General features: G+C 41.1%; 1 protein-coding gene and 2 pseudogenes across 1 annotated transcript; 2 read left to right on the top strand and 1 right to left on the bottom strand.

Annotated features, from left to right (window-relative positions):
* The first annotated feature begins 2,205 nt into the window (after nt 1-2,205).
* On the top strand, nt 2,206-69,125 carry AP1S3 (adaptor related protein complex 1 subunit sigma 3). Its single transcript, XM_070773094.1, has 5 exons — nt 2,206-2,388; nt 50,296-50,474; nt 52,242-52,350; nt 61,087-61,224; nt 67,208-69,125. Exons 1-5 carry the CDS (start codon nt 2,278-2,280, stop codon nt 67,241-67,243), a joined length of 573 nt encoding a protein of 190 aa, XP_070629195.1. The 5' UTR covers nt 2,206-2,277; the 3' UTR covers nt 67,244-69,125.
* Nucleotides 69,126-72,883: 3,758 nt separating this feature from the next.
* LOC109571302 (succinate dehydrogenase cytochrome b560 subunit, mitochondrial pseudogene) lies at nt 72,884-74,165 on the bottom strand (annotated as a pseudogene).
* A 35,920-nt stretch (nt 74,166-110,085) lies between these two features.
* Nucleotides 110,086-110,749, top strand: LOC139185731 (proteasome subunit alpha type-2 pseudogene; annotated as a pseudogene).
* Nucleotides 110,750-121,896: the final 11,147 nt, after the last annotated feature.

The raw sequence follows: 121,896 nt of genomic DNA, 5'->3' as shown, positions 1-121,896 counted from the left end.
TTCACTTTCATGAATTGGAGAAGGAAATGGCAACCCACTCCAGTGTTCTTGCCTGGAAAATCCCAGGGACGGGAGAACCTGGTGGGCTACTGTCTATGGGGTCACACAGAGTCGAACACGACTGAAGCGACTTAGCAGCAGAGTACTCTGGGCAGATGCCACCACACCAGGGGTGGAAGCCATCAGGACAAGGAGGCAGTGAGCTTGTTGAGAATTTCCAGGTTTGAAACTGTAATCTTGGGGGTTTTAGTAAATGAGTTGCCTTAAGGTAGGAAAGACCCATTGCCTCTTGCCCACCTTTTGACCTTCTCTCACTTAACTCCAGCCACAGAGGTTTTCTTTGAGATCTTTGAGAAGGACAATCCTTTTTTTTCCCCCTTCTTTTCTTCAGTGCACTGACATCTCACCTCCACATCTCATGTCACCTCCCTGGGGGAAGCCTTCCCAGGTGCCCCAGCTAAATAACTGTAGCTTCCCCTGTTCCTGTCCAGCAACCTGTACTCATCTTCTTGGTAATGTTCTCACCTACTTAGTATTCATTACTTTGTAATGATTTATTTACTTGTTTATTATTTGTTGAGCCAAAAGAGATTATAAGCTTCCGAAGAAAGTATCTTGCTGGTTCCCAGCTGGATCCCCTAGTCTCCTTGTGTAGGGCTCTGATTAATGTGGCTTCAACAATGCATGGACGTGGCTTGCTGTTTTTCAGTTGCTAAGCCACGTCTGACTCTTTGCAAACCCATGAACTGAAGCACACCCAGCTTTCCTGTCCTTCACTACCTCCTGGAGTTTGCTCAAACTCATATCCACTAAGACAGTGATGCCATCCAACCATCTCATCCTCTGTTGCCCCTTCTCTTCCTGCCCCGAATCTTTCCCAGCATCAGAGTCTTTTCCAATGACTTGGCTCTTCACACCAGATAGCTAAAGCATTGGAGCTTCAGCATGAGTTCTTCATGAATATACAGAGTTGATTTCCTTTAGGGTAAACTGTTTGATCTCCTTGCTGTCCAAGAGATTCCCAAGAGTCTTCTCCAGCACCACAGTTTGAAAGCATCAATTCTTTAGTGCTCAGCCTTCTTTAAGGTCCAACTCTCATATCCCTATATGGCTGCTGGAAAAATCATAGGTTTGACTGTGGGACCTTTGTTGGCAAAGCAATGTCTCTGCTTTTTAATACGATGTCAAGGTTTGTCATAGCTTTTCTTCCAAGGAGCAAGCGCATGAGGGATATGGAGCTTATATCTCCAGGTCACCTGGGCTGGATCACACCGTACAAGGCAGATCTGAGGATTTTTACCAGTTTTGATTTCCAGAAACCACTCAGGCAAAGGTTCTTAACCTTTTCAGGGTCACAGATCTCTTTAGGTATTTGGTAAAACCAACCGACTCAACCAAAAGAACATAAAAATGCACTCAAAAACACGACGTACAACTTAGGGTTTGGAGACTTCTAACGCCCCAGGTGGCAACTCCAGGCTTAAGAAAAACCAAGGGGAGAAGAAGAAAGATTAGGAAGTCCACGCCGGAGTCTTAGGAGAAAGTTCTTAAAATCGGGTCTGCTTAAAATGACCTATGTTCTTGGATTGTACACACACATACACACACATACGAAGAAAAAAAACAACTCGGTGGCAAGAGATCGCTTCTGGTTCCGGTCTACCAAATGCTTCCTCCCTTACGTGGTTCAGGAGAAGACAACCAGTGACACTTCCCGCCGCAAGTGTCTGGGGAAATCTCTTAGCCAGGTCTGATCAACGTTTGCGGAATGAATGAAATCACATTCACGGCGCGGGTGAATCAGAAGAGTAGTTTCTTCGCGCTCCCCGCGCAGGGCTCCTCAGTGCGGAACCTGCAGAGCCCTTGGTGCTCCGCGCACCGCAGGTCGGGCCGGATGCCGAGGTCTGCGCGCAGGTGTATTCGCACCTAGGGCCGCCCGCGCGGCGCGGAGCGGGGCGGAGCCAGCTGAGGCGGGGCGGGGCCATCGGAGGCGGGGCGGGGCCATCGGAGGCGAGGTGGGGCGGGAGGAGAGAGGAGAAAGAAGGGAGTCGGGAAACTGGGAGGAGAGGGGAGGAGAAAGGAGGGTGAGAAGTGATGAGGAAAGGGGAAGAGCAGGAGGAGGGAGAGGACGAGGGGAAGGAGGGAGGTGCGGCGGGTTGGGGGAGGAAGTGCGGTAGGGAGGGAGCAGGAGGAGCGGGAGGGGAGGGAGAGCTGCGGCGGGGGGCGGAGTCTGCAAACTTTCGCTTCGAGGGCATTGTGGGAAGCAGCCATGGTCTGATGTGGGCGCCTCACCTGTCAGCCGCGCCGGCTCCAGCGCTCGCGTCTCGCCCTCGCGTCCCCCGCGCTCGTCCCTCGCCGGCCGGGGACGGCGGCGGCCCGGCCACCATGGTGAGTGCGGGAGAGCTGGGCGGCGGCGCGGACCCCAGCGGGTGTGTGCGGGCGCCCTCCCCAAGCACCTGCCGCGCCGGGCCGGGCTAAGGGAGCAGCCCGGTCGCGCCGCGCGGTCCCCCACCCCGCCATCCCGACCCCGGCCCGGGACACCAGGGACTCCAGCTCGGGTCCCTCGCGGCCACGGGGCGCCGCTGCTTCATTCATTCGACCGTTTTTGCTGAGCGCTTAGTCTGTGCCAGGCGCGGTGCCAGGCGGCGGAGACGTCGTGGGGACCCGGTGGAGCCCTGGCTGTTGGCGGCTTATCTTCTAGGAGGAGGATGTGGAAGGAGGGAGATGAGTAATAGACCAGTAAAATCGAGATAACTTCCGAGAGTAAGTGCTGTGAAGTCTCAAGTACAACCGGATGCAGGGATGGAGAGGCAGCTATAAAAGAGGGGCAGGAAGCGAAGGCCTCCTTGAGGAGGTGACATCTGAGCTGTTGGAAGTCCTAGGGGGGCATTGCAGGTAGTGGGAGCAGAGAGAGCAAAGGCCAGAGAGGAGGAACCCTTGCTTCTAGTGGGACAGGTAGTCAGGTACCAGATAAGACATCCTCATAAGCCCAGTTAAAGAGTTTGGATTTTATTCCAACCGAGTGGAAGGGGACCAGTGATCCAGGTGAGAGACCTGGTTGCAGTTGATGGAAGCAATAGCTTCAAGCACCTCTCGATCTTGCCTTCTGTCAGGGTAGGTTTTTTTTTTTTTTTTTTGAGTATGCAGTGGCCTGAACAGCACTGAGTTCCACTTCCCCAGGTGAGCTCACTTCCCAAATCAAAGGAGGAACAAAAGTGATCACACTCTGCACTTGAGTACCCGCTGCAGGCGGAGCAGGAAGGCCCCGAGGGTTACAAAAGTTGATGGACAAGGAGGGCAGCGGAGTGCTGAGCTCCTGGTCCAGAAGATCACAGATGGTGGTTCCTAGGTTTGGCTGCATAGACTGGAGGTGCTATTGTTGTTTGTTGAGGGTTCCTTGTAAATACAGCATGGTGCAAAAAGGAACCTGTAAATAATGGAGCAACTCTCCTGGCTTGCTCAGGTTTCCCAAGGAACACAGTGACGTATGTGCAGCACACTGCATCGTTTGCCTCATGAAGAATGGAATGAGGCCCTGGAGTTTGTGATCTGCAAAAATCTTCCATCCAGAAAGCTGGTACAAGTTCTGGACAACACTTGCAGTGGAGTTTTATTTTTTCTTGCTGGTGTCAATGATGAGTTGATCAAAAATGTGCAGTTTCCCTAGTTTTTCATCAGACCTTGCCCAATGGGAGATATTGATGTTTTTGAGTGCTTGTGATAACCAACTCTACCTTCTACCTTCGTGATCTCAGTTAGTTCTTGCAACAAGCAACCAAATGAAAGTATTATGCTCTTTGCATTTTACCTGCTCTGGCCTGTCCCAGCAACATGGCCTTGGATCATGCCTTGACCTCTCTATGCCAGTTTGCTCATTTATAAAGTAGAGATAATAACTGATCCTAACTCATAAGGCAGTGGTTCTCAAAGTTTGGTCTGGGTACACTTAGGAGTCCCCAAGGTTTTTTAGAGTCCAGAAGGCCAAAACTCTTTTCATAATAACACAAAGGTATTATTTACCTTTTACACATTCATTCCTACATGAGTATACATGATGTTTTCTCAAGGTTAATCTGACCTGGGAGAGTGCAGCAGAGTGAATGCAAAAGCAGTAGGCCAGTCCAGCTGTCTTCTGTTGAGCCAGACTTTAAGGAAATTTGCCAAAATGTAAAACAATGCCAATCTCCCCCTTTTTTTTCCTTTGGAAAATATTGTTACTGTTCATATAAGAGTTTCTGTTAATGTGTAACAGGTTGATTATAGTTTTTAAGTGAATTAATAAGTATCTAAATTTTTTCTGTGCTTAAATTCACAATACAGTAAACATCAATACAACTTAAACAAAAAGTCTTTGGGGCTGAATTTTAAAAAATATATATGCATGTTTTGCTTTGTTGTTTCATTTAATTAATACCTTATTTTTATTATTTGGGGCTGAGTTTTTAAGAGTGAAAAGAGTCCCAGGCAGGTTCTGTGCGTGAATGCAAGTGAAAGCTGGTAGACCAGCTTTGCCCATTGTAAGTGCTCAGTGACTGTCACTTCTATCTTTTATTACTGTCATGTGGCAGAGAAGCATAAGTGGCCCTCCCCTTTGCCCAGCATCTCTAGGCTTTTTAGTGAGGATCGCTTTGTTTTTCTTCTGCTTCGTTCCTGACTCTTGCTGCTAGGAAACTGGAAGATGCCCACATCATCCCACTGGTACCTACACACAGAAAATGGTCCTTGGTTCCACTGGGCCAGTGATCTAGATTTCAAGGGCAGAAGTTTCGCACACTTTGCATCTAGGGGCAGTGCTTATAGGTGGGTAGTTCTGTTTGCATCAGCTTTGTACTTCTGCACCCTACCTTTGTTTTAGAAATCTCTATCTTGGGAAATAAAGCTAGGGTTATTGTGTTTTCAGAGATCCCCACTGGCTGTGAGCCCAGTGCACTTAAACACTTAACTGGGGAGAATTTACTATTGCATGGCTGCCAGTGTTGATGGAAGAAGGAGGATTTTAAAACTTTGCTGCTTTATGTATTTGTTTTCCCTTGGACAGAGGAGCCTGATGGGCTATCGTCCATGGGGTCACAAAGAGTTGGACATGACTTAGACCACCACCATCACCAAGCAGATATCAGTGAGGATTTACAGGGTGAAGTTTGAAAGGCTTTGGGAACACCCTTAATAAAAATGCATGTGGACTTTGTTTTATGTAGTCATCATGCTTCTGAAAAGTTGAGGTGACTTTTAACATCACATTGTGAACAAAATTGGGAAATTACCCATTGAAAGAATCTCGTGGTGACCCTTTCTGAAACATCAGTAAGCACCTTCTTGTGTTGCAGTTCCAATTCTCATAATATATGTTATTATCTAAAGTAAAATAGACTTATGTTAAAAAAAAAGTCAAGGATTTTTTTATGTGATTTTGTTCTTGACTTGAGAGAGAGACCTTCCCAAACTGAACTGTAAAGTTATTCCTTTATCAGAATTCATGTTTGAATCAGCATAAGTCCTTCCTTTTCCTAAATAGGGTAATTCCAAGCTTCCATGTGCATCATAATCTCGTTGTATTACAGAGAAATGGGAACAGTGAAAAGGAGTTGCCAAGAGTAAGGGTGGAGATATCTAACTCTGAACCTGGAGACCCTGCTGTGAGTCCCCCTCCCTACCCGATGTATCATTTTTATTGTCTCAGGTTTAAATAAATTGTAACTAGCATGTATTGTTGTTTTGGTTGGTGGTACATATCTACAATGGAATATTTCTCAGCCACTAAAAGGAATGAAATTACATCATTTCATTCCTTTGGCATGGACCAAAGGCATATACATTCCATGGAATTCTCCAGGCCAGAATACTGGAGTGGGTAGCCTTTCCCTTCTCCAGGAGATCTTCCCAACCCAGGGATTGAACCCAGGTCTCCTGCATTGCAGGCAGATTCTTTAACAGCTGAGCCACAAGGGAAGCCCAAGAATACTGGAGTGGGTAGCCTGTCCCTTCTCCAGGGGATCTTCCCAACCCAGGAATTGAACTGAGGTCTCCTGCATTGCAGGCGGATTCTTTACCAACTGACCGATGACGGAAGCCATAGCTTTACAACACTGTAAAGCAACTATCAGTTTAGTTCAGTTGCTCAGTCGTATCCTACTCTTTGTGACCTTGTAGACTGCAGCATGCCAGGCTTCCCTGTCCATCACCAACTCCCAGAGCTTGCTCAAACTCATGTCTATCGAGTTGGCGATGCCATCCAACCATCTCATCCTCTGTCATCTCCTTCTCCTCCTGCCTTCAGTCTTTCCCAGCATCAGGGTCTTTTCCAAGGAGTCAGGTCTTTGCATCAGGTGGCCAAAGTATTGGAGTTTCAGCTTCAGCATCAGTCCTTCCAGTGAATATTCAGGACTGATTTCCTTTAGGATTGACTGGTTGGATCTCCTTGCAGTCCAAGGGACTCTCAAGAGTCTTCTCCAACACCACAGTTCAAAAGCATTCTTCAGTGCTCAGCTTTCTTTATAGTCCAACTCTCACATCCATACATGACTACTGGAAAAACCATAGCTTTGACTAGACGGACCTTTGTCAGCAAAGTAATGTCTCTGCATTTTAATATACTCGCTAGGTTTGTCATACCTTTTCTTCCAAGGAGCAAGCACCTTCTAATTTCATGGCTGCAGTCACCATCTGCAGTGATTTTGGAGCCCAAGAAAATAAAGTCTCTCACTGTTTCCATTGTTTCCCCATCTGTTTGCCCTGAAGTGATGGGACCAGATGCCATGATCTTTGTTTTTTGAATGTTGAGTTATAAACCAACTTTTTCACTTTCCTCTTTCACTTGCATCAAGAGGCTCTTTAGTTTTTCTTCACTTTCTGCCATAAGAATGGTGTTATCTGCGTATCTGAGGTTATTGATATTTCTCCCAGCAATCTTGATTCTAGCCTGTGCTTCCTCCAGCCTGGCATTTCTCAAGATGTACTCTGAATATAAGTTAAATAAACAGGGTGACAATATACAGCCTTGATGTACTCCTTTCCTGATTTGGAACCACTCTATTGTTCCATGTCAGGTTCTAACTGTTGCTTCTTGACCTGCATACAGATTTCTCAGGAGGCAGGTCAGGTGGTCTCGTATTCCCATCTCTTGAAGAATTTTCCACAGTTTGTTGTGATCCACACAGTCAAAGGTTTTGGCGTAGTCAATAAAGCAGAGGTAGATGTTTTTCTGATATTCTCTTGCTTTTTCTATGATCCAGCAGATGTTGGCAATTTGATCTCTGGTTCCGCTGCCTTTTCTAAATCCAGCTTGAATATCTGGAAGTTCAGGGTTCATATACTTTTGAAGCCTGGCTTGGAGAATTTTGAGCATTACTTTGCCAGCATGTGAGATGAGTGCAATTGTGCGGTAGCTTGAGCATTCTTTGGCGTTGCCTTTCTTTGGGATTGGAGTGAAAATTGACCTTTTCCAGTCCTGTGGCCACTGCTGAGTTTTCCAAATTTGCTGGCATATTGAATGCAGCACTTTCACAGCATCATCTTTTAGGATTTGTAATAGCTTAACTGGAATTCCATCACCTCCAGTAGCTTTGTTTGTAGTGATGCTTCCTAAGGCCCACTTGACTTCACATTCTAGAATGTCTGGCTCTAGGTGAGTGATCACACCATTGTGGTTATCTGGGTATGAAGATCTTTTTTGTGTAGTTCTTCTGTGGATTCTTGCCACCTTTTCTTAATATCTTCTGCTTCTGCTAGGTCCATACAAAAAAAAAAGCAAAAAGCAAAAAAAAAAAAAAAGCTTTTTACATCTAAAGAAAATTCCAATTTGAGGGTGAGGAAGCCTCTTAACAGTAATGACCACACTCCTCTGAGTGTGATCTGACTGCTGGCTAGTACCTACTGTGGGTAGAGGGCTTGGGAATAGACACTCTGTGATGTTCTGTTCTCCCAAGAGGGTTCATCTACAATAGGCCCTTCTCATGTGTCTCCCAGCAACACCAATGAGACTTGTATTTACCCCTCACTGGGATCGTTACTTCTGAATTCCCATGACTGGTTTTGTGACAAATACTGTCAACAGCTTACAATTTTTGTGTGGTATTTTATTAAAAACAGAGGGAAGGAAATGGTCAGCTGATTGTGTATTTGCCGCAAATACACAGCTGCTTTTAACATCTGTCCTTTCAGGTTCCATGAATTATTTTATTACAGATTAAGACATAAGGATAAAATAACCCCTAACACAAGTAAAGAAACCTCCTGTGGAAACTTCCCTGGCGGTCCAGTGGTTATAACCCTGTGCTCCCTGTGCTGGGGAAATAGGTTCAATATCTGGTTGGGTAACTAAGATCCTACATGGAAATAAAAAAAAAAAAAGAATCCTCCTGAGTCCTCAAAGATTAGCATTCCTTGACATCTCTATAAATCGTTCCTTCAATTTTATTTTCTTGTTACTACGCAGAGATTCTCCCAGTGAGCTGAGGCTTCCCTGAGGTTCCTTCTTTCCTGGAGTCTATCTTTGCGTCTCTGACAGTCTCCCTTTCTGGTGTATCTAGTTTTACTCTGATGAAATTCTTTCCCCAGGAGAAATTCCCTTTCCACGGTGTGAAGCCCCCAAATCCTGTGATGTTAAAGAATGCACACAGAGATCAGAGGCAGACGCCCCTAAAATCCTCTCTGAAGTGTACTGAGCTGTCTTGCCAGCATTCTGAGTAGCTAGAGAAAATGAACTTCTTGCTAACATGGAATAACTTAAGAATTTTAACAGTGGAAAGGGGGTACTGAAAATTGTTTCGATTAGAAATGAAATGCGGCTGACCATTATGAGGAAGCTGGCCTTCAAAAAATCTCCCACAAAGTCCAAAGTCTGAAAACTTCCCAACAGGAAGAACTGGGTTCTAGCTCTCTCTAAATGGTTTTTGAAAACTGCCTGGGGAAAAAGAATATGACCACTCATGAGTCCCTCAGTGTGATAGAGTATAGACCTATATTATATTCAGTCGAGAACACAGGCGTGTGGGATTCTGTGTTTTATGTCCTTGTATCTTCTCTAGCAGGGCTTCTGGGCTGGTAAGAATGGTGGGTGTGTGGCAAGTTTCAGTGGCCAGTGAGATGCTCCAGGAGTCTTCCTTCCATGCTGGGCCTATTGAGGAGGAACTAAAGTCACATGTGGTCTGCAAACTGTGGTGCGTCTGCCCTTTGTATAACCACCCTTGTCAAGGGGGGGACTTCTAGAGATAAAAACAATCCATCCAGCTCATTGTAGATTAAAAGTTTTTTTTTTTGCATTAAAACATCAATGTATTTGGGTCCAAGATACAAAATTCACATAAACTTTAAAAATAAAACCCTAAGAGATAGCTTGTTTCTGACTAGTTTGTTGTTGTTCAGTCACTAAGTCATGTCTGACTCCTTACAACCTCATGAACTGCAGCTTGCTAGGCTACCCTGTCGTTCACTATCTCCTGGAGTTTGCTCAAACTCATGTCTGCTGAGTTGATGGTGTTATCTAAGGATTTCATTCTCTGCTTCCCCCTTCTCCTCCTCTCCTTAGTCTTTCCCAGAATCAGGATCTTTTCCAATGATGAGTCAGCTCTTTGCATCAGGTGGCCAGAGTATTGAAGCTTCAGTTGCTTAAGGCTAACCCTCCAGGTATCACACACCTACCTGCCTTTTCTGCTATTACAGTTATTTGGGAAGAGAAATTTGAGACAGTGTTCTAAGGCAGATGTCTGAAACATCTTTTCTGTAAAGGGCCAGACTGTAAGTATTTCAGGCTTTCTGGGCCCTATATAGTCTCTGTCCCTATTACCCAGCCCTTCTGTTGCAGAGTGAAAGCAGCCATGGACAAGAGGCAAATGGCTTTGATTGTGTTTTAATAAAGCTTTATTTACCAAAGCAGGTGGGAGAGCCAGAATTGGCCTGGAGGCTGTGGTTTGATCTGTAGACTCATGTCCTACCTCAGGTTCCATTAATTCACTCATGTGTGTAGTTTCCCTTTGTGGGACTGCACTGCAAGACGTGCAGAACTTCCCCAACCAGGGATTGAACTCGTGTACTCTGCCTTGGAAGCACAGAGTCTTAATTACTGGACCACCAAGAAAGTTCATTCATGTGTATATTTGACAAATATATTGAACACCTGCCCTACGACAAGCAATGTTTCAGGCAGGACTAGCTATGTAATTTTTGGTGTGTGTGTGCGTGCCAATTCACTCATTCTTGTCTGACTCTTTGTGGCCCTTTGGTCTGTAGCCCACCAGATTCCTCTGTCCTTGGGGATTCTCCATGCCAGAATACTGGAGTGGGTTGCCATGCTCTCCGCCAAGGGATCTTCCTGACCCAGGGATCGAACCTGCATCTCATGTCTCCTGCTTTGGCAGGCAGGTTCTTTACTACTGGCGCCACTTGGGAAGCCCATAATTTGTGGCACTCAGTGAAAAATGAAAATGTGGGAGCCCTTGTTCAGAATTTATTGGAAATTTCAAGATGATGTCTACAGAGCATTAAATCAAGGATGGTGCCTTTGTGAACCTATGGCCCCAGTGTCCACAGAAACCAGCCCTGGATCTGGGCCACAGAAGTTCTATTGAATAACCCGGAAACTCTCCTGGAGGCCACTTTCTGGGTAGGGTGGTGGGTGAGGGGAGTTCTGTAAGCTTTTTTAATATGTATTTTATATCAAGCACACAGAAGAGAGTTATACTCCCAAAGCATTTGTTCGTCATCATCTCATTTTTACTTCGTGAAAGTTGTAGGTGTTTCCCAGGCAGGTGGCGCAGGGACCCTAGCAGTGTTGGTTTTGGTGGCTCCGTCACATCCTGCCACCCTGTCCCTTCTTGTCCTGAGGTGGTGGGGCCGTTCGTCCAGCTGCCTCACACTGCGCTTGGTCACTTCCTGTACACGTTCCGGCTGGATGGAGAGTTCAGGGCCGTATCTGTGCCCCCGCATCTGCTGTAGATTAAATCCTCAGGTTAGTGCTTCTGCTACTGATGTCACGTTTGCATGCCCGTGGAGCCCTGGGCGCAGGATGCCATGTCTTCTCTAGCCCCTCCCAGTTCTGCCTGATTGTTAGGTATAGTGTCACTTGTCAGCTTAGATCCTGTACATTATTTCCCCATTTGTGTGAAATCAGGACACACATATGCCTACATACAAATAGCAAACTTCCAGAAGAGTATGCTAGAGACACTGATTGTTTTGGGGAAGAACTTTTAGCATCTGGTGTTGAAAAAGATTCCCTTTTTATTGTGTTCTGTTAGATCCTTTAGTTTTTTTATATTTGAATGTAATACCTTTTAAATTATATGAAATGTGACTTCAAAGATATTTCCATTTATATTACTTCTTCAGCAAAACTCTATTTTTCCCCGTGTTTTATAACTTCTTAAGCTTGGGTGTGTCTGGAATTGGGAATAAAGCAGAATAAGTTTCCTTAAAATACACACACATGGACACAGATGCATATACACACACATACATGTACACACACATGCGTGCACACACCCAGACACTTTGTTCTTTTCTCTTTAAGTTGGGCTCTTGGCCAGGCTTCCAGGACCCCTCTTTTTACCTTGCATTTGAAGGAGAATTGAGAATAGCTGAGGGGAAAAAAAGTGATCCAGCTTTCTCACTGAAATGACTCTGAAAGCTTCTGGTAATAAGATAAAATATTTCCAGTCACTTCAGCAGACGGAAGCATTAAAGCACAGATATGTTTGTCTGATGGTCTCGGGTTGGCCTTGGTGGAACGTTCTAGCAAGATTGAGAAGTCTTGTCTCTGAAAGAGTCAGGAAGGATTAGTCAAGGCTGGAACCAGATTCAGATGATCAGGGGATAGTTCAGCCCCCAGTTTTAGTGTCTGCTGCCCATTCACAGCTTCCCTTGGCTTCCTTAAATATCAGGGCAGCAACTTTTCCTTATGCAGGTGAAGCTGCTTTAGGCCTGAAATAGATAAACGTTCAAGTGTCAGAACTTCCTTGGGCTTATATACATGTTGAGCTACACGTTCCTGTGGGGGTGACATGCATACAGCGTTTCAGGAAGGCTGTCTGCATTCAGTTCTGAAGGCAGGTATGGGACATGGGTGTGATGCGATTGGAGGAGAATGTGCTGAGGCACCCAGCCTTGGGCCCGTGTGTGCAGGCTTCGTAATCTGGGTTGCTGTGCTCTTTGCTGTTGTAACTGGGCCCACTTCCTAAATTTCCCTGAAGATTGAGTGAGCCAGTCCAATCCTGGCACACATTCCATCAGTGGTAACCAGGATATTTTTAAAAGAAATAGGAAAAAGCTAAGGAAACACTTAAAAATAGATTGCAGAGACTGGGGAGGTGGGAGAAGGTAAGGGCTGTGCGTGTGCGCGTGCTCAGTCGCTTCAGTCATGTCCAACTCTTTGCGCCCCTGTGGACAGTAGCCTGCCCAGGCCCTCTGTCTGTGGGATTCTCCAGGCAAGACTACTGGCTACTGGAGTGGGTTGCCATACCCTTCTCCAGGGGATCTTCCTGATCCAGGGATTGGACTTGCGTCTGTTATGTCTCCTGCATTGGCAGGCAGGTTCTTTACCACTAGCGCCATCTGGGAACCCTTGAAGGTAAGAGTCACTGTACAATGATATCATATTAAAAATGTGGTTCTAAACTCAGTGTAGGACTTCCCTGGTGGTCCAGTGGTTAAGACTCTGCCTTTCAATGCAAGGGACGAAGGTTCGATTCCTGGTCAGGGAACTAAGCCTGCATGCCACAGCTACTGAGATGGCACTCCACAACCAGAGAGAAGCCCATGTACCACAACTAAGACTCGACACCACCAAAAATAAGTAAATAAAAAACAAACAAACAAAAACTCAGTGTATGTGTCTGAAATAAGTACTTGCCCTCAGTTTCTTTGTAAGAAGACAAGTTCTCGATTCTAAGTGCCCTGAGTATGAGTCCTACCTTTATAAGTGTGTTTGGCCTCAAGGTTTGGATACCTTAAGAATTCAGAAAATCTAGCCTGTGTTGACAATCTTTGCCAAAACTAAAGGGAAAGAGGGAGGCTTGACTGTATAACAAAGCAGGTCTGTCTCTCAGATTGAACCCAAACTTTCAAAAAATATGATGGTTGTACCATCTCTTAAATTTTGTTCACAACTGTCCACATGATTGTCAAGGTAGAAAGGCCCTGGGGACAGACTTTTAATGAGTGCTGAGTAGGCTGCAGCAGGAAGAAAAAAGATGGTCCTTAATAAACGTTTAAGTGGTCATTACCATGCAGGGCGCTGAGTTTAGCATAATGATAGCCTTCTGAACAAAGTTGTTCCTGACCACAAAAAAATTCACATTAAGCAAGATCAAATAAGCATCACTGTGAAATATGAATAGGGTCCCAAGTTGTTAATGTTTCATTCAACTTCAAAGTCATATTGAAAATTGCTTGGACGTTCTCCTCCCTGTTCCTAGGATCTTTTTTCTCCTTGAATGATTTGAAACAGAACCAAAGGCCTGTTTGCCTATCCGAGAGACTTCAGGAGAGAATCTAATTAGGAACATATTGACTGTAAGACAAAATTTAACTACTGATAGGTATTGTTGATAGACGCTAAGTTGATTACTCTGTCAAGAGGAAATGATAAATGAGAAAAGAATACATGAATCACTTTTCAGAGTTTTTTTTTTTTTTTTTCTTCTTTGTCTGTTAATCCTTGTGTTCTTAACTGGGGAGGTTATTAGAAAAGAAAACCCCGCCAGTATCTGTTTCTTGATTCCAAGAAACTTGTGGTGTTGGGAAGAAATTTCTTGCGTGCATAGCAAACCTAGATGAGTATGCTGCTGCTGCTGCTGCTGCTGCTAAGTCGATTCAGTCATGTCTGACTCTGTGCGACCCCAGAGACGGCAGCCCACCAGGCTCCCCTGTCCCTGGGATTCTCCAGGCAAGAACACTGGAGTGGGTTGCCATGTCCTTCTCCGATCCATGAAAGTGAAAAGTGAAAGTGAAGTCACTCAGCCGTGTCCGACTCCCAGTGACCCCATGGACTGCAGCCTACCAGGCCCCTCTGTCCATGGGATTTTCCAGGCAAAAGTACTGGAGTGGGTTGCCATTGCCTTCTCCGAAATGAGTATGGGAATATATAATTAAGCTCTAAAGTATGTCATTCAGATTACATAATTGCTGCAGGAATTCTGTGGAGGAGGACAGGGGAGGGGCTCATGGGAGAGACAGGTGTGGGGCTGAGGCTGGAAAAGCAGGTGACCCTGCCATTAGCTTTTCAGGAAGACTGCATATCTGGTATATATGTGAGTGGGAAAGGGTTAATAAGGAGACAACACAGAAAGGTAGTATTAGGAAATTGAAGTCCTGGAGGAGGGCTTGCTGAAGGTCTGCCACAACAAACTGGTTTCTTATTGATTGTCCCATCTCTAACTCTGCCCTCTAGTCACCCCCGCTAAGAAATTCTTTATCCAGTATTATCAGAATGTATCCAGTATTATCAGAATGACGTTTCTCATGTAGGGACTTTCCAGAAAACGAAAATGGATGAACTTTTTATTTTAGAGTTAAAAAAAATATCTTCCTTAGGTGTTTAAGGAAATGGGTCAAAAGTAGCTTGAGGCTTGTCCAGAGTCAGGAGGAACCTCACTTCACTTAACTGCATGGTTTTGGAGGTGACTTGCCTTCTTAGCAGACAAGAAACAATGTTACTGAAGTTGCAAGTGTGTTGCAAGGGATGTGTGTGTATGTATTAATATTGTGTCTCTGAATAGGCTAGTGTCCTTGTGTATCTCTAAGAAACCATCTGCTGTTACCTTTCTTCATTACTTTAATGAATGTTTTGAAAATGAAAGCTTATTTTCTTTAACTTTTTATTTTGTATTGGAGTATAGCCTATGAACAATGTTGTGATAGTTTCAGATGAACAGAGAAGGGACTCAGCCATACATATACATGTATCCACTCTCCCCCAAACTTCCCTTCCATCCAAGCTGCTGCATAACTTTGATTAGAGTTCCATGTACTATACAGTAGGTCCTTGTTAGTTATTCATTTTAAATATAGCAGCATAAATTTGTCAATCAGCAATATGTGAACCATGAACTTCCTGATGTTCAAGCTGGTTTTAGAAAAGGCAGAGGAACCAGAGATCAAATTGCCAACATCCACTGGATTGTAGAAAAAGCAAGAGAGTTCCAGAAAAACATCTATTTCTGCTTTATTGACTATGCCAAAGCCTTTGACTGTGTGGATCACAATAAACTGTGGAAAATTCTGGAAGAGATGGGAATACCAGACCACCCTACCTGCCTCCTGAGAAATTTGTATGCAGGTCAGGAAGCAACAGTTAGAACTGGATGTGGAACAATAGACTGGTTCCAAATAGGAAAAGGAGTACGTCAAGGCTGTATATTGTCACCCTGCTTATTTAACTTATATGCAGAGTACATCATGAGAAATGCTGGACTGGAAGAAACACAAGCTGGAATCAAGATTGCCGGGAGAAATATCAATAACCTCAGATGTGCAGATGACACCACCATTATGGCAGAAAGTGAAGAGGAACTCAAAAGCCTCTTGATGAAAGTGAAAGTGGAGAGTGAAAAAGTTGGCTTAAAACTCAACATTCAGAAAATGAAGATCATGGCATCTGGTCCCCCCACTTCATGGGAAATAGATGGGGAAACAGTGGAAACAGTGTCAGACTTTATTTTTTTTTGGCTCCAAAATCACTGCAGATGGTGACTGCAGCCATGAAATTAAAAGACGCTTACTCCTTGGAAGGAAAGTTATGAACAACCTAGATAGCATATTCAAAAGCAGAGACATTACTTTGCCAACAAAGGTCTGTCTAATCAAGGCTATGGTTTTTCCAGTGGTCATGTATGGATGTGAGAGTTGGACTGTGAAGAAGGCTGAGCGCTGAAGAATTGATGCTTTTGAACTGTGGTGTTGGAGAAGACTCTTGAGAGTCCCTTGGACTGCAAGGAGATCCAACCAGTCCATTCTAAAGGAGATCAGCCCTGGGATTTCTTTGGAAGGAATGATGCTAAAGCTGAAACTCCAGTACTTTGGCCACCTGATGCGAAGAGTTGACTCATTGGAAAAGACTCTGATACTGGGAGGGATTGGGGGCGAGGAGAGGGGACGACAGAGGATGAGATGGCTGGATGGCATCACTGACTTGATGGACGTGAGTCTGAGTGAACTCCGGGAGTTGGTGATGGACAGGGAGGCCTGGTGTGCTGAGATTCATGGGGTCGCAAAGAGTCGGACACGACTGAGCAACTGATCTGATCTGATCTGAAACTCCCTAACTATCCCTCCCCCCTTCACCCACAACCATAAGTTAGTTCTCTAAGTCTGTGAGTCTCTTTCTGTTTTGTAAGTTCATTTGTATCATTTATTGTTAGATTCCACATATAAGGGATATCATACAATATTTCTCCTTCTCTGACTTAACTTCACTCAGTATGGCAATCTCTAGGGCCATCCATGTTGCTGCAAATGGTATTATTTCATGCTTTTTAATGGCTGAGTAATATTCCATTGTATATACGTACCACATCTTTTTTTCATAGAAGCATTAGGCAAACATCACTAGAAAGACAGAAGAGCGTGGTGCTTCGAAGGACTGTTGGGACTGGAAGATAAGAGACTTTGGTTCCTGTACCCAGCCTTGCGAATAACCATGACCTTTATTTACCAGATTACCTAACTCTTTGGAGACAGTTCTCAGCTGTTACATGAGGTGAGCATGGGCCTGAGAAAGAATCTTAAAAATCCTTTCTGGCTCTCACAGTTTGTATCGAGCTACAAGATAATTGTTTGTCTCCCCAAACCCAGTATACATTATTTTCTGCATGTGTCAGATTCAGAAGCAAGGCTGGCCTTATTCTAAATCGTTGATCCATATGTTCTTATGTTGCTGATGATCAGGATCTGGGCTTGTCTTAAGTGCAGCCCGCAGGTGGGGTTGTCATGTACCATGAAGGTGCAGCAGCTGTACCAACAGAGTTCATGTCACTGTATATGGAGTCATTGCACTGCTGGCCCATCAGTTTATGTGTGTGTTTTAGGAACAGGAGTAAGTGCAGTTTGGGCTTCAATCAAGTCAAGTGTGAAAGAAACACAGCATTATTATTTTGCTATAGGTACATATTTACTGAATACCAACTGTGTCCTATACTTGGAATTGGAGATGATTAAGAGAGAAGAGACAGAAATGATTATGCATCTGATTCCACAGGGAGGGAAAATGTATAAATAAAGCAAGTTGCATGCTACCCTGAAGTATGGATTTCTTTTAAGAATGTTGAAAATAGAGATGTAGTCGGGAAAGGACAAAGTACATGGGGAAGTGTAAATTTTATTGGTGATTCTGAAAAGGTGTTATAGGCTTGGTTTGGTGAAGAGTGTATTTCAGGCATTGGGAAAGAAGGAGGAGCTGGGGTGTGAGAAGGATCCTAATAAGATGTGTTTCAGTTCCTGAAAGCAGATTGGTGTGGCTGCCTGTGGGATTGGGTGTGGGGCACACACACGCACACATACTGAAATCTCCTAGAAACCTACTCCCTTAGAAAAAGTGGACGCATTTGGTGGAGGATGTTGAATGACAGAGAAGATTTGCTTCCTGTCATTTGTCAGGAGGACAATCCAGAAAGGTCTGGCTTTGTTGTTGTTGTTGTTGTTCAGAAAGATTTTAAAGTGAAATATAAAGTTTTATGTTCATTTTCTTTCATATGAGGTAAATTGAACACCGACGCCCATATCTCAGAAAAACTTGAATCTATCTTTTGTAATTTTTTTCACTTCCTCTGTATTGAGATGAACCTCCTGATCATGAGCTTCGTTGTTGGAACAATGTCAAATTGCTGTAATTTTTTTTTTTGAAATATAACTGACATATAATAATATATTAGTTTTAAGTCTATAGCATAATGATTCAGTATATGTATAAACTGTGAAATGATCACTGCAATAAGTCTAGTTAACATCCGTGGTCATTTTTTAAGGAAAAACTATAATAATCATTATATTTTTAGCAAATATTTATAGCATGAATGCTTCCATAATATACTTCCAACTTAGAATTATATTCTGTGCTAGAGTCTTGTGTATGGAAGCTAAAAATTGGGCCTTGAAAGAGTGACCAAAAAAAAAAAAGACACAAATTCTTATGGGGTCACACAGAGTCGGACACGACTGAAGCGACTTAGCAGCAGCAGTAGCAAGATAAGAAAATGGAAATGGAAAAGAACTTTTCTTTACAAAGCATCTTTTTTCTTTCTAATTTTTTTGAGGTATAATAGACCAAAGCACCTTGGGGTGGTATTTTTTTTGTAACATGCTTGAAAGATCTATAATTAAACATCAATTTTATCACCAACTACCATATTTATTTATGGGTGCCAGAGATTTTATAGTTTATTTTGTAGTGATACATTGCTAAAATTAGGTTAGATTTCTGAATTTGAAGTAACTACTTAAAATGTTGGGCAAGGGAAAGAAATGAGAAAATAGAGTGTGCTTTTCTTTCATTGCCTATTTCTCTACCAGGTGATGTAAAGAATGGTTATTTCTTGCAAAAGTGACCCCCAAATATCTTTTGCATCCTCCCCTAAAAAAATTTCATGCTGTTTGGTAGATCTAATGAAAAAAGAAACAAGTGTTCAAAATTGAAGATGTTAAGTCCATCTTCAGCCCTCTCTGCACATGACTAATTGCCATGACCCTAAGATGGGCCAGGCCAGCCCTGGGTGTGGTGTGGTGTTCCCTGAGCTGTGTAGGGAGCTGGAAACCACCAGGTAAAGAACAGGTGTACTCTAGCAATGCATATTTATTTATTAATACTGCCTACCCTTACTCACATCACATTATAAGAATAGAAAAAGGCCCTAAATATAATGAGATTTGAGCAGAAGGCTAGATTCACTATCATTGTAATTAGCCCTGAAATTACTCTGTTGGCAATTAAAATAGATGTAAACTATTTCCCTGTGACTGAATCTGTGACCATTAAATAATGTCTTCAAAGCAGCTGATGGTTTTTAGAGTTTTCTGGGATAAGAATCCTTTCAAAAATCTGCTAAAATTTCTGGACTTTTTCCTTAGAGTGATGCTCATAAATCCAAAATATATTTTTAGGAAGTCTATCAGTACCCCTTTCTCTTCCAGATTATCCCTAGACGTCGGGCATTTCTTGTCAAGCTATAGAGTTCTATGTGAATTCAATACCTAGCTCTGCCATCTATAGCTTGATCACTCCAGGAAAGTCTTCTAAGTGTCAGCAATGTAATTTATTATTATGATTATTATTATTGTCTTCAATGTTGGTACATCACCTTGGTATGTGAATTAATGCATATAAACGTGCCCAGCATTTTGCCTGCCATGCAGTGGGCCATTTTTACCAATAAATAAAATTGTCATGTAGAATACTGCACTCATATTAGTTGGTCAGCAGGTTCGCGTCTCCTTGGAGGAAAGACTCCCAGGTAAGTTAGAAGATGATCAGAAGATTTTGTGGGGATCTTAGGCCTGGAGTAGCAAGAGCTGGAGCACCAGTGCCAGTGTCTCCAGTGTCATCTGACTCATAGCTCTTGCATCTGTCTCCCCTTGAGGTAAAGAAGTCAGCAGCAGACACTCAAAGAGGCCAGATGAGACACCTTTGCTCCTGGAGATGTGTTCACAAATTCTTCCAAGTTGTCTTCTTTTTTTGAGGCCTGTAAACAGGCGCTGCTGTGAAGAGAGCCTTCTTTAGGCAGGCTACTGTAGAGAAGATCCTGGAGCCACGTTCTAGTTGTCATTCCAACCATGTCGTCCTCTGACCATACCACAGTTATGTTGACTGGAACGTGTCTTCTGCAGAGGAGTAATCACGCTGCCTATGGGCTATTTTAATTGCCAAGTTGGGGGATTGCATGTAGTCATTTGTGAGCAGTCTGCAGTACTGTGGATTCTAGTGTCATGCATCTATTTAACAGAGACTCCAAAGACTTGTGCAATGTAACAGCAGTCCTGTCTCCACTGTACATATATGTAGATTGCCTTCAATTGTGTGGATGATGGGAAGACCTTAGGCTCTACAGTCAGGTCTGGGTTGGAATCCCTGTTGTTTACTATCCTTAGCGCTCAGTCGTTAACGTAGGTATTATGGCACGTCTATCCATGGCCTTAGATGAACTCTCACTGTCTGTTCACTGCTGGTGATTATCTCAATGGTGATGGCTTGTGGCTGCTCACATTTCCTGCTTCTCTTAGCAACGCTGCATGTTCATGCCTGGCGTTGCCCAAAAAAGGGCCATTGGATCTGTTGATTTGCTTCTGACAAATGACCAGCGGAAGTAGTTTTTTCAAATGTGTGAGAATGGAAAAAAAATCATCCACTCTCTGTCATGGAGATTTATCATAGAATATATTACTTACAGGGCTTCCCAGGTAGCACTAGTGTTAAAGAACTGCCTGCCAATGCAGGGACACAAAAGACGCAGGTTTGATCCCTGGGTTGGGAAGATCCCCTGGAGGAGGGCACAGCAACCCTCTCCGGTATTCTCACCTGCAGAATCCCGTGGACAGAGGAGTCTGGCGAGCTGCAGTCCATAGGGTCACAAAGAGTCTGACACTACTGAAGCCACTTAGAATGCATGTACACATATTACTTACATCCTAATTTAAGCGATTAACCTAGCTCTTGACAAAGTTCATTGTGGTGATATTATGTTCTATGGAATGTGGAGTAATGTATAGATAAAAATGGTTTATGTACTTGGGTTATTTGCTGTGGAATTTTGAGCATTTTAGATTTTAGTTGACAAGGACCCATTGCCTTAGTTTTTCTTACAAGGTTCAAATGCTAGGTTGGTTTTACAATATATGCAACATTCATCTTAGGTTCATTTCTACCTCAGTCCTTAGGAATTTGAAGTTAGTTCATAAACTAGGAGGGAAAGTGATTATCTGTGAGTCAGACCCTAAAGAATCATTACTTGAATCTGTCTAAAATTTAACCCAGTCTCTTTGTTTCCTTTTGGATTATACCCAAAATCAACCTGGGATGGTTTCTCCAAGAATTAGTTCCTTCAGACTCTTCCTGTCAAAAACAATGTGTCCTATCCTGGAGGCCATGGCTGGAATTTACCAACCAAGGAGAACCAATGACTGTTACAGTGCAAAAGAGTCTCATAAGTTTTGCAGAACTCATGGTTCTAGAAAACCATAGGTTCTGGTTTATAGAACATTGATACTGACTTTCAGAATCAATGGTATTGTTCTAACTCTGTCTATCCTATTGGTAGAATGAATTAAAAGTACAAAACTCTGAGTCAAAAGCCAAATCTCATTCTTTTAAAATAAAGATCAGGTCTGTTATTATTGTCAGCCTGGTATCTCCTCTACAGCCTTAGGACCCTTATAATTTTTTCGTTTAGTGTATGAGCCTCATTTTGATTGAAGTATAACTACATTTGAAACATGAAACTATATATTTTGCAAATGGTGGTTGTTTCCATGATCAGTGAGAATTTTGTTTGTAATATTTGGTAGGGTCATTGGAAAACCAGAGGGTTGCCATGCATGCCCTCCTCCAGGGGATTTCCCTGACCCAGGGACTGAACCTACATCTCCTGCATTGCAAGTGGATTCTTTACCACTAAGCCACCTGGGCTTCCCCCAGTATTTCGTAGTGTCATTGGAAAATCAGCCCTGGCCACATGCCCCTGATTATTGTGGCTAGAGAGAGGCCAGGGATGGTTTAAATGTTACCTTACAAATAGATTCAGTTTCAGAATTAGGTGATGTCTGAGAAGCAGAAAGCCCAGCCTTTTGTTATTTTTGCCTCTTTGTTAGCAAACTCCGTTCTGATGGGTGTGGTCTCTGCTCCTAGGCTGTGGACTAAACAGTGCAGAACAGAAAACGAGTCACAGGGAGCAGCGGCTTCCCATTGTTAATGGACGAAAGAAGGAACAGAGTGTGAGACACTGAGTGATGCCAACCATGTACACCGTGGTCTTGTCTCTGATTTTTCTTTGACTTGCTCAGCACAGTCTTGCTCACAATGAGAGTCACAAAGGGTCAGAGCCTGGGGGACGGAGAGGGCATGAAGCCCAGGCCACTTCCATATTCTAAAGCCACTGGCATGTGACAAAATGAAAGTGTCCAAACAAGGCTATAAATATTGTGGCACTCTTTCAAGCCTTATGCTTAACAAGATAATACATGCAGTGTTCATAAAATGTTGTGCACTTTCACTGTGCCATTTGCAAAGTATTTTAAGAATTTGTAAAAATGTATTGATTCACTGTGTGTGCCAGGATCTTAAACTGGTCGTGGGACACAGGCTTATAGCCATACAAAGAATGTCTCTATCTTTCAGCCTCACTGGGGTTTTTCTGTGGCAGCCTGAGTGATGCGTGATTCTAAACCTGAGATGCTTTGTGGTGTGAGGCCCGCCCCTTCCTTCTCACCCTTTCATCAGTGGAGCTTCCTCTGAGTCTGAGGTTGATGTGTCTATCTTTGCATCCAACACATCGGCACGCGAAGTATCCATATTTTGGAAAATGGCTTGTAGGAATGATGCAGGGACTGTGTCAGAGTGGGCTTAGCCAGGCTATGTACTCCAAACAAGGCTATAGAAGGTAAAAATATTCAGAGTCAGGGATTTGCTGCCAGTCTGCTGGCTTCCAAGCCCAATATCACCTGTAGCTGTGTGACCTTAGACAAGTTTCTTAACCTCTCTTGTCTCTCAGTTACCCCAACTTAGGAAGTAGAAAATACCTTTCTCTGTGTTCATTGTAGAAATTAAATGATGTAAAATACTTAGCACAGGCGTGACCGGCAGAAATGATATTCCAAATTATGCAAAATGGTAATAAATTCCTATTTGTTATATTACCCATTTTTCTTCCCAAGACTTTAGTTTATTTGTTCTCTTGCTCTTGGGCTCAGGCAGGTGATGAAGGCCTGTGAATATACCATGTAGAGATGCTGTGCTCCATCTCTAGGCATCAGTTTAAAAAAACAGGCTTTGGAAGTCATAGAAAAGTCACTCAAGTAAAGCTTCATGGAGTTCTCTGAAGCCTCCAGACTCTCTTTAACCAGAGTTGTTCAGATTTTGCTTTTTACTCTGTAATTAACTTTTATTTAGATTCAAGTTTTCCATGTTTAAGAAAAATCTCTCAGGGCAAGGGAACCAAAATTTACTACACCTCCCTCACAGCAGATAAACAATGGCTAACACATCGACATGCATAAATGGGGAGGACTTTGACCAATGAATGTGGTATCTGTGTTACTCTAATATTTGGTTTCTGAGAAATATGTAAAAAATGCTTTATGACTGCTGATTTGAGAATCATCCTCTGTATCCCATTATTTTAAAGAATGTGTGGTTATCTTTGTCTTGTGTGATAAATGGCTAGTGTCAGATGTTTAGAGGTGAAAAATACCTTAGAAGTTATTGCAGGTCCAATACCCCAGAGATGCTGGCCAACTTGCCAGTCATATAGAACTGGTTTTTGGAGAAAATCTGGACTCAAAACCACATGGTAGGCCACAACACCATATTGCTTTTCCTAAGGTTGTTATTTTACTGCTGCTGCTGCTGCTAACTTGCTTATTTTACTGGGTCAGTAGTAAATAGAGAATATAAACAGTGTGAGACTTTATTTTTTTGGGCTCCAAAATCACTGCACATGGTGACTGCAGCCATGAAATTAAAAGACGCTTACTCCTTGGAAGAAAAGTTATGAACAACCTAGATAGCATATTGAAAAGCAGAGACATTACTTTGCCAACAAAGGTCCGTCTAGTCAAGGCTATGGTTTTTCCAGGGGTCATGTATGGATGTGAGAGTTGGACTGTGAAGAAAGCTGAGTGCTGAAGAATTGATGCTTTTGAACTGTGGTGTTGGAGAAGACTCTTGAGAGTCCCTTGGACTGCAAGGAGATCCAACCAGTCCATTCTGAAGGAGATCAACCCTGGGATTTCTTTGGAGGGGATGATGCTGAAGCTGAAACTCCAGTACTTTGGCCACCTCATGTGAAGAGTTGACTCATTGGAAAAGACTCTGATGCTAGGAGGGATTGGGGGCAGGAGGAGAGGGGACGACAGAGGATGAGATGGCTGGATGGCATCACTGACTCGATGGACGTGAGTCTGAGTGAACTCCGGGAGTTGGTGATGGACAGGGAGGCCTGGCGTGCTGCAATTCATGGGGTCACAAAGAGTCGGACATGACTGAGCGACTGAATTGACTGACTGAACTGAAGCTACTTATACACAGGAGACATGGGTTTGATGCCTGGGTTGGGAAGATCTCTTGGAGGAGAAAATGGCAACCCACTCTAGTAGTCTTGTCTGAAAAATTCCATGGACAGAGGAGCCTGGTGGGCTACAGTTCATGGGGTGCTAAGAGTTGGACATGATTTAGTGACTGAGCACACACATATACAGCTTTATGACACCTGAAAACTACTAGATCATATATTCTTAATTTCTACAGCTTATATTCAAGGGACCCTAAGACATAAACATGATTCTCACATTCCAAATAATCACTAAACTGAAAAGCCCCAGCATTTACAATTGTATATAGATGGAAGTGTTTTTGGATGAGGCCAAAAACAGCTCTAGAGGAAGGTGGACAAAGAGCTTGAATAGACATTTCTCCAAAGAAGATATCCAAATGACCAATAAGCACACTATCACAGTGCTCACAATCACAGTTCATTCAGTTCAGTTCAGTCGCTCAGTCGTGTCCGACTCTTTGCGACCCCATGAATCGCAGCACACCAGGCCTCCCTGTCCATCACCAACTCCGAGAATTCACCTAAACTCATGTCCATTGAGTCAGTGATGCCATCCAGCCATCTTATTCTCTGTCGTCCCCTTCTCCTCCTGCCCCCAATCCCTCCCAGCATCAGAGTCTTTCCCAATGAGTCAACTCTTCGCATGAGATGGCCAAAGTATTGGAGTTTCAGCTTTAGCATCAGTCCTTCCAAAGAACACCCAGGACTGATCTCCTTTAGAATGGACTGGTTGGATCTCCTTGCAGTCCAAGGGACTCTCAAGAGTCTTCTCCAACACCACAGTTCAAAAGCATCAATTCTTCAGCGCTCAGCCTTCTTCACAGTCCAACTTTCACATCCATACATGACCACTGGAAAAACCATAGCCTTGACTAGACGGACCTTTGTTGGCAAAGTAATGTCTCTGCTTTTCAATATGCTATCTAGGTTGGTCATAACTTTCCTTCCAAGGTGTAAGCGTCTTTTAATATTATGGCTGCAATCACCATCTTCAGTGATTTTGGGACCCCAAAAAATAAAGTCTGACACTGTTTCCTCTGTTTCCCCATCTATTTCCCATGAAGTGATGGGACCAGATGCCATGGTCTTCAGTTCAGTTGCTCAGTCGTGTCCGACTCTTTGTGACCCCATGAATCGCAGCACGCCAGGCCTCCCTGTCCATCACCATCTCTCGGAGTTCACTCAAACTCACGTCCATGGAGTCGGTGATGCCATCCAGCCATCTCATCCTCTGTTGTCCCCTTTTCCTCCTGCCCCCAATCCCTCCCAGCATCAGAGTCTTTTCCAATGAGTCAACTCTTCACATGAGGTGGCCAAAGTACTGGAGTTTCAGCTTTAGCATCAGCCATGATCTTAGTTTTATGCAAATCCAAAGCACAATGAGATAGTATTCAATACCCATTAGAATGGCTATTTTTGTTTAATCCAATTACAGATTTTTTTTTTAAGTAGAATCAATGAACAAGTGAAATTGTGTACAATGTAATCCCCAAGGATTTACCCATCAGGAGGCTACAAGAGAGATTCATCCACATCAGATGGGCAATGAAAATTTCTGAACTTGCTGCCCTGTTTTAAAGGGAATTCAAAGGCCAACAAGACTACACAGAAGTTTCTAAAGCTTGCTGAAGGGAGAGTTAGCAGAAGAGGTGGAGTCCCGAAAAGGATAAAAGTTAGAATGACTACTATTTTTTTTTACAATCAGAAAATAAGTATTGGTGAAGATGTGGATAAATTGGAACTCTTGTGTACTGCTTAGAGGAATGTAAAATGATGTGGCTGCTATGAAAATAGTATGATGGTTCCTCAAAATATTAAACATAGAATTACCATATTATTAACCAATTCTGTTTCTGAGTGTGTACCCCAAAGAATTGAAAGCAGAGACTTGAAGAGATATTTGTATACTGTCTTCATAACAACATTATTCACAAATGGCCTAAAGGGGAAAGCAACCCAGGTGTCCATCCGTGGATGAATGGATAAGATGGACTATTTATATGTAGTGGAATGTTATTCAGACTTAAAAAGGAAGGAAATTCTGACATGTTTCAACATGGGTGAACCTTGAAGACATTATGTGAAGTAAAAGAAGCCAGTCACAAAAATTATAGTACTGTGTAATTTCATTTTTAAGAAATACCTAGAGTGGTCAAATCCATAGAGACATAAAGTAGAATGGTGTTTGCTAGGGGTTAGGGAAAGAAAGAGTGAGGAGGTATTGTTTAATGAGTGCAGAATTTCCTTTGCGGAAGATGAAAAAAGTTCTAGAGCTGGATGGTGGTGATGGTTCCACAACATTATGGGTGCCTTTAATAATACTGAACTGTTCACTGAAAAATGGTTACAATGACAATTTTCCATGTGGTTTTTTTACATAAAAGTTTAAAAAAACCTTAACAATGGAGCCAAAATTTAAACCACAGTAAAAAGATAATGTACTTCTGGAAAGAATATTGCAGTCCATGGGTCTGTAAGGGAGGGATCTTAAAGGGTTTTAGGATTTAATTATCACGAGTTTGTACCCATCACTAAGGATTTGTTGAATGTTTCTGTAAAGTATATATATATATATTTTTAATTCAGGACCACATCTTTGCATTTAGGCAAGTAGGCATTACATTACATGATGTGCTGTTTCAAGAAAGGAAAAAAATACTGCTTCTTTGGGTCAGGTGCAAACTTAAGAGTAGTGCATGGGATTGGGGTGGGGTCAGGTATCATTTATTTTTCCCTCTGTCATAAATTAAGCTATTTAACCTAAATATTCACTGCCCCAGCTGCATTTTGCTTTGGTCAAAAGACAACTGTGTTTGTCAACAGCTTAACAGCTTTGTGACTTTGGGCTGAGGCATTTTCTATAAAACTGACTACCTATTAGATTCTGTCCAAAATTTTATCCTGTTTTAGCCTTTTGTGAACTCTCCTGTCTATTACTTTGGGATTTTAAATAAATACACAGATTTTAAAAATATTGCTCTCTGCTCATGATCCATATAGATCTTTTCTAATTTACATAAAAAAAATTCCTCCAAGTTTCATTTTGAATGAACTATAGGAAACCCTGTGGACTCAGTTATTAGCCCTGACTTGAGAAAGGCCATGGTTGAAGATGTAAAGGTCTCCTGATTTTAGAAGGTGTTCTGTTACATCATTCTCAGTATTACTGATAGAAGCATTATTGGGAAAGCTGTTATGCAGCCCTTGATGCTAGAGCTGATGAAGTCAGTTATTCACTCATTCTGCACCTAGTGGACATGGCTGCTGTTCTGTGACTTGAAGGAAACATGGGAAAAATTCTAAGGAGAACAGAAAGGGACGGATGATGACAAAGGCTTGGATCCTCATACTGAATTTAGTGGCTTGTAAATTAAAACTTAAGTTCTTCCAGGAAAACAAAAAAGTAAGATGGCTACCTCTAGTAATGGCTTTAAGAAAACCCTTAAATTTCATCCTCACCTACAGCTTCAAGGGTCCTTAGGTAGAGGCTTGTTTTCTGCTTTTGTACCTTGGTAATTCTTACAATCTTAAGTGCTCAGCCCAGTCTACTTTTGTGTTGTCAAGACATTTCTTTTGGCCATTATTTTGTTTTCTGATTGTTTATTATCTCTGCCTTATTTTCTGGGAGGAGGGTAATGTTGAATATTTTGGAAGAACAGATATTAGGTAGCCAGTCAGAAAGTTAAATGTTCATTTCTTTATTTGAAATTCAACTAAATGTTAAGTCCCCATGGCAGTTACTTTATGACTGTTAGCCTTACCAATAAATGGGCCAAGGGAGATTTTTTTTTTGACTTTGCTGTGATGGATCATTACATCTTTTTTTTCTTTTTATAATTACATTTACAGGAAGGAAAATTCATAGTGTTTTCATGTTGCTTTTAGTGTATTGTCCTAGAATTATCTATCATAGATTGACACCAAATGTACTTGTATGCTTTATTTCCAGAAAAAGTTAATCCCACAGGCAAAATCTGCTATTAAATGTGACACAGAGATGGATTTAGACATAGTTCAAAACCCATCAGTATTCTAAATGTTAATCTTCTAAATTCTTACAGTTTCATTGTAAGTTAATTAGGTAATTACATTTTACGTGTTATGTTTTCTTTTTTGGTGTTATGGAACTACTATTAAGTAAATCTGTGCTTTGGCTTCACACAAGAATTGATTTGCCAAGGAACTTCATCCATTCATTCAGATGGTATTTCTTGAGGACCTCAGTTCAGTTCAGTCACTCAGTCATGTCCAATTCTTTGCCACCCCATGGACTGCAGCATGTCAGGCTTCCCTGTCCATCACCAACTCCCGGAGTTTACTCAGACTCATGTCCATTGAGTTGGTGATGCCATCCAACCATCATATCCTCTGTCATCCCCTTCTCCTCCTGCCTTCAATCTTTCCCAGCATCAGGGTCTTTTCCAATGAGTCAGTTTTTCCCATCAGGTGGGCAGAGTATTGGAGTTTCAGCTGTAGCATAAGTCCTTCCAATGAATATTCAGGACTGATCTCCTTTAGGATGGACTGGTTGGATCTCCTTGCAGTCCAAGGGACTCTCATGAGTCTTCTCCAGCACCACAGTTCAAAAGCATCAGTTCTTTGGAGCTCAGCTTCCTTTATAGCCCAACTCTCACATACATACATGGCTACTGGAAAAACCATAGCCTTGACTAGATGGACCTTTGTTAGCAAAGTAATATCTCTGCTTTTTAATATGATGTCTAGGTTGGTCATAGTTTTTCTTCCAAGGAGCAAGTGTCTTCTAATTTCATGACTGCAGTCACCATCTGCAGTGATTTTGGAGCCCAAGAAAATGAAGTCTCTCACTGTTTCCATTGTTTCCCCATCTATTTGCCATGAAGTGATGGGACCAGATGCCGTGATCTCATCGTTTTCTGAATGTTGAGTTTTAAGGCAGCTTTTTCACTCTCCTATTTTACTTTCATCAGGAGGCTCTTTAGTTGTTCTTCACTTTCTGCCATAAGGGTGGTGTGGCATATCTCAGATATCTGCATATCTGAAGTTATTGATATTTCTCCCAGCAATCTTGAGGACCTACTGTGTGCTATTCCAGAACCTACTATGTACTATTCCAGAACCTTCTGGTGTTGAGAGAGCTACTATATTCTATATTTTCCTAGGAATAACTTAAATTTTAAAAAATTTTGACTAATACATAATTATTATAGAAAAATTGGGAAAAAATGTAGAAACGTAAAGAAGAAAATAAAGACTACCTGAAATGATGCCTTTGGAAAATCGTTGCAATGTTGTTTATGCTATTACTTTTTTCTTCAAATATTATAAAAAGTAAACGTGAGCAATATTTCAGCATATATATATAAATATTTGCATTTATTTTGAGTACTGAAAGTATAAAGTTAACTTTCAAAAGTAAGAAAAGTAAAAGGGAGAATCTAAATGATATAAAATGATATGCAGTAAAATGATATAAAAACAGCTGAGTGATATAAATGGTATAAGCATACTCAGTTAAATAATATGAAAATAAACATATGGAAAAAGAATTCTTCATTTATGTGAAAAACTGAAATATGACTATGAATTTCACAAGCTATGCATTTTGCCTTTACTGGTGTGGTTACCAGGGGATTATCTGGGTTATTTGGGTTTGGCACTGTCAGCAGTGAAAGCATTCGCTCAGTTGGAACCTGTCTGGTTTCTTTTTAACTTGGCAGGCATACCTGCTAGAGAGCTGTGCAGTTTTTCTAGTGTTTATACTCAAGTCTGTCTTTATTTTTATTTCTTTAGAACTTAAAAGTTTGACATTCTTTCTCTGTCTCTCATTTGGTAAAATCTCTACTTAGTACAGAACCAACTCGCCTGGAACCTGAATTCTATACTCGATCAGTCAGTGTTAGGAATGGAGATTTCTGGTCTACTCGAAGTAGTGAAGGCACAGAAGGTATTCAAATTTAATCTCAGATTCATCATCACTTGTAAAAGTCTGGAAAAAAATAATAAATTGTTGTGTGTACTACTTGGGGAAAATAAAGCAAAAGACACAAAAATTCTCTAAGGTGTCGAAACTAAATAGGTTGAGGTATAGCCTGTGAGAAACCAAAATACATTTTCTTAGAAATATAAGTGGTCAGATGTGGTTCTGAATGACAATGAGGTATTAGCCTATACTTGTTAAAGTAATTTGGAATGGTATTGGATACACATCTAAAAGTATCTAGTGAATCACTTACCAAGCAGAATGAATTCTGAGACTAATTTTGTCTTGACACCAGAAATCTAGCACTGGATATTGTAAATATAAAGGTACAATATTCAGAATTGTTTTGGAAGACTGTCCATCAACATAATGGTAAAACTGTAATGGTAACTGCTTCCTACTTTCTATGCCCCACTGATGGGTTTAAAGGCTTCTGTTCAACATTGGCCTTTTCTTTGCTGGCCATCAGAGGTCTTTCTGTACTTGTTTCTCCAGGAATGTTTTCTCACAGGTTTGTTTTCCTTGGCTTATTGTTGTACATGTATGAGCTTAAATCCTGAATAATTTCAGCTGTTAGTTTAAGGTGGTTTTCAACTAACTAGAAATGGAGTGTTCATTCTCTACAGCACTGCTGCAAAATTAAGTCTTCTCCTTATTCAGTATTCAAGATGGACATACAAGCACAATTTTCAGATTTTACCATTAATATCCTTCCTTTCGAAACTCACCTTCTTTTCATTTCCTTCAGAAGATTCTAGTCTTTTCCAGCTTCTCCTAGTTTGGAATTAGTGACCTGGAAAACTGGAGGAAAAGGGATTATGGTACTGGCAAGCAGGCATGCTCACTTGAAAGTGCATTGTGGAGATAATTAGTGGTTCCATCTCTGTGTTGACAGCAGAGATCTGCAGCCGCTAATTTGGATGTGTGCACCCACTAATTTGGATTTGGGATGTGTGCCTAGCCACTGGCTACTCTGTCATGCCAGAGTCATGGGTGGAACCTAAATTAGGAGCATGAATCTAGGCATCAATTGGGAGATTCTCTGTGTCTAGCTTTACCTGGCTTGTGTCACACATTGTTTTTTTGATAAAGGGCCATTATCCAGCCTATGGAAAAGGGAAGATGCAGGGTGGGTTGGGAAAAAAATTCAACATTCTACTTGAGTTTGAATAGATATCCTTACACTACACATTTGTGCAGTCCATTCCACCTTTCAAAAGTCAGGAAAATTTTGCTCATTCTAAAGTATTTTTTGGATACTTAATTTTCACACCAAAGATAATCAGTGACCTGCCATCCTGGGACTTTTAAGAACAATTTTCCTTGAGTCTATTCTATTACCTTTACCCTCATGCTTAGGTGCCATGCTTTTAGGATAGAACTCATTAATTATTGTATGAAGTAAAAACATTTACATATGGAATTCTGTGCAGTAACATTTAGTGACACTATAAACTTGCACCACAGTCTGTAATTTTTGCCTCCTCTTGATCTTCTTGGATGTAAATTAAAAAGCATAACTGGTTGCATTTAGCTTTGAATAAAGGTTTAACTTTCTGAAAGAGGAAGACTGATGAATGAATTTATGACCTGTTCAAAGATAGAAGATCTTGGAGTTTGGTTGGATTGTCTTCACTGAGAACTAGTGGTTTACAAAGAGAAAAACCTTGACTGCTGATAGATGTGTTTGTTTGCATTTGACAGTATCATTGCAGTTTAAAGTTACTCTAAATGGGGTTCAAGCAGTCATAGAAAATGGTTTGTCTGAACTATCAACTGATATAGAAATTTTAACTGATGGAAATGTTTAGACTTTAACAAAATTTAAGTAGATTGCAGTAATTGGAAAACTATCTTACTTTGATTCCATCTTATACTGGTTTATATAGCCAAGGATGTAGATGCTTATTTATTGCAGTTTCATCTATAAAAATGCTTAGTTGTTCAAATATATTTCTGGATTATGTAGTGTGCAGAAAGATTTTTTGTTTTGTTGTTTTTTAGAACTGTGATGGCGGAGAGGACTCAAAACTTCAGAAAAAATGCTTCTTACCTAAACTAGTGATGGTACTCAACAGTTTACCTGACACTGAGTTTCAAAGAATAAAATAGTTTGCCTTTGTTGCATTTGAGATTAGTGTGGTTTGGGGCTAAAATTGTGTAAGTGGTACTGTTTTTTAACTAGTTTGCATATTGCCTAAGAATGTAATTTGTAATTTTAGAAATTGCTTTTAAAAAATAGGATTCATTAATGGGAATCAGAAAGGGAAAATTATCATTAGTAATTTTTACATTGTGTTTTATGAGAAAATACTTTTATTTGTTTATGTTAAAAACTTTGAAATGGTTAAAACAATCTAGAAAATAAATCACTATTTTTTTTTTTTACATGTTAATGTTAATTAGGTTACAAATGGGAGGGGAGAGTGGAAATGTGTATATATGGCTGAGTCCCTTCACTATTCACCTGAAATTATCACAGCATTCTTAATCAGCTATACCCAATACAAAATAAAAATTTCAAAAAAAATAATATTAATTGGGACCATCTGTATAAACATCTGGGCTTCCCTGACAGCTCAGTTGGTAAAGAATCCTCTTGCAGTGAAGGAGACCCCAGTTCGATTCCTGGGTCAGGAAGATCCTCTGGAGAGGGATAGGCTACCCACTCCAGTAATCTTGGGCTTCCCTTGTGACTTAGCTGGTAAAGAATCTGCCTGCAATGTGGGAGACCTGGGTTTGATCCCTGGGCTGAGAAGATCCCCTGGAGAAGGGAAAGGCCAGTATTCTGGCCTGGGGAATTCCATGGACTATACAGTCCATGGGGTCACAAAGAGTCAGACACAACTGAGTGACTTTCACCCACTCACATATAAGCATCACAGATTACATGGTTTATTATTGGGATGTGGTTCATTATTGTAAAATTCTGAGATACTCCCAGTCGACGTAGTGTTATTATTTTTTTTCCTGAGTTATTTTGAAATGCTCTTCTAACGTGAATCCAGAATTTTAAAAGAAATAGATACACAGCACAAGGGCTGTAACTAACGCTATCTTGCTGTCCAACTCGGACAGCATACTAGGCCTCCCTGCCCTTCACCTACTCCTGGAGTTTCCTCAACTCATGCCCACTGAGTTGTTGATGCCATCCAACCATTTCATTCTCTGTCACCCTTTTATCCTCCTGCCCTGAATCTTTCCCAGCCTCAGGGTCTTTTCCAATGAGTCTGCTCTTCACATCAGGTGGCCAAAAGTATTGGAGCTTTAGCTTCAGCATCAGTCCTTCCAGTGAATATTCAGGGTTGATTTCCTTTACGATTGACTGGTTTGATCTCCTCATAGTCCAGGGGGCTCTCAAGAGTCTTCTCCAACATCACTGTTGAAAAGCATCAGTTCTTTAGTGCTCAGCCTTTATGCTCCAGTTCTCACTACTGGAAAAACCATGGCTTTGACTATACAGACCTTTGTCGTCAAAATGATGTCTCTGCTTTTTAATATGCTGTCTAGGTTTGTCACAGCTTTTCTAGATATTCAGGAAATACTTGCTGAATTAATACATGAAAAAAGGAGAGAAAGGAAGAAAGGTAAAATTCTATGCATTTTCAGTAAGAAATCAAGCCCAGCAGGCACAGCTGTACCTTCTTTCTCTCCTTTCTTGACATTCTTCTCTCTACCTCTAGAAACAGGGACTTCCTTGCCAATACAGGCACTGTTTTAGTTATCACCTCAAAAGAAATAACGGCCTTTTCTCTCAGTAATGTTGTAGACCCTTGACAGAGCTCTAAGGGAGTTTTTTCCAAGTTCAAGGTCCTCACTGCTCCCCATTTATATGAGAAGCGATAAGGGCCCATGTTTGATCTAACTTAACTGCATAGATAGGTTCAGATGATCTTTTTCTGCTAGCGAGAAGCTTCCAGTATAATAAACTTCTCTTAATACTTTCTTCACTTACTTTGATGTCACTGCTGTGATATGTTTAGTAGTAGAGTGACTCAGAGTGATTCAGTGGTAAAGGCATTATTATCTTCAGTTGAATGTTTATTTCTCTTATTTTAATTTCTATAAGCACAGGCCTTTTGACCTTACCTGCTCATTTTAAAAGTTGTTCCAGAAAAAAAAGTAGCTTCCCAGGTGGCTCTAGTGGTAAAGAATTTACCTGCCAGTGCAAGAGATGAAAGAGGCAGGAGATCAATCCCTGGGTTGGGAAGATCCCCTGGAGTAGGAAGTACAGCCACTCCAGTATTCTTGCCAGGAAAATTCCACAGACAGAGGAGCCTGGTGAGCTGCAGTCCATAGGACTGCAGAGAGTCAGACAGGACTAAGCACAAACACAGAGACACAAAGAAAAAAATTTGTTACAAAAGCGTTGGTATCAGATAGGGCAGGGAGAGCTTCAGGGTCTACCTTCTGGTCACAAAGATGGTCGATACCATATTGACTTCAAAAGCGGGCAGATCCAGCCTCACTGGTGCCAGTGTCTGTATCTTTGCTGTCTTCTCACGGGGTGATGTTGCAGAGCAATTTAAAAAGTGGGTATCAAAGATATATATCTCCACATAATATAGGCAAAGATGAATACAGAGAGATAGAATCAGGAAAGGAATATGTCTATATTATATAGATACTGTCTTAAAAAATAATAAAACTACTGTAAAAATCTTTATACCAATACATTTTTTTACTTAAAAAAAAAAGTGGGCTCTAGAATGAAAACCCAACTTTGGAACCTTCTTGCTGCTTAACCCAAAGCAAGGTACATGACTCTGTTGGACCTCGGTTTCCTTATCAATCAAGTGAGGGTAATAATAGTATCTACATCTTACAGTTTTAATGAAGGGTAAATGAGGTGATGTGATGTGCTTAGTGTGGTGTTGGCACATTTTTCAACATGTTAGTCATTATAAGTGGGTCTCTGGCATTAGTATAAGATTTGACTGTCATTATTTACATAAGTGAAAAAAAAAAAAGTAGTGGTTTTAGCTTTGCTGGATAAAAGTGGTTTTAAGGTGCCAAGTGCAAAGAGCCTTGGGCTGAGGAGGTGGTTTTTAACACTGCTTCTTCTTAACTATGCGACTGAGGGTCCAGTCACTGGCAATCTGTGTTAAAATGAGATTTGTACCAAATCACCTCTGTTGTCCTTCCTAATGTTACTACATTACTTCCTGATGTCATTTTGTGAGTCTAGGAATGAGTGGTGGTTTCATTTTAAATACCTCACTGGGATAGACACTGAATAAATATTTGCTAAGCTGATTGGAATCTGCTGACTTTATCTCTGGAATATAGACAATTTGGTTTTATGATTTTGAATTGTAACTGACATGGAAAACAATGGTGGTGATTTGAGGGTTTTTTTTTTTTTTTTTTTAAGACATAAAATTAAAAGCCAGAGACAAGTTTTGTACTAGGGCTATTGGTAGAAAGTATCACACACTGAGTGGCTTAAATGATAGAAATGGATAGTTTCAGTTTTGGAGGCTGAAAGTACAAAATCAAGGTTTCAATAGGGCTGGTTGCTCCTGGGGATTCTGAGACATTGGGGCTTCTCTCGCAGCTCCTGGCACTTTGCTGCCAAGCTTCTGTGTTCCTTGGCCTCTGCTGCATCGCCTCACTCTCTGCCTTTATCTTCACACAGTGTTCTTTCCATATGTATATCTTGTCCAAATTTCCCTTTTTTATTATTTTTTGGCCATGTGATGTGGCATGTGGGATCTTGGCTTCCTGACCAGGGATCGAACCCATGCCCATTGCAGTGGAAGCGCAGAGCCTTAACCACTTTACTGTCATGGAAATCTCCAAATTTCCCTTTTTTTGTAATGAAACCTGTCATATTGATAGGTTAGGGGCCCACCCTGCTCTCGTATGATCTTAACTTACTATTACGTCTTCAGTGACCAAGGTCCCATTCTGGGGTACTGGAGTTAGGACTTTAGCATATGAATCTTAGGGTGAGGCAAATCCAGCCCCTCACAGGCTGCTTGTCCTGTCCTTTTCATATAACTAACCATCTCTCCATCCTCCTTTCCTCATAAACTGTATTGTGAGATGCAGGTGGATGGATAACAATTTTATTTATTTATTTCTAACACCAAAACCATTTCGTTTTGGGGTGTAGCCGATTAACAATGTTGTGGTAGTTTCAGGTGAACAGCAAAGGGACTCAGCCACACGTATACATGTATCTATTCTCCCCCAAACTCCTCTCCCATCCAGGCTGGCACATAACATTGAGCAGAGGTCCATGTACTATACAATAGGTCCTTGTTGGTTATCTATTTTAAATATAGCAGTGTGTACATGACCTTCCCACAGTCCTTAATATCCTTTCCCCCCAGCAACCATAAGTTCCTTTTCTAAGTCATAACAGACAATTTTTGGAGCATCTTTAAAGCTTTACATAAATGACTGCTAGCTAATTCTCAGCAGTTGAACTTTTAATATGTGGATTACTCATGACTTTTATTTCCATCTTATTTCCTTCTTTTTATTTTTTCTCTTACCGTTCCTCTTACTCTCCTCTTCCTCTTTCCTCCTCACCCAATTCACCTAATTTTCCTTTTTCTCTGAACATTTCACTATAAATAGATAGTTCCACCACCAGATGGTGTGCAAGAATTGAGAAAGGATTTGAAACACACTGGCCAGTGTAACAGCTTTTCAACATTTTATCTCAGGAAGAAGGTTGACATAATAAGCCAAAAATGAGGTTGTGTAGATTTTGCTTCTCTATATACACTTTTTCTCTTCCTGTATTTGTGGAAACAGAACCTGAGCTGGAAATCTTGAGGGCAAAAATATTTAAAAATTTGGTGAGTAAGAGTTCATAGGTCACTGATCTGAGAAGAGTTTCAACAATAATATTAGACTGAAAGGTGGAAGCCGGCTCTGAGGTCTGAGGTCTACTTCCTCAAATAGATTCTAAAACCACAAAAAAGGGGGAAATCAGCCCACGAGTGCCATAGGCTTCCCAGGTAGCTCAGTGGTAACGAATCTGCCTGCCAATGCAGGAGCTGCAGGAGACTCAAGTTTGATCCCTGGATTGGGAAAATCCCCTGGAGAAGGAAATGGCAACCCATTCCAGTGTTCTTGCCTGGGAAATCCTATGGACAGAGGAGCTTGGTGGGCCACAGTCCATGGGGTTACAAAGACTAGGATATGACTGAGTGACTGAGCATGCACATTGAGTGCAATAAAGCTATAAATGGCATTCATGAAGTGAGGGGCTTCAACTGTCACCTAATTCAGCAGTTTCAAATGAGGCCTGCAGCCCAAATGCAGCTCATGACCACAGCCACTCACAATGTGCTTGGTTTGACTTGCACAGGTTTTGTTGCCATTATCCCTATTAATTGCCAATATTAAAATAATCCCAGTATTTCACATAATCATCTAGGTTTCAGGCTTCTTTTGGGAAAAAAAAAAATTTGAAGACCTGGCAATACTGGCTGAATGTTTTTCTTGGCAAAACCTTACTATGGCTGAGTTGAAGCTGTCCCTTCAGTTGGAACTTGTGATTTCCAGTTTGATTTTGTGTCTTCATTCTCCTGTTGAATTACACTGAACTTTCACCCTTGTTGAAAATATTGCCTGCCTCTGCCCAGCCCATGAAAGGTATTTGGATACCTGACCCAGCTCTCCTGTTTCTTAGATGAAGAGATGAGGCTCAGAGAGGGGAGCTGGCAGCTGATTCAGTGCCATACCTGTCCTCGATTTCCCCCATGAAAGAGAAACTGGTGGTTAAAGAGTGAGTGTGACCCACCAGAGACAAGTGATGTGGTTCAAGCAAAGAGTCAGGAGGGAAGGTGAAAGCGTGACTTGCTCTTACTCAACTATAGAAAAAGAAACTGGAGCCACATGCACACACAAGTGAAAAAATGAGGAACCCCAAGTAAACACCTTACAGGGAACTTGGAGAGAATTCATAAATACATGATCAGAACACCACTGGTCAGGTATCAAAAGGAAGAAAGGAACTCTAAAGAACTTACACATTTGGGCTGTCTATGGAAGAAATTCATTGTTTAAGCATTAGGAAGGCGATTGATGAGCCTGGGTGATTGAGAAGGCAAGATAGAGAGTTATCCATTAATTAATATTATCCAAAGAAACAGCAGACTGCCTTTCTGGGTACCTACGAAATGACTGTCACAGACACTTTCCATCAGAACATGGGAAAAGTGATGGAGGAGATGTGGAATGATTCCAAAGGCAGAAGTGGGGAGTTTTTTGCTTGCCTCAGTGAAGATAAATGGGACTGTAAGTGGGTGGGGCTGACTCCCCATGATTCCTTAGCCATAGCAAGTATTTACTGAGAGCTTACTCTGTGCTAAGCTCCTCACTAAAAGATAGTATCCTCTAACATTACTGATGTCATTTACTGTTGTCATCCCTGGTTCGTAGATGAAGAGACTGAGAAACAGAGAGATCAGGTAACTTTTACAAATGATGGAACCGGGATGCAAATACAAACTCTCAAGCTGCCTATCACCAGAATCTTCCCACTTAACAACCAACCTGCTCTACTGCCCCTGGCCCTGGCCAAGGTTGTGACCTGGCCTAGTGATAAATACCCCTCATGTCCTGAGTCTAATTTGAGTTGTGTTGTTGAGCCGCTAAGTTGTGTCTGACTCTTTGTGATCCCGTGGACTGAGGCACACCAAGCTTCCCTGTCCCTCTCTCCCAGAGTTTGCTCAAACTCATGTTCACTGACTCAGTGATGCCATCCCACCATCCCATCCTCTGTCACCCCCTTCTCTCCTTGCCCTCAGTCTTTCCCAGCATCAGGGTCTTTTCCAGTGAGTCAGCTTCCACATCAGGTGGCCAAAGTATTGGCGCTTCAGCTTCAGCATAAGTCCTTCCAATGAATATTCAGTGTTAATTTCCTTTAGGATTGACTGGTTTGATCTCTTGCTGCTCAAGGGACTCTCAAGAGTCTCCTCTGGCACCACCGTTCAAAAGCACCAATTTTTTGGCACTCAACCTTCTTTATGGCCCAACCTTCACATCTGTACATTACTGCTGGATGTGAGAGTTGACCTAGTGGTAAATGTGGGCTTCTCTGGTGGTTCAGTGCTAAAGAATCCACCTGCCAATGCAGAAGACATGAGTTTGACCCCTAGGTCAGGAAGATCCCCTAAAAGAAAATGAAAAACCCACTCCAGTATTCTTGCCTGAAAAATCCCAGAGGACATTTGTGACCACGGGGTCGCAAAGAGTCAGACATGAATGAGTGACTGAGCACAAACATGTACACACAGTGGTAAATGCACAGCATGTCCTGGATCAAGTCTGAAACAATGGTGGAGGTAACACAGTTTTGACTAGATGGCATATAATGAGTTTGATAAAACTATAAAATTTAAATTTCCAGGGAATTCCCTGGTGGTCCAGTGGTTATGATTTGGTACTTTCATGGATAGGGGGCTTTGATCCCTGGTCAGGTAACTAAGATCTTGCAAGTTCTGTGACATGGCCCAAGCAAACAAACAAACCACTTCCAGCATGCAACTAGTTAGTTTCAAAGGGTCACTAAGGTAGAAAACTGGCCAGTTGTCAATGAACCTTTGTCCTAAAAACATGGGTATCTGACTTCTGGGAAACTTTGGTCTGACACATCTTCTTTTTCTACCTGGAGTGTGCTGGTAAAATAAAGGTAGATCAGTTCAGTTCAGTCGCTCAGTCGTGTCCTACTCTTTGTGACCCCATGGACTGCAGCATGCCAGGCTTCCCTGTCCATCACCAACTCCCGGAGTTTACGCAAACTCATGTCCATTGAGTCGATGATGCCATCCAACCATCTCATCCTCTGTCATTCCCTCCTCTCACCTTCAATCTTTCCCAGCATCAGGGTCTTTTCAAATAAGTCAGCTCTTCCCATCAGATGGCCAAAGTATTGGAATTTCAGCTTCAACATCAATCCTTCCAATGAATATTCAGGACTGATTTCCTTTAGGATGGACTGGTGGGATCTCCTTGCAGTCAAAGAACTCTCAAGAGTCTTCTCCAACACCACAGTTCAAAGGCATCAGTTCTTCAATGCTCAGCTTTCTTTATAGTCCAGCTCTCACATCCATACATGACTACTGGAAAAACCATAGCCTTGACTAGACGGATCTTTGTTGGCAAAGTAATGTCTCTACTTTTTAATATGCTGTCTAGGTTGGTCATAATTTTCCTTCCAGGGAGTAAGTGTCTTTTAATTTCATGGCCGCAGTCACCATCTGCAGTGATTTTGGAGCCCCCCAAAAATAAAGTCTGCCACGGTTTCCTTTATTTCCCTATCTATTTACCATGAAGTGATGGGACTAGATGCCATGATCTTAGTTTTCTGAATGTTGAATTTTAAGCCAACTTTTTCACTCTCCTCTTTCACTTTCAAGAGACTCTCTAGTTCTTCACTCTCTGCCTAAGAGTGTGCATTCTGCATATCTGAGGTTACTGATATTTCTCCCGGCAATCTTGATTACAGCTTGTGCTTCATCCAGCCAAGGTAGATCACTGGTAATTTGCTTTACCTTTTTACCAAGAAGGCAGCTTGGTTTGTGGAAGAGAGAACTGGAGCTCAATGAGAAAGTGAGTAAATGAGGCTGACGAAGAAGCAGTGGATAGTCTGTCTTTCTATTTTCTGGAAACCCCTCCAATAGATCAAAGGGAGATGCCTGAGAGGCAGCAGTCCTAGGGGGTTGGTCTTGTCATATTTAGAGAAGGCTTAGAGGAAGGAAATCGGGGCTAGTTGTTTTGTTTTAATTTATTTGGCCTCGTCAGGTCTTAGTTGCAGCATGCAGAATCTTCTTTGCCTCACGTGGGATCTTACGCTGTGGCTCACGGACTCTCTAGTTGTGGTGTGCAGGCTCCAGAGCATGGCTCAGTAGTTGCACTCGGGCTTAGTTGCTCCATGGCAGGTGGGATCTTAGTTCCCTGACTAGAGATTGAACCCATGTCCATTGCAACAGAAGGCAGATTCTCAACCACTGGCCACCAGGAAAGTCCCCAGGCACATTGTTAAAAGGATCATTCTTACTTGCAGATATAAAGTTGGGCCCTGAAGAAATGAGTGCCCAGACCAGTCGTGTGTAACATTTGTGTAACTGATCTAGCAGAGAGAACAGAGCAGCTGGAGCTCTTGGTGTATAAATGCTATTAAACTCTTCTGGCCAGAGAACTATTGACTCGGTCAGGATAAGTGGCCAGAAGATTGGGCAAAAAGCAAGCGATAGTTCAGTTTACTGAATCTGGAGAAATATCATCCCAGTTTCAAGCTCATGATGCCCAACAAAACCCCAAACCACAGTGTTCTCCAGCCCTTGTAGAAAACTCAGTTCCCTACTCAGAATATTAAGACAGAGCTAGTTGCCATTTCGCAAAATTCAACAGTTCCACCTATATTTACTGAGTCCTTGTTATGAGCAAAATGTGGAGTTAAACATCATTCAGGAAAAAAAAAAATGCAAAATGGTAAGAGAACTGAGAAACCGATAGTATGAAAAGAAGCTTCAGAGGAGAATGTCTTTGCTCCACAGAGAAAAGCTCGGGGTGGGTGTGTGTGTGTGTGTATAGGGAATTGTTAGTACATGAAGAATAGCACAGAATCTCCAAAAAATTTCGTCTGTCCTCTCTTTTTAAAAATTATGTTAGAAGGACTTTCCTGGTGGTTCAGTGGTTAAGAATCCACCTTCAAATGTGGGGGATGTGGGTTTGATCCCTGGTCCTGGAAGATTGTGCATGCTGTGGGGCAACTAAGCCCCTGTGCCACAACTCGAGAGCCTGTGAGCCACTGCAGCTAAGACCCAAGGCAAGCCCCAAATAAATAAATATAAAAAATATATTAAAAAGTTGTATTAGGAAGAGTAGCATTCTGGTCAAATGTTATGTGCTTGAAGTAAAATCAGGACGTAGAATATATTATTCCACCTGGAAGCTAGTAAACTAATGGCACTCTTACTCATGAGGTTGAAAAATAAAACTGCATCAGATAAAATCAAATGAAAGCTCATAAATGATAGTTACAACAGTTAATATATTTATGGATGTTTCCCCTCAAGTTTAGAGTTTAATATTGGGAGAGGGGAAGATATCCCAGAATATGTTTTTAATGTCACTGTTAAATATATGTAATCTACCATCCCTTATTTATTGATTTTTAATTCCATTAAAATTTTTAAATATAGATAATATATGTGCATATTTTAAAAAATCTACTTGGGTAGATCTACTTTATAATGAAACACAGCAACTCTTCTTCTTTGCTATGTTCTTCTCCTAGAGGAATTAGTTTCAATAATTGCAGCCTTTCCTTTGGTGACAACCCACTCCAGTATTCTTGCCTGGAAAACTTCATGGACAGAGGAGCCTGGTATAGTCCATGGGGTTGCAAAGAGACACGACTGAGCAACCAAGCAGTTTGGGTATTTCCATCTATATTTCTAAATAATATGCTTATGCTGGCGTTTTCCTACTCATAATTCTTTACATTATCTCCTGACTAATGGTAACTGAGCATGTACTTCTCTTCTGCTCACACACATACTCCCTCATTTCTCTTTCTCCCAAAGTAGTTTTAAAAACTAAGATTATGATTTCTTGCTTGTATCATTTCTTTTTCTGAAGTTGTTAAGTATGTTTTCCACTGTCTGGTTTTCTATATAGCTATCATTATTTTTCCCCCCAGTCATCTGACAGATCTTTCAGATGACTATTGATATTTTTTTCCAACTATAAAAAGGAATGAAATGATCTATAAATTCTATCACTCCCTTCCCCACCTCTTCCTCCAGCGTCTACCACTTCCATCCGAAATGGTCGCTTTCTTGATCTGGTATGTGGCTGTCGTTCTGGTCTTTCCTTTCACCACCATTTTGCTTTGGGGTCCCTGTACTCTAGGTTCTTGTTGTTCAGTCGCCCAGTCATGTCCCACTCTTTTCGACCTCATGGACGGCAGCACTCCAGGCTTCCCAGTCCCTCACCGTCTCCCGGAGTTTGCCCAAGTTCATGTCCATTGCATCGGTGATGCCATTCAGCCATCGCATCCTCTGATGCCTCAAGAATACTGGAGTGGGTTGCTATACCCTCTTCCAGGGGATCTTCCTGACTCAGGGATCAAACCTATGTCTCTTATGGGTCCTGCATTGGCAGGCAGGCTCTTTACCACTGTGCCACCTGGGAAACCCGTACTCTAGGTAACCATATCTAACTCTCTCCTACACTTTGCTGAGAGACATCTTCCAGTGGCTTCTTAAGGAAGATATTTGTTGTTGAGTTCTCAGTTGTGTTTGACTCTTTTGCAACTCCATGGACTGTAGCCTGCCAGGTTCTTCTGTCCATGGGGTTTCCCAGAAAAAGATACTGTTAGTGAATCGCCATTTTCTTATCCAGGGGATCTTCCCTACCCAAGGATGGAACCTGTGTCTCCTGCATTGGCAGGCAGATTTCTTTACCACTGAGCTGCCAGGGAAGCTGGATGCAAATTTCTTCTTTATTTTTCTCTTCATTTTTAGTCTATGCAAGGGTGAAAAGTCAAAGGTCTCTTCCTCTCTTTCACTGAGTTGATAATTTGGTTGGATGTAGACATCTAGTCTTCTAACAGCTGCAGGTGAGGAGTCCTATGCTCTTTGATTGCTTATCTGTTGAGTGTGAACTTTTTGTCCTCCTGGAATCTCTTAAGCTATTCTCCTTATCATAAGAGTTCTTTCATGCAATGTCCTTTTAAAATTCTTTGTGCTGGGCACATGATGAGCCTATCTAATCTGACATCTCATCTTGTTAGACCTAGGACAGTTTTTGAATTCTTTCTTTGATATTTTCTCCCATTATCTCTGTTTTAGCTCTCTGAATTTTGCACCTTCTGGGTTGACTCCTCAATAGTTTTGTCTTTTCCTCTAATTTTCCTTCTGTTTTTCTGTTTGTTCTTATTTCTCGGAGAGTCCTTTGGCTTTATTTTGGTTATCGTACTTTTTAATTCACAGGAGTTTTTTTTCTTGTCTCTTTTCCTCCATAGAACCCTGCTTTTGTTTTACTGATCTAGGAACTCCATCTTCTTTGAACTCTCTGAGCATACTCATGTCTGTGTGTGTGTGTGTAACAGTTTGTGCTGTTCCGTGCTTTCTTACTGTATCCACTACTTACTTTTTTTTTCTATTTTTTCTTTTCAGTCTCTTTCTTTGACATTAGAGACTATTCTCAGATGTCAGGAAATCCTTGGTCTCTACTCATATTTAAAAGTGGGTGCTAAGATGCTAATGGGCTTCCCTCATAGCTCAGTCAGTAAAGAATCTGCCTGCAATGTGGGAGACCCGGCTTCAATTCCTGGGTTGGGAGATCTCCTGGAGAAGGAAATGGCAAGCCACCCCAGTATTCTTGCCTGGAAAACCCCATGGACAGAGGAGCCTGGCGAGCTCCAGTCCATGGGGTCACAAGAGTCGGACACGACTGAGCAACTAAACCACCACCACGAGATGCTAATAGACAGTTCTAGGGGCATAGTCAGGTGGCCCAGGAGGCTCTGTTGTTAGTACCTAGAGATCTTTTCTCTGCCATTAAGTGTCTTCAGGGAGGAATCATTCAGTTTCCTAATTAATAATGAGCTTTTTTGTACTACAGGGTTTGGTGGTAGAGGCAAGGAACATGGTTCTCACTTGATGAAGATGTATATATAGCTTTGCAGCTCTGAATTATGTTTAAGATCCAGGAGGGTTGCAGATGTCTGTAAATATTTCTTTTTGTGGACTTGTGTAAGTTCCCTGAGAGGTAACGTAAGCCTTAAGTAAAGAAGAAGTGTGTGTGTGTGTGCATGCGCATGTGCTCAGTTGTATCCAACTCTTCGTGACCCCATGGAGCCTGCCAGACTCTTCTGTCCATTAAGTTTTCCAGGCAAAAATTCTGGAGTGGGTTGCCATCCTCCAGAGGATCTTCCTGACCCAGGAATTGAACCTGCATTTTCTCCATTGGCAGGCAGATTCTTGACCACTCGGCCACCTGGGAAGAAATATGGCTTTGCACAAATTTGAGCTTCTCAGGTTGGGTAAGTCAAGCCTTGTTGGCATTGCCAGCTGCTTGCTACCCGTTACTGACTGGGGGCCAGAGGAAGCTGAGCCAAGAGTTGCCCCCGCTGCCTGGACTCCACTTAATTTCTGTACCCTTGAGTAAAGCAGCTGGGAACTTACTGTGGGGTGTGTGTATATGCATGTGTGCTGTGTGCGTACACATGCATGAGTGTTCTCACTTAACTGTAATCCCCCAGGAATGCCATAGGTCGTCCATGCCAACCACTCTGTAGGTAGACCTTTAGCCAGTGTCCCTGTTTTTAGAAGTTTGCGGGGCCATGGTACCCCCAAGTGCTGCTCTCAGGCTTTCTCTGCTTTCCTCTTTGGAATCTACCTCTTAAGCTACAATTTTCCTTAATTTGCCAAGTTAGTTATTAGTCTTCTATCTCCTTCCATCTTCCAAAGAATTGTTGAAATCTCTTGGCTGCTATCACATCTCCTGCCATTCTCCTGGCCTTTGAGGGTTAATGTATTAAAGAAATTTTGCTATTGTCATTTTAGTGGCATTTTGGGAGATAGAAGAGGTAAGGGCTTCCCTGGTAGCTTAGTCTGTAAAAAATCCACCTGCAGTGCAAGAGACCCAGGTTTGATCCCTTTGTCGGGAAGATCCCCTGGAGAAGGAAATGCCTACCCACTCCAGTATTCTTACCTAGAGAATCCCATGGACAGAGGAGGCTGGTGGGATACCGTCCACGGGGTCACAAGAGTTAGACACGACTTAGTGACTAAACCACCAACCACCACCAGAGGATATTAAGGCCTGTGGTTTAATTCAATATGTTTACTTTTTTTTTTTTTAGACTCTTTGTCATGATTAAAAGCTGTTCAAGGTAAAGAAGATAAAGAAGTTTTATGTTGTAGGTTCATGGTGCACATAGCAGGTACTCAGTAAATATGTATTGAGTAAATAAATAATCTGTACTTTAAGGTCTCTGAAATACAATTAATTTAGCTGCCAATGTGATTTCCTCTCAAATCATCTCAGGTTAACCTTGAATGAGGGAGGGAGATCTTGATGAAGCCAGATGCCTACCAGAGGCCAGAGCAGTTGGCCCAGATATAAGAAGTCAGCCTTGCTCATCACACTGCATTGGATTTTAGGGTTATTTCTGGAGTTGGCATTTCCCAAAAGAGGATTACCAGTCAGCCTCTCATTACTCCCTTCTTCTCAGCAATGTTATTGAAACAAAATGCCTGGGTGTTGTTTTCTGAAGTCAGATGAAGTTTGTTCATGACGTCAACTTGAATTTAAGTCGACTCTGTGTATATTAGAAAAAAAAAACTTTCCAATTGCCTTTTTTTTTCATACTCTTTAAGCTAATGCTAATCAAAAATGGTATTTGATTAATCTCTTGAAACGTATTATCCAAATATGCTTTGAATGACTAAGTAGATAAATTGGATAACATTAATTGCTGCTGCTGCTGCTGCCGCTAAGTCGCCTCAGTCGTATCCGACTCTGTGCGACCCCATAGACGGCAGCCCACCAGGCTCCCCCGTCCCTGGGATTCTCCAGACAAGAACACTGGAGTGGGTTGCCATTTCCTTCTCCAATGCATGAAAGTGAAAAGTGAAAGTGAAGTCGCTCAGTTGTGTCCGACTCTTAGCAACCCCATGGACTGCAGCCCACCAGGCTCCTCTGTCCATGGGATTTTCTAGGCAAGAGTACTGGAGTGGGGTGCCATCGCTTTCTCCGACATTAATTGCTAGAGGCAATGAACTTCCGTGAGTCACTACAATTCGTTCCACCAGTTTTCTCATGCTACTTTGGTCAGTTTGAGATGTTAACAGATACCAGACACCACAACACAAGCTAATTTTTCCTCAGAGCAGAACCTGAGAGAATGAAATCTTTCAACACTGTTTTAATCAATGCAATGATTGGATAAACTTGAATCTATTTGTTGCTTCTTTTGAATCTGAAACACATTTTTATATTTAAAATGACTTCATGAATGTGGGTATTATGTTCTTGATCATCGTTTCTCTTTGAATTCATTGTTAGAATGAAAAAGAGTTCTTTGTTTATTTTCTACCTTGTTGATCCCTTTAAGAAGGCAGGCACTTGATCTTGAGAGAAGGTTGTAAGAGAACTAGAAAGTAATCCACAATTAAACTCAGCAATAATTCCAGCTTCTCACTGGAACTTTGGGCATTGATCTGAGCTCTTTAAATTAAAAGTGACATTTATCTGTGAAGCAGTCCTGGAGGAATTGTAACTGATAGTTTTGAAATCTGGTAATAGAACCAATAAGAAGACATGAAACCAGGTAATTTCTTCTGGAAGGAAAAGACTCCAGATACACTTTAAAGCCTGTCTTCAAATATATGGAGAATTACTTATTATTTCAAGGATAGTGATATATTGTCTTTTAATATGCTCTGTGGATAAAATCAGGGAAAATCAGTTTAAATTGTAACAGAAGAGATTTAGGTTACATGGGAAGAAGAAAATGTTCTGACAGAAAATGCAAAGTCAACACCCAGAAAATATGTGAATTTCATTTCTCTAGCAAAGATCTGACCATTCACTTGAAATAGGATTGACTAGTCTTATCTACTGGTGATAATCCAAAGCTGAACCTTGTTCTCAAGATCCTGAGGTTTTATTATTCTATTCCCATTCAATTTTGTACTTTTAGAATGTCACTTTTATGATGATCTCTTCTTAGAAGTTAAAAATATCTTTCTCTCAATATGATTCTTAGAAAGTAGTAGTAGTTTCATTATGGAATTATCTATACCTGCACTGATAGTGAAATGGGTGTTTAAGAAAATGCTGTGTTCTAACTAGATGCTTAAAATTCCAGACTGAGGGTGATTTTTCTTAAAATGTCTAGATGAGCAGGACTTTATAACTTGCTTTCTATTCATTTTCTAGGTCTTTGTTTTTCAAGACCTTGTTATAAGGTCTTGTTTTTTTTTCCAAGAAAGAATATAACTTATTAAGAAGACCTCAAATTCTATAAGTTGGGGGTAGGGGATGCCCTGAAGAAAGAGCCTGGTTTCTTTTGATCTTCAGGTATCTCCACCTGCTGAGTTTGTATGACATATGACATATGCTGTGACATTCAGAGCCAAATCTCTTTAATAAAAAGAGTTGAATATTCGTAAAGTTTGAGAATTTTAATTATTTTGGTTCCTAGTATATATCATTCCCTCCATGACACAATTAGCCTCAATAATGAATTTTATTTTGTAAAGAACAAAAACTGCAAAATAAATTATGATTCTGGAATTGATCTTTTCATACTGTAGACTGAGAAAACTTAATCTCTTATAAAATGAAGATCATATCATCTGAAAATTTCTGAAAAACAAATCTTTGATACCCACCAGGTTCCACAGTACGTTTCTACATATCACAGTGTCTTCTATTCATTTAAAACTTTTAAAATTCACTGAAATGGGAACATGCATTTCAAATACACATTTTGAAACTTAATTGAAAATAAAATCAGGCTTCTCCCTAATGTGGTCAACACTATCTAAATTGTTAAATATTTATTGTGATGCCAAAGATAATTTGATTCTAAATGTCTCAGCCCAATAATCCTCAAAGAACTTACATTTGAAACTTAGTTTGAGAAAGGTGCCAAGAACACCCAATGGACAAAGGACAGTTTCTTTAGTAAATGGTTAGGAAAACTAACATCCACATACAGAAGAATGAAATTGGACCCTCTTCTCACTTCACATACAACAACCAACTTAGAATGGTCTTAAAAGTCTTAAATGTAAGGCCTGAAACTGTTAAACTGTAAAACTACTAGAAGAAAACATACAGAAAATATTTCTTGACATTGACATTGGTTTGGCCAATGATATTTTGGATATGACTCTAAAAGCATAGGCAACAGAGGCAAAAATAGACAAATGGGATTGCATCAAACTCTGTACAAAGCCTCTGCACAGCAAATGAGACAACAAAGTAAAGAGACAACTTATGGGATGGAAGAAAATCTTTACAAATCGTACATCTGTTAAGAGGTTAATACCTCCAATCTGCAAGGAATTCAAACCAGTCAATAGCAAGGAAAAAATAACCTGATTAAAAAATGGGCAGAGGACTTGAAGAGACATACTTCCAAAGGAGATATGTAGATGTCCACTAGGTATATGAAAAGATGCTCAATATCACTAATCATTAGGGAAATGTCAATCAAAAGAACAATGAGATATCACCTTATACCTGTTAGAATGGCTGTTATCAAAATGACAAGAGATGAGAAGTGTTGGTGAGGGTGTGAAGAAAGGGGAGCCCTTGCACACAGCTGGTGGGAATGTCCATTGGTACAGCCATCATAAAAAATAGTGTGGAGGTCCTAGAGTATGATAGTTACTTCTAGGTATAGTTCCGAGGGAAATGCCACATCTGGCTATGTTTGTAATGGAAAGGCGATCAGTTTCTCAAAGAGGTAACTGCACCCCCATGTTCATTGCAGCATTATTGACAGTAGCCCAAATATGGAATCAACCTGTGTCCGTTGTCAAATGAATGGGTAAAGAAAGTATGGTGTGTGTATATGCATACATAGATACATATACATACAATGGAATATTATTCTGCCTTGCAAAAGAAGAAAATCCTGTAATTTGTAACAACATGGGTGAACCTAGAAGACATCATGTTAAGTGAAATAAGCCAGGCACAGAAAGACAGATACTGCATGGGGTTACTTATATGTGGAATCTAGAAACATCAAACTCACAGAAGCAGAGAGTAGAACAGTAGTTGCAAGGACTGGGGAGGTGGGAGAAATGGAGAGATGATATATCTCTATAATGAGTTTGTGACTCATAAAATGAATTAAGAGAACCTATCTCTCTCCTGTAGTATAAATAAGCTATGTTTGCACTGTATACATTTCTTTGTTCTTTTTGGGTTAAATGTCATTTCCAGATGGGATAGTTTTCATACTGTAAATATTTTTCCTCTTTTCCAACTTATAATCCTTTGAAAACCCTGCTGCTTAATTTTAATATCTATGGTAGAATGATTTATCTGTCCAAATTCCATTTATTTTCTGTCCTTTATTTGTTCTAGATACATTTCATATTGCTCTTCAGTCGACAAGGGAAGTTACGGCTGCAGAAATGGTACACTACTCTCCCTGACAAGGAAAGGAAAAAGATCACGCGCGAAATTGTTCAGATTATTCTTTCCCGTGGTCAGAGAACAAGCAGTTTTGTTGACTGGAAGGAGCTAAAACTTGTTTATAAAAGGTGTGAGTAACTTTTTGAGAACTGAATTTCTCATTACTGTTTGGTTTGTTTAATCCTAAGCATTTTAGATTGCAACACCAATTCCATCATTTACTGTAACCGTTGAAGGCTGAAGCCCAAATGTTTGTACCAGTAGACTAAACAGAAGAGAACTCTCACTTATTGAATGGTTTTCCATGTACTAGGATGGATTCTAGATACTTATTTAAGATAATTTATGTGTTGATAAGGTATGCCTACATTCAAGAAATATCTTCTGGGCATCTGTTATATTTCCAACACTATTCCAATGACTGTAGATGCAGTAGAGAATGACAGAGCATTCCTGGTCTCTTGGAACATATTCACCTATTAAGTAAACAAAACAGTTTCAGTTAGTAACATGCTATAGAAAAAAAGGTTAATGCAGAAGAAAGATGAGAAGCTCTTTGTTATTCACATTTGCAGATGAGGAAACTGAAGTTACAGAAAATTTAAGTAAGTAATCTAATTAATCCCCAGTTGCAATAATTCAATGGTAACGGGCAGAAAAATCCAGATTTTTTTTTCTGACTTTAAAGCCTTTATATCTTCTCATTGCTGCACCTGGTTGCCATGGCATGACCATACTAGAAAGGGACCTCAATTTCTAGATCAGGAAACTGAGGCCTTGAGAGGTTAAGTTATTTGCCCATAAAGACCCAGATAACTGATGCCTAAGCCAGGATCAGAACATAATTGATCTGACCCTGCAGAAGCAAAATGCACATTAGAAGGGCTCTCATAAGGGATGTTTACAAAATCAGAAGGGGAAAGACAAGGGTAACATTGAAGGCTATATTTAATGGAGTAAATTACCAGTAAGTGCCTGGGCAAAGCTTCTTCTGCTGGGCCCTGTGTCAAAGCTTCTCATATGAGCATCATGAGAGATGTAAGTGAAGGCACCTTACAGTAATAAGCATCCCAGGGATGGAAAGGCAAAAGGGAATACTTGCTTCTCTCTGCCTGCTGGTTTTTACAACTTTGGGTTCCGTTGTAATTTAAACTGTTACATGAAGAATAGACTTCAGCAGTTTCCTCAACAGCTACTGTGTACAGCTACTGGATGAACAACAGTGAACAAGGCAGACTCAGTACTTGCCTTTGGGAAGCCACTGATTTGGTCGGAGAGAGACAGGCCATGAAACACAGAGTGAATGGTGCTAGACACTCTTTGGGGGAAGGGGAGGCACAGCAATGCATGACAGGGGCATCCAAGGCAAGGACATCCACGCTCAGAGCTACAGGAGAAGTAGGAGTGAGCCCCATGAATGGGGAGGGGAGGAGTATTCTAGGCAGAAGAAACACACATGGGAGGGAGGACTTGACAAGCTGAGGATGGGATATACTGTAGTACAGTGTGAGGTGAGAGGGTGGGCAATGTGGGCCCCTGGGCCCCTTGGTCAGGGGTTTGGACTTTAGACAGGACAACTCACCATCCAAAGAAGCATGAACAGACCCCGGTTAAAGGACTCTGTCCCCTGATCACAGCACCTCAAGGTACAGTTTCGTTGAGGATCTTTCACATAATGAACAGAAATGATCCAGTCACCACCGTGTTTTTTCTATATGCTGCTTTACATTTTGGGAGGGTATCGAATGTGGTGAATGATGTTTCCCTTTTGAATGTGAACAGGGAGACTGCCTGGAGAGGAGGAGGTCACTGCATATTCATAGGAAAAACCATTGTCAGGTTGTGTAATGTGTCATCCTATTTTACGTTATCTTTTTTTTTTTTTCCTTTTCAAGGTATGCTAGTTTATATTTTTGCTGTGCAGTAGAAAATCAGGACAATGAGCTCTTGACCCTAGAGATTGTGCATCGTTATGTGGAGTTGCTGGACAAATACTTTGGAAATGTAAGTGGTGTCCTGGTATTTAGAATGAGTTGGTCTCCACCCCAACTTTGACTTCAGTTCTAAGTCTGTCATCACATTTCTTCTCTCTCTCTGTCAAGTCTAAGGTATGAACTGTGCTTGTACCAAGGACCAGAAGGCTTTCCCTACTTCCCATAATTCTTAGTAAATGGAAGGTCCAAAGCTTATCAGAAGCAGGTGGTGTGTGTATCTCCAGGCCCGAGCCACAACTAGACACCTTGCTTTCATGAACTAGAATTTAGTTGTGAAGGATTCCTTAATATTTTGTCCCTTCATCTCCATGGACTGTCTTCTCTTTTCTGTTATGACTTTTTAATCCCCTCTCTGGTTTCTTTTTGGGGGGGGCTTCCCTGGTAGCTCAGATGGTAAAGAATCTGCCTACAATGTAGGAGACCTGGATTCAATCCCTGAGTCGGGAAGATCCTCTGGAAGGAAATGGCAACCCACTCTAGTATTCTTGCTTAGAGAATTCCACAGACAGAGGAGCCTGGGGCCTGGTGTGCTACAGTTTGTGGGGTCACAAAGACTTGGACACGATACACACACTGCTTTCTTTCACTAAACACCCAAGTGTTTTTTAATATTGTTTGTATGTATTGAAAGAAGACCAGAATCCTTTCCCTTCACATTGCTATCCAGCCTCCATGCATTTACCTCCTAGTAACATACTCTCAGAGCTGCCCTTATGCCAGAATTTGTTTGCTTTGTGGCAGCTGATGGCTTGACTTCACTTTTACTCCTCCAAGGAAATCTTAGTGGTCAACGCCAGTGATGATTCTTTACTCTTCACCTGCCTTCACGTCTCTGCAGCCCTGCACCCTTGCTCATCACAACCCTGTCTTTAAATCAGCTCCTCTCTATCTCACCCTGACCCTGAGTTCTGCTGACTTTCAACATGTGTTTCTCAAGACCCCAACTTGATTTCTTCCCCAGCTCCCTCCCTCCTCCTGCCTTTGAAATGCCCTCTTGGCTGTTTTTCCTCTCCTGTGTGTTTACCAGACTTTCTGTCCTGGAAACCCATCACCAGGTGACTCTTCCTCACTTTGCTGGTGACGGTCTTCACTGGGCTTCTTCGTGGTCATCTCAGCCTTAATGTGACAAGGACTAAAATCATCTTCTGAAAACCTCTTCAGTCTTGTGATTAGCATTATTATGTCCCAGGATCTTTCAGTGCAAAAGCACAGTGTTTCTTACATCTTTCTCCACTCTTTAGTTAAGTCTCCCTCCGTCTATTCAAATTGAACTGAAACTTATCTCCTTGTTTCACTCTCACTGGTATTACAGTTTTGCTTTTTTTTTTAACCCTCCTCTCTGCCCCTTTCTGTTTCTGGGCTCATCTCTGCTTCCCTTTTCTGGCTTGTTCATTATCACCATCCTTCCAAGGCACAGATCTCAGATGACATGCCTGCTCAGTCACTCTCCTCCAGCTTTAATGGATAAAATTCAAATTTCTTAGCCCTGCATTTTCTTGTTCTGCACATCGATCCCAGACCCACTTCTCCAACCTTCTCACTTTTCTGTCTTTTTATCCATGGCATATCCAGTGCTCCAGCAACATGGAACAGCCTTGTATTATCCTCAACTTGTACAGCATTTGCCTGACACCAGATTGCAAGTCTCCAGAGATCATGACCAGGGACTTACATGTTTGTTTTTTCCAACACTTGGAACCAGCTCTGGGCCAAGTTATAGCAAATGTTCTGGAAACTTTTTATTTAGTTTGCAGTCTCAAGAAATGAATTAGTGGACTAGGAAAATGTGTCCTTCTCAGTAATACTCTCTTCCCCACTCCCTTGTTCACTGAAGATTTTTAAGTACTGTTAGAATTTGCTTCCATAAGAGTTTTCTGTAGTGTATTCTATATAACGGAATGAATAGCATTAGAGGTACTGGTTAAGGTTGTATAAGATTTGTTGCAACAGTTTTCACAAAGATGAGTACTTGGAAGTTTTCCAGATTAATTTGCCCTCCCTCCCTTCCTTTCTGTCTATGATTCTTCCTTTTTTTTTTTTTTCCTTTGTAAATGATGTTATAAGACCTAAATATTGCTTCAGAAATTTCAGTTTGTTGGTCAGTGTTTAGAAGTGATAAGACAGACCATTTTTCTTTTGCTCTCTCCTGGTTCACCAAGTTTATTTTCATTTTTTAAAGAGATATTTCCAAGTATTTAATGACATGTTTTCAAACTTGAGTTTATTTAATTTTGTGCTTTCAGTTATTCAAATGAATTCTGACATCGCGGTACTTTCTTTTGAAATAAACTGCCGACTTGGCCTTTTGCAAGAGAGTTCTCCTGAGGCTCAGAGTTTCCCATAACCTGCCTTCTCCCCCTCATTTCTGCACTGTGGTGTGACCTGTTGTGTTTTCTTAGATGTATCCAACAGTGATAATGTGAATTGGGATTGAATCTCAATCTTATTTGACCAAATATCAGATATTTCAGAACACGTTGCTTTCTCAAGGGAATTTGAATCACCTTCACTTATTCTAAACCCAGTTAAAGGATAAGCAGAATCAGAATGCATTCCAATTTCTCCAACATTAATTTTTCATTCTATTTTGGCATACCTTTAGAAGCCCTGTCTTTGTCATGGACCAAAATTTAATGCACTAAAAAAATTCAATGAATATTTCATTAAGCTAAGAGCAGCTTAAGGCTCTGTGCCCAGTAGGTGTTTGGTTTTTATTAATTAACTGTGATGAATAAACCCATCAATACTGAGTCTCATGACATCATCTCAGGTGTAATATATTTCTCTTTGGTCTTCTTTTCCTCTGTGTTAATACTGAAGGTTTCTTTGAATTTTACCCTTACACTCTCCCAGAAAAATACCTGTACTGAGCTTCTCATAACCCTAGAAAATATTACCTTCCTGTGACAGATGAATCAAAATCTCAAGCTACTTATTTAAGTTATGTATTTTTTTTTTCTTCTAGCACTTTTCAATTCCCAGGAGATTTATAGGGATTAACTAGTTAATCTTTTGGTCTTCCTTAAGTAGCATGAAGCCCAATTTATAGAAGCTAAGCAGCAATGCCTCTTAGGGTCAAGAGATAAGGGTCAGATTGAGGATTTAGACACCTGCCAATTTCCCATTATGGGCTGCCACATGAGATTTTACTGATGGTGTGGATGTTGTTGTCCCAGAGAGGTTTGATCTTGATTTAGGGAGTTTTCCTGTTGTCAGCAGAGGGATGCTATATGTCCTCCTGGACCCTCGTGTCAGCCGGCTCTCTCAACCAGACCCATAATTTGGCTCATCATTGATTCACAGATAAGAAAAATGATATGCACAAAGTTTAATAGAAATATTTACTTTGCTAAAGCTCATGGGGGCTATTGTGAGGATCAGAGCTATAGTGTAATTGACAGTACTTTGTAAACTGTCAGTTGCTGTGTCCTCTATACTTGGCATTATTGTTTTATATATACACTTATGTACTGGCTGTATGTAGCTTGAACTTTTTGTATTTTCTTTAGAACAGAATTCAGTAAAGGAAGGTCCTTCTTAGAGTCTATCCAAAAGGATTTAATTATTGATACTCTCCCTACATCATGTGTTCTGCTATAATGGAAGTCCCTCAAGCCAAATTACAGGAAAACCATAGTCAAGCACAAGGCTAGGGGATCAAAGATAACATTAAATGACCACTGCTTCTTCCTTTTATAAGCTTTCTTCCAGAATACAGAGACATGAAAAAAATGAGAAAAGATAAGGAAAGGGGCTCATGTGTTTATTAACACAGAAGCCATGTGCTTTTGCATAAAATGGAGGGCACTCATTTGAGCATCAAGGGTGTATTTCTGATATAGTGGGGCAGCACCCTGAAGGTAGAATTAGAAGTAATGTTTGAGTAATTAGATAGTAGCTGAAAAAATCTGCATTAGATCTTAAGTTCTCGTCTTACTCTCAGGTACAATAACCCTTTGGGGTTAGATTCAAAGAATTGCGAATAGTATTTTGGAATTGCTGTATATGAGTCTTGCTCATTTGTAACATTCTTTCTAAGGCGGATAGAACTTGTGCAGCACATCACAAGTTCCCTTATGATCTGGAACTAGTAACTGTATAATCAAAGTGTGCATGTATGTGTGTACGTGGGTGTTGTGAGTATCTGGCTTTGCCTGTCACCTGACCTTATCCCATCCCTTGCAACTTGGTACACTAAATTAATTGCCTTGTGGCTGCTGATGAGGTCAATAGCCTTGGGGATAGTTGCTGCTCGGAGAGTGGAGAGTGGGGTATGAGACGTTCCCAGAGGACTTGCATTAGTATCTGTCAAGTTCACTTCACAGGATTCTGGTTGCTGGTTTCTCCTAATGAGGTTCCTGTCTGTCCTCGACTCCTGGTCTACACCTGCCTTGAACTCTGGGGTTCCCCAGCTCTTGCTACTGTAACTCCTGACCTCCCGCCTCTTCTGACCTCTGGTAACTGCTTACTTCTTGTACCTTCTTTGATGTGCATGAATGTCTAATCTATGGTGCTTTCTTCCTGTTTATCTATATTGTTTAAAATTGTAATTTTTTATGTATCCTAGATGTATACAGGTTTTTAAGTAAAAAAAAAATGGGATTGCATTATGCATATTATTCTGCAACTTTCTGTCATTCCTCTTACTAGCCTGTCTTAGAAACTGTTTCCATGCCTATCCATGGAAATCTACTTTACTCTTTCCAACTTAAACATAGAATTTCCATGGTATATAATACAATACCAAGTAGGGGTAGACCATACTTTATTTAAGCAATTCTATTATGGCTGTACTTTGAGTTGCTTCCAGTTGTTATTACAAATGATGCTATTGTCATCCTTATTGTTAATACATATTATTGTGCATTAGTTTGGGTATAGCATAGGAATAAATTCTTTTATTGGGTCAAAGAATTATTGGGTCAAAGGATTTGTACTTTTGAAATTGATGGACACTACAATTTGAGCCTTCAAAATGGCTTGTAAAGTTTATAAATCCCACCAACAGTGAGTGTGAGTTTGTTTATCCATACACTTAACAGCAATGGGTATTCTCTCTTCATAATAGTCAGATGGTCATTAATTCAGTTTGCATTTTTCTGATAACTAGTGAGGCTGTGTGTGTCATTGGATGTGTATTGGCCTTTTCCATTTCTTGCCTTGTCTATTAATTGCTTCTTGACAGCCTTTATTTGATTTTTTATGCTGTGGTATTTATCTTAGGGATCTGCAAGAATTCTTTCTATATCTTGGGCTTTCCTTGTGGCTCAGCTGGTAAAGAATCTGCCTACAAGGCAGGAAACCTGGGTTTGATCCCTGGGTTGGGAAGATCCCCTGGAGAAGGGAAAGGCTAGCCACTTGAGTATTCTGGCCTGGAGAGTTCCATGGACTGTATAGTCCATGGGGTCTCAAAGAGTCAGACACGACTGAGCAACTTTTACTTCTTTCTATATCTTGGATAGTGTACTTCCCTTTCTATTATGTATGCTGTAAATATTATCCCCAGTCCAGGGCTCTACTTTTAACCTATACTCTGATCTTTCCACATTTTTGCCTGAGAAACTTGGTTCCATTGTCATTCAAATTCCTGGAGTAAAAGTGTTCTAGAAATAAAAGAATAGGTTTATAAGCTGAAAACATGTACTTTTGTAATGCCATCTTTTTTCTGATGGTTGTTCTTAAGAGGAAACCCTAACGGTCTGGGGAAATCCTAGATTATAGTATTATGTCCCAGGGAACAGATTCTCATTTTAAACTATACATATATGCACATATATATATGTTTGTGTATATGTGTCGAAAGACAGAGAGAGGGAAAGAGACAAAGAGTCAGACCCTGTAGGGAGAGGGAATTTAGATGTGTGTGTTACACACACACAGTTGTTGATTTCTTTTTTCTTTTTCTTTTGTTGGGCCACACCATGTGGCATGTGGGATTGTCCCCAACCAAAGATGGAACCTGGCCCCCTGCACTGGGAGTGTGGAGTCTTAACCACTGGACCAGGGAAGTCCCACACTTGTTGAATTGATGATATTTTCTAACGAATGAAGAGACCATAATGTTTGCAGATTAGTTAGGTTAATTTATCTGAGCTGGCCATATATTATAGTGATTTTGTACTTATTTGTTCTTATGCTTCTAGGTTCAGATGGAGAGTCTGCAAGTTTATTGACCTAAAGCATAAATATATAGAGCAATTTGTTAAAATATTGATATCCGTTTTATGTAAAGTCATAAAAATCGGAGGACTGTAGATCTGGGAAGCCATTAGTCCCCAGCAGCATAAAAGCAAGGCCTGTATCATGGCTGATTCATTCATTCATGCTGCAGACATTTATTGCATCCTACTATGTGCCAGGTTCCAGAGACACAAGGATGACTAAGGCAAGATCTATGCCTGAGCTCACAGGACAAGGGGAAGTGATTGATAAGTAAGTGTATACTCAGTCACACAAGATGTAAGAGAGAACATACAGGAAGTGATGCAAAAACCTCAAAGGGAGAAATGAGGATTTGGGGGAATCATTTTACTCATAACTTTTGAATTTGTCTTTGGAAAATGAGCTTGATTTTGTCAGCAGAATAAAGAAAAGGACATTTAGAGAATGTTCCAGGAATTTCTGGAATGTGCAAAGAGCAAAGGCAGGAAAGAACAGGGTGAGTTTGTAGAATGCGTAGCTGTAGCATGGGGTGGGTGCCAGCACAGGAAGCCAGCGAGCAAGCCCCAGGCCATGCTGAGCAATTCAGACTGTCCTGGACAGAAGACCTCACACAGGAAAGGAGCCAGATGAGCACTTTAGCAAAACATTAGTGGTCGTTGGCCTCTTGTGGGCACAGACACCACCGAGAAGGTCACTCCTTCTAGGATGCACTCTCTTGTGTCCTAAGCATGAGATAGTGCAGGTCTGAGCAACAGCAGTGAAAATAAGCAAGAATGGAAGGGTTATGAGCTTATGTACAAGATGGAATCCATAGGAGTTGGTGATCAAATTGAGAGGGATGAGACCAAGGGAGGGAGAAAAGGGAGAGGGAGGGGGAATGGAATAAATGTAGAATAAATGAGATTGAGCTGCTAGATAGAGGTTGCAGCTACTAAGCAAAGTAGGGACTAAAGGGAAAGGAATATGCTTGACTTCAGTTTGGGATTCAGAGACTTGGATGGAGGAATATGGAGGAAGAGATGTCTGGTTAGTGGGTAAAGATACTGGAGGAGCACTGCTGAGAGAGATCAGGCCCAGGCATCTCAGTTTGCTGTTACCTGCATGCAAGACACAGCTGCAGAGGGTCAATGAGATCATCCAGGAGAATGTATGTATCCCAAAGAGGCTCTCTTGAGAAACATTAGTCTTTAAGAGGAAAGCAGGTCCCTAGGATGTGAACATCAGAGAAGGCAATTGGACCCCACTCCAGTACTCTTGCCTGGAAAATCCCATGGACAGAGGAGCCTGGCAGGCTGCAGTCCATGGGGTCTCGAAGAGTCGTACACGACTGCGCGACTTCCCTTTCACTTTTCACTTTCATGCATTGGAGAAGGAAATGGCAACCCGCTCCAGTGTTCTTGCCTGGAGAATCCCAGGAACGGGGGAGTCTGGTGGGCTGCCGTCTGTGGGGTCGCACAGAGTCGGACACGACTGAAGCGACTTAGCAGCAGCAGCAGCAGGATAGAGATTTTTTTGCTTTGTCTGTTGATGTGTCTCAAGCATTTTTAAATACTTTTTAAATGAATGCAAGGTTCAGGGAGAGATAAATCATCCAAGGAGCCTGGAAAGAATCCTCAGAGATGGAGGAGGAAAGCAGGCATTGAGTCGTATTGGCAGCATCAGGCAGCCATCAAGAGGAGATTTTCAAGCAGGGGATTGGCGAAGTGTATCAGTGCTGTTGAGCAGTGAAGGTGAGAGAGGCCTGAAAGCTTTTGGTGAGCAGACATTCTGGAGGGTATGGAAAGGGAGAGTTGAGGACTATGTGGGAAGGGAAACGGTAGGGATGGGGCCTCGCTGGCTGGCTGGTGGAAGCATTGGAAGTGAGCCTTATTTGGATTATGCTCTTGCTACTTGCTACGTGTAACCAAATCTATCAGCCTCTGCATTGGTCTGTGACAGTGGCAGTGGTTCTCCACATGTGGTCCCCACACCAGCGTCATTAGCCTCACTTGGGCTCCTGTTAGACATTTAGTCTCTCAGGCTTTAACCTACTGAATCGGAAACTCCAGAGGTGGGGCCTAGTAGTGTGTGTTGCAGTGAGCATTCTGGGTGATTGGGTCACACTCTGAAGTTTGAGAACCACTTTTTTGAGACATAGTTTTGAGAAAAATTAGCACAATTGAGCTAATTTGCCTCTGAAGAATGAGCTTCTGAGAGTTCTAAAGCTAGGAGCCAAACTTACAGACCAGTGATCAGGAGCAACGAAACTGCCCTCATGACTGAAGTCAGCGAGGACTCAGCTTTTATCTGTGCTGATGGAAGGATGAACTGAGCAGCTCCCCACCTCGACTGAGCCTCGAATTTCTTGTTGTGACATTAAACAGTATTATCTGTGGACATGCTCTGCTTTAATAGAATGTGGTTTTACTTTTTTTTCAGGGCTCGGATTCCCCTAGTTCTGCTTTTCTGGCCTTAAAAATACCATCTGATGTTTTTATCTTTGGTGTGCCACATGGGTGTCACCGTTGCAAAGCTTGAATCCCTGGCACGTGTTTCCCCTGATACTGCTGCAAGTTTATCAACACATTTGCTTTTGTCTTACCAGGTCTGTGAGCTAGATATTATCTTTAATTTTGAAAAGGCTTATTTTATCCTGGATGAGTTTATCATCGGTGGAGAAATTCAGGAAACATCCAAGAAATCTGCTGTCAAAGCCATTGAGGATTCTGATATGTTACAGGAGGTCAGTACACCTTTTCTCATGCCCTGGGAAAAGACGGTGGTGGCGGCGATGTATTAGCTGACACTTACTGTCTACTTTGTGCTGGGTATAGTTTCTAGGTAAGTCACATGTATTAACTTATTTAATTATCACTGCAATTCTAAGAGGTATATTGTTACCCACTTTTATTTATTTATTTTTTTGGCTCTGCCACAGCTTGTGGGATCTTAGTTCCCTGACCAGGCATCACAATGTAGGCACTCAGCAGTGAGACCACAGAGTTCTAACCATTGGACCACTAGGAAATTCTCTAGCCTCATTTTAAAGATGAATAAGCTGAGACACAGAGAAGTTTAATGATTGCTCAATGTCACAGAGCTAGTAATCGTGGAATAGAGATTTGAACCCAGGCACTTGGGCTCCAGAGTCTTTGCTTTTCATGTTTGACCTTATCAGTGAGGATCCCTCCCTCTCAAAAAGATATTAAATACTTGGTGCTATTCTTTTCAAGAATAATTTTATGGGAGGTATAAAAAGACTTGCATTAAAATACCCGTGTTGCCCTGGGAAAGAAGAATAACATCGTTATTCTATTTGCCAAGGTTACTAGAGCTTTATTACTGAAAGTGGCATTTATCATTTTAATTAAAATTTCCTACCTTCCTGGAGAGGCTGTGTGTGTGCCTATTTGCATAAATAAATTGGGAATTCTGTAGCTTGCTGTCAAGGAATAAATGGGCCCTGAAGCATCCATTTGGTTATGCTCCTGACTCTGTGATACTTATATAAAATACTATGGGGCTTTTCTTATAGATCCAGTCTGGATTTCCATCATCCCTAATAAGGGAACTTATCTACATTAGCCCACAGTCACTATGAGAAAAGAGTGCGTCACCGCACTGACCTTTGCCCTCCCAAATGAGATGATCTGCCTAACCCCTGATCCAGCATACCTTTGAGGGCCTGGCTTCCATGCCTGCTCTGCCACGTCTAGGTTCTTCTTCTCACAGCATCGTTGAGTCTATCTGTCTTTCTGTTTTCATGACAGCAGGTCACAACATCTTAGAGCACTACAAAGTATCTTTTAGAAATTGGCGGTAAAGCCATTCTTGCTGCTGTTTGAAAATAAGAGCCTGCTTGAGTTAGTAAAACAACATTAGGAATGACTTCCAAATAATGGTTTTGGCACATCTTTGAGCTGATGACTTGTTCCTGCCCATCCAGGGAACCAGTCCTCAGGTGAATGGATACTGAGAAAGATACAGGGTACCCCTGAGCCTCTCTGCTTGCCTATTAGGAACCTGCTGCATTGATTTCTAGATGTGTTATCACCTCAAAAAATGCATTTAAACTTTCTGATGTTCATTTGGCTTTCCCCAAATGCCACAGGAAGGGTATTTTACAAGGTACTTGAGAAATCACTGGTTTGGAAATTCCACAGAACAACCTTTCTTAAAATATGCCAGGGAGTTATTTATAATTCTGTCCTCAGGGCCCTTACTGTGGAATCACCTTATAGGAGAAACAGGCATTTAACAAGGTCTTTGGAACTTCAGTAATTAAAGCCTCTTGAATTAGGGCCAAGATACCCCTAGGTTATTTTGAGTTTCCCCTCCATAGGAAATAGTTTTAAAGGGCTTGCAGGTTGTATGGTGCTTCTTGTTCCAGTTAAATCTGGGAAGCAGGGAATGTCTGCTATTTCAAGAGAGAGACCCTTCACAATGAAACATTGATTGGTTGTTCATATCCCTGGTTATTGAGTGGAAGGTCTTGATAGGTAGGTCTCAGGGGGCCCCCCATTTAGCTGGCTTGTGAGCAGGGAGTATCACGACTGTCCTCTAAAACTCTCAATGAATTAGCAACACCTGCCAAATAGAAACAGAGTCACCAGTGTTCTCTTGGGATCTGGTACTTCAGCTAAGTCCGTGAACATTTGAGGAGCTGGTTGAAAAATTGACTGTGTATGTGTGGTTTGCTTTGTATATCTGGTCAGAGCCACTGAGCATGAATAGACACATGTAATATAATTGGATAAAGAGAAAAAATTATTGCTTTCTTTTTTCCCTGTCTTTTGGACCTAAGCATGTATTTGTACTTGCTGATGTCTAAGGGAGGCCTTTGTAATATTCCTTTTACTTTTAGTACAACTGAACATCTCAAAGTAGCCCTGGACTTTTCCCTGACCCCTACCCAATAAAAGTTTTTTAGAATAAAAAGACTGTCTTTTTGTTTTTAGTGAGAAAATGCATAGTCTTAAACCTCTAAATTCTCAAAGCTTATTCTGAGTGTACTGGGGCTAGACATTGAAAATATGGAATGATGGAAGAGATTAACTGGTTGGGATGACTTTAAGAGGTACCTTATTTTGAAGGTACCTGTAGACACTGGTACAAAATGATTAGAAGAAAAAGGACACTCTGAAAGGAAGAAGATGATATTGTTGTTCAGTCACTAAGTTGTATCTGACTCTGCAACCTCATAGACTGTAACATGCCAGGCACCTCTGTCTTCCACTCTCTGCCAGAGTTTGTTCAAAATCATGTCGATTGAGTCAGTGATGCTATCTGACCATTTCATCCTCTGCCACTCGCTTCTTCTTTTGCCTGCAGTCTTTCCCAGCATCAGGGTCTTTTCCAATGAGTTGGTTCTTTGCATTGGGTGGCCAAAGTGTTGGAGCTTCAGTTTTAGCATCAGTCCTTCAGTGAGTATTCAGGGTTCATTTCCTTTAGGATTGACTGGTGTGATCTCCTTGCTATTCAAGGTACTCTCAAAAGTCTTCTCCAGCACCACAATTCAAAAGCATCAATTCTTTGGTGCTCAGCCTTCTTTATGGTTCATCTCTCAGCTCCATATATGACTAATGGAAAAACCACAGATTTGACTATACAGACCTTTGTCAGCAAAGTGATGCCTCTGCTTTTTAATACACTGATCCTCAAACACAGAGGTTGGTGCTCTTGGGATCACCAGTGGGGGTGACAAACATGTTCTGAGCACAGAATTAGAAAGCAAGTTAAGAAGGGAGGGTCAAAGGGTACCTCCTTAGGTCAAGCAATGAGATACCATGTATGTGTAGGTTGGGATTCATGAGAACTGACTAGGTATAATCCAACACTGTCTCCCTGAAAGGCACAAACATATTAGGCAGCTAAACCAAACCATAATACAATAAAATGTAGATTCCTAGTGCTGAATGCACAAGAGGCACTGCTGTGCGGGATAGAGAGCTGGAGTCCCATGATACCCTAGTCCTTGTGAAAGGCCAGGGCAGAGCTCTTTAAGCTTATGTGGCCTAAAAGTCTATTCCAACTTTTGAAGGGACAAGCTCCAGAAAATACCAACCACATATGTCATTGGCTTAAGTAACTTGAGTAGCAGCAAAGCTAGAGTTCTAAAGGGCAGCCAGTCTTTAGCAGATTGATTCCCTCAGTGGTGTGAATCAGTGCCAGTAACTAGAGACCAGTGAATTGTGAGGCCAGTGAAGTGACAACTCCAGGGCGTTTCCTGGGCCAGGCCCCTTCCAAGGCTGCAAGCTCCTATGGTCACATTTGCAAAGGTAAGGTATCTTAGCTGCAATGACTTTGTGGCCATTTAATGAATATGTAAGCTATTATAGAAGTGTGTCAGGCATTTAATTGATGAAACCCATATGCTTTTGTGACTTTTAAACATTTTTTAGAAAATTTATGATCCACTCCCATTTTTTCTCATTCTAATTAAACTTTATACCCAACTCTGTATTTGTAATTTTGTGTACTTTTTTATTTTAAAATTTTTATTTATTTTTAATATTTATTTATTTAACTAATTAATTTATTTTAATTGGAGGACAATTACTTTGCATATTGAGGTGGTTTTTGCCATACACCGACATAAATCAGCCACAGGTGCACATGTGTCCCCCATCCTGAACCCCCCTCCTGTGTCCCTCCCACCCCATCCCTCTGGGTTGTCCCAGGGCACTGGCTTTGAGTGCCCTGCTTCATGCATGCACTGGTCATCTATTTTACATATGGTAATATACATGTTTCAATGCTAACCTCTCAAATCATCTCACCCTCACCTTCTCCCTCAGAGCCCAAAAGTCTGTTCTTTACATCTGTGTCTCTTCTAATATTTATTTTTATTTGTTTGTTTATCTTCCTGTGCGGGGGTGTTAGTTGCGGCATGTGGGATTTAGTTACTTGACCAGGGATTGAATCTGGGCCCCCTACATTGGGAGCACAGACTCTTAACCACTGGATCACCAGGGAAGTGCCTGTATACCTAGTTAAATGCTATAAACTCTAGGTACCAAGAGACAGTCATGGCTCCTGGCCAATGTGATAGCCCAGGTTTAAAGACATGGACAATATCTGGGACTTCCCTTTTGGTCCAGTGGTTAAGACTACATGCTCCCAATGCATGGGGCACGAGTTTGATCCCTGGTTGGGGATCTGAGGTCCCCCAAGTCACACAAGGCATAGCCCCCCACCCCTCCTGAAAAAAGATATGGGCAATAGCTATAAGAGGAGATACAGGGCAGAGGTCTTAAGGTGTGGGCTTGCTCATCCAGGAGGTGTAATAACTTTGTAAGAAAGTGGATGATGACATGTGAGTATTTTCAGCAGAGGGGGACTGGAATTCTAAATAGAGCTGGTGGAAACAAGAAACCTGATTTCTAAGCCTACTATCCTCTGAGCAATCTTGCTTAGCCACGGTTTGGTCTGTTTGGCCCTTGCTGGTGGATGTTTTCACCGGCAGGTGCGTGTGAATCGCGTCCCCTGGAGTTCAAGCTTAAGACCAGGTTGAACATTACTGATTGTATGTGATTTACACAGAAGCAGTAGGGGTATTACCTAAGGCTGGCCCCTTGAGTTCTCTGACTGATTCAACCCAGAGGTCACTGTGTTGTATAAGTATATGTTTATAACAGGGACAGAGTGGAAGAGGAAGCCCATCCATCATGCATAATAAAGGGTTTGCAACATCAATGTAATTTTTAACTCTGCCTGTAACTGTGAATCCATTTAAACTTTTTTTTTTAAGTACTGGGAAAGAATTATGGTCTTGTGGCATGTTAGCAAACTTGGTAAGTGATGAGGAGGATGAAGAAACATAATTTGTATACTTTGGAGGATAGCCTTTTCAAAATACATGGAAGAAATTTAAAGTATTATGGTCTGTTTATCCTTTATGTCTTGGAAATAAAATACTCTGTATCTGTAATGATACATATGGTTTACCCAGTGGCTCAGCAGTAAAGAATCTTCCTGCAGTGCAGGAGATGCAGCAGGAGCCGTGGGTTCAATCCCTTGGCCAGAAAGATCCTCTGGAGAAAGAAATGGCAACCCAGTCCAGTATTCTTGCCTGGGAAATCTCATGTACAGAGAAGCCTGGCTGGCTACAGTCCATGGGTTCGCAAAGACTCAGATATGACTTAGCAACTAAACAACAATGATATGTATGTCATACAAATACCATTCAGATTTCTCTCATACCTGTTCCTGGAAGTGGTCGTCATGGTCATTTTAGCAGGTGCATTTTTCTGAAGTCAACAGTGATAGCTTAGCAGCTGCTGCTTAAGCATTTCTCTTATTAGGCATTGATTTTACAGTCAAACTTAGCTTTTCCTCTGTTGAAAGTTATTTAATTCCAGCCATAGAGATGTGTATATAAATTACACTCAAACTTTGAACCACTTTTCTTGATTAGAATGCAAATATTTATGACCATATACACTTCCCAAAACTTCTTTTTGAAAATTACCTGGCCATCCAGTGGTAGGACTCTGCCCTTTCACTGCTGTGGGCTTGGGTTCAGCTCCTGGTGATGGAAGTAAGATCCTACAAACTGTGAGGTATGGTCAAAAAAACCCCAAAACACACACAAACGAACAAACAAAAGCTTCTTTTCACCAGTGGCATAATAAATTAGTAGAAGAATGAAGTGATTTTCAAAATTTTCAGTCTCCTGCAGGATGTGGTTTAAGGGGGAATCATTTTAATCTATTGTTCTCTTTCAGACAATGGAAGAATACATGAACAAGCCCACCTTTTAACCACACATCTACTTGAAAACCTCAAGTGCTACGTGTTATGAACCTGTAAATAAGCAGTGCCTTGAATTTAGACGACAGAGCCTCTGGCACCATGCCAAAAATAGCTTAAAAGGGATTTTTTGTTCACTAGCAAAAATTAAAGTTGTTTGACATAATATATTTATCATTATTCATATCTGTATTATACTGTATATGACTGCTTGGATGTTAAAAAACTGCTTCATAGTTCAATAGACTGAATGTTTGCAGTGCTTTAACTCCATGTCATATTTTTGAGCAAATTTAAATAAATTTGTTGCAGAGTGTTTTGTTGCATTTGATCCTCTTCTGACAGGATGAAAACTGTATTATAATCCATGATTTTAAGTGTAAAGTATATCTTGTAATACTTTTTCTAAATGTTTAGCTTTTTAAATTGTGTAGTGATTCACATGTTAATAGTTCAGAGTTCATACATGATGTTAGACATTTTTAATACACTTAGTGCTGTCACTTCAATCCAGATACAGAGTATCTGATTTTGATGTCCTGAAGTCATTAATTTTTCAGGGCTGGAATTAAGGAAAACAACCAAAGATAGTATAGGACTTGAATGCTTTTGTTATTGTTGTTTTAAATTTTATTTTATTTTTAATTGGAAGATAATGACTGAACTTAAATGTTTTTGATGCCTTAGAAGCTGCTATCTAGGCGAGGTTTTAATTTTACCTTTTAATTGAATATGAGGGGCATTCCAATAAGGTTGTGTTTTCTACAAGCTCTATGTATTTATTAAGATTTTGATACATCTGAAAATAAAGTGTCTATAACTTCCCTTGTCATAAATAGTGTAATAAAGATTAATAACGGTAGCAATAATAATTATTAATACTGCTATTTTAATTATCTTTTATGTTACAAGTACCCTTAGTTGCTTGAGATATTTTTGTTTCCAGTATGTTTTCATGTATATCTAATATATTTGAAGACTTACTGTTTATTAGGCTTGCTTGGAACATTGAATATTATTGTTGCCTGAGTAGTATGTGCCTTTCTCCTTTTTCTTTCCTCATCTCCCAAAGGAAGTACTTGCTGCTGCCTATTATTATTGTGACTATGTCACACTCATGCTTCCTGAAATGAAAGTTCTATATAACCAGGTAATAAAAGTGATCAGACCCTCCAGGGAGAACTAACTTCTACTGTTCTGTCTTGGTGCCCTGTTTTGATGTCTTACCTGTGCATTTTCAGTGTCCGTTTGAGGTCAGATATCATCATGTGGCAGTGGTTAGGGACCCTCTAGAGTTCTTCCTGAGAGAATAGTGTGCTTGCTGTTGGAGAATCCAACATGAGAGAAAAATGTCCTCTTTAATTGATCTTGCTAGACATACTTAGGGTAAAATGGCTGGAGAAGAGTGGAAGAACATGAGTAAAAATGGAGCAACTCCAAAATAGAACCATCATAAAAAAGAAATAACTCAGATTAGTCTATGAAGAAATTATAAGACTTTTAATATCTGACACTTCCTCAGCTTAATCATGTATTTACAAGTAGGGCATCAGATTGAAGTTTGTCATTTTTCACCACTTTTGGATGAAGGTATTGATTGAACCTCACTCTCAAATGTAACATATACACTGGAGAAGTCTGTATTAGACACTGTCTGACTGTAGATGGGCCTCCTCAAACTTCATGTCTGCAGCACACACGGAACGTGAACATAACGATATGGCACTCTGGGGTAAATCTGAGGGATCCTGGGTACGTCTTACATGGACCTTGGTGAAAATAATCATGTTTTCTTTATATCATTTAATGTAATAAAACTACTAAGGGAAAGGAAAGATAATAAATATTAAACTTGTATAAAACTTCCAAATAAATTTTTTTTAAGTTTTTTAATGAGGAATTGGAGTGTGTTTTTATGAATATATATTTTTTAAAATCAGATTTTATGTCTGAAATTGCTATTCATACTTTCTAGTGAAGTCCTTATAACCTCTTCATTTTCTGTGTAATCACCACCAAGGAGAAACTTCATAAGCACGTGACAGAAAACGAGAGAAGAGAATTTATTGTTCTGCACCCACTGGCTTTCTTCTCACCATTCACCTACATTTTGATAATTTGATCTTTTTATGTGTGGTAAATCATTCTTTAAACTACTAACTCCTTTTCTTTTATTAGCAAATGTAAAGTTGACATTTCTTATGACCAGTCAAGTGAATTTTTAATTCACACTTTTTCCCACATCAAGTCTCCTAAAATAATAAAAAGCTTTTCCCTCAAACATACACACATGTTGTTCTTCTACATCTAATAATTCATCTTTAGGATTTGTATTACAGTATCCATGAAACATCATTCATGAACTCTGTTTAGCTTTACTTTTCTGTTGTAATTAATCAATAAACTTTATTGGTAAATGTTTTAATTTCTTTTCCACATGGTCCCTGCAATTTTACATTAAGTTCATTAGATCCTCTAGAATGTAAGTAAGCAAGCCAATTATTTGCAAAGGGAGGGTCAATAAATTTTTTTCAATCCTTATTTTAACTCTTGAAAAAATCCTGACCTTCAACCATGTTCTGTGGTATTCAATGGTGATAATCTATTTTGTCACATAAAGCTAAAACTAGAAAGAACTGTAATAACCAGGGCCAAATTAGATTGACTTTTTGATAGTACTACTTGATAATGGAATTCAAGCCAGCTATTTAATACGGAATTCAGATGTACTTTTACTTTTGATCAGTTCTTTGTGAATAAACTCACATATTGACTGAATCCAACTGACTAAATCTCCTTGCGTCTCTGTTGTCCAGTGCATAACTTACACTGTGTTTCCATCACAACTTACTTGTTTCAAAGTGTTAATTTACTATTACTTTTTCACTTCCACTTTGATTTGCTGCTGCTGCTGCTAAGTCGCTTCAGTTGTGTCCGACTCTTCCACGTGTGCGACCACCTGCAGCCTACCAGGCTCCTCCGTCCATGGGATTTTCCAGGTAAGAGTACGGGAATGGGGTGCCGTTGCCTTCTCCATTTGATTTGCTACTTTACAGAATAAGTAATGTAAGCATATCTCTTCAGAGCTTACTAGCACAGTTCCGAATAACAATAGATTAATATGAGATGATATGTTTATGATTTAACTATCTTCTAGATTAGACCAAATTGTTTTCATGTCTGTGGCATGTCCTCTGTTTAACTAATAGTATTATTCAAAAGTGGTAATTTTTCCTCATTCCTTTGGAAAATATTAAGTGTTTCCATGGAGGTTGTCTGCAATTCTGTGAGTTAATGTGGGCTTTTGTAGTTGGTAGCATGATCTTAAAACTAACTTTATGAGCTACACCTGATATCGCTAATTTTGAAAAGAACTGTGCTTCTTATTTTATTCTTATTTAAAATGTGAATCTTGCATATAGTGGATGTTTAGTAGAAAGATGCCAGCATGTTTACTTGATAATAATTTGAAGTAAAGAAAACATTTAAGCTGAAGAAGAGGAAGAATTATGGGAACTCTCAGTTGCAAGTGTAAGATAATTCTCATACTGCTTTATTAGTGATTTGAACTATTTTATGCAGTTTTCTTGAGGGAGAGAAATCTGTTGAATTTATGGAGCCTCCAGTTTTAAAAAACATTTTTACTCTGTTGTGGAAAAATATCTGTGAAATTTGAGACTATGTAAATGTGAAGAAAAATAATGGACTTATAAGAGGTTTATGGTCAAGAATTAAGTTTTAAAAATAATTTAGGCTTTTATACTTTTAAGAATGACACAAAAATAAATTTTAAAATTATAAAAATGTAATTTTGAAAATGAGTGCAGTCAATATTGGAAGCAGTAAAATATTAATTTCCACTTAATAAAAAAACTAAAAATGTTTTAAAAGTATAAATATTACTTTCACTTATGTGTGTATGTGTGTTAGTTGCTCAGTTGTGTCCAACTCTTTGCGACCCCATGGACTGTAGCTCTCCAGGCTTCTCTGTCCATGGAATTCTCCAGGCAAAAATACTGGAGTGGGTTGCCAGTCCCTTCTCCAGGGGGTCTTCCTGACCCAGGGATTGAACCCGGGTCTCCCACATTGTGGGCAAATTCTTTACCATCTGAGCCACCAGGGAAGCCTTATGTAGGATAAAATAATTTTGGAGAATCTGTACATGATGATTATGTTTTCATGTTTTTAAAAATAAGCAGTTTTATTTCTTGAAGTGTATTTTTAATGATTTTTTACTGAGTCAGTTCAGCTAATTATAATATTAAAGCTAAAAGTGAAACAATGGATGTGCAAGTGAATAAACAAAGGCACATAATAAGAAAAATAAAATCAATTATGTTCTACTTAAAATATCTAATCTTATATGATGATAATGGTGAAGAAAATGTGTACATATTTCCTCTATTAGTTGAATACTTCATTAAAAATGTAAGAGCAGACAGCAAATTAAATTGCAAGAAAATTTAAATTTTTACCTACATGCAAAGAAGCTCAAAAATGACAAATCATAAACTAAAAATCAGACTCATTCAGGGAGTGTTACCTGTGCTTATATTTTATTTACACCCTCTCTGCTCTCTGTGCTTTCTGTATTCAAAATCTTACAAGCATAATTACTGAATTTTTCTGAGGCAGCCATCCAAATGCTATTCAAATATAAGTTAAACTTTTGTGAACTTTTGAATTGATAGAAATAATTGCTCATTCTTTCTAAAATTTCTGTATATGATTTTCATCTATCAGTCTCTCCTAGCAAACAAGTGGGCCATCGCTCACTGCTAAGGATGTTCTGAGCCATAAGACTAAGTGTCTTGATTATGTTTAGAGCATCAAAATGGACTAGGAATTGGGAGCTTTCATACCCATTCTGAATGTACCACTGACAAAGTTCATGAACTTGCTCTTTGAAATGGATGGAATGTCAGAATTAGATGGGATTGTGGAACTGAGCTAGTCTAAACCATTCACTATACAGAAGAGGAAAGAATAATCATTACATTGACATCTATGCTTTGATTAGGTCCCAGTGCTAGTCATTTGCTTAATTAAACCTTGTCTTGATCAAAGATCTTAAACTTCATGAAAGTATTTGATGAGTTTGTTTCCTGGTATGAAATAAAAGCCTAATGACATTCAAGCATGTTTTTCACCCTTTTAAATGATACAAGTGAAGTATATTGAGTGCACTTTAGATAAAGCATGCCATTATAGGAGCAGAAAGAAGGGCAACTCTTGGAATACAGATAAAGAGTGAATCACCAAGGTTGTGTTGTTGAATTTTGGAGGTGGAATATCATATGTGTTTTAGGGGAGAGAAGAGAACAGAAGTGCAATACATTTTGTGGCTAATGTGAATAAAAGAGATTAATAATCTAGAAAAATCACTGAATTATGTGACATTTCCTGCTTTCAGTTAAAGTTTGTCATTTCAACCTTTTTTATAGCTAACTATGAAATAAAAGGAGAAGGCAATGGCACCCCACTCCAGTACTCTTGCCTGGAAAATTCCATGGGCGGAGGAGCCTGGTAGGCTGCAGTCCATGGGGTCGCACAGAGTCGGACATGACTGAGTGACTTCACCTTCACCCATGCACTGGAGAAGGAAATGGCAACCCACTCCAGTGTTCTTTTTTTTTTTTTTTTTTTCAAAGGCAAAATAATAATTTTAATTCAGTTTCAGAAAAAGATGTCACGTGATTCTGGATTAGAAAACATGACAGTAAGAGGTTTGGTTTTTCTGGAAACACAAGGAAAAGAAATAACCCGTAACAGATTCAACAATAATTTTCTGGATTTTCTTCTTGCATCAAAAGCTATATATCTTCTCCCCAAGACCTGCTCCAAGAGCCAACTTAACTCTTCTTATCTCCCGCTAGCTGGGACAGGCTAATTCTCCTGCACCCCCACCCCTCTCCTTTCAGTCACACTATGTGGGTGCTAAAGACCCTGGGCTCTGACCAATGGACAGAATTGTCCTTTGAGCCAGCAACCCACAGGCAGTGGCACCCGGATCCCCACTCCCAGTCCCCACGGCAGAGGCCACAGAGCTGGCATTGTTTCCACTGTCTCAGGAAAAAGGAGCCAAAGGCTGACCCTCAGCATAAATCAAGGCCTAACATGGAGAGAGAAAGAAGGCTCCCAAGCCCAGAGTAGGCTGCAAGCCGGGGGCAAGAAAAGGGAGTTTTTGCAGTCATTCCATCCTTAGAAATAAGGAGAAAACTGGACCCTTTTCCACCGTTATGGTTCTGTAAGGTACTCTACTGCTGAGCTCCAAGGGGATCTGCAAGCAAAGAAGGGTCTAAACAAATCAGAATAACTTTGCCCTGGCCAAAGACAAGAGTAACAAACAGGAAGACAGGTCAATGTGATAATTTGTAGGATGATGACACTGGGAACTTCGGCTCTTCACATGGCTGCCAGCCCTACAGAGGACAACACAGTAAGAACCAGGACAGCCTCTCCAGACTGGTGTAGCTGGGAAATCGTCAGGCCTTTTCCTAGATCCCACATCAAGTGTCGGATCCCATTCCAGGTGTGATACATGAGAGGGAAGACAAGTGCAAATTTGGCTGTGTGGATCAGTGCTGGCCCCAAACACAGGGACTTCACAAATTCCAAATGAGACTCAAAGCTCCCAGGGACCAAGAGGGCTGACAAGCCAAAAAGAGAGACTCCTGCACTCAAGGCAATACCAGTGCCACGGTGGCAAATGGACATCGCCATGGGAAGAGACCAGCCGTAGATGCTGATATGGGGAGACAAAGGACGGTTTAAACTAGTGTTCTTACTCCAGAACCTCTCCATCTCTTCTTTGGCTGTGGTTCCCAAAGGAACAGCATTTCTGATACAGAGCTGAGGACTAAGGTGGGCACGGAGGCAGTGACGGCCAACATGTCTCAACAAGAGCGCAGCCATCTTGGGATCCGGCCTGACGGAAGTCCACTCCAGTGTTCTTGACTGGAGAATCCCAGGGACGGTGGAGCCTGGTGGGCTGCCGTCTATGGGGTCTCACAGAGTCAGACAGGACTGAAGCCACTTAGCTGCAGCAGCAGCAGCAGCAGCAGCAGCAGCATGAAATAAAACCTTCCATTTGGATCTGAGTCAAGGACCAGTGCTGGATGAAATCAAAACACTGCTTGGAAAATATGGTCAAGACAAGATGTTCATTTACCAAATCATTTCGTGTTTCCTCCTGGGCTTACTGCTAGACTTCACTTCCCACCCTTCTTGAAGTTTGATTTCTCCATAATGGAATCATAACCAGTGGCATGTGGGTCCAAGTAACATATGCCCAAGTGCAGGTCTGGCTATTGAAACACTCCCAAGTGTAACCCTCCATTCTCTCATCTTTCCCGGTTTATAGCTGAAGGAAAATACGCGAGAATACAGAGAAGGCAAAGCCCTGAGGTGGAAGGAACCTAAAAAAGTTTTGTTTGGAAAGCCAACCAAGCAGGAACAGTCGCACTGTACTGTTATGTGTGATGGAAATAAACTTCTCTGATGTTAAGTCCCTGAACTCTTCAGTTCAGTTGAGTCGCTCAGTCGTGTCCGACTCTTTGCGACCCCATGAATCGCAGCACGCCAGGCCTCCCTGTCCATCACCAACTCCCAGAGTTCACTTAGACTCACATCCACCGAGTCAGTGATGCCATCTCATCCTCTGTCGTCCCCTTCTCCTCCTGCCCCCAATCCCTCCCAGCATCAGAGTCTTTTCCAATGAGTCAACTCTTCGAATGAGGTGGCCAAAGTACTGGAGTTTCAGCTTCAGCATCATTCCCTCCAAAGAAATTCCAGGGCTGATCTCCTTCAGAATGGACTGGTTGGATCTCCTTGCAGTCCAAGGGACTCTCAAGAGTCTTCTCCAACACCACAGTTCAAAAGCATCAATTCTTCGGTGCTCAACCTTCTTCACAGTTCAAATCTCACATCCATACGTGACCACAGGAAAAACCATAGCCTTGACTAGACGGACCTTTGTTGGCAAAGTAATGTCTCTGCTTTTGAATATGCTATCTAGGTTGGACATAAATTTCCTTCCAAGGAGTAAGCGTCTTTTAATTTCATGGCTGCAGTCACCATCTGCAGTGATTTTGGAGCCCCCCAAAATAAAGTCTGACACTGTTTCCACTGTTTTCCCATCTATTTCCCATGAAGTGATGGGACCGGATGCCATGATCTTCGTTTTCTGAACTCTTATGCTTGTTTATTACAGCAGTGAACCTACCCTAATACATGAAACAATTGTGGGCTACCATCAGCAGGGTCAGGATTTGTATAATCAAGGTTATCTTCAGAGAGGGGAAAAGTATAGCACCTTTTAGAGTTACACACACAATGAATGTACACACAATATGTAGAAGAAGTAATCAGATAATAAATCTGATTGAGAGAGTAGTCTGCCAAGAAGTAGAAACAGTATTACCATCCACTCAACATGTCAGCTTTGCAAATTGGGTGCCACAGGCTACCCTGAGCCTGCATACAAATTTTGTTTGGCCCTCACTGTATAATGGAATCAATTGTGTGATTTCATATAAAAATTAGATTTCCCTTTTTTTTTTGCTTTGCTTTGCTTGGAAAATTGTAAGAACTGGCCACATAGGGAGGGCCTGCATGTCTGCATTCAGGAATCAGCAGAAGGTGGGGGAAGTGCACTGCAGACTTCCACAGTCCCCATTGTTATACCTGCCTAACCTCACTGATGGTACATGGGCTTGCCACCCTGTACTAAATGTTTACTCTGCTTCAGGGTTGCTGATGCAACTTCTTACTCTGACTTTTAAGACCTTCCATGATCTGACTTCCAAGTCATGCATCCCACCCTTCCACAGGTTGATGTGTTACTCTTCTTGGCTGTTGCTTGTTCTGCTTTTTCCTTTTACTGGAAATGTTATTTACTCCATCTCCCTACGTCCAGGTTCTTTAGTACCCAAGTGTCACTTTCATGACTCCTGTCTTATTCCAGCCTACCTTCCTCTGAAAATTAGAAGATGAAATTAAAAGATGCTTGCTCCTTGGGAGAAAAGCCATGACAAACCTAGCCAGCATATTAAAAAGCAGAGATATCAGTTTATTGACAAAGGTACACGTAGTCAAAGCTATGGTCTTTCCAGTAGTCATGTATGGATGTGAGAGTTGAATGATAAAGAAACCAGAGTGGCGAAGAATTGACGCTTTTGAACTATGGTGTTGGAGAAGACTTTTGAGAGTCCCTTCGACTGCAAGGAGATCCAACCATTCAATCCTAAAGGAAATCAGTCCTGAATATTCATTGGAAGGACCGATGCTAAAGCTGAAGCTCCAATACTTAGGCTACCTGATGCGAAGAACTGACTCATTGGAAAAGACCCTGATGCTGGAAAGATTGAATGCAGGAGGAGAAGGGGACGACAGAGGATGAGAAAGTTGGATGGCATCACCAACTTGATGGACATGAGTTTAAGTAAACTCCGGGAGTTGGTGATGGACAGGAAGGCCTGGCGTGCTGCAGTCCATGGGGTCGCAAAGACCTGGACACGACTGAGCAACTGAACTTCCTCCTCTAAAACCCCTTTGTTTTATAATTGTGCCTCCCAGGATGCTTATCATTTTTAGTATAATAGTATAAATATTTATGGACTGGACCTATCACTTGCAGCTATGAACAGTCCTTTCGAGCTGGGTGTGTGTGTGTGTTTATGTTTGTGTGAAAGAGAGACAGAGAAGATTGCTTTTCTGAATCTCCTAAAGGGCCTATTAAAGACTTACAGTCACTGACACAGTTTCTCATACAGATATCCCTCACTTTTCAAAAGTTTGCTTTACACCACTTAGCTTTTACAAAAGACCTTTATTAGTTCCTGTTGTTGATATCCAAAATGAATCTGAAGAGGATTTTCAATTTTACAAAAAAGGCAAAAAACAAAAATAGGCTACTGTGTGTGTTTCATGGGGAGCTGCTTCCCAGGTGGCACTAGTGGTAAAAAACCTGCCTGTCAATGCAGGAGACTTAAAAAAAGAGTCTGATTCGATCCCTGGTTTGGGAAGTTCCCCGGAGGAGGGCACAGCAACCCACTCCAGTATTCTTGTCTGGAGAATCCCTTGGACGGAAAAGCCTGGCAAGCTACAGTCCATAGGCTTGCAGAGTCAGACACGACTGAAGCGACTCAGCACACAGGCATGCATGTGTGTTTCCCGGGAAGCTGCTACAGAGGCAGCAGGCACCCAGAGTGGTGCCACAAAACTCCTTCCTCGGAGCTACACGCAGCATCTCAGCATCAAGCTGCCATAGCTTTGAACTGTGTGTATAAGTACCTGTGCTTTATCTCCATTTATTTATGCATCTGTGAGCAACATGTGTCCTGAGGTAATTGCTTCTCTGCATTTATGCCATTATGGCTTACGAAAACTTTCATAAGACACCCTGCTTTTGCATAATGGAAGAAACCTATAGTTATCAAACCAGAACCTGAGACCTCCCCTTTAAGAAAGTACATTTTTCAGCAGTTCCTGGTGGCCCAGTGGTTAGGCCTCAGCGCTTTCACTATCATGAGTCCCAGTTTGATCCTCGTTGGGGAAATAAGGCTCCACAAGCTACGCAGTATGGCCAAAAAATAAAATAAAAGAGTTTTCTTAACACTTCCAGATGGGAATGTGTTTGAAGAATCTTAAGAGAATCATTAGGCCAGCAAGCAGTCTGCTCATTTCTAGAGTGTGTCACCAGAATAGTTCATTTTTCATCAAGAGAGTTTATACTATCTCTTGTTTGTCTTGGTACAGTTCACTACAATTCTTGATACTGTTCAGAAATAGCATTAAATTACTGTATTTCTGAAGGACAGTAGAGTCCCAAAACTTCGGGTGACACTCTGTTTCCGCTTTGTCTGCAGAAGGTGCCCAGATGCTTATCAGTGCCTGTTACTGTTGTTCAGTTGCTGAGTCATGTCCGACTCTTTGCGATCCCATGGACTGCAGCATGCCAGACTTCCTTATCCTTCACTGTCTCTAGCAGCTTGGTCAAATTCATGTCCATCGAGTTGGTGATGCTGTCTAACCATCTCATCCTCTGCTACCCCTCTTCTCCTTTTGCCTTCAGTCTTTCCCAGCATCAGGATCTTTTCCAATGAGTCACCTCTTTTCATCAGGTGACCAAAGTCTTGAAACTTCAGCTTCAGCATCAATCCTTCCAATGAATATTCAGGGTTGATTTCCTTTAGGATTGACTGATTTGACCTCCTTGCTGTCCAAGGGAATCTCAAGAGTCTTCTCAAGAGTTTGAGAGTATCAATTCCTTGGTGTTCAGCCTTCTTTATGGTCCTGACACACAGTAAAATATCAATAAATGTTTGCTAAATGAAATTGGATGACAAAAAGCTAAATTCAATATGGCAGCTAATTGGCTGCACTTGTCCCTGTGATAATAGTAAAGTGACCAAGGTTAAAGCTGAGTACTTGGTGGTGGTACCATAATGGTATGTTTAGTTTCTTGGGAAAGAGGAAACAAGGAAAGAACACAAGTGATTTGGGACCAGAAGTTAACCTATTACACTTCCAGGTCAGTCTTAATTCAATACATTTTGTGTGAGTGACTGAACTTTTTTATATTGACGTCATTCATCTGAGTTGTAAACCCATTGTCAGCTCTTACCAGCAACATGAGAGAATCTAATGGTTTATAGATGTGATTGTACAAAGAACAGCCTCCTCAAATATATATATTTAACTTCTATCCAAAGATATGCACTTGTTGTGTTTTTAATTGTGTCACATAGACTATGTATGACTCTGCTATGTGATTATTACAGAGGTTGGCTTTTTTGTTAGAATAGAACTTCCCTTTCTGATTTTTTTTTTTCTAACTCCTGGAATAGAAAACAGTGATATGCTAGATCCCCTCCATCTCTTCAGCTTTCCTTTGTCCTCTGCTACAAAAAATGAGTTGACTAGATTTTTAGATACCATGTGAGATCTGTGCTAATGCAACTGATGTGAAAACAAAGCTATGAGGACACATAATGGAAACAGAAAAACACCTTCCAAAGAAGCTTGCTGTAGCAGAAGGTGGTATTTGCCTTGGTAATGATAGCTACCAATAAATTACGTTTCACAGTAGACTTAGCTAAGACATAACTCATAAGGGACCAGAAAGGCAATTTCTTTTAAAAATTTAGGACAGATGAGTAGGGAAGGAAGTAAAGACAGCATAAAAGAGAATAGGTTATTTCGTGCTGGTAACTGTAAATGTTGTCCATTTATTGATTTTTTTCATCTCATGCTCTTGTTAATACATTGAAAAGTAGTAAAATAAGAATTAGAATGAGCATAAATTCTAAAGGAAGTCTGAGAGCCAAACAGGATTATCTTTTATGAGTGCCATGACATAAAAAGGTTGGGAAACTGCCATAAACTACCTAGTAAAAACTAGCCTTACAAACTTGACCTTACAGAGAAGACTTAGAAAAGAAACCTTATTAATATGACAGTCTGGAAACCCCCAAAGCTTGAAGCTCTTCAGTCTCTAATACATGCGCCTGACCCTTAACCTGAATACCCTAGAAAGCTCTTTCCTGCCTTGAGAGCATCCTGCTCACCGTTGACCTGGCAATTCTCGGGCACCATCTGGGCCCCAGTTTAGGTGTCAGCTCCTGTGAAACTGCCTGCATCGTCCCTCCCCAGCATTAACGGGTGACATCAGAGGCTACAGGAACAGAGAACACTGTGGCTCAGAGATACGTGACCACATGTGGACAAAAGGGTACATCTAACTCAAGATTGCGAGTGTCTTCAGGGCAGATATAGCTACTTACTCTTTGTTCCATAAGTAAATACATTTGAACTTCAGGTGGAAGTTAAGGTTAAAACTCTGTTCAGGGGGTTCCCACCGAATCCACGAGGATTTAGGCTCCTACTGTTTCCCTTTTTAAAAATAATTTTTTTTAAAAAGATTTCTAAAAATGTATTATTTGACTGCAACAGTCTTAACTGTGGCATGTAGAATCTTCATTGTGGTGAGTGGAATCTAGCTCCCTGACCAGGGAACCCAGGCCCCCTGCACTGCGAGCAGTCTTAACTGCTGGACCACCAGTGAAGTCCCCCTACTGTCCCATTTTATTCCTTAATGTTGTAGATAAATTCATTTGAGAAGATCTTTCTCTCTTTTTCTCATGACTTGTACAGAAAGGGTTAACTCAGCAGGTCTGCATTGCTCAAACCCTGCACATTCTAAATAAAAGCCCACCTCCAGAGCTGGCTGGCTCTAGGGAGAAAACCTCTGAGCCTTGGGAATGTTCTGCCTGATAAGAGTGTTTTTCATGCCTGAGGGCTGGGCCATGCAACTACAGCATGACAGTTTATCCTGACAATGGGAGTGATGGGAAACACCTGTCTTTTTTTGAACACTGGGGCTCATGTACCCTTTCTATTTATTTTTAAATTTTTATTTATTTAGTTTTGGTTGCGCTGAGTCTTCGTTGCTGTGTATGGGCTTTCTCTAGTTGCAGGGAGCAGGGGCTACTCTTCGTTTCAGTGGCTTCGCTTGCTGCAGAGCACAGGCTCTAGGTGTACAGGTTTCAGTAGCTTCAGTACACAGGCTCAGTAGTTGTGGTGCATGGGCTTAGTTGTTCCATGGCACGTGGAATCTTCCTGGACCAGGCATCGAACCCATGTCCCCTGCATTGGTAGGTGGATTCTTATCCAGTGTGCCACCAGGGAAGTCCTAAAAGCCTGTCTTTTTACTTCGGGTTGGGGAACATCCCTGACTGACAACACTTAGCAGGTGTTGTGCCCATCTTTGCTGGGAGAATTAAAGGTATTCCCGTGTGACATCATCAAGTGGGACACATAGGCTGCACCTGGTTTCTCCTGGGCTTTGCCCCGCATGCCTCTTCCCTTTGCTGATTTTGTTTTCTGTCCTTTTACAGCCATAAACTGTAACTGTCACTTTCACAGCTTCTGATCCTTGGGAGTCCTAGTGAAGCATCCAGCCTGAGCGTGGTCTTGGGGACCTCAGATAACAAGCTTATTCAGATGCTATGACTTAGGAGTATAGTCAAAGCTATAGTTTTTCCAGTAATCATGTATGGATGTGAGAGTTGAACCATAAAGAAAGCTGAGTGCTGAAGAATTGATGCTTTTCTCTTGAGTTCAAGAGTCCCTTAAACTGCAAGGAGATCCAACCAGTCCATCCTAAAGGAGATCAGCCCTGAATATTCACTGGAAGGACTGATGCTGAAGCTGAAGCTCTAATACTTTGGCCACCTGATGCGAAGAGCTGACTCACTGGGAAAGACCCTGAGGAGAAGGGGCAACAGAGGATGAGCTGGTTGGATGGCATCACTGACTCAATGGATATGAGTCTGAGCAAACTCCAGGAGGTAGCGAAGGACAGGGAAGCCTGGCGTGCTGCAGTCCATGGGGTCACAAAGAGTTGTACGTGATTGAGCGACTGAACTGAACTGATTGAAAACAAATCATTATGGAAATCAGGAAGGGGAGAGTCTAGGAAGGTGTTTTGGGGATGGAGAGGAGGTGGGGTCATTCCTCTTTGCTGGGATTACATGATCAAAGCTAGAGATGACATGGCTGGGGAAAAACTCTCAGCTCTGTTTTTCCTTCTTAAAATTTTTATTTCTTTATTTGTTATATTTGGCTACACTGGGTCTTTGCTGTGCGAGGACTTTCTCCATTTGCAGCAAGCCGGGGCTGCGCTCTAGCTGTGGTGCATGGGCTTCTTGTGGTGGTGGCTTCTCTTGTAGTGGAGCACAGGCTCTAGAGAGCGTGGGCTTCAATAGTTGGCGCTCGCAGGCTTAGCTGCCCTGAGGCATGTGGAATCTTCCAGGAGCAGGGATTGAACCTGTGACCCCTGCTTTGGCAGGCAGATTCTTAACCACTGTACCACCAGGGAAGTCCAGTTCTGTTTCTTCTGACATTAAAAATATCTCCATGTTCTCAAGGGATGAGATAAGCAAAAGGTAAGTGTATATAAAACGGACAGTTTGGGTGACTTGAAGTTCTAACTCTGCCTGTGGAAGCTTATCTATCAGCCTTGCTGGGACTGGTCCCTCAGGGAAATCAGGAAAGGCAGACCTGCATGGGAGCAAGGGGAGGGTCCCTTTCTCAGCTCTTTGAGACCCCATGGACTGTAGCCTACCAGGCTTCTCCCTCCATGGGATTCTTCAGGCAAGAGTACTGGAGTGGGTTGCCATTTCCTTCTCCAGGGGATCTTCCTGACCCAGGGATCGAACCCGGGTCTCCCGCATTCCAGGCAGATGCTTTAACCTCTGAGCCACCAGGGAAGCCCTTCTCAGCTTTAAGGCCAAGTTAATCTCTTTACATAGTCCACTTTCTAAACTCTTGACATTAGCACCTAGAATCTCTGAGTTGATCAATAAGGTACCCAAGGTCTTATTTGGATGTGGAACTTTGGGATTCAGATCCTGATGCTGTTACCTGCCAGTTGTGTGACTTTGACAGGTATGTTACACCAGCCTCAGCATCCCATCTATGCTCAGGACAGGGCGTGGAACCCTAAAAGTGCTCCATCAATGCTGGTCTTGGTTTTTCTTCTGGATTATCTTTAGGGAGGAAATAGATGGGCCCCAGGCTGAGCAGCTGAAATATGTCCTGTGGACAGAGACTCTAAGATGAAGATAATGGCAAGAACAAAGAGGAATTGAGTCCTGCCCAGGTAAGAGATAAAGAGATCACATATTTCTCATCGTGGGAAACTTTATTTTCAAGGTCAAGGAGAACTTCATATGTACATGTGCACAGAAAATGTCGCTGCAGGCCAAGAAGGGAAGGAGTGCCACCCCATAATATGTGATGTCAACCTATCCATAGTCCTCTATGCTGGAATCCAATCCATCTTGCACACATACACAGGGAAGGACCCTGAATTATACCAAGTATGGACTCAGAATCAGGCAAAGCAAGATGGTTGGCCAGAGGGAAACTAGAAGACATCCCCTATATAAGTGATTTAAACTACCACAAGGGCAGGGCTCTGTCTGAACCCACCCATATGTATCTATCCACCTGTACTGTTTTTCCTCCTAATAAACACCTTACTTGTTTCACTACTTTCTGTCTCTGTTGAAATTCATTTATACATAGCAGACAAGCTAGGGCCTTGTCACCAGCCATTGGCTTGAGCTTGTGGTCTAGTGGTTAAGTCCAGTGCCACAGCCTGGCTTCAATCTCTGGTCAGGGAACTGAGATCCTGCTTCAAGCTTCTGACAGTTGAGGGCCCCAAGATCAGTGGAAACAATGGAAATAGTGGGAGACTTTATTTTGGGGGGTTTCAAAATCACTGCAGATGGTGACTGCAGCCATGAAATTAAAAGATGCTCGCTCCTTGGAAGAAAAGCTATGACCAACCCAGACAGCATATTAAAAAGCAGAGACATTACTTTGCTAACGAAGGTCCATCAAAGCTATGGTTTTTCCAGTGGTCATGTATGTGAGAGTTGGACTATAAAGAAAGCTGAATGCCGAATAATGGGTGCTTTTAAATTGTGGTGTTAGAGAAGACTCTTGAGAGTTCCATAGACTGCAAGGAGATCCAACCAGTCAATTTTAAAGGAAATTAGTCCTGAATATTCACTGGAAGGACTGATGCTGAAGCTGAAGCTCCAGTGCTTTGGCCACCTGATGCAAACTGACTCATTGGAAAAGACCCTGATGTTGGGAAAGACTGAAGGCAGGAAGAGAGGGGGATAACAGAGGATGAGATGGTTGGATGGCATTACTGACTCAATGGACATGAGTTTGAGTAAGCTCCAGGAGTTGGAGATGGACAGGGAAGCCTGGTGTGCTGCAGTCCATGGGATCGCAAAGAGTCAGACACGACTGAGAGACAGAACTGAACTGAGATTAATCTGATAAACAGCAGACAGGCTGTCCCAACTGTCATGTTGGGGGAGAAGGTTTATTTTGCCTAAATAGCTTCAAGAAGAAAACTAGAGCATCCTGTAAGTTGATTGCAGAAACTGCACTTGAACACAGGGCTTCCTGGCTCAGTGGCAATGAACCCGGCTGCCAGTGCAGGAGATGCAAGATGCACAGGTGAGGCAGGACGATCCCTTGGAGGAGGGCATGGCAACCCACTCTAGTAATCTTGCCTGGAGAATCCCATGCCCAGAGGAGCCTGATGGGCTACAGTCCTTGGGGTTGCAAAGAGTCAGATACAGTTGAGTGACTGAGCACACACAGTTCCTACATATTGAATTCAAGGAAGAGGATTCCTTTAAGGCAGACGTGGTGGTCTTTCTCCTCCCCTTTTCCCCACAGGCTCCTTTCTGAACTCCTGCCTGCTGTCGTGATGGAAGCTGCAGGCCTGCCGCTGGCCAGAACGAATTTCTTGCTTCACTGGACAAAGCAAGCGTGAGATTAATATCACCCCTGAGGCCAAGAGGATAAATTTGACTCAAGATGAACTTTAATCATAGGCAAACTCTAGGTTTAAAACAGTCTCTTCCTTTGACATATTCGGGATAATTCCCAAATGAAAATCTAATTTTTACACAGCTTCAAAGGGCCACGGGCTAGTCATGGAGTGTAACATTCTCAGTGCACTGAGGGTCTGATATGACATGGCACCTTCTGTGATTTGGCTAGGTTGCCTCTCCACAATACAGTTCAAAGGATGGCAGAAGGAGGCGTTTTATTTCTCTGGGGCCATGGGCTCCACTTCCAAACTCTTAAAAGTTGTAGTAAAATGGAAATGATAAGAATTTCTGGCATTTCTTTAATGAAAATATGTGATATTTAGCAAAAAACCCAAAACTGAGAATAATGCCCAGTGTTGGATAGCATGCGTAAACAGCACACATGCTGAAGAAGCATTTGTTGGTGCGTGTAAATAGCATTATAATGACCCTATCCTTTGGCCGAGGAATTCTGAGAATGTAATGCAGGGTTGACCATGAACTAAATTCAATCTGAGGACCGGTTTTGTATAACCACCCAGTTAAGGATGGATGTACACATTTGAAAGATTACACATTAAAAGAGGAAAGACAAGAAAAAGGAGGAGGAAGACTGCATGCCCCACCAAGCCTAAAATTTTTGCTATCTGAACCTTCCACAGCAAATTTGGCTACTTCTACCAACAAAGGTTCGTCTAGTCAAGGCTATGGTTTTTCCTGTGGTCATGTATGGATGTGAGAGTTGGACTGTGAAGAAGGCTGAGTGCCGAAGAATTGATGCTTTTGAACTGTGGTGTTGGAGAAGACTCTTGAGAGTCCCTTGGACTGCAAGGAGATCCAACCAGTCCATTCTGAAGGAGATCTTTGGAAGGGATTTCATTGGAAGGACTGATGCTAAAGCTGAAACTCCAGTACTTTGGCCACCTGATGCGAAGAGTTGACTCATTGGAAAAGACTCTGACACTGGGAGGGGTTGGGGCAAGAAGAGAAGGGGACGACAGAGGATGAGGTGCCTGGATGGCATCACTGACTCGATGGACGTGAGTCTGAGTGAACTCAGGGAGTTGGTGATGGACAGGGAGGCCTGGCATGCTGCGATTCATGGGGTCACAAAGAGTCGGACACGACTGAGAGACTGAACTGAACTGAACAATATGAAATATCAAAATGAGCAAAGATAATTTTGGCAATAGTTTTGCAGAAGTTCAAAAGATTAGGACCAATCTAAATGCTCAGGATAGGGGAATGGTTATGTTTTAATAGCGATTAAGTATTGTTGTTGTTGTTCAGTTGATGAGTTATGTTGACTTTTTGTGACCCCATGGACTGCAGCATGCCAGTGTCCCTGTCCATCACCATCTCCTGGAGCTTGCTCAAACTCATGTCCATTGAGTCGGTGATGCCATCCAACCATCTCACACTCTGTCACCCCCTTCTCCTCATGCCCTCAAATCTTTCCCAGAATGAGGGTCTTTTCCAATGAGTTGGCTCTTTGCATCAGGTGGGCAAAATATTGAGTTATTAAATATTAATATTAAAGATTAAGCATTGGGCTGTCAAGTATGGGGGTTGGCCAAAAAATTTGTTTGGGGTTTCCATCCCATCTTATGGAAAAATCCAAGCGAACTTTTTGACTAACCCAATAATTCACGTGGGTGTATTTTATGACCACTAAAGTGACAGCTAGTGAGGGTTACAGGTCCGTGACTGTGAATTTTGTCCATCTTTCAGACAAAATTGCATGGCTCACATACCTCTTCCCACTCTTCAGTGCTCAAAGCAGATGTTGGATAAACTGCATATTTAAAAAATTGATGATGAAATTAAGGAAGAGACCCTGGCAGTTCAGGACACTCTGTGCTTCTTTGTCTTTTAAGAAGCTTCTCCTTTTCCTGGCTGCCTGCAGGACCCCTTTCTCCACACTCTGCAGAGTATGCTGTGGGTGGGTGGGATTCTTATGCTCCTTAATTGATTTATGTCATTTTGAAAACTGATGCTGTAAGGCATGTCACACATATCTCATTTCTTGTGACTTTTGTGGTTATTTCTGTAAAAGTCTGGCTTCAGAGCCTCGCCCGGGAATATAATCATGGTCATATTTGTTTTGTTGAAAAACATCAGATATAGTTTACATTGTTTGCCCTTTCTCAGGGAAGGAGACAATGTTGACTGTTTCAGTCTCTCCAATGAAGAATTGGAGAGTGAATTTTTAACCCAGGTTCTGTGCCAGTGATATCTTTGGGATTGAGCAAAGCGCAGATACGTTACCACCTCTTTGTTACCCTAAACCCTGCCATGTTCCCTGGTGCCTGTAAAATAATGTCCAAATTCTCTGTCATGCCTGAGGTCTTGTCCCAGTCTCTCCACCTCAGTGATTGCAGTAACCACCCCCATGTAACCCAACACGTGATGTTGTTGCTAAGTCATGTCTGACTCTTTGCCACCCCCTGGACTGTAGCCTGCCATGCTCCTCTGTCCATGGGATTTCCTAGGCAAGAATCCTGGAGTGGGTTGCCATTTCCTTCTCCAGGGGATCTTCCCGACCCAGGGGCTGAACCTGCATCTCCTTCATTGGCAGGTACAGGCAGGAGGATTTTTTTTTACTGCTGAGCCGCCAGGGAAACCCAACATGTGTGACAGCCTCTGGTTTACTTTTGCAATTTTGCAAGTATGGTATATATAAATACCTATGTGTTATCTCCTCAGAGCGTCCTTTGTTGACCATTCCAGTTAAGCCCCAATCTATCTCTTTCCCCCTTAACGCTTTCTTTCCCATATCCCTGTCCTTATTATAATTGAAAAGCTTTTAAATAAGTTTAAAGTAGACTTATTTTCAGCAAGTGACTTTCCCAGTAGATAGTGAATTGCAGAGTTGAAGATGGAACCCACATCTTGGGACAGATTCCTAGTTCAGTGCTGAAGTTAGACCAGAATTCCTCATTCAATGTCATGTTTAGACTAGAGTTCCTTATTCAAGGTCATAATTAAATATTTAATATGAATTTGAATCTTAGCTCTGCCACTTATTCTCAGTGGGACCTTGGGTTCTCAATTTTTTTCATCAGTGGAACTGAGGAGGAGAAAAATCCCTCTTTTCATTTAAGATTGTTGTGGGAATTGAATGAAGTAAAGCTTCTAGGAGCTTGGTTCAATGCCTGAGATTTAGAAAGACCTCAATAACTGTCAGCTAACCCTGATAGCTCAGTTGGTAAAGAATCTGCCTGCAATGCAGGAGACCCTGGTTCGATTCCTGGGTCAGGAAGATACACTGGAGAAGGGATATGCTACCCACTCCAGTATTCTTGGTCTTGGACTTTTCTTGTGGCTCAGCTGGTAAAGACTCTGCCTGCAGTGCAGGAGATATGGGTTTGATTCCTGGGTTGGGAAGATCCCCTGGAGAAGGGAAAGGCTACCCACTCCAGTATTCTGGCCTGGAGAATTCCATGGACTCTATGGTCCATGGGGTTGCAAATAGTCAGACACGACTGAGTGACTTTCACTTCACTTCAGTTAAACCAGTTACTTCCCCGGTGGCACTAGTAGTAAAGAACGCGCCTGCTAATGCAGGAGATGCAAGAGATGCAGGCTTGATTCCTGGGTCCAGAAGATCCCCTGGAGGAGGGCATGAAAACCCACTTCAGTATTCTTGCCTGGAGAATTCCATGGATAGAGGAGTCTGGCGGGGTACAGTCCGTAGGGTCACAAAGAGTGGGACACGACGGAAGTGACTGAGCGTAAACTCAGGTACAGCTACTTGAATGAGTGGAATTGAGCTATTGTGACAGACCCTCTTCTGAGACATCCACACCACAGTCAGAAAGTAAATTGATCCAGGATGCTGGTGAGTGGGTAGATGCTAAATGCATTGAAGAACTCTGCCAAAGAAACAGCTGAGTGAAAGGCCAAATTCCTGGCTCACAGTATTTTTAAAAATGGATTCCTGTCTATTCCTGGTTTGGACAAGAATGCACTCAGAACGGATAAATGGAAGATTGACATGAAGAGGAGGGCCACGGGAAGACTGTGCTTTTGTTTTTCAGGTGCTTCGAAGCCTGCACAGGGCCCTCTGTGGACTTGTGACCTAGGGCGAGAGAAATCGTGGTGGGTTCAAGCTAAACCTGGGCAACCCTGAGAAACATACCATTCACCGAGGGCTCATCTCCAACTCCTCTCTACAAAGACCTGCTTGGAGCTCCTCCTTGTTCCCTACCTTCTCCAAGGGGCCTCTCCTGCTCTAGCAGAGGTACCCCACCATGGTGCTGAGCGACCCATTTCTGTTCTGTTGGCAAATCCATGCAAACATCCCAGTCATCTAAGCAGTTCTTGGCCCTAAGAGGCCCTGCCTCAGCCCAGGTAGGATGTGCCTAGCTGAAGATCTGGGGAGGGACACAGAGCCACAAGCCCACAGTCACAAAGTTTGCCCTGAGCCAAGCCTGAGCTTTTCTCCCTCTCTGTCGACCTGTGCTCAATCTTTACTCCGTATTCCCTAGCTTTAAAAAAATATATTTATTTATTTATTTTTGACTGCCCTGGGTCTTCGTTGCTGCACACAGGTTGTTCTCTAGTTGCAATGAACAGGGGCTATGTTTAGTTGCAGTGTGGGGGCTTCTCACTGTGGTGGCTTGTCTCGTTGCAGAGCACAGGCTCTAGATGTATGGGCTTCAGTAGCTGCAGCATGCAGGCTCAGGACTTGTGGTACATGGATTTAGTTGTCCCATGACATGTGGAATCTTCCCGGAGCAGGGATTATATCTGTCCCCTGCACTGGCAGGCAGATTCTTAAACTATGAACCATCAGGGAAGTCCTTGCTGTCCCCTAGCTCTTAGAGGTGGAATGTCCACCTCTGATCTCAGGCTCTGTCTGCATTCTTCTCTCAGTCATGTGTGGCTCAGAGCCTTCCTGGTAGGTGACCTCCTGGACTTGACCTCAGAGTCCTCTGAATAATTCCTTCTGACAGTCTGAAGGCTGAGATTGGACCTCGCCATAGCCACTTCCCCCAGCTTAGTTGCTGTGCCACATGAGAGATTTTCCTGGACCAGCGATGCACTGGCCTGCAAGGCAGGGGATTCTTTTTTTTTTTTTCATTTTCACTGAGAACTTCATTGAAGTTTTGTTCCATTACCTTTTGCCATTTTTTCAGGCAACATCATAATTCTGTCTTCCCAAAACTTTCTTTTTGGGCAAAGAACTCTTCTAGGTGATTTTTATAGTCTTCCAGGGAAGGCAGGCAGATTCTTAACCACTAGACCACCAGGGAAGTTCAAGAGTATGCTTTATTGGAGTGGGTAGCCTTTCCCTTCTCCAGGGGAATCTTCCCAACCCAGGGATCGAACCCAGATCTCCTGCACTTCAGGCGGATTGTTTACCATCGGAGCCACTAGGGAAGCCCCACAGGAAGGCAGGCAGATTCTTAACCACTGGACCACAAGGGAAATCCAGGAGCATGCTTAGCTTTCAAAGAAACTGCAAGATTGTCTTCCAGACTGTATCACTTAGCATTCCCACCAGCAGTGAATGAGAGTTTCTGTTGCTTCACACCTTTGCCAGCATTTTGGACTGCCAGCGATTGCCTCTGTTGCAAAGAGGAAGTTGAGACTCAGACAGGTGAAGTAGTTCCACAGAGTCTATAGAGACAGAGTTTAATCCCTGACCCAGAGTCTGCTCGATGTGGACTCCGTGTTCCCACTAGCAATCTAGGGTGAGGAACACACCTCTTGTTGTCTAATCTGCTTGTGTCCCCTGTCAGAGTGGCAGGAGAGGAGCAATGTCACCTCTCTGGACAACTGTCCAGAAGGGCTAAGAAGGAAACCCACTCTCTGTTGCTGTGGGCTGACAGGGGAGTCTAGCCTTCATAATCTACCACTATACTTTGTTCATCCCTCTCCCTTACCTCCAGCCCACCTCTAAGATCTGTCAGGTGTCTCTTCCAAAGATTTAAAAAAATTCAGACTATTTTTGTCACCTCTGCCTTTACTACCCTAGTTCAAGCCACCAGAAATTTAAAAAACAAATTATATAATTTGTAAAGGTTACTTTCCATTTATAGTTAATACAAAATGTTGACTGTAGTCCGCATGTTGTACAACATATCCTTGAGCCTATCTTACACCCAACAGTCTATACCTCCCCCTCCCCAACCCCTTCCTTCCTTGCCCCCCTGATAACCACTAGTTTATTCTCTGTATCTGTGAGTCTGTCCAGCCACCAAAATTTGCTGCCAGGATATCATAAAGGTCCTTTAGCTGGTCACTTCCATTCTTTCTTTACTACAGTTCATCCTGTAACAACAAGAGTGATCTTTTAGAAATAATAAACACATCATGGCATGTCTGTTCTCAAAAGCCTCCAAAAGCTTCCCATCACATGTTAAACCAAGTTCAGATACTTCATCTTCATCTGCATGAACATGGCTCCTGCCAGACCTCTGCTTTCAAGTCACTCTCGCCTTTGGTTTACTGGGGCCATGCAGGTTTTCACTCCTGATTTGTGATGGAGCCCAGCCAAGATCAGCAGACTCATCTAGCTAAGCCCCTGGACATGTGGGAAGCACAAGCTCAGTGTTGTACTCCACAGAGGTTTCACACTTGCTTTTTATAGGCACCATTTGGCTATAAAGAGCCAATTATCTGTTATTGTATTACTACAACACAGGGAACAGAGCCAATATTTTATAATAACTATAAATAGAGTATAACCTTTAAATAGTGTGAATCACTATACTGTGTACCTGTAACTTATGTAAAATTGCAATCAATTATACTTCAATTAAAAAAAGAGAATGTAAAAAAAATGAGTCCATTGTCTGGCTTCCTCACTTTACTGATTTGTATTTAATGTCTCCTACTCAAAGTGGCTGTTCCTGACTTTCCATTTCTTTATTTTTTATTGCAATTTTTAGCAAAATATATTTTGTTTTATTTGTCTTATTACTTTCTATTTCTTCAGAAATTCTTTCTATTTCCTTACTTTGCTTTAGTTTCTTCTAGGAGTTATCAGTATCTAAAGTGATGGTATATAGTCATTATCTGCTTATTTACTGTCAGTCTCTTTCAATAAACTACCTGAGAGCAGGGATTTTGTCTTATTCATTACTGTATCCCCAAGGTCTGTAACAGTGCTTGTGTAGATAAGAGGCTCAATGATCTTAGTTTTTAATTTTTAAAGATCTGTTTATTTCATTTTTTACAATCTTTGTTGTGGTGTGCAGGCTTTCTCTTGTGGCAAGCGGGGGCTATTTTTCTAGTTGAGGTGCACGGGCTTCTCATTGCAGTGGCTTCTTCCGTTGCAGAGCACCAGCTCTAAAGTGCAGGCTCCGTAGTTACGGCTCATGGGCTTAGTTGCTCTGTGGAATAAGAGATCTTTGTGGACTAGGGATTGAACAGGTGTCCCCTGCATTGCAAGGTGCATTCTTAACCACTGGATCACCAGGGAAGCCCTTGATAAATATTTGTTGAATAAAGGACTGATATTAAATTCTTTCCCTCTCAACCTATGTGTTACCTTCAGGGCGCCTTCTCTGATTCTGCCTACTCAATGGTGATGTGTACTCAGACCTGGTACTTCTTCCGTGTCCAGAATTTCCCTGGCTTAGCACTTTCATGCTGCTTGTCTCTTTATCTGTATTCATCTTTAGACAATAAGTTTCTGGAGACAGGGGCTCAGTGCTGCTTGTTCTTTTATCCCTAGGGTTTAACACAAAGTCTTTGAATATTGTGCTAGGTGCTAAATATTTTCTGAAGTTATGGGTCTCAGCACACAGCTTGTTCTGGGATGAATAAATTTATCTATTGTGCTAAGGGAAGAAGGAAATAGAGGGAAAAATACCCCAAAGAGGAGAATAACATTTCCTTATGCTCACTTGTTTTCTTTGTATAGGATTTATTTTATGAAAATTGAAAAATTTACTTTTAGTTGACTGAACTGTCTACCCACAGATGATTTAAAATTGTCCCTGAAGAGGGAATGACGCAGAAAAACAAGAATAACTGGTGTTGATGTGTGAATTATACCCTTCAAAGACACTCAGCAGCCTGCATTATCAGTTACACCAGGCTCCTCTTCCTTATTGTATTTATGACGTGAACTTGGATTCAGAAGACTAAATATAGCTTCAGGAGCCCCAGGCACTTCATAGGAGACATTGCCAAGAGTTTATCTCATCTAGCTCCCATTTGAGCCTGTCCCTTTTAATGTGGTTTAACTGGATAAACCAGGAACAAGAAACGTTTTATTACAGATACTTATTTAAGGTTAAAAAGCACCTCCACCTGTGACTCACAGTGCAGAACATATTCAAAGCTGGTTTGTTTTTGTCGCTCATTTCCTGCCCTTTCTTCCTTTTCCCGTTCCTTCTCTCCCTCTCTCTCTTTCTCTCTCTTCTTTCATTCTTCCTCTTCCCCTCTCTCCTTCCTTCCTCCCTCCCTCTGTCCTTTCCCGCCATCCCTCCCTCCCTGCCTCTCTTCTTCCCACCTTTCCTTTCTTCCCTCCCTATCTCCCTCTTTTTCTCTCTTTCTTCCTTTTCCTCCTTCTCTTTTTCTTACCTCCCTTCCTCCTCCTGAAGCCTCACTAAAGAGTAGAAATATATCCACAACGGTAATTAGATCGCTTGACAGGGAGGTTGCTAACTCATTGAGGTCCATGGTGAAGTCAGTCCCTATTCCAAAGGACAACTTGTAAGAGCAAGTCTGTGCTGCCTTGGAAGAGTCCAAAGCTTTTATTTAGTTTGGGGAAAAGGTCCAAGGTCATGGTGTGAAGATGTGATCTATCCTATTGTTTTCTAAGGAGAAAGACCACAATGAATTATAGACATGAGTAGCTAATAGAGTCATGAATTATTCATACTTGTGCACAATTACCACTTTTTAACGCAAGACTGAGAATGTGTGTGCTTAGTTGCTCAGTTGTGTCCGACTGTTTGCAACACTTTGGACTGTGGCCCCCACCAGGATCCTCTGTCCATGGGATTTTTTTAGGACAGACTGAGAATATGGGTAACTAAAGGAGTTGAAATGAAACTCTCATCCTTCTTAGTTATATCTGGCTGGGAGAGCAGACGACAGAATCCATTGAGATGGTTAGCATAGTGCCTACTACCCAGGGAGTGCTCAGTGGATGCTAGCTGCAATTATTTTGTTGTTGTTGCTATTGCTACTGAGTTCTTAGTGTATCTATTCTAGAAGCTTTGTATTCATGCACTTACAACAAGCTTACTAAGTATATATTCATATCATTTCCATTTTCCATTTGAGGAAATGAAGAGAGAGCAAAAGATCACACTGGTAGGTAAGTGGTGAAGTCAGATTATCCTCATCACAAACATCATCACAACCTTTGTTACTTACACCTGCCTTCGGGTACTATGTATGAAGGAGGATTCTTGCATAGCTATTACACAGGATAGGGCTTTTATTTGAGAGGATTTTAACACAAGATTTATTCAAACTATAAAGCAAGTATAAATTTATTTAGTATAAGTTTATTATAAATTTAGTATAAATTTATTACTGAGACCTTGGAAAAGAAAAAATTAATTTTAAAAAAGAAAATGAATCCTGCTTATTACCTATTCTAACAAGAAGACCTGGATTATTCTCCTATTTCTGGCTTCAAACCAATTCCAAAATAACATATTTACACCATTCTCAAGGATCTTTTCTATAAATGGTAGCTTTCTTCTTATATAAAGTACTCCTACATCACTTATTATTTTACAACATCATACGACTTAATGATTGCATTACAATTTATCTGTGTACATTTATTTCTACTAGACTGCCTCTTCCAGAAAAAAAACAAAACAACATTCCTTGAGGGCAGCCCTCTTGTCTCATCATCTTTTCATCCTTTGCTCAGTGTCTGATACATAGTAGGTACTCAGCAAATATTATTACTGACTGACTTAAACACACACAGAATCACAAGGATATACTCTAATTTGTCCTCTAAGCTTTTCACAAAAAGACCTCAAAGACTTATAAAATGCAGAGATGTTGATCATCCTGCTATTCCAAAGAACAGCACACTAGTCTACAACATCAATGACATTGTGCCCACTGGAGTTAGATAAGCTGGAATTACCAACTAGCTTAGCCATCTTCAGTTCAGTTCAGTTGCTCAGTTGTGTCTAACTCTTTGTGATCCCATGGACTGCAGCATGCCACACTTCCCTGTCCATTACCAACTCCTGGAGCTTTCTTAAACTCACGTCCATCCAGTTGGTGATGCCTTCCAACCATCTCGTCCTCTGTCATCCCCTTCTCCTCCTGCCTTCAATCTTTCCCAGCATCAGAATCTTTTCCAGTGAGTCAGTTCTTTGCATCAAGTGGCCAAAGTATTGGAGCTTTAGCTTCAGCATCAGTCCTTCCAATGAATATTCAGGACTGATTTCCTTTAGGATGGACTGGTTGGATCTCCTTGCAGTCCAAGGGACTCTCAAGAGTCTTCTCCAACACCACAGTTCAAAAGCATCAATTCTTTGGTGCTCAGCTTTCTTTATATTCCAACTTTCACATTCATACGTGACTACTGGAAAAACCATAGCTTTGACTAGATGGACCTTTGTTGGCAAAGTAATGTCTCTGCTTTTTAATATGCTGTCTAGGTTGGTCATAGCTTTTCTTCCAAGGAGCAAGTGTCTTTTAATTTCATGGCTGCAGTCACCACTTGCAATGGCTTTGGAACCCAAGAAAATAAAGTCAGTCACTGTTTCCACTGTTTCCCCATCTATTCGCTATGAAATGATGGGACCGGATGCCATAATCTTAGTTTTCTGAATGTTGAGTTTTAAGCCAGGTTTTTGACTCTCCTCTTTCACTTTCATCAAGAGGCTCTTTACCTCTTCTTCACTTTCTGCCATAAGGGTGGTGTCATCTGCATATCTGAGGTCATTGATATTTCTCCCAGAAGTCTTGATTCCAGCTTGTGCTTCTTCCAGCCCAGCATTTCTCATGATGTACTGCACATAAGTTAAATAAGCAGGGTGACGATATACAGCCTTGATGTACTCCTTTCCCATTTTGGAACCAGTCCTTTGTTCCATGTCCAGATCTAATTGTTGCTTCTTGACCTGCATACAGATTTCTCAGGAGGCAGGTCAGGTGGTCTGTTATCAGCCACCTTACTAAGACACATGTGAGCCAGTGGGTGGGAAAGAACTCTGATTTCTGGTATCAGTAATAGTATTAGTTAGGATTCAGCCATTAAAACAGATATCAGTCATTTTAGCAGAGAAAATGTAATATAAAGAATTGTTCAAACAGGAAGGGAGGTTGAAAAGGCTAAAATTGAATCTTGATGTATCACAGAGGAAGTTGGCACTCTTAGCAAACAGAGGAAAGATGCTGGAGTTATTGGAAACTCGAATCTTGAAGGAGAAATGAATAATCCAGAGCCTGGCCTGGGTCTCTGACAAGTTTTAGAACTTGGACAGGGGCTGTGGTCCTGCAGAGTTACTGACATTCAGACCTTCCTCTGAAAGAATGAGAGAAATAACAATAGGAAGCATTGTTGGACATAAAATGAGGTTTCACACAAGGGTGTTGGAACATCAGTTTATACTTACCGTGTTGAGAAATTTATTCAGCTTGATCTATTTTAGGAATGGGATGAAGAAGTAAATGTATGAGATGAGATAACATTCAAGAAGATGTAGGATATATTTCAAGCAGATATAGCTCACTTTTATTTCACATTAGAATCAATGTCGGCAGAGATGCAATGTCTACAGAAAACAAGCAGAAAGTCAATAGAAATACAGTCACTGATTCCTGGAGCTGAGAGGCAGCAGTTCTCGAGAAGTAAAGCATTACTCACGCTAGTAAACCTTGAGATTTTATATATATATATTTGTCTGTATCAGGTCTTAGTTGCAGATGTGGGATCTTTGTTGTGGCACTCAGGTTTCTCTCTAGTTGTGGTATGAGGGTGGGTTCCGTAGATGTGGCATGAGGGCTTAGCTGCCCTGAGGCATGTAGGATCTTAGTTACCTGACCAAGGATTAAAACCAAGTCCCCTGCATTGCAAGGTGAATTCTTAACCACTGGACTACAAGGCAAGTCCTAAACCTTGAGATTTTTATTACACTATCACATACTGAGTTCTACAGAGTTAAAACCAAAGTGCCATATGACGCCTGCTGCTGCTAAGTCACTTCAGTTGTGTCCGACTCTGTGCGACCCCATAGACAGCAGCCCACCAGGCTCCCCCGTCCCTGGGATTCTCCAGGCAAGAACACTGGAGAGGGTTGCCATTTCCTTCTCCAATGCATGAAAGTGAAAAGTGAAAGGGAAGTCTCTCAGTGGCGTCCGACTCCTAGCGACCTCATGGACTGCAGCCCACCAGGCTCCTCCATCCATGGGATTCTCCAGGCAAAAGTACTGGAGTGGGGTGTCATTGCCTTCTCCGATATGATGCCTACACTTATCCATACTTCATTTTGAGCCTGCTTCTTCCCTAAAGATCCCCTATAGGAGGATATGGCAACCCACTCTAGTATTCTTGCCTGGAGAATTGCATGGACAGAGGAGCCTGGTGGGCTACAGTCCATGGTGTCGCAGAGTCAGACAACGACTGAGCAACTAACACTTCTCCCCTAAAACTCTCCAGTATAATGACCATGAACCACCTGCCTTTATCTGATCTCTAATAATCATGTATGATGCTCCTTTTTTTCTCTAGTAGATGCCAAATGTTTGGATCTCTTTAGGGTGACCTTCTGGAACTGCTTCAGTTTCTTGACACAAATCCAAACTTGGGACATTCCAGACTGAATATGGAATACAAAGGGTTAGAGGCTACCATGTGGATGTTCCCCAGGAGTCCAGAAGACAGAATCTCAATGAGAGTGATAATAACAATACCCAGCACAGAAATGACCCCTCTAAAGAGAGGGGGAAAGGCAGAGAGTTTTGAGATAACATGAAGATGTAGAATTCAGAAGATACAGACTTACGTAAAGTTTAGACAAAGGAGTCAGAGGATAAGACTTGGTCATGGAACACATTAATTGGAAAGACTGATGCTGAAGCTGAAGCTCCAATAGTTTGGCCACATGATGGGAAGAGCTGATTCATTGGAAAAGACTCTGATGCTGGGAAAGATTAAAGGCAAAAGGAGAAGGGGACGGCAGAGGAAGAGATTTTTGGATAGCATTACCAATTCAATGGACACGAATCTGACCAATCTCCGGGAGACAATGAAGGACAAAGGAGCCTGGCATGATGCAGTCCATGGGATTGCCAAGAGTTGGACATGACTTAGTGACTGAACAACAGCAGCAGTGGTGGCTCTAGGCATTTCCCGAAGATCAGGGTTCCAATTTCAAGAGACCAAAATGTTATCCTTCCAGAAGGAAAGGGCAGTTTATCAGCTTTCTGAAGCCTGTTAAGAATATCTCTGTTTAACTCTTATCCAACATGCATCAGGCATCTACTTTTTGTTCTAATTCGCTTTCTTTAGCAGACTTATACTCTAGGAAGTGCCCTCCACTAGTGTCATAGTTCATAGCCTAGGTCCTTCTCTCATGATGTCAACAATTGGTTTTCTGTTACTAATCGGTCCTGTGTACATTTGGATCATGATGTCACACTGAGGCCTAAGCTGGGGCAGGATTTAGCATCAAATTAATTAGGACTAATCTCTCATATCAATATAGCATATATGCGGATATGTTAAGGGGTCCCCAGAGTCCTTCTTACCCTGAATTATCTTTATTACCCACCTACTATAATACCTGAAATGCTGTTGGGTTCATGCCATTTCACTTTAGTTTCAGAGGTTACCATCTTGTAATTATCATGCAATCTCATAAGTTCTTATTGGGTGAATCTTTAGTGCAAAGCATTGTGGTGATGGATGCTCTGAGTAAAAGAACAAAAGAAAAACTAAGATGATGATAAAGTGAGCTTATCTCTCTCAAGATCCACAAAGAAAACTGTAAGATATAATGAACAGTTAATATTATATAAAAAATGCTTAAAGGTGTGATGAGGACCTTTATGAAATAAAAATTCAGAGAATTAAGTGATCAGTGGGTGCTGGAACAAACAGACATATGACTTGAATTGAGACTTCAGAGGAAGACCAAGTAACCTACTAGATGTCATCAACAATTTAGGTTTAACTGATACCCAGTTTAACTAGACATCCAGTTTCCCTGGAAAGAAGAGAAAGATTTAGAATAGATTAGATGAAATAGATCAAATGACCCAGGAGACTGAACAGTAAAGCAAGCCTGGGCGGAAGGCCCCAGGACCGATGCCAAAGGGGGCTGAACCACAGTTCAGCCAAAAATGTCCAAGGTCACATTTGTTTAACTTTTCTGACTCTTGTCAGAGCTTTGTTGAACTGTGACCCAGGGGTTACTCAGTGCACCTGAACCTCTGTTTGAATGAGTAAGTAGTGGAATGGCCCTATGCATAACCTGGTAGAGTCCTTGGCAATCATAAAGAAAAAGGTACGCTGGAACTGATCACTTTTAACATGTAAGTGAAAGTTGCTCAGTCGTGTCCGACTCTTTTGCTATCCTCCAGGCTAGAATACTGGAGTGGGTAAGCCTTTCCCCTCTCCAGGGGATCTTCCCAACACAGGGAATGAACCCAGGTCTCTCACATTTCAGGCAGATTCTTTACTAGCTGAGCCACAAGGGAAGCCTAAGAATACTGGAGTGAGAAGCCTATCCCTTCTCCAGCAGATCTTCCTGACACAGGGGTCGAACCAGGGTCTCCTGTATTGCAGGTGGATTCTTTACCAATTGAGCTATCAGGGAAGCCCTTTAACATGTAAGTAAATGATTATATACTGCATATGTGTGTCCCTCCCACATTTATATGTTGATGCCCTAACGCTTAATGTAATGGTGTTTGGAGAGGGGCCTTTAAAAGGTCATTAGGCTTAGATGAGGTCATGATGGTGAACCCCCCGTGATGGGATTGGTGTCCTTATAAAAAGAGGAAGAGACAAGAGCTCCCTCTTTCTCTTTTTCTATCATGGGAGGATATAGCAAGAAGGCAGCCATCTGCAAACCAGGAAGAGGGTCGTGGTCAGATTCCAAATCTGCCAGCACTTTGATCTTGGATTTTCCAACTTCCAGAACTGTGAGAAATAAATGCCTGTTGTTTAAGCCACCAGGTTGGTAGTATTTGATATAGTAGCCTGAGCTAAGACCCAAATCAATACAAAACACGGAACGAAAGGGATTGCATTCTTTTAGCATTTTCCAAAGAGGAAAAAAACAAAACAAAACCAAAACTCACAACAAAGCTTGGCTATCAGTTGACAGGAGGAAAAACTCCTGCTTTTGGTTTTCCAGTCACCTTGACAATGAAACTGGAGTTTTCACAGCTCCCACTTTCTTTGGGTTGAAATCATCACCGTCAGGCAGGGAAGGAGTAAGCTGTCATGACCCGCACAGACTCAGGGGGGCATCTGGGTCATTCGACCCAAGCCATTACCACTCTCTTCCGACTCTGAAAGGAACAGAGGCTTTGACGTCAGGGGCACATGAGTCATCCTTCCTCTTGGGGACTCTGGCTGAGATTCACAGGCCGCCTTTGCAGGAGCTGTTCTCTTAGTCATTCACAAAAAAGCATGCTGGAAAAGCTGAAGGGAAATGCTTGGACGAACAAGTGATTAAATTTCTATTTTCAAAGCAGAGAGCACACTTGCTTGCTCACAAAAGCAGTCTCATCCATACCACGTGCCCTAAGGACACAGTAAATACTTGTTGATTGACTGACAAAAGCATCTGCTGGGTTTTTGTAAATCCTGGTGTTGAAACTGAATTTTCAGATATGATTATGTGGTTGGAATACAGAGGTTTGTGCTTATTTACTCCTTAGAGCCATGGAATGTCACTCAGATTCAGAGGGTTTACATCAAGAAGTTAGTAACATCCCTGGCTCTGCTATCGTGAGCACTCTGAAAGGAAAAGGAACAAGGACTTTTCTGGAGCTTTATCTTCAGGCCACATTCAATGAGAGGAAAATGAACTGTGTTCTAAGGATTATTCTTTGTTTTGCTCCAAAGCCCTCATCAGTCTTTCAACCTATTTGAGAACATGTTAGGACATAGAATAAAAATATCTTCTTACTTGCCAGCACTGTAGAGGGCGATCAAGAATGAATAAAAGGAAAGAGTGTTACTCCTAGATTCCTCCAGCCTGGGATAGGATGTATCATTATTACTTTGCTCCCATTTAACTGGTAGGGAATCTGAGACCCAGAAAGGGATGGTGAATTAGCCAATGATGCCTAGGAACTGTGGTCTAAGACTTCTTCTCTTCTTTACTCTCTTGGGAGATCTCCATGTTTTTCCTTAAAAAAAAAAAAAAAAAAAAATATATGTATATATATATATATTTATTTATTTGGATGCATGGGTCTTAGTTACAGCATGGGGGGATCTTTTGTGGCTTGGGCTCAGTAGTTGTGGCACAAAGGAATCTTAGTTCCCTGACCAGGGATTGAGCACACATTCTCTGCATTGCAAGGTGAATTCTTAACCGCTGGACCACCAGGGAAGTCCCTCCATGGCTTTAAATACCTTACATGTCAATGACGCTCACATTTCTTTGTCTAGCCCTAGGGTCAAACTGCATATACAACTTTGTGCTTTACATCTTTCCATGAAGACCTCATAGGTATTTCAGACTTCATATTCAAAATGAAACTCATACCTTTCCCCCCGAGACTTGATCTTTTCTTGTCTCCCTTTGAGGAATCACCATTTGTAGTTATTTAAGCCAAAAAAGTCTAGGTTTTTGGCTTAAATAGTTTCATAGGTTCATCATAGGTTCATAGGTTCAGTTCAGTTCAGTCTCTCAGTCGTGTCTGACTCTTTGTGACTCCATGGACTGCAGCATGCCAGGCCTCCCTGTCCATCACCAACTCCAGGAGTTTATTCAAACTCACGTCCATCGAGTTGGTGATGCCATCCAACCATCTTATCATAAGTAAGACTTTAAATTTCTACCTCTGTCCCTATCTCTCCATGTCCAGTGTCAGCATTCTAGTTTAAACTATGATCTCTCCTTACTGGGTTGACAGCATTAGCTCTGAACTGCTTTCTCTTCTTTGTCTCTTGATTCCTAAAATCTATTCTCCAGTATGAAAGCTATTGTGAAACTCTGAAAATATTAATGAGATCTTATTCTGATTCTCATTTTAAAATGTCTACTGGTTCTGCATTAATTTTCAGGTGACATTCAAACCTCCCATCATGGCAGGAGGGTCTTACATAATCTAGTTTATATCACTTCTCTTTCTCCTCTTGCTCTGGCCTCCTTGGGTGTGGCATTGAGTCGCTAGGTCATGTCCGACTCTGAACTAATGGACTGCACCATGCCAGGCTCCCTTGTCCACCACTATCTTCTGGAGTTTGTTCAAATTTATGTCCATTAAGTCAGTGATGCAATCTAACATTCTCATCCTCAGCCTTTTTACTTTTGCTTTCAATCTTTCCCAGCATCAGTGTCTTTTCCAATGAGTCACTTCTTTGCATCTGGTGGCCAAAGTATTGGAATTTCAGCTTCAGCATCAGTCCTTCCAATGAATATTTAGGGTTGATTTCCTTCAGGACTGACTGGTTTAATCTCCTTGCTGTCCAAGGGATTCTCAAGAGTCTTATCCAGAACCACAATTTGAAAGCATCAATTCTTGGGCACTCAGACTTCTTTATGATCTGACTTTCACATCTGTACATGACTACTGGAAAAACCATTTGTTGTTCAGTCAATCAGTTGTGTCCTACTCTTTTCAACCCCATGGACTGCTGCATGCCAGACTTCCTTGTCCTTCACTATCCCCCAGAGTTTACTCAAATCATGTCCATTGAGTCTGTGATACCTGATATCATCCAACCATCTCATTCTCTATCACGCCCTTCTCCTCCTGGCTTCAATCTTTCCTAGCATCAGGTTTTTTTTTTTTCCAGTGAGTCACTTCTTTACATCAGGTGGCCAAAGAACTGGAGCTTTGGCTTCAGTATCAGTCCTTTCAAAGAATATTTAGGGTGGATTTCCTTTAGAATTGATTGGCTTGATCTCCTTGTTGTCCAGGGGATTCTCTAGCACCACAGTTTGAAAGCATCAATTCTTATGTGTTAAGCCTTCTTTATTGTCCAACTCTCACATATGTGTATGACAACTGGAAAAACCATAGCTTTGACTAGATGACCTTTCTCAACAAAGTAATGTCTCTCCTTTTTAATATACTGTCTAGGATTGTCATAGCTTTTCTTCCAAGGAGCAAGTGACTTTTAATTTCATGGCTGCAGTCACCATCTGCAGTGATTTTGGAGCCCTAGAAAATAAAATCTGTCACTGTTTCCACTTTTCCCCATGTTTGCTATGGAGTGATGGGACCAGATGCATAATCTGAGTTTTTTTGAATATTGAGCTTTAAACCAGCTTTTTCACTCTCCTCTTTCACTTTCATCAAGAGTCTCTTTAGTTCCTCTTCACTTTCTGCCATTAGGGTGGTGTCATCTGCATATCTGAGGTTATTGGTAATTCTCCCAGCAATCTTGATTCCAGCTTGTGAGTCATCCAGGCTGGCATTTCACATGAGGTTCTCTGCATGTAAGTTAAATAAGCAGGGTGACAATATACAGCCTTGGGATACTCCTTTCCCAATTTGAAATCAGTCCACTGTTCCATGTCCAGTTCTAACTGTTGCTTCTTGACCTGCCTACAGATTTCTCAGGAGGCAGGTAGGGTGGTCTGGTATTCCCATCTCTTTAAGAATTTTTCACAGTTTGCTGTGGTCCGTATAGTCAAAGGAGAAGGCAATGGCAACCCATTCCAGTACTCTTGCCTGGAAAATCCCATGGATGGAGGAGCCTGGTAGGCTGCAATCCATGGGGTCGCTAAGAGTCAGGCATGACTGAGCAACTTCACTTTCACTTTTCACTTTCATGCATTGGAGAAGGAAATGGTGACCCACTCCAGTATTCTTGCCTGGAGAATCCCAGGGACAGAGAAGCCTAGTGGACTGCCATCTATGGGGTCGCACAGAGTTGGACATGACTGAATCGACTTAGCAGTAGCAGCAGCAGTACAGTCAAAGGCTTTATTTAGCGTAGTCAGTGAAGCAGAAGTAGATTCTGACTTCCTTTAGCTCCTCCCATACACCAGTCTTGCCCTGCCTCTAGACAGATGTGTTTGCTATTTTCTCCACTGGAATTCTTTTCTCTACTTTTTCACAGAGCTATCTCTTTTCCATCTTTTAAGTGTCAGTTCTAAGGCCCCTCCCTCAGGAAGTCATCTCTTCTAAAGCAAGGTTCCCCTGCCCACCCTTAATCCTTATTCACCACATCATTTGGTTTAATCCCTTTGAAAGACTAACCACAAATGGCAATTATCAAGCTTATTTATTTACTTGTTTATTGAATTTCTGTGGTCTCCCTGCCTCTTTCTAAGTAAGTTGTAAACTCTAGGCAAGCCAGTGCCTTGTCTGTCTTCAAGGAGACAAATGGAGCCCTCACATCCTAGAGGTAGATTTCTTGCCTTCTTAAGTCCAGCTTTGCCACTTGCTAGGAGAAAATGTTTAACCTCTTTGTCCTCTGTTACTAAAATTATGGCTTCAAAAGTACTAATACTTGCCTCAAATTTTTTCTGAAGAACTCACTATTCTTAAGACAGCCTTTCCCAAGGGTATGTCCTCAGCAAATTTTAGCCGTCATCATTATCCATCACATACTTACGTAACATGCATTTGCTAAATGACCAATACATGAATTTTATGCATTCAAGGAAGACGTCTGCCATGTTACAGAACATAATTTATTTTTTGAAAAAATATTTACTTATTTATTTGGCTGTGCCATGTCTTAGTTGCAGCATGTGGGATCTAGCTGCCTACCCAGGGATAGAACCCAGGCCCCTTGCATTGGGAGTGTGGAGTCTTAGCCACTGGACCACTGGGGAAGTTCCCAGAACAGAATTTAGAATACATATCAAAAGGGGTTCCTGTCTGGGGATTGAGAGTACATCCTCAATGTCATCCTCAGAAGGTGTTTGTTTAGAAGCGGGCTGAGAGAGCTGTAGCTGTGGAGAGAGGTGGGAGGCGGTGTGTGGAAATGGAATATGATAATAATAGAAGCTCAAGTTTATTTAGCACTTACTCTGTATTAAGTACTGTCACTCATATTTCTATTTTTTTCCCTCAAAATGACTGATGAATTATTATGAAGTTACATTATGAAGCAATTCTTTTTAATTTCTATTTTTTGGCTATGCCACAGACAATGTGAGACCTTAGCTACCCAATCAGGAATTGAACCCACATGCCCTACACTGGAAGCATGGATTCTTAATCATTGGACCACCATGGAAGTCATGTGAGGCACTTTTTGTGGCTCAAACAAAACTTCCTCAGATGACAGAAGCTGTGGACAGTCCATTTTTCTGCCAGAATACTCCTCTCATCCTCTACCCCATGCCTTGGTTTTACCCATCTTGAATTCTCAACCTCATCTGACCCAGATGGAATGCTCCAGATCCTCCTATAATATGTACTCATCATGCCACCTACCTTTCCTTTCTTATATTCTTCATTGTTGTTGTTCAGTCATTCATTTGTGTCCCACTGTTTGTGACCCCACGGACTGCAGCATGCCAGGCCTCTGTGTCCTTCATTGTCTCCCAGAGCTTGCTCAAGCTCATGTCCATTGAATGATGCCATCCAACCATCTCGTATAGCTAACATTAATTTACATGATTGTTTAATTAATCTTCTTGACTCTATTCTCTACTTTGTGGGGTGAGGTCTCTGTCTTGTTTTTCTCACCATTTTATCTCCAGAGCCTGATACCCAGAGGTGTATCCTCCCCTCCTCCCCATGCTTGGCATGCAGGAAATACTGAATAAGTAAGAGGGTATCCATACCACAGCAGAATGAACCTCATCCTTAAAACTGACTGTGATTCTTCTTTGAAGACTGAAAAATGCAAAAGCCAGTTTTATTTGAATTGCATTTTGGTGCTTATCAGCTCCCACGCTTCTCATTTCCTTCCCAACTGAATTTAAGCCGAGATAATGATGAAAAACAAAATTTGTCTTCAGCTCTAAGAGAAAAGAGAAGTCACGGAAAGAAAGAAATTTAAGAGAGATAGCAGTGGGAAGTGAAAGATCAAACCAGGGCACTTTGTAGCATCTTTAAACTTTTATTCTATTGAGAATATTTAAGGAAAAAAAGAGAAATAATTGTATCTTCCTCTTTGCAACTAAAAAGTCACAATCTGACTCATACAGTTATCTGTACATTCATTATATTTTCTCTCGAAGAAAGACTTTTCTTTAAAATTTTAAATGGCTGTAAGAGAAGTCAAAGAGTCAGACATGGCTGAGTGACTGAGAACACACATACAATGAGAGGTCGTGCTGAGAGCATGAAATGTATAAATGAAAAAATATCACCAATTAACAGTATTTCTGAAGAGTTTGGCTCAACAACAACAACAGGAAATTCAGAAGAAAAGAATCATCAAATAGCAATGTTTTTTCCTTATCACTTTATAACAAAGGTCACTTAGTACTCTTTTATTTCCATTAAAATAAGGATAACTCTAATTCATTAAGAATCATACAAATGATTTTGATCATTCATGCCAGTGATTTTCACTAGGGCTGATGGAATTCAGGAAGAAAAAAGAGTATCACTGGATGCTGCTGCTGCTAAGTCACTTCAGTCGTGTCTGACTCTGTGCGACCCCATAGATGGCAGCCCACTAGGCTCCCCCATCCCTGGGATTCTCCAGACAAGAACACTGGAGTGGGTTGCCATTTCCTTCTCCAATGCATGAAAGTGAAAAGTGAAAGTGAAGTCACTCAGTCATGTCCGACTCTTAGCGACCCCATGGACTGCAGCCTACTAGGCTCCTCCATCCATGGGATTTTCCAGGCAAGAGTACTGGAGTGGGGTGCCATTGCCTTAGTATTGTCAAATATGGCAAAAATAGGGAAATGAGCAAAAGAAGCTTGTTTACTCACTCAAGTGATGGTTTATAAGGAGAAATGCTTCTGATTGAAGAGATTAGGTGGAACCTCTAGCAGAAGTTCAAAAGAAAACATGACAGGTTTGAATTCAAAGACAGTTCGAAGTAAGACATGGATCAAGTCTGATTATGAACATATATTTCAAATATAAAGCCAAATCTCTCATTTGGAATTTGAATTTTTACTAACCTTTAACAAATTAATATTTTAAGCAGCAGTAGGATTTTCAGAAGGGCATATGAAAGTTATATTTGTCATTGGGATTAGATGTGAGAACAATAAACTGAAATTACATTATTGATGTGAGGGTTGGGCCATAAAGAAGGTTGAGTGCCAAAGAATTGATGTTTTTGAATTATGCTGCTGGAGAAGAATCTTTCGAACCCCTTGTACTGCAAGGAGATCAAACCAAAGGAAATCAACCGTGAATATTCACTGGAAGGACTGATAATGAAGCTGAAGCTCCAATACTTTGGCTACCTGATACAAAGAGCTAAATTGTTGGAAAAGACCCCAATGCTGGGAAAGATTGAAGGCAAAAGGAGAAGAGGGTGGCAGAGGATGAGTTGGTTAGATAGCATCACCAACTCAACGAACATCATGAATTTGAGCAAACTCCAGGAGCTAGTGGAGGACAGAGGAGCCTGGAGCGCTGCAGTCTATGGGGTTGCCAACAGTCAGACACAATTTAGCGACTGGACAGCAATAACAATTAGAATTCACCTTTTAGTTATTCAAAAGTTTTTTGTTCTTTTTATTTATTTTAATTTATGCAAGCAATTTAGAAATTTATCCTTCTGAACTCTATATTAATGAGTCAGTTTTGGAAAGCTATTTTCCTGCATAATTATCCATTTCACCTAGTTTTCCAAATGTATTTGTATAGAGGTCTGCAAGTTAATCTTATTTAAAAAATTCTTATATTTCAATGATTATTTCCCCCAATGCATTAGTTTTGTATATTTGTATTTCCTTCCCAGTTAAGTTAGTTAGTGCTTTACTTAATTTGTTAATGTTTAAAGAAACTGATATCTTGTTTTACTAATTACATATGCTGTTTTTCTGTTACCTCTTTCATTAATTTCTGTTTTTATATTTATTCTTTCTTTCTTTATGCTATATTTTGGTTTACTTTGTTGCTGTGATGGTGGTGGTTTTTTTTTTTTTTTTACTTTTATGAGTTGGGAATTTAGCTTAACATGTTTTTTGTATTGATAAAGTATTTACGGCTTCAAATTTTCCTCAATTAACAGCTTTAAATATATACCACAGATTCTGAACTGTAGTGTTTCAACCAATTATAAAGATTGATATAGACAATGAGTCTTCTTTTGGCTTTGCTTACCTATATTTTTGGCTCTATATCAAAATCTCTTAAGCACTCAATTTTACTATTGTAATTCTTTAATTATATGGATTATAGTATTGATTTCATTATACAGATACTAAAGAGCTTAATAGATTTTTAGAGATTTTATGAATGATAAGTAGGTCTATTTGGTTATATCTTAGAGAGTAATAAATACCTGAGATACCTGAGTCAAAAATAATGCAATAACTTTTAGAAGTTCTGTTATTTTGATTGTGTAGCTCCTTGATAGAAGTGTTTTTCAGTTGAAAGCTTTTAAAACTAGTTTTTTATTTTGAAATGATTTTACATTTATGGAACCATTGCAAATATAATACAGAGTTCCCATATAGTCTTCAACCAGTTTGCCTGTTGTTAATATCTTATATTATTGTGGTACATCTGTCAAAACTAAGAACCAACATTGGTACGCTATGCTGTGAACTCTGAGGGGCTTCCTTATGACTCAGACAGTAAAGAATCTGCCTGCAATTCAGGAGACCTGGGTTCAGTCCCTGGGTTGGGAAGATCCTTGGAGAAGTGAATGGCTACTCACTCCAGTATTCTTGCCTACAGAATTCCATGGACAGAGGAGCCTGTTGGGCTATAGTCTTTTGGGTCACGAAAATTTGGACTCGACTGAAAACTGAGAAACAACATTGGTACACTATGCTGTGAATTAGACTCCAGACTTTATCTGGATTTTTCAGTTTTCCCATTAATGTTTTCTTTCTGTTCCAAGATTCAATCCAGGGTATCACACTGCATTTAGAAGTCATATCTCCTTAGTCTCCTCAGATCTGCAACAGTTAAATTGTAGCTTTCAAATTTCCAGGAGGAAGGGCCTTTTAGCTTTTTAAAAAATACATTATTAATATTTTTTTATTTTATTGCACTGTCATTTGAGTTATTTTTTTGTCTTAAGCAATTTACTATTATTTTCCTTGTGACCTAATATTTGATCACTTTTGTAAATACACTATGTGTTTTCTATTGTCAGGGTTAATGTTCAGTATGGGTCCATAAGAGCTATCTTATTAAATATGTTATTTAGGTCTTCTATATATTTATTGTCATCATGATTTATCTTCTACTGAGAGTGGAAGTCTCCTATTATTAGTATGTTTCTATTTCTCTTTGCATCCCCTATGGTTCTGCTTAATAAAGATTAATAAATGTAGTTTGTACCTTACTTAACATATTGATACTCAGCTGTCTGGTATTTTTTGTGGATTTTAAAACTTGGTATTCATACGGACCTTTTATCTTTAATGAATTTTGGCTTGATTCTGTTTGAGACATCAAAATCTGAAGACTTGCTTTCTTACTATTTCCATATTCCTAGGATGTTTTTGCCCATTTCATTTTAAACTTCTGAGTCACTTTATTTTAGGTGTGTCTCTTGAATGCATCATGAAGTTAGGTCTTGCTCTGTGAGTATAATAGAGATTTATTTCTTTTAATAGCTGAGTTAAGATCATTCACATTTATTGATAGAGTTTTTGTGTTTTGTTTTAACATTTCCAAATTATTTTGTATTGTTTTCTGTCTTTATTTATGTGATGTGTTTTTTAAAATTTATCATTTGATATTTCTGATACTTTTATAGTTATCTTTTGGAAAGACCTAGATTTCTATGTTTTTTAATTTAATCTTCACTCTCTGGTTTGGGAGGTTTTATTTTTTTAAGATTTTATTTTTATATGTACCATTTTTTAAAAAGCCTTTATTGAGTTTGTTACAATATTGTTTCTGTTTTATGTTATTTTGGGGGGAGGGGCATTTGAGGCCTGTGGGATCTTAGTTCTCCAACCAGGGATTGAACCCCTGCATTGGAAGGAGAGGTCTTAACTACTCAACCATTATGGAAGTCCCCTGGTTTGGGAGTTTTTAATGGTATCCTTTGACATCCAGGCTTCCCTTGTGGCTCAGCTGGTAAAGAATCTCCCTGTAATGCTGGAGACCTGGGTTTGACCTCTGGGTTGACAAGATCCCCTGGAGAAGGGAGAGGCTACCCACTCCAGTATTCCAGCCTGGAGAATTCCCTGTACTCTATAGTTCATGGGGTTGCAAAAAGTTGGGCATGACTGAATGACTTTCACTTTCACTTTGACATCCACTTTGAATACCGTTTGGCTGCTGTAGCTGGAGGAATCCCTTCAGTGAAAACTATAGCTGCAAATGGTATAGTATCAGCAACCGAGAAGAAACAGAAATCCATTCTGTAGGATGAGTGTCAAGAACACAGTGTGGAAGCAATGACCGAGCACTGAGGTTTGATGTGCGGTGGCATGAGCTCACATCGCTGAGTGCTGGTGCAAAGAGTTGGGAAACCAGCTCAGCCACACTGTCTTGTTTCCCGAGAACCCACTGTCACAACTCTGCTGGTACAGAGCATAACTTCTGTGATTCAAGGATACACTCAGCCAGGTGGTGTTCCTTCACTTGGAGGGTTTTCTTTTTTTTTTGGTTGGAATGATGAGGGACGATCATATTTATTTCAGTCACATCCATCTAGGCCTTACTTTGCCTGGAAAGTCACATCAATGGGAAAGAACTATGTAACTGGGAAAACTTCTCCTTAAGAAAATATGTAAACAAGATCTGTAACTTGAAGATGCCACCCGTACAGCTAAATTAACCCTAAAGGAAAGCTTGGAAGGGCAGAGGAGAAAAGATTACATAGCAGCAGGAATCTGCAGTGAAGCCAGCCTTCCCAGTCTTACACCAGCTAAAGTTAAGAATTAGTTGGCTGCCATAGCATCAGAATAAAGTGACTGAAAAATCCAGAATTTCAGATGAGCTATCTACTGAAACATATTTAAAGTATACTTTGTTTTGCCAACTTGTTGCATATTTATTTCTACATAATTTAGTGGACTGATTTTTTTAAGATGACACTTACAAATCATAATTGTTAAATTTAAAAAGTGTCCCACACCCTTTCATACCTCTGTTCTTTCCTCTGTGATCTTCCTACTGGTTGGAGAATACGTCGGCCATAGTACCTGACTCAAAATTCAGCTCTGAAGGCAACTCATTTATGAATTTTTCCTGGAGTTCCCCAGACTGAGTTGGATGCCCCTCTTATACTCAGTCCTATAGCACATTTAAAGCCTTCCAGGTGGCTCAGTGGGTAAAGAATCCGCCTGCCAATGCAGGAGACACAGGAAGCTCGAGTTCAATCCCCGGGTTGGGAAGATCCCCTGGAGGAGGGTATGACAACCCACTCCAGTATTGTTGCCTGGAGAATCCCATGGATAGAGGAGCCTGGAAGGCTACAGTCCATGGGGACACAAGAGCCAAACATGACTAAGCAACAGAGCACATGCATAATAAATCTAAGTCACAAATTACTTTCCAGCTTTGTCTCTCACTATGGTCCATCATACATTTATAGGTAGGTTTGCACAGTGAATAAGAGAGAGGGCTCTGATATAAAATGTTAGCATTAAAATTCTGGTTCTACTATTTCTAATTATGCGACCTTGGGCAATTTCCTAACTCTGAGTCTCATCCTTTGTAAGCAACATGGACATTTTAATATCACTCAACTCTAGATAAAATCAGGTATCATGATAATGAAGTAATTTGCTTAGTAAGTTGTCTCACACCAATTAGACATGCTGTACGCATTAGGTGTAATGTTATTACCATGCTGGAGGCTTCCCTGGTGGCTCAGTGGGAAAGAACCCACCTGCCAATCCAAGATAGGCAAGAGACTCCGGTTCGATCATGGGTTGGGAAGATCCCCTGGAGGAGGAAATGGCAACTCACTCTGGTATTCTTGCCTGAAACATCCCATGGACAGAGGATCCTGGCAGGCTACAACCCATGGATTGCAAGAGTTGGACATGACTGAATGACTGTGCGTGCACATATCTCATGCTGGACTTTGCTTGATTTTCCTAAAGTTTGATTAAAGCCTGAAAGCTGCCGTAGAAGAGCTTTCTACCATGTTAAAAGTTCAACCTAGAATAAAGTCAATAGGAAGAAAGAAGTCAAGATATGTATAGTGGCATAGAAAAGAAGGTAATAGACTCAAGCTGTGAAAAATTACCTAAAATGGGTTAGCGCTCAGAGAGATAAGGCTTATTCTAATGGCAGGGAAAAGATCAATCCGGTCAGAGAAGACATTTGCATCAACCTAGGAGTGGTATAGATGAGCACGTTGCCTAAAGATCTATTTCAAGTTTATCCTTAAAGAGGCTTTAGATTAGACTATATTGAGATTTATTTTAAGGAACTAAAAATGCTCAGAATTTATTTTATTTCATAAACCCAATTATAGATATTATATATTATATGCATTTTATGTTTCTGGCAAGAATACACAGGAGAACTGTACAAAAAAGATCTTCATGACCAACATAATCACGATGGTGTGATCACTCACCTAGAGACAGATATCCTGGAATGTGAAGTCAAGTGGGCCTTAGAAAGCATCACTTTAAACAAAGCTAGTGGAGGTGATGGAATTCCAGTTGAGTTATTTCAAATCCTGAAAGATGATGCTGTGAAAATGCTGCACTCAATATGCCAACAAATTTGGAAAACTCAGCAGTGGCCACAGGACTGGAAAAGGTCAGTTTTCATTCCAATCCCAAAGAAAGGCAATGCCAAAGAATGCTCAAACTACCACACAATTGCACTCATCTCACATGCTAGTAAAGTAATGCTCAAAATTCTCCAAGCCAGGCTTCAGCAATACGTGAACCTTGAACTTCCAGATGTTCAAGCTGGTTTTAGAAAAGGCATAGGAACCAGAGACCAATTGTCAACATCCGCTGGATCATGGAAAAAGCTAGAGAGTTCCAGAAAAACATCTATTTCTGCTTTATTGACTATACCAAAGCCTTTGTGTGGATCACAATAAACTGTGGAAAATTCTGAAAGAGATGGGAATACCAGACCACCTGACCTGCCTCTTGAGAAGTTTGTATGCAGGTCAGGAAGCAACAGTTAGAACTGGACATGGAACAACAGACTGGTTCCAAATATGAAAAGGAGTTCATCAAGGCTGTATATTGTCACCCTGCTTATTTAACTTCTATGCAGAGTACATCACGAGAAATGCTGGTCTGGAAGAAGCACAAGCTGGAATCAAGATTGCCAGGAGAAATATCAATAACCTCAGATATGCAGATGACACCACCCTTATGGCAGAAAGTGAAGAGGAACCAAAAAGCCTCTTGATGAAAGTGAAAGTGGAGAGTGAAAAAGTTGGCTTAAAGCTCAACATTCAGAAAACTAAGATCATGGCATCTGGTCCCATCACTTCATGGGAAATAGATGGGGAAACAGTGGAAACAGTGTCAGACTTTATTTATCTGGGCTCCAAAATCACTGCAGATGGTGACTGCAGCCATGAAATTAAAAGATGCTTACTCCTTGGAAGGAAAGTTATGACCCACCTAGATAGCATATTCAAAAGCAGAGACATTACTTTGCCAACAAAGGTCCATCTAGTCAAGGCTATGGTTTTTCCTGTGGTCATGTATGGATGTGAGAGTTGGACTGTGAAGAAAGCTGAGGGCCGAAGAATTGATGCTTTTGAACTGTGGTGTTGGAGAAGACTCTTGAGAGCCCCTTGGACTGCAAGGAGATCCAACCAGTCCATTCTACAGGAGATTAGCCTTGGGTGTTCTTTGGAGGGACTGATGCTAAAGCTGAAACTCCAAGACTTTGGCCACCTCATTCGAAGAGTTGACTCATTGGAAAAGACTCTGACGCTGGGAGGGATTGGGGGCAGGAGGAGAAGAGGACAACAGAGGATGAGATAGCTGGATGGCATCACCGACTCGATGGACATGAGTTTGAGTGAACTCTGGGAGTTGGTGATGGACAGGGAGGCCTGGCGTGCTGCGATTCATGGGGTTGCAAAGAGTTGGACACGACTGACTGACTGAACTGAACTGAAGGGAAAAAAGGTGATTCACATATTTTGATGAATTTTCTTTCTCCCTGTGCCAAGCATTTGTGAAATAAAATGATAGGATGGGATGATTACTAAGGCAGTCTATAGTCTTTTAAGATGACCTCTACCTCTGACATTCTATGACGTTTTTGAAAATTCTGTTTTCCTAAGAAGATTTTTATGATAGAGAAGGGATTGTAATATAGCAACAATCTTCTTAATGTGCATCCCTCAGTGGAGGGTCATTTAGAGTTTAATAGGATTAATTTGGCTGCCATGTTCAATTTTAGAAGGGATCTCTGTTCTTGTGCCAGCCAATATGGATCTTGACAGGCTAAAAGCTCAGATCCTGCCAGCTTCACTCAGGAGTGTGGCCCCTTAAGCTGTGACTCTGGCTGAAAGCCGCCTGCCGTGCTGGTGGCTGAGATGCTGAATAGATGGTTGGGTGAAACGCTCTATCCCAGGACTCTCGTAGGGAGCAATCTTCCTTGTTCTCCCCGCTATTCCAGCCCAGTCTCTGGGCCCCTCTTCCCAATATGTGAATAAGATAATCAGATTTAGAGGGGAACAGAGTTCCTCCACTACAGACCTCGTGCACACTTGAAAAGGAATTTCAGATAAAAGAAAGTTTATCTCAAAAAGCAATGTAAAGTTTTCTATTGTGGAGGCAGTCTTGACAGCCCCATAAATTCCCCTTTCCCTCTCTAACTCTTTCTGTATCTTCAGGCTCACACAGAAATAGTTTTCTGGGGCTTCCCCAGTAGTCCAGTGGTTAGGAATCTGCCTGCCAATGCAAGGGACATGGGTTTGATCCCTGGTCTTGCAAAATCCCACATGCTGCAGAGTAACTAAGATTGTGTGCCACAACTGCTGAAGCCCACACGCTCTAGAGCCCGAGAGCCGAAACTAGAGAAGGCCCACACTCAGCAACGAAGACCTAGAGCAGCAGTTTCTACTGGTGGTACTGGTGTTTTCAATAGCAGCCAGGTCTTATTTATTTGCGCCAGGTCTTAGGCATGTGGGATCTTTGCATGGCATGTGAACTCTCAGTTGTAGTATGTAGGATCATGTTCCAAACCAGGGATGGAAGCCAGGCCCCCTGTATTGGGAGCACAGAGTCTTAGCTACTGGGCCATCAGGGAAGTCCTCAGAAGATAACTTTAATGCTGAAATACAGATGCTGAGGTGTTGGTAGAGCATCCAGAACAAATATCTAGCTGGCAAGTGCAAAAACATGGAAAATATTTTTTTGTTGTTGTTTGCTTGCCTCTAGAAACTATGAAAAGATTCTGAATATGATTTTGATGACTTTATTTTAGATATTTTTACTCAAGATTTTAAATAGCATTGACATATAGTCTCATTCTTTTATCCAACAGTATTTGAATGCACTTTAAGCTTCAGTTCAGTCACACAGTCGAGTCCAACTTTTGCGACCCCATGGACTGCAGAATTCCAGGCTTCGCTGTCCATCACCAACTCCCAGAGCTTGCTCAAACTCATGTCCACCGAGTCTGTGATGCCATCCAACCATCTCATCCACTGTCATCTCCTTTTCCTCCTGCCTTCAATCTTTCCCAGCATCAGGGTCTTTTTCAATGAGTCAGGTTTTTGCATCAAGTGGCCAAAGTATTGGAGTTTCGGCTTCAGCATCAATCCTTCCAATGAACACCTAGGACTGATCTCCTTTAGGATCGACTGGTCTGATATTGCAGTCCAAGGGACTCTCAAGAGTCTTCTCCAACACCACAGTTCCAAAGCATCAGTTCTTCAGTGCTCAACTTTCATTATAGTTCAATTCTCCCCTTTCATACATGACTGCTGGAAAAGCCATAGCTTTGACTAGATGGACCTTTGCTGGTAAAGTAATGTCTCTGCTTTTTAATAAGCTGTCTAGGTTGGTCATGGCTTTTCTTCCAAGGAGCACGCCTTTTTTAATTTCATGGCTGCAGTCACCATCTGCAGTGATTTTGGAGCCCCCAAAAATAAAGTCTGTCACTGTTTCCATTGTTTCCCCATCTATTTGCCATGAAGTGATGGGAACAGAGCCCATGATCTTAATTTTTTGAATGTTGAGTTTCAAGCCAGCTTTTTCACTCTCCTCTTTCAGTTTCATCAAGAGGCTCTTTAGCTCCTCTTTGCTTTCTGCCATAAAGGTGATGTCATTTGCATATCTAATGTTACTGATATTTCTCTCTGCAATCTTGATTCCAGCTTTTGCTTCATCCACCCCAGGGTTTCTCATGATGTACTCTGCATATAAGTTAAATAAACAGGGTGACAATATACAGCCTTGACATACTCCTTTCCCAATTTGGAACCAGTCCATTGTTCCATGTCTGGTTCTAACTATTGCTTCTTGACCTGAATATGGATTTCTCAGGATGCAGGTGTTCCCATCTCTTTAAGAATTTTCCAGTTTATTGTGATACACACACTTTAAGCTTAACTTTTAAATTATGCTTTTCTTTTTTGGAAGTGTTTAACATTATAATTTTTTTCAGGAAATTTTATTGGGGTTTCCCAGGTGGCTCATTGGTAAAGAATCTATCTGCCAACAAAGGAGACATGGGTTCAGTCTGTGGGTGGGAAAGATCCCCTGGAGGAGGAAATGGCAACCAATTCCAGTATTCTTGCCTGGGGAATCCCTTGGACAGAGGAGCCTGGCGGGCTACAGTCCATGGGGTCGCAAAAGAGTCAGATAGGATTTAGCGACTAAACAACAACTACATAAACTTTGTTTTTCTCTAAGAATTTTACCCATATATGAACATGTTTTGATCTTACTTGATGAAGAAAAACATGCCCTGAAACCTAGGAGTTCTAACTACACAGGAGTGTGTTCATTATTTATTGCTTCATTGATTCACAACTCAAAACTCTCTCTAAATGATAGTCCATTAGGAAAATGTCTCCCTTTCAAAAGAGATGTTCTGAGCATAATCCTATTAGGCTAGAAGCTTGCTAAGCTTATTAACTCTAGACACATTTCTCTACAAAGGGGAGAAAAAAAGGCAAATAAAATGAATGTGACAAGTAAATGTTGATAGAAAACATGTATTTAATTTCAGAAAATAATAACGATGTTATATCCAAATGTCAGTTTCATGCCAGGAAAAATCTGATGATCTTTCAAAATCTAAGCTTGATAACATTTAGATTTAGAGTGAAAAATTCAGTCTGTCTTCAAATATTTGGATGAATGCGATTCTTTAAAGAGCCATCTGTGTGTGCTTGCTAAGTTGCTTCAGTTGTGTCTGCCTCTTTGTGACCTCTGTCCGTGGGATTCTCCAGGCATGAATACCTGGAGTGGGTTGCCATGCCCTCCTCCATTAAAGAGCCACATGTATCTTTAAATTTAAGAGAATAATAATCATTTATATATTTACACATATTTCTCAATGTTAACGCACTTTATTACTTCCTGAAGATGTAGGTTTTTGTTCCGTTCAGCCTGAAGAACTTTCTTTAGCATTTTTGGCAGTGCATGTTGGCAGGTCAAGAAATCTTATTTTTTTCCTGTCTGAAAATGTCTTTGATCTTGATTTTTGAGGAATGATTTTGCTGGAGATAAAATTTTGCATTCACTATTTAAAAAAATATCTCAGCACTGTAAAGATCATTGTTTCTGGTGAGAAGTCAGCGATTCCTGTTCCTTTGTGTGCCTCGTGTTATTTTTCTTTGTCTAGTGTTAAGATTTTTCTCTTTGGTTTTCACCAGCTTGACTATGATGGGTCTAGGAATCGTTCTTTTTGAATTAATTCTGCTTAGTGTTTACTGTAAATTTATTACTTTTACCAAATTTGAAAAGAACAAGCATTATTTTTTCAGAAATTTTTTCTACATCATATTTACCCTCCACTCATTCTGAGACTCCCAATTATGTGTATAGAAGACCTTTTGATATTGTTCCACAAGTCCCTAATGCTCTGCTTCTTTTGTTATTTTCTTTTTAAATTAATTTATTTATTTTAATTGGAGGCTAATTACTTTACAATATTGTGATTTTTTTTTGCCATACATCGACATGAATCAGCCAGCCATGGGTGTACATGTGTTCCACCATCCTGAACCCCCCTCCTGCCTCCCTCCACACCCCATCCCTCTGGGTTGTCCCAGAGCACCAGTTTTGAGTTCCCTGTTTCATCAGCGAACTTGCTGCTGCTGCTGCTGCTAAGTCACTTCAGTCGTGTCCGACTCTGTGCGACCCCAGAAGGCTACCCTGTCCCTGGGATTGTCCAGGCAAGAACACTGTAGTGGGTTGCCATTTCCTTCTCCAATGCATGAAAGTGAAAAGTGAAAGTGAAGTCGCTCAGTCGTGTCCGACTCTTCGAGACCCCATGGACTGCAGCCTACCAGGCTCCTCTGTCCATGGGATTTTCTAGGTAAGAGTACTGGAGTGGGGTGCCATCGCCTTCTCCTCAGCAACTTGCACTGGTCTTCTATTTTGCATATGGCAATATACATGTTTCAGTGCTATTCTCTCACATCCTCTTTTCTATTCCTCTTTTCTTAAAATTTTTTTTAAAGATTTTTTTTTTTTGATGTGGACCATTTTAAAAGTCTTTGCTGAATTTTTTACAATATTGCTTCAGTTTTACGATGTGTTTTTTTGGCCATGAGCTATGTGGGATCTTAGCTCCCCAACCAGGGTTCGAACCTGTACCCCATGCATTAGAAGGCAGATTCTTAACCACTAGACCTTCATGGAAATACCTCTGCTTTAGATGGTTATCACTTGCATTGATCTGGTTTTAAGCTGGCTGACCTTTCCTCTATCATCTCTACTCTGATGCTAAACCCATTTGATAACACTTTAATTTCAGATATAGCATGTTCCAGGTGAGGAGATTATATTTAATTCCTTTTTATAGTTTTTACTTTTCTGTTGAGATGCCCTAATATTCACACACTGTGAGAATATTTTCCCTTACATCCTTGGGCATAATCATAATATCTGCTTTAAAAATCCTAATCTGCTAATGTCAACATCTGGATCTTCTCAAGACTGGTCTCTATTATCTTTTCTCTTGAGAATAAGCCATATTTTTCTATTTCTTTGTATGTTGAGCAATTTTGTATTGTATCCTGAACATTGTGAAGAATGTGTTATAGAAATTCTTGGTTCTATTACGTTCCTTTGAAGAATATTGATGTTTAAAAAAAATCAGGCTGGTAACTTGGCTAAACTGAATTGGAAATTTTTGTCTTTCCTGCAGTAGATGTCAGCTCAAATTTCAACTCAGTTCTTTAATCCTTGAGACTTCCATCCTTTAGAAAGTTACAAAAACTGGAATTTTACCCAGTGTCATTCTCTCTCTCTCTCTTTTTTTTTTTTAACAGATATTGACTCCACACCATTTCTGCCTGCCTTTGTTCACCCTTCAGTATCTTCAGTTAATTGTGTTTTATACTTTGCCCAGAGTTTGTGGTTATTATTTACCAGAGGGTTGGCCTGAGAGGAGGTCCTCAGCCATACTAAAAATAGAATACACCACCTCTTTACCCATTCCCGGAAAATGGAATGACTGCAATAAATTCATTGATTTGAGCACTCTTGCTCTTCTCTCATCTATTATTTCCTTTTCCTTTTCATATTGCTTTCCTGGAAATAGAGAGTGATCTGTCTCATATATATGAAGGGTAAGATGTTTCAGTAGATGACAAACTAAAAGACGACTTTTAGTTTGTGTTTCCTTCACATTATTAAACTACAAGGAATTTACCTATATCTCTGGGCAGGTAACACCTCAAGTGGTGGTGCATTGAGAATGTAATATATAAAAATGCAGTGCAAGTTGCATTGCAGAGATTATTTGAAATCAGTTGCTTTTCTTTGTGCTGGGAAGGCTAATATTTTCTCTTTGACTGTGATGAATAAAATAAAATGAATTTATTAGAAATGTTACTTTAACTGTATTATACAAATCACAATTATCAGCACTTGTTCAGATGAACATGTACCCCAATACAGTTCTTGGAAAAAGGGTATGTGCTTCAATAAATTAGAAAAAAATTATTTGTACAATATAAATGTGTATTTATTGCCACTCACAAATTCTGAGTTCACCAAGATTGGCAGAAATAAAACTCTCCTGGCACTGGTTAACTATAATGAACATGATTAACTCTTACTTAGATGGTTCAGAAAGTACATCAAGATATTTCCTCATCTTCCTTTCTCTTTCTACATTCTCTGCCTAGATAATTTCATTCATTTCTATGGCTTAAATGCTGTCTATGAGCTGATGACTCCCCAATTTATGTTGAAACCTCTTGAGTACATTCAACATTGTACCTGAAAGTTCTACTTGGATGTTTTATGGATATTTCAAAATCAGTAGTCCAATCTAGAATTTTAATTCTACCCCCCATACAAAAGTATATTCCTACTTACGATTTCATTAAATGGCATCACCATTTACTTATGCTAAGAAGTTTGGAGTCATCTTTGACTCATCTGTTATATTAGTGAGTCCTATTTGCTGTTGGTTCTCTTGCCAAAATATACCTTGAATCCATCTACTAGTTCAAGATTTTGCTATCAGTTAAATATGATGGAAAAATGTTTATCATGTTATTCTCTGAGAACTAAAGTCTTATGGATTATTCTAATGCCTAAAGTTCGCTGTTTTATATTTTTCATTTTCTCGTTGTTTTTCAGTCGCTCAGTTGTGCCTGACTCTTTGTGACCCCATGGACTGCAACACGCCAGGCTTCCAAGTCCTTCACCATCTCCCAGAGTTTGCTCAAATTTATGTCCATTGAATTTGTGATGCTATCCAACCATCTCATCCTCTGTCATCCCCTTCTCCTCTTGCCTTTAGCCTTTCCCAAGATCAGGGTCTTTTCCAATCAGTCGACTCTTCCCAGCAGGTGGCCAAGGTACTGAAGCTTTAGCTTCAGCATCAGCACTTTCAATGAATATTCAGGGCTGATTTCCTTTAGGATTGACTGGTTCGATCTCCTTGCTGTCCAAGGGACTAAGATTCTTCTCCAGTACCGCAGTTTGAAGGCATCAATTCTTTGGTGCTCTGCTTTTTTTATTGTCCAACTCTCACATCCATACATGACTACTGGAAAAACCATAGCTTTGACTCTATGGGCCATTTAGGCAAAGTATTGTCTTCCCCTTTTAATATGCTCTCAGTTTTGTCAGCGTTTTTCTTCCAAGGAGCAAGTGTTTTTAATTTCATGGCTTCAGTGATCAAAGTCACCTGTGATAATTTAGAAAAGGGATCAGAAATTATGTCTATGGACCATATTTGGCCTACCACATGTTTTTTGTAAAGTTTTATTGGAACAGAAGATAAAGGCAAAGGAGAAAAGGAAAGATATACCCATTTGAATGCAGAGTTCCAAAGAATAGCAAGGAGAGATAAGAAAGCCTTCCTCAGCAATCAATGCAAAGAAATAGAGGAAAACAATAGAATGGGAAAGATTAGAGATTTCCTCAAGAAAATGAGAGATACCAAGGGAACATTTCATGCAAAGATGGGCTCAATAAAGGACAGAAATGGTATGGACCTAACAGAAGCAGAAGATATTAAGAAGAGGTGGCAAGGATACACAGAGGAACTGTACAAAAAAGATCTTCACGACCCAAATTATCACGATGGTGTGATCACTCACACTCACCTAGAGCCAGACATCCTGGAATGTGAAGTGAAGTGGGCCTTAGGAAGAATCACTATGAACAAAGCTAGTGGAGGTGATGGAATTCCAGTTGAACTATTTCAAATCCTGAAAGATGATGCTGTGAAAATGCTGCACTCAATATGCCAGCAAATTTGGAAAACTCAGCAATGGCCACAGGACTGGAAAAGGTCAGTTTTCATTCCTATCTCTAAGAATGGCAATGCCAAAGAATGCTCAAACTACTGCACAACTGCACTCATCTCACACACTAGCAAAGAAATGCTCAAAATTCTCCAAGCTAGGCTTCAACAGTATGTGAAATTGAGAACTTCCAGATGTTCAAGCTGGATTTATGAAAGGCAGA

The sequence above is a fragment of the Bos indicus genome, chromosome 2 (assembly GCF_029378745.1).
Source record: "Bos indicus isolate NIAB-ARS_2022 breed Sahiwal x Tharparkar chromosome 2, NIAB-ARS_B.indTharparkar_mat_pri_1.0, whole genome shotgun sequence".
Classification (NCBI taxonomy): Eukaryota; Metazoa; Chordata; class Mammalia; order Artiodactyla; family Bovidae; genus Bos; species Bos indicus.
Note: the sequence above shows the minus strand (reverse complement) of the source record. Positions and strands in the feature narration are given on the sequence as shown.

Bases quoted from the DNA above. Each gene is read 5' to 3' on its own strand.
- AP1S3 (XM_070773094.1), top strand. From the start codon at position 2,278: ATGTGGGCGCCTCACCTGTCAGCCGCGCCGGCTCCAGCGCTCGCGTCT. The intron at 2,389-50,295 runs GTGAGTGCGGGA...TATTTGTTCTAG, and splicing joins GCGGCGGCCCGGCCACCATG to ATACATTTCATATTGCTCTT. The intron at 50,475-52,241 runs GTGTGAGTAACT...TTCCTTTTCAAG, and splicing joins CTAAAACTTGTTTATAAAAG to GTATGCTAGTTTATATTTTT.